Consider the following 144179-nt stretch of genomic DNA (forward strand, 5'->3'; position numbering starts at 1 on the left):
TAGAGAAGGGCTACCCAAGCATTTGCCGTTCTGTCGATCATTGCGAACTAGGACGTACCCGGCAGGAGTTATCTCAGTCATAAACGCCTTCACATAGCCTTGATTCAGTTACACCAAATATTTTTGGGAAAACCTGGAAACTAGGGAGATAAACTGGTTATTGTGAGGGAGACAAATCTAGAAAATATATTGAGTAGGCTTCTTGCATTGACATTAAAAATTTATAATGTCAATACGTGGGTGGACGGGTAGTCATGGAGGAGTATAAGATCCAGGAGGGAATGGAGGGTGGTGTGAAGATTGACAGAATGGTGCTTTACGAAGCGTGTTTGATGTGGCATCTAGGATATACTGAATGTTATCAATAAAAGTTTATCAAAGCTCTAACGTACTTCAGACTCGTTGTTACAAACTGCAGCAGGAGCATCCCAAAACTTACTTCGGACAGCGCGCCCAATTTATGAATATTTTTTCGTAACGTACCAGTGGAATACTTTGAACTTGGAGCCGTTCTTCATAATCTCATTTCATCGTTATAGTCTTGAAGCTTCATAATAATGGGCCGAACATGGTTATCTCGGGACCGGCCGAGCGTGTGGCTACGTTCAATGGCATGACAGTCTATGAGCAAGTTATCAATAAGTACATGAGATACTTTAGCCAGGACACTGAACACTACTTTCGTCATCTTCTTAATTCAAGCCATGCAAGAATAAAGGGGCCCTGAAAGGCGTTTTGAGCACACTAAATGAACTAGCGCAATTGGTACACTGGGTTGTCAACGTGAGCTGTGCCAGTATAACAATTTTAAGTGCAGCGGAAAGCTCTAACTTTTGTTGCAATGTTTTTCGCCCTTTTCTCACCCGTCCCTGCGTGTTTTGGACGCCGCCATCTTCACATGTCTACGTGATCGATTCCCTGATGTTCGTAATGAGGTAGACATCCTGCTATTGGGCGGCTTTTTCACGGACTTCCAGCAAAGAGATGTGGCGTCTGCTCAGCGTCGGCTCGCCGGCTCATCTGCAAGCGGAGTGCTGTAGTCCGTGGACATTTTACGGGTATCCAAGCAATTGAAAACAAGAGCTTTCCCGTCAATGCTGAATTGAACACAAGGGTGAGTTTGTCAGAACAGGGGTGCTCACTGCTCGAGTGCGGCGCTGGTTTGCTTTGCGCCTTCCCGTTCATCGCTACTGTTAAAGCGATCCGATCGGGCGCGTTTTGTGCACGGGTTCTGTGTCGGTTTAAAATGTCTTTTTTCACATGCCGCCGGTAGGAATTACCACCGCAGCAAAATATAACCCGGCACCGGCGGGGCACATCTGAGAAAGCTTTTTGGATAAATAGTGCGCGGTGCATCAAAGGGAACGAGCATACGACTCTCCCTGCGGGGCTGCGAGCTCGCTGCCAATAAAAAGTCACGTGCTGCCGATAGCAACTGCAGCAAGGTAAACCGCCAACGGGCAAGGCCAAGCCGCACCCATGCTGCCAGGTCTTTTGTTCGCTTTTCCAGCCTTGGGAAGAGTTCGGGATCCATGTCCATGGTGTCAACAAAGATGAAAAAGCCGAAAGAGCTTGCTCGTAGCAGACGGTTGTCTCAGGAGCGCAATAGCGGAAGCAAGTCACCGCTGAAGAACGCAGCATCATGGGGGGGAAGGCTGTCGCGCCGTCAACAGCAAAGACACGTTGAAAGGAGGAGGAAATACAGCGTGACGATAATGCGTGGTTTTTGATTTACGACTTATCAGCTAAGACTCATCGCTTTAACAAACTTCTTGCCACAAGAGATTGCTAATTCATTTCTTTATTTGGTTGCATACACATCCATGCATCGGTGGAATGTATTTAAGGACCCCTTTAACATGCTGTGTCTCATGTGACTTTCTAGGTCATCTTTCTTTGAGCCCAGTTCATTGACCGTCTTGGTCAGCGAAGCAAACTCACTGCTAAGTAACACCGATGAAGCCACCTCTGCTTAAAAGAGATGGGAAGATTCAGGGACCGTAACATGTGCATCTAAAGAATCAAACCTACCGTTGACCGTATGGTGAAAATTCTAATATATAGGATATCTTTGGCCATTTGGTTTAGAATGTCGAGGACATTATAAAGCAGTTGCCCCACAGAGGAGTTTTCATCCACCGAAACAGCGTTTGCTTCATTCTTCGAAGAAGTCGTGGGTGCCTTAGCAAACCCATCATTACTGCTTGATTTGGTGGTACGAAAGAAACACTAGCGTGCCGCTCTTCGCAGGTGAAAATCGCAAACAATATTCCTAAATAGGCATGTTATGCTCAGGCCCCCCTATATAGTTTTCGAACGCCCCTTTAGCGTAGTGACAACTCACTTGCCCACGCTTCCACGGCCGACGCAAAAATCAGTGCCTCTTAGACAGACATAAGCGGAGCACAACTGTAGACTGCTAAAGAAGCCCGTAAATTTGGCAAAGTGAAGACAATGGAGGTATATCTGATTACAAAGAAATACCAAGTGTTTAGAGGTTGATTTGTCCGAGCTGATCAGCTAGCGACAACGGCAGTACTTGGAGGGGTGAGTAACGAGGGAAAGCTCATTGCGTCCCTAACCTCAACGATGAACGTAATAGACGAACAAGAATGGTCTCGACACGTTTTGAACCCTAACCTCTGTAGTCAACAAACACAGAAAGCATTCATGTCAACGGACGCGACGAATACGTATCCAAAAAAAACACCGCAGCAGTAACGAGAAGCGTTTGTGCGCAAATGGTCTATATTCACTGGGATAAATCAGTAGGTAAAAAATACTCGGGCTTATATAATTGGCGAGAAGCTTTCAATGACCACCCCCAGAAAGGTTTTATCCAGGTAAAGGTTCCTTAAGGTAAGAGTAGGGTTAGTGGTGTACAGAACGCAATTGTAGATCTCCTAATATCAGACACCAAGCCCAAAAAGTAGCACAAAAAGTAACAACTGGATAATCTGGGTACCTTTATTTGCTAGTGTGAAAACAAACATTGTGGGCCGTGCTTTAAGTGTTTTCAGAACTTTTGATCTTCTCGTTTTCAAGCTTATTTTTTGGCCTCAATGTACATAACCGTGCAGTAGAACTAACAGGTTCCCTCCATGGTCATTTGATTGTCTCTACATATGCAGTACCCTCCTGGTTTTCCTCCGTCAGCACCTTTACCTCTAAGGAAGCTTGTATTGTCAGATGAGGCAGTGGCAAACGCTTCTTTGTCACTGTTGTTGCTCTGTCCGAGAGGCGTTCTCGAAACCTCCTTCGCCACATCTCTTCCCATTTACGATGTCCTAACCCAATGCCCCGCTTGCGCTCAACCAAAACTTCAGATTTTCCGCGAAGATACTTCGTACCTTAGTAGAGGCGCACCGTAGCGTAGCGATGCACTAATGCAATTCTTGCAGCATATATTCAACACTGAATTAGTTCGCCCTCAGTTACTTGATGAATCGTGCCGCTACAACTTGCCCGCATATAATATTGATCTTCGGGGTTTCTATTCTTTTCTCTCTATAGTTCGCCCTCAAAACTGAGCATATGTTGTAACTAACAGAACTGATTATAAAGTGATAACCTCTTTAGTCACCCTTTGGCCCCACTATACGGTGTTTTGGGCACCAAAGCTTTATTGGCTGCGTCGCTTATGTAATTTCCATTAAACCTACTTTTCTTCCTTCTGTATAAGGCCTTTTTCCTACTGAAGATCCTGTGCTTCATCCACCACCCTTGGGTTTTCTGACAAAAGTAAAACAAGACTACTGCAAAAGCATAAATACAAGAACACCCAAATCTGACTGCGTGTAATAAAACACGTTACCTGCACTTCCCAAACGGACCACGAAATAGGAATGAAGTTTAGAAAGCGCCGTTTGATTCCATAAATGAAAAAACAAACATTTTAGACCTTCTGTAGCAAACCGTATTTTGGGTACACAAATAAACTCACCGGCGGTGTTTTTTTTTTTAATTTTATGTGGGTATTTTACCTTCAGGTAACGTTTCCTAAATATTTTCGCTTTTTGAATCGGCCGCTTCACTGATGAAGATTGTTTTTGATACAATCGCGAATCATGAATAATTAAATCGAAATATATTTTATATCTTTGTAACAAACTTCTAAGAATCTTTTACTTTGTTTTCTAGAATAAGAGCTCAATGCCGGATTGATGCATCATTGTGTAGTATATTTTATTTATTTACACAGGGTAGGCCAAAAAACGCTTCCCTACTATTAAAAATTCTTCCCTTTTAAGTTATCCACCGGCACAAAATCAATTTTCTTGAGCCAGAGTTTCTTGTTACGTCTTCTCTTTATTACAAAAACCAAATTCGCGTGCATAATTTTTATAACAAGTATTTTCTGTATTTAACTTTTTATTGGTACGCCGGTAAGTAAATTCTTCTTAATTATATGTGGCGCGATTACCACTGGTTAAATGGCAAGAAGTGGAGGTGCATTTTGAAATTGGCGACGACGGCGGCACCAACAAACTCTCAAGAAAAGTGTTTGTGCACTTCTTTTGCAACCCTGTTACGTGCCCTCTTTTAGGCAATTTTTATGATTAGTAGGCAGCGTACAAAATATGCGGCAAGAATGCATATGTACACAAAAAAATGCTACCATAAATCTTTTGACGTCGCTCATGATATAAATTTACTTGGGGCATACGCCCGCTTCAGGATAATTTTCAGACGGAACCCTTACATCAGGCGCCCTTGAATACACATACGCAGCATCACAAGTCGCATCTGCATGACCGGTGAGGCTTGTTTTTTCATATCCTGAGAAATAAATATCTCAGAAAGCCCTGTAATTCCAACACCTGCAACGACAGAGGCAATGCCTCCATTACACAAATCATTGGTTCGCGATGATAATAGGGCAAAGACACCGCTCACCCACAACGGCGACAGACCTTCCTGCATCTACCTTCAAGGTAGCTGCATCTGCATCTAAGTAGCTAACTGGACAACGGTGGGGCCAGACTGAGCACATATCCCGAAAAAGCATCAATAAGACTTGTGAACGTCATCATTTACTTCTGGGACAAACAACACGCCTGCAGTTGGTACGAACACGTTCCTTCAAAACCTTTGTCTTACATGTCTCTAGTCTTTGTAAGAGTGTAAGAGAGCAGTGGACACCAAAGCTTTGCGTTCGGCAAGCAAGAAATCATGTCCGCACCGGATGGCATCCAGCTTTAAAAACGGGCAAGTCTTTTACAGGATGCCGGATACCGGAAACACGTGCTGAGAACTTTTTCCGGAATGCTTCTGGAGAGCATAAACGGATAAGAGCGGGGACGGCCTCGGGTACACACTAAAGAGAACAGAAAACATATTGCTGTTTTGCCGTACGTTCATGGGTTCCGTCAGGCCACTAAAAAGGGGACAAGACATGGCGTCAAGGTTGTCTTTTCCACGCCCAACAAGGCCAAAGGCATGTGCCACCAGGTGAACAGATGGGCACAGAAGCCAGTTTATGGCAAGAAACACCACAAGAGATACCCTGAATATAGTGAAACGAAAGGGGCGGGTGTGTTTATATTGGACAATGAGGCCGTTGTATGAGCGACAGGGCGTGAGAGCGCACTGCATCGGTCCAAGCATCTGCTTCTGGCCACCTTACTAACCACGTTCGAAACTTGTAAAACAGTCTTGGAGATATAGACGACATACACACTAAAAGGCCAACGAAGCTTGCGGAATGTGTAAAATAAAAAGCAGGAGTATTTATTTTGAAGCGGGCAGAGGAAACAACATATAGGCCATTTTAACAAAATATTTCCCAGAAAAATCTTTAATAACATTGGGTGCGGTCACGCGCATGAAATTTAGTGATGTTGATGCCTCCAAGGGAGATCGATTCAATCCCACAGAAGCTATCAGCTAGCCGCAGCAGTCCGATGGCGATCAATGGAAATGAACCCGTTGTTCTCTTCAAAGACAATGTATATCTTCTTTGACACCGAAGTTGTGAGGTGATATTTTATAAGACAGAGGGGTAGAAGTGGTCTTCCACCAAGTGTAATATTGTCGGTGTATACAATCTCCCACAATCCGCAACCCTATAAAAATTGCGTAATCCTTGTTTAAAGTTGTGCGAACTCTTGTAGAGGTAATTTTGGGGATAGTCAGCTCTTCCAGAAAAAGAGGACGAAGCAGTGAAGGACGCAAACCACTTTTTTATGTAAAGAACTGCCCGCAGTTACTGATGAAAATGAGACAACCAGTAAAACAACTCCTGTTAAGGCTAGCTTAACAGATTATCCATTGAAGCAGGGAAGTAAAATGCATACAATCAAGTTATTAGCACTTAAGCTAAGATCAGCTCATTTCCTGTCAACTAGAATTTACCATGGCAGTGTATTTGACTTAAGATACTTTTCATAACTGACTTAATAGTAATGACTATTCCTAATGGCAGAGGTTCCTTTGGTACCGCATCGATTCACGAAGTCTTCGAAAGAAATAGATGAGATTCAAGCTGACCTTCATCAACTAAAGTGTACGTTAGGCACTATTGGTTTTTCAGAAACCGGGTACTCGTTAGATGCTGATATCAATGAGTTTATTCATTTTCCACAGTATACCAATTTTTAAAAAGGCTACGTCTAGGAGTTTTCAGTTTAATGCAAAAAAACACCATATCAAATTATGTAGTGTATGATTACACTGTTTTGCCGGATAATATAAGAACTGTAGCTGTAATCTACCCCAACGCAGCTATCTTACTAATCTATCGTACCCCATCTTGTAACACTCCAGTAGTTTTCGAATACATGCAGTATTTTCTTGAAAATGCAAGCACGAATATAAAGATGTGATAGTTTTTGGATATTCAAATATAGAATATAGATGTTAAGCAACATATAATGAACCAAGTAAACTTGTTTGAAATAACTATGTCATACAGTGGTGAAATATTAGCGGGTCCCCCTCACCACTTACCGAGCATTCAGATACATTATTTATGTATGTTTCACAAGTATAGCCGTACCTAACTTCTTATCAGGTGTAAAAGTGTCAGATTAGTGATAATTTTTTCTGTTTTTTTCTTCTCCAGAGAGATGTCACAGACACCAAATCGACACGACGTTCTATAAATGGAGGAACAATGGTACATTTTGTTCTTTCATGGCGGCGAGTAATCGGACCCAAATATACCGTGAACCAAAGCCCTCTGAACCGAACGAATATTTGTTTACATAATTGCCTAAAAGCTGTAACAATGCCCCTGAATGTATAGCAATTAAACCAGAAGAAAGCCAGTCAGGCTTGCCTCACGCCAGATTTATATAACCGTATAAACAAAAACAACAGAATATTTTCTAATGTTTTAAAGCGAGACATAATGATGATCTTATAAACCTAAAAAAACTATGTGATGCACTGAATTCTGACCTAAAGGATTATCCAGATCAGAATACCGCACATATACGTTTGTTTATTTATTTGTTGGTTTATTTCTTTATTTTTATTTGTTATTTTACCCATTTATTTATAACCTGGAGGGCCGATAGGGCATTACAGCCGGCGGTATACATCATCATCATCATCATTTATAATACCCTTAGGTGCCCCTTGCGGAGTATTACATAAGGGGGGAGCAAGTACAGAAATTCCACAGCAGGTGTTGGTCGATGGTAAAGGCGTAGAAGTGAGGCAGATTCATAAAGAAATGGCAGCAATACAGCAAATATATATACATATGTACCTAAAGAAACTGTAAGAATAAAAATAAGGAGCGAAGACCCCTTTCAAAATAATTAACATGAGCCATTGATTGGCCACATCAACCAATTGATCCCACATATGTCCCTCTCAACACTCACTCTCATGCACACATAGCACTCATAGACGGAGTCACTGACCATGCGGAGTGGTCAAACCATTTCGCCAGGCGGGCAGCACATACAAAAGACCAAAGCCAAACGCCTAGCGCAGTCTCCGCGCGGGCAACATCCCAGTGACCTCGCTCGACGCCCCGCAGTTGTCCGCGCGCGCTCGCCGGCACAACGAGGGAGTAGTTGCTAATCCCCCGAGTAACGCCATCATCCGCCACCGGACTCGCTGGAAGAGGTTCTGTAATCCCAGCCTAGCATTCTTGCGTAAGCCCTGGCGAGCCGGCCTCCACGCCGCGCGCCTTTTCGGCATTCCCTCGCCTCCCGCCAGCCCGTAAGCCTTGGCGACCGACCGAATACCAACGGAAGAGAGGAGGCCGAACTTAACAACTGAAATGGTTTGTGACTAACTCCCTGAACACTGAGGGGTCACGTTCGTTGACTATGGTTTCGGGTCGTTTATTCCACTCTTCTATGGCTTCAGGTACAAAGGATTTGTTAAAAGCGTTAGTTGACCCATACAGGCGCTGGAAACCTAATGAGTTAAAAAGGCGACGCGATGAACGGGCAGGAGGGAGAAGGACTGTACCACGTTGTGAGGGGAAATAATAATATATTTTGTGCAAGAGGCATATCCGAGTAACGTTTCGCCGGATTTCGAGGGTGGTCAGCTTAAGAGATTGTTTAATACTGGTAATACCTAAGCGAGGGTTGTACTGTGAGGAAATAAATCTAGCGGCACGATTCTGAATTGATTCAAGTGAGTCGATCAAGTATTTTGGTGGAGGCTGCAAGTAGCCGACGCATATTCAAGTTTACTACGCGTAAAAGTGTCAGAAGGCAGTTTTCAGATTTCGGGGGGCAGAAGGTTGGCGATCGTTTGATATATCCGAGTGATTTACCCGAGGCGGCGGTTAGTTGCTCTATGTGATCGCACCATCTCAGATTGCTTGCTATCACTACTCCGAGGTATCAATACGAATCAGCCTGGGTTAGGAAATTGGAGTTTACCGTATACTGGAAAGAAAAGTTACTGCGCTTGCGCGAAACTTGCATGAATTTACATTTTTTTATGTTTAATTGCATCAGCCATCGTGAATACCATTTTTGTATTTGAGATAAGTCATTTTGACGAATATTTTGGTCAGAGCTACTTGAAATGCGGCGGTAAAGTACGCATTCATCTGCCAACAGGCGAATGGTTGATGAGATTTTCTCTGGAAGGTCATTAATAAAGATCAGAAATAAAAGGGGCCCAAGTACTGACCCTTGCGGAACGCCGGATATTACCTTCACGTGAGCTGATTGGTGATTATCCACAACAGTGAATTGAACCCTATCGGTGAGGAAATTTTTAATTCAAGCTATAAAAAATGGGTCAATGCTGAGGGAGGAAAGTTTACTTATAAGAAGCCGATGGGCAACACGATCGAATGCTTTTCAAAAATTAAGGTATATTCCGTCGGTTCGAAAGGAGGAGTCAAGGTTAAAATAAAGATCAGTAGTAAATTCATACAGCTGCGTCTCGCACGAGAGTCCACGCCGGAACCCACGCTGGTTGCGAAAAAAGAAGGAATTTAGGTCGAAAGCGTTGCGATGTGGGAGTAGATTACGTGTTCTAGGAGCTTACAGGCGATGCATGTTAGAGAAATTGGGCGGTAGTTTGAGGGGTCTGGACGGTTTCCAGAGTTGTGTACTGGGGTGACCTTGCTTATTTTTCAGTCCCTTGGAATTACACCAGTGTCCAGAAATTGGTTTAAATGATTTGTAAGATATGATTGGATATTAGTTTGGTGCTTTTAAAAATTTTCGCGGGAATGTTATCCGAACCAGGGGCACTCGAGAACTTAAGGTTGTCAATTATCTTCATGATTCCTTCGCTCTTGACATTGATAGGGGGCATTTCTGGGAAGTTTTTAGGCGGTAACAAGGGGATGTTGGTGTCGGCTTCGATGGTAAAGACATTTGAGTAATATGAATTCATGACTTCCGCGCAATCAGAAGGAGCGACTCGCGAACCATCAGTGTAAGTGAGGGATACTTTATCCGCAGCGGTGGGTTTTAGGAGCCAAGTATTTCGAAAGTTTCTGCGGGTTCACGCGAAGGATGTCGAGCAAATCATGACTGAAAAATTTTTCTTGAATTTTTAACAAAGAGGGGTACTCTCGCAGCGATGCGCGATAACTGTCCCATTTAGCAGGGGATTTCACTAATTTGGCTTCCCTTAAAAGGCGTTTTTTTCTTTTTTGACAGCCGTCTTAGAGAGTTCGTGTACCAGGGTCTTACGTCGTCTCCACAAATGCAGACCGGTGGCACATGTCTGTCAATGATAGACAGGATCTTGTTTTTGAATAGCAGCCATTTTTGTTCCACTGTTCTTGAAGCGGCAGATTGAGAGAATGGTTCATTAAATATTCATAGTTCTTCATTATTAAAAGAGAAGTTGTCTTTATTGTAATCTCTAATGTACTTATTGATAGGTGGCCAGGTAGGGATTGGATTGGATAGGTAAAACAACAACATATTGTGGTCACTGACACTTTCAACACACAGAACCAATTTTACAAGTTCAGGACTTGATACTAATTTAAATCAAGTATTTTATTACCCCTAGTGGCATCGTAACAGTTTGGACGAAAGTAAACATAAGGCAGAAATCAAGGAAATTTTTGGAAAGGCTTGATTGAGCGACCAGATTCATCCAATCAATATCGGGGAAATTAAAATCACCACACAGTATACAAAAATAGGGTAATATAATTCATCCCAGGGGGCAAACAGAGACGAGGTTGTGTGACACAAATCAACACGATAGTCCATCGAATGGACAAGCAATGTCACAGTTGCAGAAAAAAAAAACAAGTGTGACAAAACCATGTGGAATACACCGTTTGATGCTCGGTTAGTTTTGATTTGGTGGTTTCCATCAGTATTGGTTTTCGTCAGTAAGTTGCTGTTGCAAGAAATAAACCGACTTGTAATAGGCAGAAAACATCACTACCTTCAGCACTACTGAAAAATAAAATTCCTTGCTGTGGCCGAATTCGTGCAAATGAGTTTAATTCACATTTTTTGAATACCAACGCTACTGAAAACGTTTAGTAATGGCATCATGCAAAGTTCAATTGTTCGTATATATTTCCCCTATATATTGATTCCTTCTTTTTAATGCCTTCATTAGAAGAAATCCTACATATAATAATTGCATTGACAAACACTTGTTTTCCAGGGGACGATCATAATAAAGATGTTCCTATCAGAGAACCTATTGTTTTTATAATGCAGGTTCTCTTACTCTATATATACCAGAAAGCTATTTACTGGTGAATTCCCCGACAAAATGTATTTTGCCCATGTTTACATTACTTTTATAGAGACAACAAAACGCACTTCAATAAGAATGGACCGATTTATGTATCACGGACTTTTCTAATATTGCTCAGCATAATATTTACACAAGGAGAAAGAACATTTTCTTTAAAAAAAATACCTGTTTTGAAAACAGCTGAATGGGCATAAAAAGGCTAGGTCAGCTGATGCTGCTCTACTAGACACTAAAATAATACTGTCGAACTTCGAGCACAAGGTGTGAATGATCAGTATTTTTATATATGTTTGCAAAGATTTCGACTCTATCAAGCAGGGCGCCGTAATTAAAAAGATATATGTAAATATTTTATGGACTGTCTGGTCAACTCACCGAAAACTACCTCATTACAGTGAAAGAATTTACACGACTCCGTAAATTCCAGACAGTGCCTGGTAAAATGAAACATGGCGTTCTCCGTTGTTCAATTCTCTATCTGTTACTCTTTATTGCTTACATAACGATACTTGCATTATTTCCTTAACCCCAGATGTTGTTTTTAGACAGACGATGCAATAGTTTTCTTCCCATGACTGGACCTTGCACTTCTGGAATCGGAAGCAATTATTCGACCTAATAAAATAACTATGTGGAAATGTGATCAGATATTAGTTAAGACAGGGGACATTAGTTTAGACATGTGATTACTGTTCAAATGTGCATTTAGTCAACCTCTTATTTCTACACTGTAACAATTGTTCGAGCTTGTTCTGTCCTTAATAATTGTTCGAAGTTTTCGTCGTCCTGCTCTAGTGAAACGTTTGGCACAGTTCTGTTTTCATGCATACACTGCTGTTCTATTTTTACTTCCCAGTTGGAGGCTTCCTCAGGAGACGTATGAGTCTCCTTTTGCCCAGCCTCGCGAACGTTCTTCTATGTGTTACATCTTTTGTACATCTATGCATATACATGTAATTTTTTTAGTCCGAAAAAACTTTAGATAAAAATAAAATCTACCATGTAGTGCGGAACTGAATAAAACGGCAACGTAGGCATTGCTCAACCATTGAGATTAAGGGAAGCGTGGTCCTTCCGAAATTTTAGAGGCCATACAAGTCCTCGGTTTTTCAAATGTCATGAGTGGTTGACAGCCCACGGATTTTTGTCTCTCTGCTAATAATCATCAGCCTGCGAGGTCTACTGTACGACGCAGACCTGTGTTATTGATCTCCAACCACGGCTCTCCTGTGCTACTCGAGTCCCCAAGCTACCCCCGAAGTTCCACATCTTATCATCCATAGGGTAATTGGCGTTCCCCTACTATACCCATCTCTTGGTATCCAATCCCTTACTCTAATTTTCCAGCGCTTGTCGGTTCGTCTCACAAATTTGCAGTCCACGTCCATTCCGAAAGAATGACCTAATAAAATCTTTGGGTGGTCACATGTATACACCTACAAGACTAATGGGTGCTTTCAAAGCAAACAGCTCCTTCAGGCAATGTGTGGGGGATTATAGTTCCATGACAGAGGGGTAAAAGCCTGTTTCTTTGCCTGTTCTGTTATTTGTTCTGGACAGGAAATCCAACCAGTGCGAGATATCCGTTGGTGTGATTCACTGCTTCACCAGGAGTGCAGCAGGGGTTCAGTAGTTTTTATGTAAGGGTGTGGGCAGAATTGTCGCTTCCTGCGCAAAGCGCAGATCGGGCTTGTGACGAAAAGCTATACACTCTGCTAATTCAAAATCATTACCTGCGTTGGTGTCCTCCTTTCAGTGTAAAGGGGATTTTTTCTTCTTGCGCGTGCAAAAAGCGAGCATTTTCTGGCTCTTCTAAGAGATATTCTTCCCCAAGCGCTAGTCTTCTCTAGTGGCCAAAAGGTATACCTGGAGGAAGTGACGTTCGAACGGCTAGTATGTACAACTGTAGCGTTCATACAGTAAAAAATATTTCAATATTTGTACGTGCAAGGTGGAAGGGTCCTTCACAAATTAGCCCAGTCTTAATACAACGGCGCACATTCTGATCCCAACTTTAATAACGTTCCCTGTTGCGAGTTCCCAACAGATATCGGACCCTATCGAAATTAAGATGCTCTGGTGGAATTCCGAGTTATTCAATGCGGCCGCCTTGTAGATGGAGTGGGAATTTCTGGTATAGAAAGCCATTATCTGGAACCAGAATTGGCTGGTTACTAATGGACGTTACCTCCAATGCTTGCATGATCAGTGTGTTGAAATCAAAGTTATGCCTTACTGTTGAACTCAGGACATTTCTAGAGGTATAATTTGTGTTTCTTTAGAATGTACCTATATCAAACCATTCTCATAAGAGCACGCACCCTAAGGCCGAGACATTTCAGTATTAATGAGGGTGGTTGACGTTCTCCGCCGAAGAGACTTAGGCATCTTTCTATGTTGTGGAAGCGTATTGCTTGGATGTTCAGCGTTTGAAGTATAACCACGCCGCCCAGTAGACCAGAGAGAATTAGACCATTATTAACTTTTGTTTATAACTCACGGGGTCTGCGTTGTACCCAGACGGAACTTCGTGTCGTTCGCAACGCGTGCAATAAACTTTGTTACTGTGGTTTAGGATGATGTCTACCCGTGTGGAAGATAAAAAACTGTCTATATTTTGTGGAGGGTCTACTTTTCCTTGTTTTTAATGATGTGACCCACGCAAGTTGCTCTATCATGTGGTGAAAAATAAAACGGGCACTTTATAATCTCGGTAGCTGTGGCTTTTACGACTGCTGCAGAATACCAATGTTCCGAAATTCCTACTCCACATGCTTTCTCTGGCTTTGCCATCGTGTTAAGCTTTGTTCCTGAAAGCTTGACAAGTAAAATTGCATGCAAACACCTAAATATTCGCCAGAGAAGTTCAAACTGTTTTTAAAGGGTTTTCTAGTTTGTAGGTTTCGTCTATGCTCCGTTACGGTTCATCTCAAAGCACTACAAACTTTACATGGTATCTATACGTTGCCATACATATTTCTTATTCAGGTGACGTCAGTTCATCAGGAAAAAGCTCTAATAATACTAATTACCCACATGTGGTATCGCTGAATAGCCTTAAGTGTGGTCACCGAACGACATTTGTGGCATTCGAACCCCGTATTTGTATCATTGCTCTGTCGCTTGATGTTTAGTTGGTGCAGAAGACACTGAAATAGTGATTGGTTCTTCGGGAAAAAAACATCATCGTCATACCCAATTGCGACTTGGTGGGTAACGCGTGCTAAAACTGACAACTTTGAATAAATTCCATAAATCAAAATTCATTTCTAACGTCGATTGCTTTAATCCAATGGTTGAGCGGTGGCTATGAAGCGTTCACTTGCCTTGAGGCAAAACGAGGCTGAGTAGCCTGTTTGTCTCGACATCTGCAACAAGCCTTCAGCTTATCTTCATCTTTTATCTGTAAACGAACTGGCTTTTAAATTTTTTTTCCGTGATAATTTTTTCCAACGGGGTCCAAACAATTTCCTCGAGCAGCTTTTTGATCGGCCGTGCATGTCCGGGATAGTCGTCCCCAATACCGCTCCGCTTATCTCTGTGTTCTGTAGGCCGCCTAAAGCCGTCTTTGAGTTTTTTAGAGCGACAGTATTTATTTGACGAACTGTTGTTCGTCCTTACATTTTTTGATAGAAAAATTAAGCAAAAGCCATAGAGCGATACCTCTCTCTCATGCTTGCTTTTGTCGATAGGACCGACAAAAGTCGGGCACGTATCTGGTTGCTTCCCTGCAAATGTCGTACAATGGCTATTGTCTTCGTCTGTCGCTGGTAGTTTTAAAACCGCGTGATCTGTGCCGTCATGTTTGGAGCATTGACCACTCCGCACACAGTGTATACGGTAATGAATGACTGAAGACAATTTCGTCACCGCGCCCAGAAATTGAACAATGAAATAAAACCCACCAACACGCCAGCGAAGATATTTCCGGTGACCCAGGTGGTGCCACCCATAACTGCCCCTGTCAAGCACGAAACGGCCCCTGGAAAGCACAGGGCCAGTAGGAGATGGGACCAGTACCAGAACGCTACAGGCTGCCTAGCAAATGTTTGCTACGGCCAATGTTTTTTCGACGTTCAGTGTTTTGTCTGAAGTGTTATCAGAGAAGTCACGCATTTGTCTATTCATCGTAGGAGACTGCAAATACCACTATGTAAATATGTTTTGCCTCATACACGTGTAATAATTGGATGTCACTTCATACTTTTTAGCTGTATGAACATTGCAACAAGACCTAAAGGCATAGCAATGGTGTCGTGTACACAAATGTCTCATTGAATATTTGTGTTAACTTTGTCCTGCCGGCCGAAGTAACGGACAGCGAAAGAGACGGGCATTGAGACCAAATTTCTACGTCCTAAGAGCCCAACAAACACCTATCGTGTCTAAATAGTGGGTAGTTTTAAAGCAATACCTTTCTTAGTAGGACGGAGAGGCTGCTGCAAAAAACAGACGCATTTTTTCATTGAGCTGTTGGTCAAGCAAAAAGCTATGATAAGATATCTAGACACACAGCGCCTGCGTGAAACCGAAGATATATTCTGTAAACATGGCTACTTAAAAACGCCAGAAAAAATGGTTCTATTCGAGATAAGGCCATACACGCATCGATAATAATGAAAACGTACAATCGCAACATTTGTCTTTTAAACGACGTACTCGTATACAGCATTGTCATCATTCGCAGACTATTTTTCCTTGTATGCGAAAAATTGCAACCTGTGTTCATTCTACGATTCTGATTTGCGCGTTGGAAGGCTTGAATATCACTAGGATGCACGTTCAGCGAAGGCAGGACCCAACTTTATGAACGTTCCAGGGTATTTTGCTGAGTTTTTATGTTAGAATATATTCCACTTCTGTGAACCTTCTTTAGAAGGAATAGTTAAGATTTTTTGGCACGCACTTGTCTGTTCTGTCGACACGCTTAAAGAAGGCTTTAGCTCAGAAACAACAGAAGAGCGACAATCGACGTCTGCATTTCGGGAAACATAAGGGGAGCAAGGCGAAGAAGCCAGTCGTGCAGTCATTTGGTAGGGGATAAAGGAATCAATTTCAGCCACGGCAGATCGGCCGAAGGCCACTCAGTCTGCTGGCTTACTATCAATGACCACACAGAGCCTGGTTGTTAGTGTTTACCGCGCGTGGTTGAGAACAGTTGACGCACCTGGTTGAGAACCTTTGACAGCCGGAACCTGTATAGGCCAGGAGAAAAACATATAACATAAAATAATAACACACGAACCTAACACAGACCGACCGAGCCAAGGTATATGGCGACATTAAAAAAAAATGCGCAGGCCGCAGCCACTGGTCGACTTCATGAAATTGCCCCACAGCCTTTTTCCAATACACATGGCCTTTATGTGGCCGAAAAACTGAAGGGACCTCCCATCTAAGATTTCTCTACTGGTAAAAGCACCACAACCAACAATAAAAAGGTGGAACGAACCATCGTTGAAGAGGGAGAACAACCAGACGTCCCAGCCAAGAATCCCACAAACGCCACCTCTTGTCTCCTTCGAAAGTTCCCGGACCCAGTACGAACTGGGTGATGCGGAAGAAGAGAAAAGCAAAACGAAAGAAAATGAAGCGGCAACCGTCACCAACTTGTGCCCCTCCCGCTTTGTGGTCAGCCAAGGAGCGCCCACTCTAGAGAGAAGTATTGAGACGTGTCGCAAGGCACGCACCAAACACGAATTCGGCACACCAGTCGGTAAGACAGAGGAGTCTGACGGCTAAAGAGACGCTGTTGAGGAACCCAGAACACCTGAATTGGAACGTAAGACCGCCTTAAAGCAACACGGCAGGGCAGCCTGCCCCACCAGCGCGCTGGAGGATAAGTACCCTATAGGAACTGGCAGCGGGGACCCATAAGCCGATAATTGGTAAACCCCCACACCAGAAGAAGAGCTCCTGTCAAGCTGAAAAAAAATAGCCAATAATACCGCTGTCAGCCTCGTTTCATCAAAATAAAACAACTGGCTCCTCCGCCTTTTGAATAACAAGAAGATTGGTGTAGCCCTTTGGCCGGAAAATAAAGTAGCATTTTAAGAAAAAGATAGGCAAACATTTTGTCCGCTTATTCTGTCAAAAAGTCTGATGCTTCGATTCTTTAACTTTAGTCTGAGCAGCCGTTACAGCCATTTTAATCCGGAAAACCCTTTCTTCAAATTTGTCGAGTGTGAGCTGGCTTAAAATTGTTGTTCTTGTAATGTTGACGTCCTTGTGGGGGGGGGGAGATAGTGCAAAATTTAGGTATTTAGCTGTTTATCTATTTATCGCTCTGATCTGTTTACCGCCGTACGGCTTTAACGGCGTATGCGTCGTGGGCAGTTTTTAAAGTGGAGAGTCTTTCTTGGGCTACTTAAATGCAGAAAGTTTCGTCTGTTTGTCTGTTTTTCTTTCTGTGTGTCTGTCTTACTGTTTGTGACTCGATTCAGCCGCCCGGCCGAAGCGAAACTAAAACTGCGCAATAGTCTTATATACTTACAGCCACATCTTAACGTCTACGTCAGGTGTTAGTGGTGATATTTGTCAACATTGTCGAGCAAGAAGAATACTTTACCCAAATATAGGGTAGCAAATCAACATATGTGATAATTGCAGTGCTCGTTTATCAAAATTTATGCATACGTGTTTTTTGCGATAGCCAAGAAAAAACCCCATCCGTCACCTGCTCTTGTCAGCGTGACCCCGAAACTGCATTTAAAATAATGAAACGGCAATAGCAACGAAATGTTCCACTAGAGGGCATCCACGTTGCACTTGGAACGCACGTGAAGTAAGGCAACATAGTTCTGTAAAAGTTGTAGTAGGGTGCCTCAGTTCACGTGCGTCTCTGTAGCACGGCAGTGCTGGCGTCGAGACAGCCAAATTAGAACACTGCTACGCCGTAAATTTAAATTGGCTTGAGCATACCTCTATATGTTTTCTTCGGAGGAGCGAGACGTGAAAGGAAAAGCAGGAAAGGTTTGTGGGGAAGAGAAGAATGTCTTTACCTGGCAGGGGCTCCAGCAGACAATTGTCTTTCGGCAGCATTTGCAAAAATAGGAGCAGATACTCTGCCATTTTAAAGACGATAGTCTTCCTTGGGCTACTTAAACACAGAAATTGTGGCCTGCCTCTATGCCTTTCTGTCTGTGACTGGATTCAGCCTCCCGGCCAAAGCAAAGTACATATTGCGCAAGATACTTACATATCAGAGCCAAAGGTAAACGTCTAAGCCCGGTAATATGTTCATACTTGTCAACTTTGTTGAACAAGAACAAGGCATTACGCAAATATAACACAGGAATTTTGTACACAAGATATATTTACAGGGTTTCTTGAATAAAAAAGCCATGGATGCCTGATTTTTCGATAGCAAATGATATTCTACATCTACTGCAGAAGAGAAAAAATTACGCCACCACAGCAACGAAAGATGATTATGATGATCATGTATGCACAGATCTTGGAAGGCACGCACAATGAACGATTGGCCCGGGCTAAATCGGTTGTTCCACTCGCTAGGTTCCACGTTCTGCTTCCGCGCTAGGTTCAACTGTCGCGCGGTTCCATAAACCTGGAAGTCGGCTGCATCGATTCACACGCGTCACCGCCGTTCTGCAGCGCTGGCATCCAGGCACCCTCCCTGTTGCAGTAGAACGCGGTAAATTCAAATCGCCTTGAGCAAACCTTTGATGTGTTTGCCTTGGAATGAGCGCAACGGTACAGGAACAGCGTGAGAGGTGAGCGGGAAAGCGAAAGGGGGCATTTCCTTGGCAAATGTCTACAAAGACTATCGTCTTTTGACGACATTTGCAACGAAAGCAGCAGATACGAGGCCAAATGTTTTTTCTGGGGGTGACCTAAACTGTGTGTTAAAGGCAAACGACCGAACGGGGAGTCACAGTGGCACTGATACAGCGTCCCATGTATGGAGGACTGCCCAACAGGACGGCGACCTTTCCTTCGTGGCATCGGGACGGAGCTGTGCAACTGGGGGCTACAAACGGTGGCGAGGATAGTCTCTCGCGCTCCTCGATTCCATTTACAGTTGGGGGGAAAGGTTTTCGCTAGACGGCCTACGCCGTCACTCCCATTGCGTTTTCTGAGTACGGCCTTGAAACATGCACAGTCATTTTGACACAAACAGTGTAACCCAGAACTCTGGTACGCGATCGCTAATCAATTCCTCTGAACTTAAAAATGACACATTCATCAAACATGATCAATAACCAATCTAAAGTCTCTGGCTGGGAAAATAGAGCCGAAAACGTGCGAAACTATCAAAGAGCAGATAAGATTTGCAATCAGTAAAGGGGCGAGGAGGCGCCTGCAATAACGAAAAGAGGCACCGCCACGCTGAGAGCCTCTGCGCTCGTTGTGGGTGACAAAGAAAGGGTAGGGGTGTTTTGAGAGGACATTGGGTTAATTAGAGATCTTCGGGGGAGAGGTTGAAAACTTTTTTTCAGGAGTTCTGGAATGTGGCATTGAACAAAGGGCACGGTTCACAGAAAAGTGTCCAAGTTTTTTTCAGCATTCCAAAGGTTGCACGGGGCGCGCCAAACAATCACGGAGGTAAAACGTATTGCGGGCACAGCTACAGGCAGTGAGAAAGTGGCCAACGTTTTCGCGGGCTATTACACCTATTTATTCTCCCTGCGAATAGTCCCAAGTACAGTGCCAGCACAAAATGCTGAATGAAATCTCCGAAATAACGGAAGCGGGCTTGGAATGTACCATGTATACCATCTCACAGGAAAAATTTCCAGGGCCGGATCGAATCACTTTTAAGTGTTATGTGACCGTTAGAAACGAACGGAGTCCCACCATAGCCATCGTTTTCGAAGACGTAAGAAAGCAGAAACGCGTACCAACCTCTATGCGCACAAGCCACTTAGCATTAAAGGGACCCCGCAACGCTCTTTGAGCAGTGCAAGGAAACCTGCGCGATGTTTTTACTACACTCCTAGGAATACCTGAGCGAAATCGTGCACGTGCACCTGAAGCGGTGAGCGCGCAAATCACCGTGAAAGACGCAGAAAAACCGAAGGCACTGTCTTCAGTTCTCCTCATTATGCACCGCTGGCACGGCCTATACGACGTCATTCCGCCCATGGCTGTCCGATCGGCTGTCACTGGTCAACTTCGGGGCTAATTTCTCTTATTTCCTGTGACGATCCGCTGCCGTCGGAGCTGTGTGCGATCCTCTTCTGTGCCTTAACCTGAACGCACAGTGTTGCCGTTTCTTTTGTGTTGCCGTTTCTTTTTCTTTTGTGTTATTAGTGCGCGCGGAGTTTGTGATGAGCTCAATACTACCCTTTCAACCAGACAACTTGACAAGAAACATTTGTTGCTTTAAAGACGCCCTACCAGCTCGAGCGCGCGCTTCCGAGCAGTCATTCATGCCTGCTTTTTTGTGACACCTTACCGGAAATAGACCCCGCCACATTTCCGAGAAAAGGTGAAAACTTTCCGGCATGTCATATATCGAAGGCCGCAGAAGAGAATGCTGCAAGCATCCCCCCTCTCCTGGAGAGAGAGCGCAGCTTTTGTCGTGTCGCCAACGGTCGAGTTCAAAGGGAACAATTATGCGCGATTTTTCATCGTGCGTAGTTTTGGTGATAGTGAACGCATTTTCATACTTCTTGCTGTAGAAAATTGCTGAGACGATAGACGTTACCCTAAAATACATTCCGTGTAGTGTACTGTAAGTGTTGCAAAGTCACTTTAATGCCTAAAAGAGCACGAACCGATTGCGTACCCGATGTTTTTGATTATGGGCCGACCAACCTGGCTCAAATAGATTACAAGATCCCAACTCAAATTCTAGATAGCCGACTGGAGACTGCACTGAGCAAGTTGAGTGGTCTGCATCAGGCTTGTGGTTTGAAGGGAAGATTCATCACTCGAGACTACACCACATGAAAGCCGCTTGTAAAGAAGTAGAATTCCACGTTTACCTTTGTCAGTTGTTCAGATCGACCTAAGAAACACTTTTTAGAAGGTCGGTCATCGATTTGTTCTTGATCTTCTAGCTGAATATTGGGGACACAATATTTGAAGGGATCTTAACATGTTATACGGTTATAGATACAAGTGTTGTAATAAATTGCCCGGCCGTACACATATTTAGGTATGTGTACCCATTCCTCCCCATTTCTCTCAGCTTATTGAAATTTTACCTTTTAGCAGCTGTGCCGCATTACCCGTGCATCTGAGGGGAAGAATGGCCTCACAATGAAAACAGAAGAGGTACGTGTTCTCGCCCTTGTTTACACAGACGTATCCCAAGTGGGGAGGTTATCAAGCTAGCAAACCAGTTCTGCCGCTTTGCAGGAGCAGAACCTAAGCTTCTCAATTCGATGTGAGCCTCCTTGCTTGAAGGGGATTTAAAACCCAGTCACCTATTCGGAGTGACCTGGGTGGAAGAGTTGTCCAGTTACCTGGGTATCAAACAGAACGAACGAGCCCTCGCAAGCCGATGAAAACCCAAGCTGTCAGTTGCGAAAAGAAAGCGGCAACCGTAGATAAACTGACTCATGGTTCTTCTTACGAGGGCTCATTTACGCAATGCCATTGTATACTCCGCGGTGTTATGGACCTCGCATAGCAACCATTGCAACACCCTCTATCAACAAGCTACACCGGACCAAGGAGGTTTTCTCTGGCATTCTACGTACGTACACATGCGGCGCTAAAACCTCTTTTGGCGCCTATGGCCTGTATTCAATGGCATGGAATGGACACCAATGGCATGGACACCATGCGAGTCCACCGCCATATCTTTGGCCAAGCGTCTGTTGCCAAGGCGACGTTTTGCGCACGGCCCCCAGATCAGGCACCCCTCTTCTCCTTCATGTAACCGTGTGAGTGCGCCGTCACTCGTTAAGTCGGGCTTTGCGGGATGGCGGTACCTGTCCATGTCCGTGGCACATCGGCCATGTCTGAGGGCGTTTCCAGTGTTGCAAAGCGCAGAAATGAACCGCTAAATTTTTCAACGAATACCATCTATACAGGGGTGGGTTGTGTATTGTGAACGTGGAGCCCAAACTGACCATCCAATGATTGTTAAACTTTCTGTACGGAATAGACTCGTTCCCCGGGGCAGCCACGCAGAGCTTGCGTGCCAGACATTTGGGACCCCGGCTTGCCACCAGAGCAACGTTTTGCTTTGGCAGAAGCGCCACCATATTTTACAAAAAAAGCTTTGGTCCTGCTTAAGCAGAACACTTCTTGTGAGTATCTTCTCAAAGCAACTACCACGAAAGGGTACTCGGAACTCGTGGAGGAGGACCTGCCGTCTCTTCTTTAGCGACAACCTAAACATGTGAAGACGTATAGAAACAAGAAGACTTCCTGTGCCCTCCTATTTTCAGAAGAAGAAATTCATTTGCCGTAAACATATTTGCATAACAAACAAACATAACAAAAAAATAAAAAGTTCTATTCTGCAGCAAAGTCAGCAGGGAAAACAAGATATAATGCGTTAGTGCGTAATACAACTCAAAGAGCTTTTTATGAATGTTATATGTGCAGTGTGCGAAATTTAACAAAGATCGTTGAAAACAATGTCGCAAAAATAGTAAAGTAAACGGCTTTTCCTACTGCAGCCACATTAGAGTGCTCCCCGCGTGGGCTCGTTTGGAGAATGGGGGTTTTAACCTCTATGGTGGCGCTGATTACTTTATCTGTGAAAACGGCAAACGGAAGAGCACGTCCGCATTGGGTATAGCACCTCGGCCGCCTTCCGAGACGAGCTTCATACTGCGTCTACTGAGTGATATGACCTGTCGTGGTCAGAACTTAGACGGCTGAGTCCACCCACAGGGACAGATGTTCTTTGAGGCTGCGTGTTTGTCATTGGCCTCCGCTCTATGGAAGGCTAGAGGAGACGCAGTGCTCTGCGCTAGTGGCCCCAAGTATACCTGGGGACACACAACGGCAACGCAACTGTTGAATGGACTTTAACCGAGATGTATGTATGCCAAATGTATGCTATGCCCTGCAGCACTTTACATAAGAAGAAGGGCATTGCTGCCAACGGCTGTGACTTTCGGGTTATCATATCATGTCAGCATAATGCTGTCCTTTACTGATAAGGCGTCCTTGACATCAACCAGAGTATAGACAAAAAGGGCACCACGGTACTTTTCCGGCATTCTCTGTTAAGTCCCTAAAGGTGTCAGGTATGTGCAATGTCATAGTTTCCTGTTCGATCCCTAATTAGCACCTGCCGTCTAATGTATATCTCTTCTTTGGCTTACCGAATACTCACTTGAAGGTGGGTGATTGTACGTAGTGACAGTAGCCACGCACACAGTTTTGAACGCTTCATGCGCGCAAAATTATCGTGTGTATATGAGCATCTGTGTAAATACATTTGCTACAAAAACCTAACCCCAATATCTAGGAGAGATAATCAAAACACGCCAAAAAGGGACCAACTGAGTGTAAACTAAAACAAATTACAAAGAGAGCTTTTTCGCTATGAAGGACCCAAAACCACCGACTTTTTTATATTGTTTTATAATAAATTACACGTGTTATATAAAGTAAACTGTATTTAGTAAAAAAATGCCGCTGCTTGAGGATTTCTATGAATTTCTTGCGAGTAATACATATTTTCGAGCGGTTAATGAGACCCAACATTTAACCAGCAATTTCGCGCAACCCACTTTTCTTCCACGAGAAAAAGCAGTTATCCTCGATTATTGCCCGCAGTTTTTATAATGCAAAGGCTGGACCAAGGCCTCTAAAAAAAGATAACACATTTTTTGACGCAATAAAATGCAGGAAGCTCACACTAACGTGTAACACTTGCAGATAGCCAAGCTCAAGGCATCCTTCACTGCCATTACAGCGGTCCAAGGCCACGATTGCAGTAGATTTGCCGCTATGAGCTTTACTCATCATTGTTGCTATAAGTGTGAGATTCCTTCTTTCTTGAATGTGATATTAACTGGATATCGCCTTGCAGGGGCGTATGCTGTGGCATGACTTTATATTTCCAAACAAGTGTTGGTATGATTACGGCGAACGCTATGCTTTTATGGCCACTTTATTCAATCTCACAAAGTAGCGAATGTTGGCTTGGGAAACGTGATGAGGGGACGCTGAGATGTTGCCGCGAAGCACACGCTCACGTGCGCTCGGCTCTTTCTTAGAATTTGTAACAGCGGACAGAAAAAATTACGATTTGCTAAATATTTTTTTCTCTAAAACTTTAACTACATTGTTGCGACTGGTTTTGGCCTTCCGCTAGATAGTATCTTCGGTGAGGCAATGAAGCACGCAATGGCACTGAAGCACGTGGGGTTAACTTCTTTATCTACGGACAAGAATGTTTGCTTATGATACTAGCCAAGTAGCAAATATACATAATTTCCATGAAAGCCCATATACCTAATGACACTTAGCTTTATATACTTTACTCATGGTGTATTCCTCGGTTGCTCACTTTTGGTCAACCGACCCTCTTCTCCACGTTTTCTAGTTTGACCCCCCCGAACACCAAACACTTCAGTTTAATTACACAGACACCACCCCTCCAAAGGCGTCTGCCAACAGATAGTGTGGAGGACATGCTAACTAACGCAATCTAGGCCTCTCATTGGCCATAACAAACACCAAAGTTTTGTAAATAGGCAAAAGGGTGATCTAAAATTTATCTCATCAACTCCAGAATATTCATCAGAACATAAGCACACCACTAAAAAACGCAACTTTTAACTATTCTGGGTGGTGGCCAACTATATTCGGGCGACCTGTCTCAAGTACTCTCCTTACGAAGTGCGCCGAAATTATCACCAACGGCGAACACATGCCCATCTTCGACAACATGGCGCGCGCAAAACAAGGACGTCCGTCATTTTGTTTTAAACTATTTCCGCAGTCGTATCGCCACTATATACCCATGAAGAATCCAAACTAGCTTAGTACCTTGAACGATACTTCTCCAGACACGGTTACAGGCCTTTCCCTATCTATAGTTGCTGAGCTTTCGGATGACGTGTCAACAAGCGAAACTCAATTACGCAATTATGCGGTAATTATCCTTCACAATTTTAGACGCTGGTGTCACGGGCGCCCTCTGCGCCGGTTGCACTGAAGGCAACATATGTGTGGCTCTCCGCCACGTCCCGCATTAATACGCAACGTCCTCGACTTCCCAGAAAACCTAAGAGGGGCAGAAATTGTATCCGCGGTAGCTAATCCCATCTTTAAACACGTCAGCCCACCGGGCACAAAAAATCGTTGCAATCTATAAACAATGATAACGCCACTTAAGGCGATCATATTTGGTAAATTTTTGCACTTCACCTTAATATCCGGCTCCGGAAAAGACGTTTTCAAATAAATGCAAAAAGGCTCTCACGCTAAGTTGCAAAAGAGTACACTGAATGACTTTACAGCAATATCGCACATATTGAATACATTTTCTCAACTGCCATAGCCATAGTCGTCCAAGTTTCCGCACATTGTAAACAGGGCAGGCTGCACCAAAACTTCTAAGGCAACATGGCACATTTTATGACGCAATAAACGAAATATATTTTGCATATCAGATTCATTTTCCGCACGGAACTACTAAGTGTATCTCTACCCGCGTCAGTTATCCGTCGAGCCACCGTAGTCACTGTCTTACCAAATCTCATGTTCAGTTCTGTGCAGGGTGCTTTCAACAAAGAATGCTTTAAAAATTTCTGAAACCATCTAACCTACCATATAATTCCATGGCTTTAAAATAACCTACAAAACGGTGAGACATCACTCCCACGGAAGTGAGTCACTCGGCCATGCATTCAGCGTAATGACTGGATTTTTCAATGAAATGTCAATGGGATAAATATTTTATTCAAGAAAACATTAACAGGCGTCGCCACCTACTTTTCTTGTATGAATGCAGGATTGAATAATTACACAGCGAAAGGTAAAAAGGTACATTCACTTTACTAAAAATAAGGAGAAAAAAAAGACAACTGTGCTGCCGAAATCCACACCCTAATTTAAAAAAAAAAAGTCAACTCACACTGACAACATCATCGTATGCAGCCGTGTTCTTATGATATTTTGGAACATTGGTACTCACACTTTACCTCTGGGTGGCGCTTTTCATCTACAAAAAAAGTCGAGCTGATTGGCGCGATATTTTTTTGCAGGTTGCTGTGATAGCAAGCGGCGCGTCATCAGTAGGGTAATGGTGTTTTAGTCCCGTTTGCAGCTGTGGGTGTCTCACAGCACGACTTGCACTGCAATGAAGCTTCCAGAATAAAATATGTAGCATATAAAGCACGCCTCTACTCTATCACTAAAACATTTGTATTTTGTGCCACAAACTCGTACGCCATAAAATAGGCCAGACACAGTGCATTCGAACACAGTATAAAAAGCCTGCGCCCCGTATTCTCACATAGCCGTGCCTATGGCTCCGAATTTGAAGTACAGGTGAGGGCCACTACCGGTTATTATTTGTACATTTTCGCAAACATCAAGCCGAAGATGGTCAATGGCAATAAAGCTGTTATTTGTTCAAGGAGTTCCTTCAACTCTTATTAAAAATTGTTGAGTGTATTATGATTTTATTGCCAGCTGGTATGTTTTGGCATGCACGCCTAGCAAATGGCAATGCGCGAAGTAAACTTGAATAGTAGAATTTTGTGATGAAACTAGAAAGATGTATGCGGTAAAATCAAACCAAAAGGTCTTTACTTTCATTTTTAACGAAGGAGTGGGCAGCCCCAGGAAGCCGCTGGTGGAGGCGGCGTGACAAGGCGACGGCCCCGAACATAGGAGATAGATTATATAGCTTGATAAATATTAAACAAATTGAAAATACACTCCCGATAAATCCTGTGCATCGTATTGAATTCTGTCAGCCTTGGGGTACACACATATTTAACGAAAAAAAAAACAGAAATGAAAAAAATCCTGCGACATACATCACCATTTAGCAAATTCGATATTAACCGAAGAACGTGCACCGATCCACACACTTACACATGATTAGTTTGTCTCTTTAGAGGTTTAAAAATATATTAATAGGCATATTGGCCTGCAAGATCAGTTATAGCAGGTGAAAGTCAAAAATAAAACCAAATAAAAACATCATAGGAATGGTTACGGTAACAGTGCAAATTCACATAGAATAATAAGCTAAGATGTGTAGGATGGATTTTTAGATGCGACGCATCTCTTGCTTTGGGGCATGTCCCTACGGCGTCGTTGGCGTCGGCGTTGTCCGCACGCCACCTGCGCATGTGCAACTCTCCTCCATTCCTCTCACCGAGAGCTGGCACAACACACTAACTCAATCTCATTATCAAAAACAACAGCTGCGTGCGCGCGCTTCGCTCCGCTCGCGTCGGCTCTGGCGCGTACGTGCGCGCATGCGCGACTCTCCTCTTCTGCTCCTCTCCTTCAGGCGCTGTGAATATAAGCGGGTAGCGCACTGCGGTGGTTCAGTCAGCGCTCGCTCTCATTCGACGCCGCGTGCCTTTGGTTGACGACTCCGTGCTTGACTTGATTCTTCCGATGAAGACGTGATAAAAGCGACAGTCCCTTCAGGGAGCGGGCTGGCACAATCCAATATCAGCGTCGGCGCAAACGCTCAAGGCAACGTTACGACCAATTGAACCCCCTGATGCGTCGCATCAAATCAGGGTTCCCTCGTTGGAAGATGGGCGTAATTTTTCTTCTGTAAACTTTTAAATGGTTTTATATTAACACCAAGTGTGCTATGAAAAGGAATTCATCCTGCAGTTTTATTATATATTCAGCCGCTCTAAAACAAGAAAGTGTCACTGTCATAGTTTTCCCGCGCTTTGGGCTAAACCCTCTTTATGGGCCGGACTAAATAGCGCAATGTTGATGCAGGATCTGTTTTGAGGGCCAACGTTTCACCGTACACAATTTGCAATAGCTTAAGAAATATGCCTGATCATCCATAAGCATGCCATACTTCAAAAAGAGTTCTTGTGTTTTTAGGTCGATTATAAAATGCTCGTGTTGCAAATAAATTTGAAGAGTTTTTTTTTCACAATTTATTCAGCCTGTTGTAGTTGTGGGCGAATGTGTCCGCGACTACCGTACTATAGTTAAGTTTGGAATGAAAAAATTGCATTACAAAGTTTCTTTTAATCAGACAAGTGGTCATGGTAAATCCCACAGGAGGGTTATGTGCATGGTGAAGACGAAGATGTGGCGTGGGACAGGATGGAGATCAGAACATTGCAGGAAGTGCTGGACGATGTGCTGTCAGCCGGACTAGCTGAAGAGCAGACCTCTGGGAAACGGGTCTTCCAGTAAATATGCGATTTATGGGGACGCAACGTCTTTCTAGGGAACCTCGGCCGGGTGCTAGGAACCCGGTGTTGCATTATGCACCAAACGTGGGGCCGGGCGGGGATCATGAGAAGGGCATTTTTGTCTTTTTTGTTGTTTTGGCATTCTGCGGGGGGGTGTTTTGCGTGGACAATTTATTTGGCGTTCTCAAGTGTCTCTCGCGATTTTTCCGTAGCCCTTCTCGTATTTTGAGACTTCCTTTTAGTGGCTTGTTTTGTTTATAACCATTTTTCTTCCTTTCTTCGCTTCGCGGCACGCGAGAGTGTTTCTTCCCAGGGACCTGTCTGGCCGTGGAGCCGATACCCGACGGAGCCTTTTGGTTGCTCTGCGCGAGGTCGCAAGAGATGTGGAGGTCACAGGGCTCGTGGGCAAGCTCCGCCAGATCATAGAACTCTGCTAGAAACCTCATGAACCAGCCGGCAGTTGTTGGGTTAGGACGCGGTGGGTCCCAGCACGTGCCATTGTTGCTGCCGAGCCTTGCGGGTCCGTGGTTTATGGGCTACGATGACCAAAAGACGGTTGGGAACTTGCTGTTCCACCTCGTCGTATGCAAGGTTGCGTCGGGTGCCTCGGGTGAGTTTGTCCTGGCTCCCGATCTGCCGTTTTCTTCGGAAGGGACCTCTGGTCTCTGATGGCGTCTGGAGCAAGGTGCGTTCTGGGCCGCCTTCGAGGCGCGCTTTAGCGAGTCATTCTTGCCCCACAACCGCGACTGCTGCGCTCGCCGCTACTTGTAGGCAGGTACGCAGCACCTCCGCGAGGGTGTGCTCGAATATATTCACGCTATCCAGAAGCTATCCGGGGTGCGTCAAACGTTTAAATGGGCACTCGCGTCTTAGACGATGCCACCCGTGCGGTCAAGCTTACCTAAGAGGTCCTTTGTACTCGATGATGACCATTGATGATTAAGATTGATGAACATCGTTCTTGACGATGCACGTTTTAAGTACGCGATTGCCTATATAGATGGCGTCGTTCCCTTTTCAAGCGCATTTGAGGAGCACATCGTACATCTTACTGATGTGCGTGACCGCATAAAGCGAGCCGGTCTTACCCCAAATTCCAAAAAGCTTTAGCTCGCGAAGACCAAAGGTGACTTGCTCAGCTTTGTCGTGTAGAACAAAGAGTTTTGTCCTTATGGCGAAAAACTGAAAGCAATCACGAAAAATCCGAGACCGCGCGACATCAGCCGGTTCCAACGATTCTTGGGAATTATAGCCTTTTATCGTAGCTTCAACCCACATTGTGCCGAGCGTTCATGTCCGCTGAAACAGCTTCTACGGAAAGCCGTGAAATGGCAATGGCAGGAGGCAGAACAGGAAGCTTTTGAAGCGCTCTCTCTCACAACTGGGGAAACAGCGGCGTTTAGAACACCGAACCTTACCAAGCCCTTTGTCTTGCATACCGAAACTAGGGACTATGAACTGTGCGCAGGGCTGATGCAAGACTTTCATGGTGTTCTGCGGCTGGTCACATTTGCTACTCACACACTCACTCCGGCTGAGCCCAAATACACAGTCACAGAACGCGATACTCTCGCAATCGTGTTTGCACTGAAGAAATTTTACGAGAATCTAGACGCTCGCTCTTAAACAATTCAGACACACCACCAGGCATAAACGCGGCTGCAGCATTTGCAGAAACCAGCAGGCTGTTTGGCTCGCTGGGCGCTTCAGGTTCAGCGCTACGATTTTACCATCTAGCACAGGAAGGGTTCACAGAGCCAAGTCGCTGACACGATATCCCGCGCACTCCTGCCGTCATCTTCCGACGCAGGAGTGGTGACACTGGTTGCTGCTGTGGATATTCATGCCCGCATTTCAGATCTGCTCCAGGCGCCACATGCTGACGGACTCTGCCGTAAGATAAATAAACACCTCGGAGCATCGGGCGCTGCACGCACCAGCGACAGCGGTGAGTTTGATTTATATGTGTGGACGGATAACGGTCTCCTGCTGCGGTATATACCGCAAGAAAATGACGAATGTAATTCCCCATTCTGCACCGTTTTACCGCGTCAGTTTTGAAGAGCTTTCTTCTGTTACTTTCGCAATTCAGCTCTGGCTGGACACCGCTCTGGCGGCAAAAATCATGAGACGTTAACACGGACTGTCACTTGGTCAGGCATGAGGCCTGGTGTGCTGACTTATGCAAGAGCTATCAGGTGTGTCAGACAGTGAATCCCAGTGTTGGTTTGCCGCCTGGATTGAGGCAGTCTCACGAGAGTAAGAGCCCCTGGCCAATCGTTGCCTGCGATATTATGGGCCCTTACCCACGAATTCCAACCGATATTATTGTTTATGGTGATGCGCCATTTCATAAAGTGGGTAGATGTTATGGAGACCTCTCACAGAAGTGTTGGCGCAGTTTTTCACTTTTTGCCTTACCTATGATCGATAACGCTACGTATTTCACAAGAAAATTTGTTGAGGATAACAGTCTAACCGTAGGCGTCAAACACAGGGTACGACGACAAGCAACCCTTAGGCAAACATCACTGAGCGCGCCAATCGCAATCTCAAAGCGAAGTTTATTTTCCACACTGACCAACAGAACCATTGGGATGCTAACCTGCCTCTGAACGTGTTTGCTGCTCTCACAACAGTTACTCATTCAACTGTGCTCACGGTGGCTTATTTGAAATATGGTTGGGAGATGTCATTTCCTCTTACAGGACACGTCTTCCACAAACCAGCGCGGGTTCTGGTCTGTCACCCCAATTTGGTCGTGACAAAGCTTGTGCGAGGTGTTGCAGCTGTCGCCGGCATCCACGTGACGACATATGCTGATGATGTCACCATATGTACCGAAGCTGCGGATCCTTCCTCGACAGAAAGCGCTGTGCATAGTCGGCAGCAAGCTCTTGACATGTTCACAAGTCTCCTCCCCGCTACAGGAATGGAGGTTTTCCTTGCAAAAAACCAACTTTACCATCATTACATGTCGCCCAGAGGAGCAAGCCCTAGTGTCTCTCACCATGGGAGGTGAAACATTTCAGTGGGCCCCAGAACGGTGGATCACAGTGCTGGGCATTCCAGTTCACGAGTCCGCAGAAACTTCAGAATGGCTTTAGCAGTTGAAAGCCCAATGAACTCATCTGCTAAGCCTAATCACAAGAATGTGTAATACCTTCTTTGGAGCGTCACAAATCATCGCCCGCCCACGTGTTCAAGCGATTGCAGGGAAGAAAGCCTGTTAGGGGATCGGTGCTTGTGCCTCACGAAACGCTAGACGGAACAGCTCGAGTCGCTTTGCATGGCAGCCCATCGTGTCATCACGAGGCTTCCCAGACACACGAAGACCACTAAGCTGCAGCGCCATGCTAGCGTTCCTATTCTTGAAGAACTGGCCCTTGCCCGGTCTCGAGGACTCAAACCACAAGAACGCCGATTGTTGACCGCTGATGGCCACATTCCACCGCCGGAGACGCCGCTTATACATGAAGCATATCCCGCCATAGGAGGACATGCTTTTTGCAGAGCGAAAACCGGCACCCTTTAAAACTCAGCATCGGTAGCACACGTCCCAACGGACCTTGCTCGTTGTAGCCAATGTTCCTTCTCGGAGCAGTAAAACACTTCAGATTGCTGTGGACGCGTCCTGGCGGGCCGAGTCCTGTATTGCGGAAGTGGCCGCTGTGTCCAACTCCGATGAACACCAAAGCATTCGGCTAATTTCCCTGAACGTCAACTTCGACATAACGGAACTTGAGCTCTTTGCTACAGAGGAAGGCATTCACTTGGAACGAAAGGTTGTCACCAATCACCCAGCACGGTGTTATGACCGGGTGGAAATATTGACTGACTGCCTGGAGGCACTGAAATGCCTCATTGGTCCACCGAGGCAACGCAGCAGCGCCCAGGCCATCAAGAAGACATGCTAGGAACTCACGGCTGACTCTGGGCTACTGGTAATGGAACGCTGGATTCCTGTACATCAGGGACACCCAGGAAACGAGAAGGCTCAAGAACTTCTGAGCGAGGCTTCTTCACACCGTCCCCAGTTCATGCTGCCGTTAAGACCATATACGCTGCTTGCTGATCCAGTTGTGGAGCGCCACCGTCGACGTAACCGAAGGAGGCAGGAATTGGCAACTACTATTCCCCCTTGCCACGACCCCACACCCCTGGTCTACCCCGGGGTGCTCAGTTGTTCCTCAACCAGGCGCGTTCGGGGTTCGCTTATACAGGTGACGTGGTTTCTTGATAACGAATTTCCCACCCCAACCTAAATCCCACGATGGAATCATCTCGAACCGTGGTTCTGCTGAGGCGTTTCCTAGACCAGTCCAATGCTTCGTCTTCAAAACAGACGGGACCCCCACAATCCGCCATCTCGTTTGACACTGCGGTGTGCTAGATCGGCTTCGTGCAAGATATCGTCCCGCCTGAGTCCTCTCCTATGAGGACTGGATCAGGCTACGTGATGGGCACCAAGCTAAGTTGGCCCCGTTTTGGCACTGCGTTTGTGAGTCAGTCATGGCCGGACATTATTAGCCCCCTTCTTTAACCATGCGGCCTCGAGCCATCCCAAATAAAAATAGTTGTATGTCTGTCGCCCCACGGTCTCGCCCTCCTCCAGTGCCTTGGCGACGCGATACAGGCTGCCCGAGAGGAGCTTTCCCTTGCTCGTGTGCAGAAGGCGGGCAACTACAGCCGGGGCTGTAGAGAAGTTCAAATTCTTGTTTCTGACCTGGTTCTCCAGCGCACTCATTCGCTGAGCAAGGCTTCGTGCACGTTTTCCTCGTCACTATACCCTAAATAGGATGGCCCTTTTATCGTAAGCTAAAAGCTGTATTCATTTTTCTATCTCTTGCGCAACCACAGTTAGAGTGAACAGGAAGGCCCGGTGAAAAAAGCAGAAACTAAACACTGCAACGTGGACTGATCTGCTTTTTCCGAGGCGCCTGTTCTTTCTCAATGGCGTGTGCGCACACTTATAACTTTCTACGTCATGTTTGTTTATTGCTGATGCCTTTTAGGTTTTTTCTTTTTGTTTGTGTTTTCTCCCACGTCAAACTGATGTGTGTTCCTTTCCACGTGATGCTCTTTATTTCCAGATAGAATTGCGTTTGTTTCGTGTCAGATTTTTTACTTCTTTCTCGCCCAGCAACCATTGTGGCATTCGTACAAGGTGCGCCCGCATTCACCACCACACCGATTGGAGGACTCTGCATTGTGCATTATTCGTGGATTATTCCAAAAGTTTTAGGTAAATTACTACAAAATTGGTTTACGTGTGTATTTCATTTTGAATCGTCTTGAAACCATACACTTAAACATTTTAGCAGCTTCACACTTCTAATCCCACAGCCTCCATTTTAATCGTAAATGGTCTTTCTAGTACTTTATTGATATGAGGAATATAGTGTAATTGGTTTTGGAAGTATTTATTTGAAGTAGATTTTTCTTACGCAGACTGACGGACAATTCAAGAACCTGTTTACTCTATCTTCAAGGTCGTTCATTCTGTATGATGTAAAACACATTCGTGATTAATTGCGTGAAATTACGTACGCTAACAATATCATTCATAAGGAACAAAAATACAAATGGCCCGATTTTTACCCCTGTGGTACGCCTTCTTGAAGTGTTAGGGTTGTAGTAGAGCTGCATCCCGTCGGCTAGAACAGCCGTCTACAGATAAATAACTGTCAACCAAGTAAATTGCAGTTTGCTGATTAAGATTGTGTAATTTAACGAGTCAAAAGCCTTTCTAATATCAAAAAATAGTCGTTAAGTTAACTGTTTTTGTTTATTATTCTCAAATACTTTTTCTTTTATATGCAGGACAGCTTTCTCGGTTAATTTTTATTTAGTGAATCAGTGCTCGCTTTACTTGAACTTAGAGAAGAACGCTTCCAGCCTGAGAAGTCTTATGCCGTCTAATATTTTTAAAATGATAGGTAGTACTTGGGTTCGGCAATAATTTGACACCACTTCTTTCGTTTCCCTTTGAAAACTGCATGGGCCCATTTGAGTTATTCCAGAAATAATCCATTCTCAATGAAACGAGATAAATTCTATATATGATACGCCATCGTAATTTGATCCCGAACATGTTTATTTAGGCATGCATGATTCTGTCAGCTTCTGGGGCCTTGCGGTGTTTTCGGTTTTCCTATTCACGCATCTACTTCACCAGCATTGGTTAGAATCAACAAATTTGACTTGAGTGCTGCGCTGACAACCTTTGCAGTTCACTGTCAGCTAATGATGTTTCACCTAGGTTGGTGCACTCTTTGATACCGTGCTCATTCATATTATTGCTATGTTGCTACCTCGCAAAAGGCCGCCATTAGGTGTTATCCCCTGCTCGTTTTCGGCTCGTTTTGAATAACTTAGAACGGGCACGCGTGCATTTGGCTTTAGCCGCTTTACGTTTTTGCGCAAAGCGTATCGGTATTTTTTTTAAATTTAGATAAGAAATGTGGCTGTCTTGTGGGCATGAAGTCGTGATAGATGTAATACTTTTCTTATATTGGTTTCACAAATTTCCGTCCATGCATGGCTTGCGCACCTTTTTACATATTCAGATGCCTCGCAGTGTAAACACCAGATCCTAGCATTTCCGAATATACTCAGGAAATTTCCTATACGCTTTATTCATGTTCATGTCTTTCGGGCTATATATATCTCAACAGTCAATGTCTTCAACAACCATCCTAAACCGATAGTGTCACCATGTATTGGCCGGTACAGAACGCTAGTATTTGTTGGTTTTCAGTGGACTTTTGAAGTTGTGCAGCAGCAAATGGCAATATGATTTCTGATATCGGCAGAACGTAAGCCGGGGACAATAAAGGTTTGATTTAGTTTAGATACGCTTATGTCCGGAGGTGTTTGCCAGTTTTCTGTAACTAGATCTGCGTGCCAATATGGTACAACTGTATAGCGAGCACAAATCGCTAAGTTCTAATGACCAGAATTCAGAGGAGCTCATCTCAATGTCAATGCGACCGATTCAGATAAATGCACTATTATTAATTCAAATAAATGTAACTAACTGTTCAAGGAGTTCCTAATAGCTTTTGTTATCTCCGGTCGGTGGTCTCTAGACTACAGATATTGTGGTTCTTCTTATGCAGAACCTGAAGCACTCAATATTGATATTACTCTACAAATGTTTCAACAATGGCGTAATTTCTACAATTTTTATGCAAACTGTCACACATCTTTCCCGTTTATATTTGTGACACAGGTGCCTAAACTGATACCCAGGCTCTACGTGGCGTAGTTCATTCATGGTTATCCTTGTTTCTGAAAGTTGGATAAGATGAAATTCAACGCTTAGCATTTGGAGTGTTTCTTATGCCTCTGCAGTTTGGGTTATAGTCGTTACGAGATATGATGCTCAGAAAAACAAACAGCCGACTTTGGCCCAACCACTCAAACAGGAAAACAGAATTCAATATTCTCAAAGAAGAACTAAGAGAAAACGCTCGTGTAATTATTAAACTCAAGAAAAAATATCCTCAACTTACTGCAAACTTTGAGAAAAGCCGTCCAGACGACCAAACGAAAGACGCCCGCTCAAGAAAAAAGGAACCGCTTTCCCGCCCTTACATCCAAATTGCTAGGAAAGTGATGACCCTTCTGTCATAAACGAGGAAGCGACTGCACAACTGCCTGAACACAGCGATTTCTGCTCGACCACGGAAGCAACAGCTCAAATACAACTCGAAGATGATCTTAAGAATGGCGCGGAAAATTAGCAGAAAATAACTTCATGCTTTTTCAGCAACTTCAAAAATGCAACAGGGTACGCAACAGCACATAGAAGCCGTAAGAAACTAATTTTACACTCAATTTTACAGTGTTTATCCGCCATTGCGAAAACCACCAGGGCATCAAATATGCAAGCTAACACTGCAGTAATAGTATGCAATAGTTCTGTAGAGGGCAGCGACAGAAGATATGAACTCTCACCAATTACATTCACCTCACGCCTTGTCAACACGACATTTGTGCAATTCAAGAAACTCGCTGCAAAACCTCCTTGCCTCTATAATATGTTTACAATGACCCGACTACAAAGAGCACGAAGACCCTTATTAGAAAAACGATAGCTTCCACCCAGATCGACACGACGCAAAGGGGATGCCAACAGATTGTCGCCAAGATCTCCACTAGAAGCACCGCAGTGCGATCGCAGAAGCTCTTCATCGTGAACACGTACTTCAGGCCCAATGTCTCTGCTTACATTTACAAAACTGCCATCGACATAATCAAGACCATCGCAGCTGGAACCAAGCGTCTCATGCTAGGTGACGTGCACTCGGCGCACCCGTTGGATACGATATAGAATATCTTCCTGAAACCAACCTTATAAACTCCATTGACTAAAAATAACTTCCCGTGTTAATGAATCGATGACGCCCGCAAGAGATGGAGGTCTGCGAACTCGAGATGCACACCCCAGACGCGACTATAGTGAGCCCTGGCATTGAGTGTCAGTGGTGCGTAACGGAAGAAACACTGGGGGCAGACCAGCCCAGGATAATAACAATTGTGTGACGAAACATCTACGAGGCGACCAATCGCACTGCTCGCCAGACATACTGGGGTCAATTTTGAGAACATCGTAAATGGATCAAGACCACCCTGGAAGCTGCAAGAGATGGAGAATATGTACCAAGTTACAAAACCCTAGTGCAAGGCATCTCGACAACGTCCAGAAATGTACGAAAACTAACCCTCGCAATTCGATGAGACCAGGAGCTCCCTTCCGGCTAATCCTCGTCTGAAGGACATGTATACGAAAATTTAAACGAAAAAAAAACACAATAAGAATTGCAGACTTGGATTGAGTACAGGAAGTATCACGAGGCTAGCAGAGGACCAGCTAACAAATTACAACATGACCGATGGCACAATATCTGCGTACGAATGAAGGAAAGCCCCCGTCACCGAAAAACTTGGAACTACCTAAAGTACACCCTCAATCCGAACTCAGGCAAAGCGGTCACAGGTCCCAAAATGGCCCGAATTTTGGTATATGTATATGGCCGGAAGCAAGGCCTCTTCGCTCAGCTTACACAACTCTATGTAGAAACGGGCAGAAAAAACCCTTCACCTTCCTTGTACCGCCCAACCGAATACCAGATTGGGCGCCGTTATAGAAATACAGGAGCTGAGGGTCAAGATTTGTGACAGCTGGAAAGAATGTGCTTCCAGTCGTGATCAAGCTCGTCTCACCTCCCTCGCGTAATGTATTAGAAACCTAGAGGCTAGAACATTTCTTCGAAGTTACCGGACAGCTCCACAACACGCTGTTTGGCTTCCGGAGACATATTTCTTCCCAAGCCGTCTCGCTCCACCTAAAAAGTCAAGTGATAAATGTATATGGTAAAAGCACCCACGAGGCGATACTGACCTTGGACCTCAAAAGAGCGTTCGATAATGTCCTGCACAAGCTATCCTTCCAAACATGAACGACACCCGGTGTGGCACATGAGAAGTGAAGGAATTTCTCGCGAGGTAAACGGCGGCAGATATTATCATCTTGACCTTCACTTCCGATTAAATCTACATTCGGGTTTAGAGTAACACCCCAGGGAGAAGTACTGCCGCCACTGTTGTTTAACCTGGCACTCTTCAAACTTCTCGGTCAACTACAGACAGTAGAATGCGTACAGCAATTCTCTACATTGACTACATTACACTCTGGACCACCTGGAGGTGATACGAATCACGACCATAACCCAAAAACCACAAGATGCGGCATCCGTTGTTGAGAACATCACCCGTTGCTTGGGTCTTCAATGTTCCCCACAAAAATCAGGGTTGCTTCCACTGGACGACCACAAACGCCTCAGCAAAGTTCGCAGCTCTAACAGATCATCAATCTAAGTTGGTGGTTATGTGATGCTTGTTGTGGTCTACATTCGCATCCTCTCGCTGCACCCAAAAAATTAAGAACTAATGCCATCACTATTCAAAACCTGAATTCCAATTACGCACAAGTAAGTCTGTAATTAAAATATACGCAAGTAGAAAACGTGGTATGACAGATTGGGAGATAACGATAATTGTGAAGGCTCTCCTTATTACACGAATCATTCACAGCTCACCATAGCCCCTCTTTCGGCTCGTGAAACTGACGCTATAAACGTCAATAAATATAAATGCTATAAATAGTTGCTGGGCCTGCCATAATGGTCCACTACAGACAGACTTCAAGAACTGGGTTTCTGTAATACTATCGATGAACTAATCTACGCCCGTCTGAAGTGTCAATAAAGAAGGCGCAAAAAAACACAGGCCGGGGCACACGTTCTCCGACGCCAGGGCCTCCCCAAGTACAGGCCCCCTTAGAGCATAGTAAAGCACTCCTTACCGACAATTTGGTGTTCTAGAATACATGTCCATCTCATGCCCAGAAATATGCATCCAACGCAATATCGCGACCGCAGGCCGAAATGAACTTGTATCATCAAAGCTCACCTATCGTCCATCCCGCTACAACCGGTCCTCTACACGGATGCTGCAGCTCTGCCCATACGTGGTGCCCGCAACAATCAAAGACCTCTGGTTGCATTAGTGGCCGATGGGAATCTCCTCGGCTTTTAGAATCCTGCCACAGGTGTCTGCCTCGAAGTCGAAGAAGTGGCATTCGCCTTGGCCATATTCCAACCAACAACAATGTCCTCAATCAATTCATTGTGTCTGACCCCGCAGAGGCATGCAGAGTCGATTGGTCAGAGAGAAAAAAGCGTACGAGATGCAGCAATTGCGATTCAAGATAAAGCAGATTCAGTCTGGATGGCTTGTCACTGGCGATATTGCTGACAGGTCTTCGTCTTCAACACTGGTGGTGCAACTAATACTATCGTTGCCACCTACACAGACACTTCTCATGCCACACAGCCATTCCGATGTGACTGAACTAACCCCACCTTTTTTCATAAACAGTATTTATTTATGGCTTGCCAAATATACTATGAGCAAGTTGTCCTTCAGATTTAACTAATTCTCTGCGCATTTGCAGCCGACTACAATCTTAAACCAAATAAACAACAAACTATTTTCTAGTTTATTGATGCATAGGATCACAAAACTACAATATTACAGGGTTGATGCTTTTCATAAAGTACATGCGGGGTGTTAGCAACCCTATACACAAGGATTAAAAACGTTTGAAATTTTGGAGCAGATTCTCTCATGAGCATCTCTGCATTCATAGTATTCGTTATCTCCGTCTTTTATATTTTTGTATTTAAGACAACATTTCTTATTGCCTTTACCTGAAAAAAAATAGTTTCTCATACTAAAAAAGTTGGCGCAAGAAAGTACATGCTAACTGCCAGCAAAAAGTCAACATAATATATATTTAGTTGTGTTATTCAATCTATTATAAGAACTTTGTGTAGTAAGCTAGGTTGAACAGTGCACTTTCTTCAGTAAATTGTTTAAATAAAATATAAAAGACAAGAAACGCCAACGTCTGGTATATACTGACGCAGAAGTTTTAATAAAAACCGCCACTTGTCGTAGCGCATCAACAAGAGATGAAAACACTCAAGCTGGTAACGCCGTGTCATAATTACTAATATGCTACACAAATATTCCTGGGTAAATGCGGTAACATTATTTGTGTGCCGTACACGGGAGGATTTGTGAACGAATTTTGGTATGTTGTGATCAATGAAATGCAAAGTTACGGCTATAGTTGCTTTCAAGTTTTTTTACAAATTACAAAAAAACCGTCAAATAAAGAGTGCAAAACTAGTTTAATAGTTCAGTCCAGAAAAAACTTGCACAAAAAAAGGTTTGTTGAAAACTTAACTCTTTTTGAGTAACATTTGTTTTCTAAGAGTAATTCGTAACCTGATTACAAATACACATTTTAAATAGTTAACTAGCAAGATCAAAGGCAGAGTTGGCCGAGTTAAGCTAAACATGCGTTTTTGGATAAGTAAGCAAAAAATGTTTTTGACTGCAACAAAGCGGTTATACGACACCTAAATAAAATCACTGTTGCAAGGTTTATTTTATATCTAGGTACCATTTTTTGGACATAGCCAAACATTGCTTGATAAGCTGCCCCAAATGTCGCAGTTAAAAAACACCGCAGTAACATTGCGAATTCAAGCTTTCTGTAACCACTTCCCAAGCATTGTCATGACCTTTTACAATTTGCCACATTACAAACTATGACTAATAGTAATTAGATAGCACGCAAAATGTCAGATGCGCTACACACAATCAAATATACATACCGCCAAGCCATCTGTATGCACACCTAGTTAAATATTGTAACTTTAAAACCTATTTACTAGTCTAGGAGCCTGAAAGGAGTTTCTTTTGTTAAATAAAATTGTGCATGATTATAAAATATTTTAGAAATACTGTGGCAGGCCATTCTGTTCAAGTTGAGCAGATAGGCTAAATTGTGCTTTTACCATACGTAGTTAGGGTAATGATACTATTACCTTTCAAAGAATACCAGCGCAAGCAAAGGGAAAGTGTGTGCGGTGCGAAGCAGCGTCGTAGTTAATTATTGTATCAGACCTTTTCTGTGTTTGATAAAGACTGTACTACAAATTGCCAGACAAGACCACCTTGTTATTTGTTTTGCCGTGTTAGCTGCGGAACATAAAATAGGAATTTATTTCAAATCCTTTCCTCCCGATGAATATTCAAGTAATTTATCAAAACAGACTGCATACAAGGTGTCATAGAGCGCTTTGGTGGCCTCTGTCATAATTCATCTAAAAACAAACCTATGTACAAAACTGTGTATAGCGGGCAGTGGAAATGTTCTTTTCGCTATCTTGGGAGTTACATTGCCGCCATTATATTCAGAATTAAAAAGTAAACGCAATGCCTTGGAGCATGAACACAATCGATAAACATAGGCTCGATTTACATGCACAAATTGTACTTGGAAAACGCTTTTCCGTCTTGGTTCTTTCACTTATTTGATTAAAATGTGCATTGATAAATTGCGGAATCTGCTTTCAGGCCCACTTCAGCCCACTTCAGGCAGACAGATAGCCAAATATGTTGATAAAGTGTGCGACAAGTTTGTGCGAGAAACAAAAAAGGTAAATCAAGCATTTTCTCGGGTTCAGCTGAGTGGGTTGCAAAAATACCATTCGTGGCGTGATTCCATTAAGACATCCCCGCATTACTGGTGCTTGAAATGAGCGTCAGAATATTGCTTGTAACTTGTCTAATATTGTTGTCTTCAGCTTAAATACTCAAAAGTGACTGCATCCGAGCTTTTTGGGCAAATACCATGGCTCAGCATAGCCGATTTGTATACCAGGAATATGCTAAGATATGGAGCAAGCTGGACTGTGTAATGCTGTGGTCCCTGGCCTCTTAGATTCCGTTTGCCAATGTGGGGAGAGTATGTTGAGGAATTTAAACACGGCTAATTTAATGCATAAATTTTTCAGAGATTTGGGGCCTGGAAACCCCTCGAATGCAATGCACTGTTTCAAATGTGTGCAGACAGTTTGGAGTATCTCGGTCATATTTTGATACAAAAATGAGCCTATGATGAAAACACAATTGAAATTATTTATGATGCCATGTTCTGTGCCGAAATAGTAGTGGGAGTTTAGCCTGTGAAAAAAGATTACCTGGCGTAACAGTCCAAAAAAATTCGGGGATATCAGCAGTAGGGCATTCGTCTGAAGTCAATTGTTATTGCATTGTGGCTGTCGTGTTGCGTTGGTGTGATTGGAGTTATTTTGGCCAATGTGTGTTCGGCTGCATGTTTTGGGCGTTAGCTTTATGCAAACAAAAATTCAGTGTTAAGAAAGTAGTAATACCTTATCTTCACTCTTCCGTTCGTGCCTTGATGTGTTTGATGATGACGTGCCTTGACGTGCCTTGATGATGACGTTTGACGTGCCTTGATGATGGACATAAGTTGGGTATGAGACGATGTTCGTCATTGCCCCAGCTCTCTTATAGCCTCTCAGCCAACTTACCATGCGACCACCAAAAGCTCAACGAACTGCGTTTCGTAATGTGGCAAATGTGTGATCAGCCGTAAGGGGTATGGGCCAGCTTTCAGCAAACAAATAGTATGATTTGTTTGGTTATCCGTGCAGTTTGGTAGAATTGCTAAAATCTTAAAATTACTCCCAGCTTGGAGGTGCATCCTATGTGGTCACCCGACAGTAGATTTCATCACCACTGCATTTTCACATAAAACACAAAAGCAGCATACAAAAATAGCTCCTTCTCTTCTGACTCAATATATTCCCTAATTTTTTTCAGTAATAAAGAACTACGAGTATCTTTAGGGGATGCTACTTGCGTGACTCTTGAAAATAATCGCAGCTTTTCTTACCACTGCTCCCAGAGTCGAGCATCTTACGCAACTAATAAGGCCACCATTCCTTTTCACTGCCTTGGGTGAAGGTGTCAAACGGACAGTTTGAGCTATAGTGAATACATGTCTGCTTTTCTAGTGCATACCTACCTTTTGTGTTGTTGTATGTGATAAAGATTCCACAGTTGCCCTTTGAGGTTAGAAACACCATCTTTTCCACGGCGTCGTCAGTCACCCCTAAAATAAATATAATGGTATGACATACATATTAACGGAGGGTTGTTAGAGTGCACTAAAATATTTTTCTGCGCACCTAAAGAGGAACGTCGCGGCTTTCGATGTTTCGGGAATGCTTTTGTTCAAATTCTTGCGTTGTTCTCAAATAACACGAGAGGTGTTTTGTTATAATGCGCATCTTGCATAAAAATGGAACTAAAAATATTTTTAGAATACACTAAATATATACAATCTCTGAAATGTGAATTCGAGTTCAGAAGCTGCTACATCAATAACACATCATTTATCACGGCGGCTTTCGCTAACGTTCCCGCTTAGCAAAAATCAAACGTTTGTGGGTGTTTATGTATGTCATCTTTGTTTATTTGAAGTATGGTATGAAGCTGTTACGTATATTTCTGCTATGTCATTCACTTTTAAAGTTAATTTTTAGGGAAACCTTGTGATGCACGAAACATATTTTATTCTGACATTTAAAGCTGCCCATTTGTGCTTAGAGATATTTTTATTCTCAGTGAACGAACACAATGCCATTGTGATTTTGTCATTTTGTCCATCAAGCGTACACATTGGATGTAGCCTCAGAAGTCGCAGGCTTCACGCTCAAACCCGGCTTATTTGTGTTAAGGTAATATATGGCAGAATCTCAAAGGTTCGGCGTTGTGAAGCCTTGCACAGGATATTAATTAAATGTCGCTTATCAAAAGTGTTTATTGATGGGCTTACAACTCGGCTCTCCAACGTATGTTATGCATTTTCTCATAAGAACGCCATTTTATATTCTGGATCGAGACGCAGGCATTGAAAAGTAAAGGAGCAGTTCCAAAAAAAATACAATGAAAAATTCGACCCAACTGGCTTGGCAAGCCGTGAAGTATGCCTAATATCTTTCTTTAATTATGTGGATATTTCTGAGTTTCATTAGTGAAGGCAAAAAATTACGTATTGTATTAGAGAGGTAAACACAAGTGAAAATGTTTGCCCTTTGAAAAAACACGTCTACAATAGTAAGATAATTAGGAATCGATAACCGCTTAAGCGCACGGTGACACTGCGGCCTTTTTGGAGCAGGCCGCTCTGCAAACTCTGTCGCTGGTGCCATAAACTCAGTACCTATTCTCATAGGTTCGGATTGCTTTTACGCTGAAGCATGGACCCTTCACTTCAGGACAAGTGGCCTCTTTTATGGTGCAGCTCTTTGCATAGAAGTGCATGGGGACATCTCAGCCATTCGCTTTGCATTGACGGCAACTACGTGCCAGAGCAGCCAAACAATTTTTTAGGCACACAGAGGGCAGATCTCGTATCTCTGCAAACGACGGGCGTGGCACTGGGAACCACTTGGACTGTTTCTCGGCGCGAGAAATTCATATTTGGGCACTGCGACATCTACGGCAGTCACCTAGAAGGCTTGTAAGCGGTGTGAACTTGTAGTCAACCCTGCCTGTTTGTCAGGTATACACTGTGCACTCCCGGATTCGTTTGACAATAGCAACTCCGTTATACAGTTGCAGGCTTGAATACTGCATCCTAGAAACCCAGATAAGGATGATCCGCCGCCGGTTGTCTGGGCAACAAAGAATCTTTCTGTGTACTACATTGGTGAAACGACCGCCAGAGTGGCTGGGCTTGTAGCTTTTTTTATTGCGTATAGTTGCTCGAGTATTACGCTACAAAGGGTATTTTGGGCAGTTTGAGATGATTCCGGGCATGCTTAGAGGAGTTTACAAAATTACCGAGCCTACTTGAGCGCGCGCATCGTGAGGACCTGTCGACGACGTCTGGGCTTGCGCGTGGGCTTCCGCCAGATAAGGAGCTCAAAAACAATACCAAGACAATAGTTCCCGTGCGCCGGTGCCGCAAGTTGTGAACGTACGGTAGCTGGCGCTACAAACGCAGAGTTCAAAGCCCACGTGCGCGGGTTAGAGTGCGTCCTAACGCGGTTCACTTTCGGAGAGATTTGAAAGGCTGCCGAAAAAACTATCCGGACTGGTCAGTATTGCAGTACCGACCACGGAAATGTTTGAAATCTATTTGTAGTGCAACAGCCGGGGCTCCGATGAAGGGACAAGGGCCGGCTACTGTGTTGTTTCCGCATCCTCGCAGTATGGCGATCTACGAAAACATTTTTTTAAACTTCAACTATTTTATTGTTCCTATAAGCGCTGCCTCTCTTTTTGTGCTCGAAATTGGCAGCTTTATATCCGCAATTGCAGACATGTTAGAAGAAATTGTATTATGTAGCAAAATATGAACCATAAATGTATTGACTCCGTAAGAAGAGAGTTTAATATCAAAAGGTATAATGAAGCAAACAAAATGCTAGGAACAAAACTGTGCAACAAATGATTTAAAGCTAAAGAAAATGGTTTTTGAAAAACATTTGCACTGACAGCTCAAGACCACGTGTTCCATAATATCTTCTGCCATAAGAGAAAATCGGGAGACCAAACGGAGACTCATCAGACGTTAACCGGTATGGTTAGTAGTGCACAAAGTGGACTCATTCCTTATCTTATTTTCGAAGTCTGTCACTGGCTTCCCGTGGTCAATGCTGATACAGAGTTGAACATTTAGGTGTTCCAAATAAAAGGAGAGTTTGTTACCAAAAAACGAAATTTCCCTACGGAGCTACGTTTACGTTGAAGAACGTTAGGCATGAAAATGCTTGAAGCGACGATGACTGTGGAAAGATGGCAAAATTACTTTTCACGTGATAAAAAAAGTTAAGGTTTCCTGTCAAATACCGTCTTTCGGAGAAGTGTATTGCAGATTTATTTTTCGCAGTGAAAAGAAGTGCACTGAAATAAAGTGTTGACAATTCATTATCCGCCTAAATCTATTGTTTTCTAGTTTGGCGCTTAAATTAGAACCTAATATCAACATAAGCAGTGCGTGAGTCTTAGGAACATTCACGCTTCCCATAAAATAACAATAATCATGCTAAAAAGTTTTGGGAAACGTTTTTTATCTTTGCAGGTACTCTTAATATTAGTGCGAGGACTGCAGTGCTATAAATGTGTTGCATCTGCCAGACCACAAACAAAATGCTTTTTTTATTTCCAGATTAACTAGAATTTTACCGCCCCCGCACGGGGCACCTTGAGTATTCATGGTGACGGTGAGCAGCAACCCCGCGGACCCCGAGCTCCCAACATAAGCCGTGTCCAACCATGGCGAGGTGTTTAAAGGTGAAGGGTAGACGCTGTAAACGGTGGCCGTCGGAGCCTTGGTCAAGCTCCGGCCAATGGGCTCCCTGCCTGTCTACCAGGCAGGGAGCTCCGGGACCTTTTTGACTACCAGGGTAAGGTCAAAGGAGAAAGTACCCCCGTCTCCCTGCCTTTATACTATGCTTTATGGTATTGTCTAAACCCCCCCCCCAACAGTGATCGGTCCCTGAAAAGGGGCCGCCCCGAAGTATCCTTTCCCCCATTGCCGTCGTTAACCTTTCCTGAACCGGATCATTTTTCTCGATTTCTTGTCATGGAATCCCTCAATCCAACCCACCCATTTGCATCTCAGTCAGTCTTCTTGATTGCAAAATATCTTGAAGCCATAATAGGAAAATCATATCAGGCCAAAAAACAAAGAACTGGTGAACTCCTCATCGAGGTAAATGACAAGCAGCAGTCTGCAAAGCTTCTAGCTCAGACTAGACTGGCTGATCTAGACATCAGGGTCACACCGCATCGAAGCCTCAACAGCTCGCAGGGTGTGATATCGGAGACAGACCTCCTGAACGAAACGGATGCGGATCTCCTTGCCGGCTTGAAGGATCAGGGCGTCACTGCCGTGAGACGCATCACTATCCGTAGAGACAACAAGGAGATTCCCACCAAGCACATCATCTTGACCTTTGACCGCGCAGTTCTCCCACAACATATATATGCAGGTTTTATCCGTTGCTCCATCCGTCCGTACATCCCGAATCCGCGGCGCTGATTTAAGTGCCAGCGGTTCGGGCACGGTACGAACTCTTGCCGTGGCCGAACGACGTGTGCGAAATGTGCGGCGCACGATCATCCTAGTGACAATTGTTCATCTGATACCCTGTCTTGTGTGAACTGCGGCGGGACGCATGAGGCGTACTCCCGCAAGTGGGAAAATTTCAACTGGAGAAAAAGATAATAAACATCAAGGTAACTGAGAACCTTACCATTCCAGAGGCGCGAAAGAGGTTCGCCTCTTTCCCCTGGGGAGGTAAGCCGACGCGGCTCACCGGGGGGCGGAGCGGCGTCTGGTGTCCACAGGGACCCAGTTCAGCGAGTCTGACCTGGTCCCGCCCCCGCCCCCCGCTGGGTTGCCTCAAGCAGCCCAACCCGGCATCACGCCGCTTGCTGAGGCAGCAGCGGTTGCGGCGCACACCACTTCTGTCGGGACAGGTGCCGCTCCCGCCTCTGTCTCCCCGTCCTCCAGTGCGTTGGAGGGTACCGAGGTGGTGAACACCACTGGCCCCGCACCGGTTCCCACCGCACCGCCTGTGCCACCTTTGGCGCCACTGACGCCCTCGGCGGTGGCGGCTCACACGAAGGGCTCCCGAGGGGGGGCCAAGTCCAGGCGGCCGGGTCCGTCGGGCACCCCGCGGACATCCGACGACGAGATGGATGTCGGGCCGTTCCTGCCTGCAACGCAGCGCAAGGAACGCGTCCCGACGCCAAAGCCTCCCGACAAGCCAAAAAGGGTGAGAGTCACAGCCCCGAAAGACGACACAAACAAACACACACGCTCCAGTAGCTCTCACACTAAATAATGGGAAGAGAAAACATAATTCAATGGAACTGTAGAGGCCTTCTAAAAAATCTTGACGATGTATACGAAATACTGCATGCCAACCAGCCAAGTTTAATGTGTGTCCAGGAAACACATCTGAATTCCAAGCACACAAATTTCTTGAATAGTTACCTGGTATACAGAAAGGACAGGGATGGCTGCACACACTCTTCTGGCGGTGTGGCCATAATTGCCCGGAAATCCTTAGCTTGCCACCCTGTCACTCTGAACACTGTCCTTGAGGCTGTAGCAATTCGAACAATAATATTTATTAGGTTGGTAACGGTATGCTCAATATATATTCCTCCTGATCATGCACTTTCGAGCTGTCATTTCGAGGCGCTGGTCGACCAGCTGCCCGAACCATACCTAGTAACAGGCGACCTTAATGCGCACAACTCTCTTTGGGGCTTCTCCAGAGCGGATGCCCGAGGTCGCCTGATAGAGAAGTTTCTTACATCCTCCGGAGCATGCCTCTTCAAGAAAAAACAGCCCACATACCATAACTTAGGACACAATACATACTCGCATCTCGACTTGGCGGTGGTTCCGCAGTTCTCTTTCCATGTCTTGAGAGGGGCGTGGGCACTGACCCATATGGTAGTTACCACTTCCCCACTTCCCTAACATATATAGGTAAAGGCCCATGCAGTCCATCTTCCCATAAAAGGTTTAATGAATCAAGCGCAAACTGGAGCACATTCACACAAACATCTCAACTACACCACACATCCATAAAACACCTACAAGTGGAGGAAGCAGCCCAACTCGTCACGGCGCACATCCTCGACGCTGCCGAAAAGTCTATTCCCCACGCCTCCAGCGCTCCGCGTAACCAAAGGAGGCCGTGGTGGAATGAGGGCTGTAGGCGGGCGCGAGAGGCCCAGAATAAGGCGTGGGGTGTCCTTCGCCAGTACCCCACGTCAGATAACCTCATTTCTTTTAAACGGGCAAATGCTTTTGGGAAGCGAGTGCGTCGTGAGGCGAAAAGGAAACTAGCTTCCTCACTTCCATCAACTCATACACAGACACGCGAAAAGTATGGACACGAATACGTAAACTAAAAGGACAACAGACACACAGCCTGCCCTTGGTTAGTACAACAGGGGAAACACTGGAAGACCAGGCTAACACACTCGCACAACACTTTCAACATGTGTCCAGTTCAGCGCAGTACACCAACACTTTCATAAAACACAAAACATCCTGTGAGAAGAAGTCCTTGCGAGACAGTAATAAGTCGACGTCATCTTATCACACCCCCTTCTCACTGCATGAGCTTAAGATCGCACTTAGTACATGTAAACCTTCAGCTCCAGGCGCAGACAACATTACAGACACTATGATTCAACACTTGCACACAGACACACTTGAAATCCTCCTTCACCTCTACAACAAAATATTTCTTTCGGGGCACTTCCCAGGGTCATGGAGGGGGGCCATCGTAGTGGCCTTTTTGAAAGAGGGGAAGGACCCATCCTCTCCCACAAGTTATCGTCGTATCGTCCTCACAAGCTGCCTGTGTATGCTGTTCGAGAAGATGATCAATAGGAGACTCATGTACTTCTTAGAGTACAATGGTCTTCTCGACAGCTGCCAGGCTGGCTTCAGGGCTGGGAGATCCACCAAAGATCAACTGGTTGCGTTGGAATCGTATGTAAAAGATGTCTTTATTCATATTCAGTTTTGCATAACAGTCTTCTTTGATATGGAAAAGGCCTATGACACTGCCTGGCGGTATGGCATCTTCAGTGACCTCAAGTCGTTTGGTGTGTCCGGCAACATGCTGAACAGCCTCTCTAGCTACATGTCGGAAAGGACCTTTCGAGTGAGGGTTGGCAGTGCACTTTCCAATGTATATATGCAGGAAAATGGCGTTCCTCAAGGCGGTGTCCTGAGCTGCACACTCTTCATTGTTAAGATGAACTCGCTCCGGAAGGCATTGCCACCAACCATTTCCTGTTCTGTTTATGTAGATGACATTCAAATATCTTTTAAGTCGTGTAACTTTTCAATTTGTGAACGCCAAGTCCAGCTTGGGGTGAAAAAACTTGCTGGCTGGGCGGACACAAATGGTTTTAAACTGAACCCTGTAAAAAGTACTTGTGTTGTGTTCTCCCGGAAGCGTGGAATTCATGCGGACCCTGATATCTCTAATAATGGTGTAGTAATCGCTGTCAGAGGGGAACAGAAGTTTTTGGGAATAATATTCCACCGTAAACTCACATTTATCCCTCACTTGAAACACCTTAAACACAAATGCCTAAAAACAATTAACATTCTTAAAGTCCTGTCACACCAATCTTATGGAGCTGACAAGCAGCTCCTCCTGCGGCTTTATACTGCAGTGGTAGGATCTCGCTTGGATTATGGCAGTGTTGTTTATGGGTCAGCGACGAAGACGAGGCTAAAAATGCTTGACCCAGTGCTTCATTTGGGGCTTCGTCTTTCTTGTGGTGCCTTTCGCACTATCCCCGTTGAAAGCCTGTATGCAGAATGTCACAAATGGTCCCTGTATTACCAGAGGACATACACTAACTTGTTGTATGCCTCTAAAATCATGTCTATGACAAATCATCCTTTTAATTCAACCATTCATGATGCGTCATCAGAGCAGCTCTTTGCAAATCGTCCATCTATTTCCATGCAGTTCCCTCTCAGAGTGAGAGCAGAAGCTTCTGAGCTGGCTGTGTCATTTTCACACATCCACAACACACCCATTACTGATTTTATTGCGCCGTGGCAGCTCCGGGCAGTTTGTTGCGACTTGTCCTTTCTGCAATTTGACGAAAACAGGGCACCAAGGGTAGCCATTATTCAGCATTTCCTCTTCCTGAAGGAGAAGTATCAATGCGCAGAGTATTACTGCGACGCATCAAAGACAGCTACGGCTGTGTCTTCTGCTGCGCATGGGCCGAACCTGAACGTGCGTAAAAGATGAACTCCCACAACAGCATTTTTACGGCTGAAGCACAAGGCATTTTACTTGTTTTACATCACATTGTTCAACATCAGATTTCAAAGTCCATAGTGTTTACAGATTCTCTTAGTGTGGTAAGTGCCATTTTGTCAAGAAAACGCTAAAAAATTATGTAATCAATCTTGTTTTTAAGGCCCTCATGTCGGCATACGCCTCAAGTCTTGGAATAACAATATGTTGGGTTCCTGGCCACTGTGGAATAGCCGAAAATAAAATCGCAGATCAAATGGCCACTGCTGGTACACTCTTGAATACAGTGGACATAGCAACAGTGCCGTACACAGACATGAAGCCACACATTAGACACCAACTTCGCAACGCATGGCAAATACACTGGAGTGAACAGACAGATAACAAGTTACACGTAATAAAACCCCACTTGGGAGCATACACTACTGACTCCCACAACAGACACATTGAAGTTACCTTAGCTAGGTTGTGGATAGGCCATACACATGCAACACACTCACACCTGCTCACTGGCTCTCCAAGACCCATGTGTAGCAGGTCTGGGGAGGGCCTATCCGTAGTCCATATCTTAATTACATGCAAGGCACTCGACACAAGACACAGACACTTCAAGGAACTATACGGACAACACATTGCGCAACACCCTTCCTTGTTTTAGGGTGACAATGCATTCGTCTCTGTGCAACGCGTTTTTAAATATTTGTCTGATGTTAACTTTTTAAACCTCATATCCTATCATGCGTAATCAACACTGGCCCTATACACCAGCCATATCCACTGGTTTTATTTGACTTTACTGTTATTCTGGCTTAGACATTTTAGTAGCCAGTGTTTTCTCTTATATAATTTTGCTTGGCGCTCTTTGCCCCAGCTAGCCTTGCGCCAAAAAAAACCCAACCATCATCATCATTAGAATTTTACCGCTTATAAAACTGCTTCTTCCTAATAAAAGCGCACTAAAAATATTTATGGCAGAAGCTAAAATATCCAAAATGTTGAAGAGTTCTTAATTATTATGATTGTCACTTTAGTGGTACGAAACGTGCACACATATTTAATTCTGTAAAAGCTTTAGACATGCAAATAAAAATTTTTCTCAACATTTTATAGATACATCTGGTGTTGTTGGATATTTCCGCATCGTTTTGTTTTCAATTTATTTGTTGCAACACGCTCGATAAAATACGTAAATCATGGTGGGCGCAATCAGTGACACTCCTCATACCGAGACACTTTATTCATAACAGAACGTCCGGTGATAACGAATAAATAGTGACTGAAAACATTTCAGTACAATTGGCCATGAAGTGTACTTGAAGCTCTGGCGTGTGCCGTCCTTTTTGACTACCAGGCAAAACGCTTCGTGCAGTTTTTGCGGAAGCACGGTGGCCCCAGCCATCAGTGCCATACCCGTTTTCTTGTTGTTTCGCGGGTTGTGATAACACGCAGCTTCTTGCCAAAAAGACTATAGATTGCCCTCCTTGTCGGTAGTACACTCTATCCCCAAGCACAAGCTTGTCCGCCTGGTGAAGTCAGATATTTAGGCCTCCACTGGCATACCAAATTTGAGATGCGCGTCGGATGAGGAATGGGGCTGTTCAAGAGCAGCGTATACAAATACGTGGTGCAGCTTCTGCTATCGTCTGGGTCACATAACCCGAAATCTACCAAATGGCCACGTTTCGCCTTTGTGGTTCCTCAAGCACTGTTGCATGTATTGCGCACTTTCCCTAAGCAAGAATACATTGTGACGCGCAACCCCAGTTCGACCCAAACTTGCCATCGGCGCTATGCCTCTGGTGGAAAAGCACGAGAATGACTACGCTTCTCGGAGACGCGCTGCCGGTTACTCCAACGCTTCCCAGCCTATTTGGACTTGTAAATGGCAGAAAATATACGTATTCTTGCCCTTTAACAAAATCATCCCGAAAGTTCCAAAGGCTCAAGTATACCGTTGTATCGTTAATCTATTGTTTTCCCAGTAAAACGTTCTAAATGCTCGACCAAGAAATGCTGGGAATGATTTTGTAAAGCTGGAATCTTCCTATCTTACTGTCTTTCAGATAGAAACTTTATTGCGTATGTAGTGTTAGCCTGCCGTGCTCTCCTTATATCTGTCTTGTAGAAGTGTGGAGAAGGTATTTTGAATGGGTCACGGACCACGCAGTTGGATTGGAACGCGGTTACACATCGAAGACTATTTAAAAAAAATGAAGAAAAAGCCGGCGATAGTAGACGGTGAGACAATATAGGAAGAATGAGTTTGGGTCACACGGAAGCAGAGTCAACACTTCGAATATACGCAAAATAGTCTCGCGGTTCGTAAGGTACGAGAGCAATGTCCAATTTTAAAGTCAGCTCACGTTCCACCACGATGCGATTCTAGCGGCTCAAACAGCAGGAGTGGCAACACCCAACAGCCGGAAAGCTTAAGCATTTGGCGCATCAGCACCGCAATCACGGTGCCCAAATTCGCTTTCGAGCCTTGGCGTAGGGTAGCGACGGTCCAGTTCAAGGTGGCCCACGCATCTCACGGGGTACTTTCCACGGACCGCGCCCTGTTCCGCCGCTTGGCTTCCAGCCGCTGTATTTCAAGCCGTAGCGATCACTTTCGCGCGCTCCTCTTCTTTTCGTCGTCGATGAAGCTTTACCGTCTCCATTCAGCGGCCAATCACTCGCGTGGCCATTCATCATATTACCCCCACCTTACGAAAGCTGTTAAGGGTCCAACCAACTTTTCTACTAGTCACTAGGCAGGAGCTGAAATTGGTCACGCGTCACAGAGTGACAACATTCAGACAAAAATGATTACAGTTGTTTAATAGCTTCTCCCCCTGTTTGTCCACGGACGGTGTATAGAAGCAGAAGCAAGGTTTGTTCTCAAACTATCAAAGTCGCTTCAATTAGCCCGTCTCATTGAGCGTGCATGCAGCAGAAACTTGTGAGTCGTCCTTCTGCTGGAGATGTGACATGAGCGCACATACGTTGAACAGCATTTGGCAGATCCGGCCGGTAAAAGCCTCTAAAAGTATTTAAAGACTATAAACCATAAAAACAAATTGAAAGCAGTCTTGCGAATCCCGCATCTCAAGGCTTGACGCGCTCATGTGCGGCTCGGATAATGCACCCCTGGAACATATTCGGCACTACGATCTGCTTCAACGTCTTTCCCGCTGCCAATTGGCACTGTCTATATAATAGGGCTTCGCTTTCAAGAAAGTGTAGTCTTTCCTTTCAACTATTCGGTAACAGGACATCAAAGTGTAGTTCTGGGCTGCTCTTTTGTTTAGACCAACTTGGTTGAAACGGATTGCAGGAAGACGCTGAAACATTGAAACGTGTGGTCTGTGGTGGTTCAGTCCTTGCAACGGCAGGAATCATATAGCAAGGCTACGAATGTAGTGTTCGTTCAAGGCTGCTCATCGTAGTATCACTGTCACCAGCAACTTCATACTCCCAGTCAAAATCTGGTTCGTGAGGCTCCCTGACGCCTTAAATCAGGCCTAGAATCAGGCCGTACATTTGACGACTCATGCAGGCAGCGATATTCTCCACCATCAAATACGGCGTTTGGACCTGTATTTTTGCCTCTTTGAGTTCGTGGACGCAGCCGTGAAGAACTCGGTGTGTCATTCCAGTCAAAGAATCGTCGCCGAGAACATCCCGGAGGACGATGGCTGTCTCGCTTCAAGTTTATCAGAGCACGCTGGCGAATTTCCCTAGCACTGGTTGAGGGACAACTGCCATTCTCTTGATGAGAAATGCTGAATTTCTACGGCTGGTATTATTATAGTTTGAGCGACATCCAGATCCGCCCGACATCGGGCCTCTATGGGAGTTGATTATCGAGGCTCTACTTGGAGACTCGTAAATGGCACATTCGGTCACTTTGTCTTGATATCCTGATTCGCCTCGACAATTGTCGGAACTGTCACCTAGGCTTCCGCACATGGAAGAGTTTACGTCTTCTTTGGTCACACTGCGACAGTCTTGCGCACTTGTGTCCACAACAATCGCATAAGAATGCTTCTGTGTTGCCTTTCCCCGGTGTGTTGGCTGCACCCTTCGTCTAGTCCGTCGTGTCAGTTGGAAGCTTCCCAAATTTCACAACATTTTGCGCCTTCAGGAAATGGTCCGGACGTCTGCAAAGACATCCTGGGTGGCGCACTGGCGTTCGACGAGTCTCGGGTTGCCACAAAAGTATAATTGCTCCGTGATTACAATTTGGGGAGGCCTTCGCAGGTTTTCGAAATATTGCCCATTTCCACCTAATGCTCGAAGTAGCTCGAGAGGTTCACCGCAAACTGTCTTCCCGTCCCGCCGTCATTAGCCCACCCTTTCCGAGACTTCTCTTGGCGCCCCGGTCACTTGAATCTGAACCACTGGAGCAACACTTTCTTGAACATGCTGTAGTCAAGCGATTCTCCTGCAGTAATACGGCCAATCATGGTCAGTGGTTCACGAGACAAGCACATACTGAGACCTATGTCCCAATTTTCCTCCGACAACCCCTGTCCAGTTCCCACGCACTCGAAGCGCTGCAAGTATGCGTGTAGGTCATCGCGTCTTTCATCAGAGAAGGGAGCTTATCCGGGATGACGACGGGCTCATTGGGGTGGGTTTCGTTCCCGGCAATAATGGTGGTAGTGTGTTCCGACCATTGTTCAAGACACATCTGCAATTCAAGGATTCGCATTTCCGCCTTGGCACTTTCCTTGGCTTCCTCGGAACCTTTTTGCCGTCCCTCCTTTTCTAATTCTGCAGCTGTCTTGGCTATCTCGGCAGCTTCCTTGGCTATCTGGAAGCTTGTCACCGTCCCTAGTCTTAACATTCTGCAACTTCACTGAGTGCTTGTCTTTCAGCTGCCCAACTCTGCACGCTGGTTCATCCGCTGGGTGTCGATCCACTGGCAAAGTTCCAACCCTGAGCGACCCAGCTGCATCCCGATCAAAACGAGGTTCCTCAAATCAGTCCTGCATGACGTGTTCTCACAGCACTCCACTTCTTCCCGCACATCCCAAGGGTGATATCCTGGCAGGCTTGCCGCAATTGTTAATAATGGGCCACAAGCCACGCAGGCGCACTCGAACTCTGTTAACACGTCGAATACTATATCTAACGGGATGAAGGATTTGCACAAGACAGTGGATATGCGGATGTTATAGACCAGAACGGGTTTGGGACAGATGGAAGCACAGTAAACTGTTTGATGGTACAGAAAATATATTCGCAGTTCGGGAGGTGTGAGAGTCATGCATGATACGCAAGTCAGCTCAGGTTCTGTCGCGGTGTGATTCTAGCTGCTGAAATAGCAGGAGCGACAGCACCCAACAACCGGAATGAAACTTCAGCCATCGGCTCACCAGCGCCGCAATTTCGGTGCCGAGATGAGCTCTCGAGCCTTAGTGGAGGGTAGCGACGGTCGAGATGAAGGAGGGCCAGGTTTCTCACGTGATACTTTCTACGGATAGCGCCCTTTTCCGCCGTTTGGCACCAGCCCTTGTCTTTCAACCCCTCGCGATCACAGATGCATGGTTCTTTTGGAAGCTCCACTCTCTCCACTGCACGAGCAATCTCTCGTTCGCGATTCATCACAGTACGATTCCTTTGTTCTCTCGTCCTTTTATGCTTCTAGTACCTCTGGTGTCCATACGGAATGAAACGCTTAGTCATAATCTATAAATCAGGGGCAACCAAGGATAAGAGGGGAAATACAGGCTACGGTTTACGTATTTCAGCGAACGACATCCCCATACTAAGCTCCACTGTTCCTTTTTGATAAGCCGGACAACACAATGTGGCTATGCGTTGATTAGAGGGCGCTAAACAAACGCCTTGTTGCTGACAGTGAACCGATACCTCGGATCGACGTCATTCTTGCACAAGTCAGAATTACTACTCCAAATTTTAGTTCACGAAATGGTACTGGCAGATCGCAATACCGGGTAAAAACCGCATTTTCAAAAGCGTGGTAAATGCCGTGGAAAAGCTGCATTTTCGCAGCAGTCAGTGATTCTACTTATTCAAATCCATGACTTTTGAATCAAAACCGCTGCCGTGGTACACGCTAGACTTATGCGGAAGGTCTCTTAAGGCACCACAATTGTGTGTAACTGCTTTGGCGATGGCTTTATTACAACTGAAAGCTGCAGTGTGCACTTACACATCTTACAGAGGGTTTTTCGGCGAATTCGAAACACCAGGTTCACCATCATGCCAAACAATACTAGAAACATGGCAACACAGTGTCTCCTTTTGAGGACACAAGTTAGGGGATGGTCGAGAAGAGCTAATGAACATGGCGCCGCTAAAAGATCCTTTGTTTTAAACAACCTTACATCTAGAAGAATGTGGCGTCATTCGTGGGAGTCACAGAATTGCACGGTCAGTTTATCCGTCAATTCGCTGAAGAAGCCAAGCCCCTTACAAAAAGACCCGTAAGAGCGCAAGAAACCCGATTCTGTGGAATGAAAACCACCAGAGAGCTTTCTCGGTCCTGAAGAAAAACTTTGTTCTGTTCATATCCAGCAAGCGCCAAATAAATCGGAAAACTTTGTTTCGCAACTGACGCATCCGACCATAATCTGGGTGACGTCCTTGTACTGGATTTCATCCTGTATCATCCTCTATCTTTCATCTTGTATCCTGTATCATCCTGTATCTTTTATGCTACCCGAGCTCTATCCCCTATAGTTAGCGTTTATTCAAAGGGTGAACGATGATGCTTAGCGCAGCACTGGTCAGTAAGAAAGTATCACTTGTACTTATGCGACAAGGAATCTGTTTTGCGAACCAACTACCAACCTTTGAAGTGTCTGGGAAGTGCGAAACATTTTGCAGATCCGCGTGTTTCAGTTCTTACAGGAATACTCATTACTATTCAGTACATTGAAGGGCAGTGACAAGGTGGCTGTTGATTTTTCCAGTAGAGTGTAAATATCCTCAAAGTTCTTTCCCCCACCAGTGCGTGTTTGTTGGTGAAGTGGAGAGGTGACGGGTTGGGAATGTGTGTGTGCGTCTTCGCAAACTTTAGAGGGCGAGACATGTTATGAAGTACTGCAACTTTCTCCTATGAAACCAGATGGTATTAGAGAACACAGCAAAACACTATTGCATTTGTCTGCGCCACAGAAAGGAGGAACAGGAGAAAAAAAGATGATTCCGGCCAGGTAGAAGAAGGGGTGCTGTGGGCTTACAACGCGGAGGTCGTGAGAAAGCAACAGGCAGCCTTCCGATGGACCGCCTCTGTTCCCACTACTTGTGCGTGACCGGGGTGCCCCCGTGATGGCCTAGAAGATGCCACTCAGAGAGACGAAAGAACGGACCAGCATCCACCCCCCCCCGACCACGTCCCAGAATGTTCCAACAAACCAACAGCCGAGCTGCAGCTAAGCTCCAGCCAACCTGAACTTTCCCGACCTTACAACTCGTAATCACAAGAGTCCACTATAGGGGACTCCTGTTCTGTCGTATTAGGTAAGACGAACAACATTCTTGCTCACTTGAGACATGCACAACGAGAAAACTACCGCTTAAAAAGAATGCCTTACCATACAAACAAATTTTTATGGTCTCGTCCAGTTCATATTATCACACATTCATCTTCACTGAAGCTTTTCTACATTGTGGACGTTAGTAGAGAGCAGAAATTTTCTTCGTCTTAACCGTAGCGCGTGTTCGTCTTAACTGAGTTCGTCATAACGGGTTTTCACTATATTTATATATCACTATATTTACACTTGACTATATATATATATATATATATATATATATATATAGAGAGAGAGAGAGAGAGAGAGATACAGACAGAGAGAGAGTTTGAGGGGTGTTTTCTCGGGTATTCCCACGTGAACGCAGCATGATCATCTTCTTCTGTAGTCACCGGGGTGCTACCCTCACCGAGCGCTCATAGCTCTCTGCACATTATAATTATCATATTACCATCATCCTCGTGTGCCCCATCACCTCTGAAGGTTCCGTGTCATCGGTATAGTAGTGGCAGTCTCATTGATCAACCCATCTCTCTGAAGTCGTGCAAAGTGCCTTGGACCGCTCACGTTTACCCGACGTGAGGTCTGTGGAGGTCGGTGGTTATTACTGCCCACCAGAGCCATGCAGGTCGACCGCAGCCGTCGAACAGTAACGCTGCAGTACAGGTGCAGCCAACAAGTACTCTTGATAGCCACCAGCGCAATGAACCGTTCTTCACTGGCTTCTGCAGTGACGATATCGAATTGGCTCGATCGACTAACAGAGGTCGCGGTTCGAACCGATAGGACAATGCATTCACACTGCACAATGTCGCATTTTCGCTGAGCGAAGTGGCGAAGACATGGTTTCCAAACCAACAGGACGACAAACCTGTTTGAACGAGCCTAATTGAACAGCTGTGTCGAATGTTGGGCACTTCCTTTACTTTTTCGGAAGGAGCCAAAATTTCGTAGCCGGGGTGTAGCATGACGAGAAGTACTCCACGTATATCGAAGATGTCATGACACATGCCATCGAGCTGACAAGTACATGTCCAAATCCGACAAAGTGCAGAAAAACGTGAAAAAGATCACCACGTTCGCCTTTATTACGGTGGCAGTAAAGAAACATAGTGCCATTGAGGATATACAACCATTGTGTGAACTTTTGGACCACCTGTACTCCATTTGCCTCAAACAAGAGAGTTAGCGTACGAGCTTCTTTTCAGATTTCGAGATTCGTAATCTTGCCCGAACAGAAATACATGACCAGCTACAGCAGCGTGATGCTACCTCCAGCAGAACTCCCATCTCCATGAACATTGGGTGCGGGACATGGTAAAGTAGGAGCTTGTGTGTATTACCGACGCTAGACTGCTTTGTCGCTGTGCTCCGGAACATGTCCAGCCCTGCTCTGAATCGGTGTCCAGACCATCCTTGTCCATGGCGCCAATCGTCCATCTGACTTCTCACGGCCACTTGACCACTATTTCCGCACGTTCGCCCACACCGGCTCCATTTCCATCGTGTGATCAACTCGTCGAAAAACTGAGTGGCCAGTTTGCTATTGCTCAGATACCAGATGACACATTTCTTGTATTCGCGACGACGCCAGAGTAAACAGTGCAGGATCTCCTCACCATACGAACGGAATATTTAGTTTGGCGAAGCCCCTCGTCAGCGCGTGTCCTCCCCACCCCCACGTAAAACTTCGCTTGCTCATAACGCCGAGAACGTCCTCGCGATTCCCCTCCCCCCGCTCGACGTCGATCACCTTCGTTCTTCGCTCATGCTTTGCCGTCTCTCCTTCATGTCTTCCTTCACAGTATTCTCAACCAACACAAGCAATAGTATAGACGGTGCCGTTTTGAAGCAAAAACTGCAATTTTTGGACCATAAGAATTTCTCTCTAACAGGGGTGATATAGATTGACTGCTCTTGTAGAAGGCTTTGAAGTGCAAGTGTTTGGCATACTAGAGCTAGTATTTTGGTGATTCTGGTTGATCTGTGCTTCAGTCGGCGAAAGGTGTAGTCTTCGTAATGTGGAGCCTGTTTATAATGGTTCGTATGATCAAGACATCAGGCCACCTGGTAGTGTACCATGCGCATATTCATTGGAGGACTCCGCCATTGTACCCAATGTGCTGTTACTTCACCTTATCCTCAGAGGCTTATTTCTGGATAAAACTTTCTTTTATCTTCGTCAACCATAAACACGTCATTTTTATGATGACACTGAAAATCTCAGTTGTGCAGATTCGCCGCAACATACTCTGAAACTGAATTGTAATCACAGCTACCATCATCATTCATAAATAGAGGTGTATACACCTATACGAAAGGGCGTCAGGCAAGGAGATCTATCTATCCAGTGTTATTCACAGCATGTTTAAAATAAGTATTTAAAAGATTGGATTGGGTGCGGTAATTAGTAAGGAAAATGGAGAACACCTCAGTAACCTCAGATTTGCCGATGATGTTGCCTTGTTAAGTAACTGTGGGGACAAATTGCAAAGCATCCTTACGTACCAGAAAAAGACAGTAGAACCGTGGACCTAAAAATGACTTTACTCAGTATCATTCACTTACCTCGGAACAGCACAGCGATTTAATATCGGTGGTGAGTCAGTGGAGGTGAAAAGCCAATATATCTACTTAGGCCAACTTGTGACCCCGGAGCCCAACAATGAGGCAGAGATAATTACAAGGATAAGAATGGCATAAAGTGCATTCGGCAGAAATTCTCACATAATCAATAGCAGATTACGAGTTTCCGTGAACAGGAAAGTGTCTGACATCTGCATCTTACCGGTACCCACCCACGGCGCAGACACGTGAAGGCTCACTAACCCCCGTATTCAGAACGCATACTTAACTTATGCCATACGGACTCCTTTCGTAAGTGTCGGTGTGAGGATTGGCCATAATTCTTGGAAAAAAAGTGGACCACGCGCTGGCGCACGAAGACGTGAAGAAGGAAGAAGAGGGTTGGAGGTGGAACGCGGTTCGGGCGGCAGCGGAGACTCGGAGCGGACGAGCGGGCAAGGACCGGGGCGGACCCGCAGTTCCTGTGATCCCGTTCGAGTAGTTCGAGGCGTGTGAGTCGGGGCTCGCCAACCCGTGTGGGACCCGCAGACGTCCGGGGCGTGAACGTACGACTGGCCGAGGCTCGGGATCACGGCCCAGTGCGGAACCAGCGCTGCACCCGCCACGTAGGACGTGGTGCATCTTCTTCCGTCTCGCTCGGGCAGAGCTGGCGACAGACGGCCAGCGCTCGACCGTGTCTCGGACCGGCGACGACCCGCCATCGACGTCGCCGAACATCCACCATCGAGGCGGCTTTGAGAACATTTTTTTTCCCGCTCTATTGAACGCTGGTTAGGGGTATCGGACTACTGTCTTGTCGCTGTTGTGCTTCGCAATTTTACCGCCTTTCCGCTGTCTCGTTTCCTGGTGGCGCTGTTAATATACTTTCTTTTCTCTTACCCGCTCGAGTACCGTTCTCACGCGTCGTACACCCACAAGGTCATACGAGTCCATCACAATCTGGCGTCCGCGACAGGACTTTGCTCCTAATTCCACCTTAAAGAGCCTTGCCTTGTTACCGTGTGTGTGACGGACAAAAATGGAGCTCGAGAAGTTGGTAAGCCTATTGGAGAAATTTGGCCTCTCCGGTACTGAGTTAAAAGAATTTGTTGACAGAGAGCGTGCCAGACTCAGGGAAGAACGCGCAGCGGAACGGGAAGCGAATCGCGAAGCGGCAGCTCGCTTAGAAATGGAGCAGTCGGTCCTTGAACTCCAGTTACAAATACGACAGCAGCAGCCCAACGCTAGCGCGGAGTCAGTCACGTCTGCAGCTACAAGCGTCGCCCATGGGTACGACAGCCCCCACAAGCTGATCCCGACGTTCAATGAAGAGCGCGATGAACTTTACGCTTACATCCAGCGTTTCGAACGCGTGGCAATGAGCCAGAATTGGCCGCAGGACAAGTGCGCGTTTTCATTGAACCTGTGCCTCACTGGTGAAGCTTTGAGTGTCGTCGGACGCATGGCTGCAGATGATGCACTGAATTATGCTAAGCTGAAGCAGACCCTGCTCCAGCGATTTCGGTACACTGAAGAGGGGTACCGCACCAAGTTTCGTAGAGCCGAACCAGAGAACTCAGAGACAGGCCACCAATTCGCTGGTCGCTTGTTAGGCTATTTCGATAACTGGCAGGAACTGGCTAAGACCAGCAGAACCTACGAAGCTCTCCGTGACAAAATAGTCTCGGAGCAGTTTTTGAGCAAGTGTCACGATAAGCTGGCAATTTTCTTGAAGGAAAGGGGCTGTCAAACGCTAGACCAGTTAGCCGAGAATGCTGACAACTACCTCGAGGCCCAAGGTCTTACAAACCTAGGGAAACGCCGAGAGGAGAAAGAGTCTGGCAAGCCGCCAGTGCCTCCAAGAATGTTTGACCTCGAGGATATCGAAGGAAAGCCTCACTGCTTCCTTTGTAACAAGCGAGGGCACAAGCCAGCCGACTGTTGGTCGAAGACCAGGGCTTTCCCTGGCCAAAAGACTGTTTCCTGGTTTAAGTGCCGCAAAACCGGTCACAAAGCGGAAACATGCCCAAACGTAGACTATGCCAACAAAGCGTCGTGTTCGCTGAGCCGTCCAACGGAGTGTTGCGATGGTAATGAGGACAAGCTGGCAACCCTTTATGAGCAAAAGAACTTTGCCCTCAGCCGCAAAACCTCCCATGCTTCCAAGGACCGGATGCCTACCGCTAACGGTTGGCTGGAAGGAAGGCGAGTAACCGTGTTACGCGACTCCGGCTGTAACACTGTAATCGTGAACCGTTCTTTGGTTCCCGATTCCAAGCTTACAGGAGGAATGAGCACTGTGCACCTTCTTGACCGCACTGCTCTGTGCCTACCTGAAGCCGAAGTGTATGTTGACTGCCCATTCTTCACCGGCCCCGTAACAGCGACGTGCATGGACAACCCTCTTTACGAGGTGATTTTGGAAAATTTCGCTGGCGTTCGTGATGCTGCAGCGCCGGACGTCAACTGGAAGGGTCAGCAACACACTTCCGTCTCTCCGAAAGGACATCCCTCTTCCAAGCGGAAGTCGAAGTCCAGCTAGGTCAACGACAGTTCACGTAGGCCAAGCCAGTTTGCGCCACCACCATCCGTCAAAGAGGAGGAATGCGCGAGTGCGGCAAAACGCGTGGACCAGCTACCTGCAGCCTCCATCAGCCCACTCAACATAAGCCCAACGGAGCTCGCTTCGATGCAGAAAGAAGACCGCACGCTTCAGTCCTGCTCCGACTCGGTTGGCAGGAAAATTACCGTGAAGACAGCAGAAACGGTCTTCGTCCTCGTGCACGGAATTATTTTCCGCCGATGCCGGCTCCCATCGAAGGAGATGGAACAACTAGTCGTTCCTAGCGGTCTCCGGGACTTTGTTCTAAAAATGGCCCATGAAGGGCTTCTCTCCGGCCACCAAGGCATCAAAAAGACAACGGATAGGGTGATGGAGGAGTTTTATTGGCCAGGCGTGCGATCCGATACCACGCGCTTTGTAAGATCGTGTGATGTGTGCCAGAGAACGGTACCAAAACATCTGGTGGGGCGCGTACCTCTTGGAAGTATGCCAGTCATCGAGACCCCGTTTCAGCGAGTGGCGATCGATATTATCAGTCCTCTCTCCCCAACCTCCCAGAAGGGGAATCGGTACGTCCTCACAATGGTAGACTTTGCAACACGTTATCCTGACGCAGTTGCCCTACCGAGTATTGAGACGGAGAAGGTTGCCGAAGGGTTGATGGAAATGCTTTCCCGCGTTGGTTTTCCACGAGAAATTGTTAACGACCGAGGAAAGTCATTTACATCAGGCCTGATGAAGGAGCTGAGCAGGGTGCTCTCATTTGCACAGTTGCCCACGACACCATATCATCCCATGGCCAACGGGCTTGTCGAGCGTTTCAACGGCACGCTGAACCAAATGGTTCGCCGCATGTGCCAGGAGAGCCCTAAAAACTGGGATAGGTACCTGGCGCCGCTACTATTCGCTTACCGCGAAGTGCCTCAAGCCAGCCTGGGTTTCTCGCCCTTCGACCTGATCTATGGCCGCTACGTTCGGGGCACTATGGCCATCTTGAAGGAGTTATGGACAGGAGAAGGGATGGATCAGGACACAAAGACATCGTACGCTTACGTTGTCGATCTGAGACGACGCCTGGAAGACACCTGTCGCATTGCACACGAACAGCTTAGCAAAGCCAAGGTAGTGCATAAACGCTACTACGACAGAAGGGCGAAAAGGCACCAACTCAGCCCTGGAGACCAAGTATTGCTTCTTCTCCCGTCCGACACGAACAAGCTCATCCTGACATGGAAGGGGCTTTTCACTGTGCTGGAAAAAAAAATGATGTCGACTACGTCATTGACCTGGGAACGCGAACCAGCTTGTTCCACATAAATATGTTGAAAAAGTATGAACCCCGAATTCCGGCTGAACAAACACGTCGACAAGCTTCTATAGCACTCAAAACAGAGGATGCGGGATGGCAACAGCCATATGAACCTTCTTTTCACCGAACGTATGTCGTGAACCGGCAAAGCTTCTATCCTTCGAACAGGCCTTTTTACCGCACTGATCGGCAGAGTACTCCTGCAGTGGCAGAAAAGAATTGCCCATCTCGTTGGATATGCCAGCGGGCGCCGGTCATGGCATGAGACTGTCTGCTCAACGTTGGTTTACATTCTAGTGGCGTGTACTGCCCTTGACTTTGTTTTTCCGCAACACTCTCATAGTGCATTTTTTTTGCTGTGGTCACAGTAATGTGTGATTTTTGCTTGAAATTTATCTCTGCCTTCGCTTTATCAACGGGTGTGTGTTTTTTTTATACCCGTTAATTTGAACTATCCTCGCGCTTGTGTGTGTGCGCGCTATCAAAGACATTCAACGCTCCGCATCAAGGCCCAGGGACAACCTCCGAACAGCCTGAGCAGGTTGTTTGAGCGCAACAACCTCTTGAAGTGGGGGGGTGATTGTGAGGATTGGCCATAATTCTTGGAAAAAAAGTGGACCACGCGCTGGCGCACGAAGACGTTAAGAAGGAAAACGAGGGCTGGAGGTGGAACGCGGTTCGGGCGGCAGCGGAGACTCGGAGCGGACGAGCGGGCAAGGACCGGGGCGGACCCGCAGTTCCTGTGATCCCGTTCGAGTAGTTCGAGGCGTGTGAGTCGGGGCTCGCCAACCCGTGTGGGACCCGCAGACGACCGGGGCGTGAACGTGCGACTGGCCGAGGCTCGGGATCACGGCCCAGTGCGGAACCAGCGCTGCACCCGCCACGTAGGACGTGGTGCATCTTCTTCCGTCTCGCTCGGGCAGAGCTGGCGACAGACGGCCAGCGCTCGACCGTGTCTCGGACCGGCGACGACCCGCCATCGACGTCGCCGAACATCCACCATCGAGGCGGCTGTGAGAACATTTTTTTTCCCGCTCTATTGAACGCTGGTTAGGGGTATCGGACTAGTGTCTTGTTGCTGTTGTGCTTCGCAATTTTACCGCCTTTCCGCTGTCTCGTTTTCTGGTGGCGCTGTTAATATACTTTCTTTTCTCTTACCCGCTCGAGTACCGTTCTTACGCGTCGTACACCCACAAGGTCAAACGAGTCCATCACAGTCGAAAAATGACCAGAATGAGGAAAGGCCGCTTTGCGTTTCACAAACCTTTCTTAAGGCGCACTTATCAAAGGCGCTCTTTTCGAGGCTCGTTAGGCTCCTGCGAACGAGGCTAGCGCCCGATGCGCTAATCCGTACACGGCGTGCGGGCGGGACTTGACATGTGCGCCAAAAGCGGCAAACGCTTCCCTGGTGCCAGCTTTGAAGCGCCCGGATCAGCCAGCTCCTTCCGCATCCGGTACCCGCAGGGAACTTTAGGCTTAGCACCGCGGCAGAATACTGATCGCGGCTTGCGCTACTACCGCGCATGATTATATATTGCGTGAATGTTCACCACAGCATCATCCCCTTTCTCGCATGCGTAACTTGGTTTGCGCGATTAGTTTCATTCGGGCAAGCGGCAGCAAACTGTAGCTGCACCTGCCGGCATCGTTCGACGAGCGGAGGCAGCGCCATGGTGCCAGCGCTGGTCGCATCGCGCGCCGGCCGGGCCAGTGGGCCGGTGTGAGGCGCCGCTGTGCACACGGACGCGTCAGGCGGCGGGCGTCTGTGCGGATTGTTGTTGCTCGCGAAAGTGCGCGGATCATTGTTGCTCGCGGAAAAGCTTTATTCTTTACAGCTTTATCTATTTCTCGCGTACGGCGTGCGAAATCGAACACCTCAGCCAAGATATCGTAGTTGTCTGCAGTGTTTGTCGGGTAAAGGCTCACTTAAGTTAGGTCGGAAGGCAACTTAAGTAGTACTTACTTTCTGCCCGTTAAGTTCGCGAAAAGGCGCCCTTTGAGCATAAGTTTGGTTCTTGAAACGCGTTGAGGAACCGAAAAGTGACCGAGGGGAAAAGTTCTACTTACGTTAGGTTTGTGAATACGGGGGTAAGAGAGTTGATCTTTAGTTGAGGGCAACTCAGCGAGCAATAGAACGGAAGATGATAGGTGTAACATTAAGGGACAAGAAGACAGTGGAGTAGTTCGGGGAACAAATGCGTGGTAAGGACATATTAGTAGAAATTAAGAAGGAATGGTCGTGGGCAGGGCCTGCAAGGCGAAGGCAAGGTAACCATTGGTCATTAGGTGTAACAGACTGGATCACTAGAGAAGGCACGCGTGACAGGCGGCGGCAGAAAGTTAGTCGGGCAGATGAGAAGAAAAAGAATGCGGGGATAAATTGGTTGAAGTTAGCGCCGGACCAGTATATTTGGAGGTTATTGGGTGAGCCCTTTGCCCTTTATTGGGCATAGACCAGCTGGTGGTTGGGGGGATGGTGATGATGACGATTACGATGATACGTCTAGTGTCCCAGACAGTAAATAAACGATTTCGGGGAATGAAGATAGATGAAAACGAAGCAGGCCACTTATTAAGACACCACAAATGGCTTACCTTCCACTTTGGAGGCGCAACCCGTGTACATTTAGAAGTCAGTACAACGGGAGGTAGTAATTCAAACAATAAACAGTCAAAGAATATTACTGATATGATGGAATACAAAATCAGTAAGTTCCCAGGCAAAAACTGGGATAACGACAAAATTATCGGGCTCATAAAGCCGAAGATAGATAAAGCCAAGCAACGAAACCGATGGAAAGAGAAAAGAGATCCGACAAGCCGTTGCAATTTTGCAATACGAGGGGCTACGAACCGGTGTAAAAAGGCTTTGTGAGTACATATAGAGGAAAAGAGAACTGGTATAACAGCGGAGGTAGCTAAGAAAACTGGGATATCTACCGGCATACAAGACTACAAGTGCAGAAACTATTGCCCGCAAAGATAAATTAGAAAAGCAAACAATTGGTGGGAAAATATAGAAGGGAAAAAGCAAATCCAAGAAGTTTTCAAACCACATAAAATCAATAAATGTAAGAAATGATATCCATCAAAATGTTTAATTGATGAGGAGGGAAACATTCAGGGGAATAAGGCGTTGGCGCATATTCATTGAGTGATTAGTGAGAAGCTTTGGGAAATAGATGAAGTGAAGCCTGCACCCGGAAGAACAGCATGGCCAAAGACAGCGGAGCGGGAAAGAAACAGGAGCAGTCTTGAGTAGAAAGAAGCAGCAGTAGTTCGCTCCCAAGAAGTGTGCCCGAATGAAATACCAATGCAGCTGATAAACCTGCTTGGACAAAAAAAAATCAACTGATCTTTTAGGAGGGAATGAATGAGGTAATAGAAAGCGAGAAAGTACGACAGTATTGGCTGGAAAGGGGAATGAATAAATTATATTAAGTCCGAGTAAATAAAGCCCGTTGTGATTCATACAGTCAGCTCACAGTAAGGCCAGTGGTGCACAGTTTCCTATTCTACGCAATAGAATCATAAATTCAAGCATGGAGGAAAGAAAATACATATTTGAGGTACTTCAGAACGGAGTAAAGAAGACAGGTGATAGTAATAGCAGAGTACATTGAAATTGTGAAAGCGGGGAATTGGCCATTATGCATTACGTCCTTGTACATTAAAGCGTCATGTAACATAAACGGGCAGAACGCAAATAGAGAAAAGGTGTTGGCTGCTTAAAGTCCACGGCTAAGATGAAGAGATATTACAGTTGCTTATAACAAACTATAAAGATTATATAGTGCACGTAACATGGGAAGGTCAGACATGCGCAGAGCATTTCAATATTAATCGAGGAATGAAGCAGCGATGCCTGTTGAATACTACGATTAGGAAGTAACTGGAATAAAGTTAATTGCGCTTAAATGTAGCGGGTCTGTGGCAAGGTGAAGGGGTACAACAGCGTATTTTGTTAATGTGTTATGCAGACGGCATTGTTCCTTTGGCTGATTGTCATACGGGTATGCAGTGCTCAGAAACATTTTTGGTCAGAAAGCCGCAGACCCTGGGTTCATTTTTAGCACAAAAATTAAAAATATTGGTATTCAATGACCAGCACTCACTCACTGTCATTTAAGCGAGGCGAGGTACCCAGAGCCAAGGAAGATGCATATATGGCGTGTCGGTAAACGAGGGGTATTACTTAAGAACTCAGGAGGAGCACCTTACGAATAATAAAGGAAGGCGCAACGCAGCTATAATAAATCATTGAGCTCAGGGGGTATAAAAATATAAAGTGTGAGAGCATTGTGGAAAGAGTAATGGTGGCTGGCCTTAGGTTATCGAATGCAGTACTCTGAATAAAATTACACGCATTTTCATGCCTTAAAGTGAGCCAGAGGAAGACAGGTCCTCGTCAAACAACCTGATGAGGCAGTACAGAAAGATATGGCTGAGCGTTGCGTGAAGTTCGAGAAAATTATAGTAAAATAACTCTTGAGCGGACGTAGAAAACAAAAGGCCAACGCAGGTGGGCCACTGAACTATTTAGGTACCTATAGAAGAAAAGGGAAAAGGTGGACACGCAGTGGTAAAGGAAAACAGGAAGGCCATCTAGGAATACGAACAAAAAACCGCGGAGAATCAAAGAAAGCCAATTTAACCAGAAAAGAACAAAGCCAGGCCGAAACGAATAGGTGGAGAGAAAAACGGAAGCTAAAACACTTTTATAGATGTAGAGGGTCGAGAGATTGGGCATTAGAAAGGAAACCTTCTACGATAATTGCGAGGGCAACACTTTGCCTTTTGAGGCTGAAGAAGGTTGCTTGAGAACTAAGACCTTTGAAGAAAGAATTCAAAAATTGATGGGGTATGCGTAGCCTCCACAAAAAACGTATTCGGCAGATAGTTTTATAATACGAGTGCATTCATCGAAACTTTAAAAAGGCTCATTTGGGCAGCCTGAAGCCCTAGAATTTAGTGGTTGAGCAGCGGAAGTTGCCTACAAGCCTGTCGAAACAACTAAAAAAGATTAGAATGTTAACCAAGGAAAAGAAGAGAGGAGGGCCTAGGACCGGTGCTACTTTCCACAGAAAGTGTTTCGTTCTTCCCATGAGAACAGCTATTAATAAACGAAGATTATAAAAGATACATAAATGATTTTTCTATTGGTGAGATGGCGTATCATCACCCAACTACAAAAGGTGTACCACAAGCATTCAATCAACCAATCACTGAAATAATCACGTTTTAAGCGCTGGAACAGGCTGTCTCAGCAAACAGAGTACACTTAGATCCTGATAAGAGAGCTGCCGTAAATAAGTTTTCTCGACCACTCCAACAAAAAAAAACGGCGATGTTTCCTTTGCTTAGCATCATATTTTCGACGTTTTATACGTAACTTTGCCACACCTGCGTCTTCTCTATACATCAGTTTGACGCACCAAGATGCGTTTAAACAGACGGTTAACCGGCACTGAGCACAGTTCCTACTATCTTGCACACAAATGCGAGCGCTTGTGGATTGCTTCTGTTCTTCTTGAGCGCGACGCTCAGCTACGGAAAAGATCAATTGCTGAGAAAAACTATATCCTAAGAGAGCCAATAAGTAAAGCAATGGTCTGGTCTATTCAAAGCTTTTGCCTCTGGTTGTCAGTTCACAATTGTCGCAGATCAAAACACCCGTCTTTGACTATGAAGGATAAAAAACTTATCACGGCTCATAGGCCTATGGCTACCGCGTCTACAACAGTTTGACTGACCCGTGACATATAGGATCTGTAAAACTCTTTCCGAAGCGGTAGCCCTTCCGGAATATCCACTATCTCGTCCGTCGGAAGTCAACTATCTTGTGTGTCGCGCCGCTCAATGATTCTCTTGTAGAGGCGGTCAGAAAGTTGCCTTCGCATCAGCGGCCGATGCGATACCGAACTTTATTAGGCCTCTTTGTGGCTCGGCGGCACCACCCAATAAGTGAGTGCGACACCCCCTTACAGATTCCGGGTGACGGATGGCGTACTCAACCACTACAATCACCGTCCTTCGAGCCATAAATGAGCGTTTTTGCTTCCTTGCAAGCACTGACTTCGTTTAGCTTCTGATGATGGCGCAACCGCTGAACGCCTTGAGTTGCCGAAAATTTACTGTGGTACATGGGTATGGTTTTTCTGGCGGGTCCTCTGCACAATTGTAGACAAGTGCATTGTCTCTTAGGCATCATGCCAGTAACGCATGCGAACAACGTACTCTCCTGTTGATTTGGTGAAGTAGGTACCTTGCCCTTCTGTTTTATTTAAAACAAAAGCCATTCACCTGTACAGAGTACTGTGTTTAACATCGACTGGGTGTTACTGGATTCTGATTGTTGTGGATCACTTTACTAGGAAAAGAGATACCCCTTCACTTCGGTCGGGCTGGGCACATGACTTTTTTCTGCGGAACATTGTCTGCAATACGCTGCGCCTCGTATTGTGCAGACTGAGCGTGGCAAGTTCCAAAATTCTTGGAGAGTTGCTTCGTGCTACCAACACAACCACAAAACTTAATCTAGCTATGAACCTCAGAAAAATTAACCTAGAGAACGCACCATCGCACACTCTGTATTACGCTCTATATAAGCGTGTGCTGGGACCACCGAAATCTGGGCGTTATCCTACCCTTCGTGTCATTTTCTTACAATCCCACTGTGTAGCTCCCTACCAGATACTTACACTTCTTTTTGTGATTACGGCCAGCTACCCTGTTTGGCACTCAGCCCCATTTTTTTTCTGTGCTTGTCATGAGAAGTCCGCAGTGTGCATCCCCAAACATAAAAGTACGGCGAAACATAACAAGAATACGAGCGAGGAACAGCAGTTGGCCGGGTATGATGATACCCAGCACACTGTTAGGTTATCAGAAGGACACGAGGTCGTGCTTTGGACAATTATTCTCACACTTGGCCTCCGCAATACTCTCACGAAGCCAGGGACGACGCAGTTGTTTTGGAAAATAAACATGTTTATTGGAGCGAACTTGTGCTCCCCTAACAACTCAAAAGAATACAGAGGCGGCGAAACAGCGGTCAAAAAAGTGACGTGCGTCGGCGAACTCGCAGAACCGAATACCCCGGCGTCTGCTCTGCAGGCTTTTTGTGTTTCGCCGCCCGTGGTCCTCGAACCGTCGATTCGCATCGAGAACATTGTAGATCCAAGAAGATTTTTCCGGGTTGTTAACGTTAGATTGGAATGCTCTCCCTATCAGAACAGATAACACATAGGCACAGAAAGAAAGAATGGAACACGCGCTTCCCTTGGCACAGAGATAACACAGACCGGAACAGCCGGGTGCTAAAAGCAAAACACAAATAAACAAACCCTATGCATGGTTCGCGTCATTACCCCACTCAAAGAGTGCATCGACCCGATGCTAACATAAGCGACAGTCCGAACAAATAAAATAAAAAATCGTCATCGTCTGTAGAAAGGTTTTAAGCGAACCACGTGGACGACTTCGGGCCGCGTGTGTCGTCGTGATGGGCCGAAGTCACCGTCGGGGATCACTTCGCACGTAAGTTGGCCAACACGTCGTAGAATCTTGACGGGTCCGAAACATCACCGCAGAAGTTTCTCACTCAGTCCGCGTCGTCGGATGGGAGTCCAAACCCAAACACGATCCCCTTGTTGGTACTCGCCGTCGGAGGATGTAGCGGCCGGCATCCACCAGCTGCTGGATGGTTATACGATCTCGAGGGAGCTGGCGGGCCTCCTCCGCACGCTGGAGGCATCCTTGGACGTCGGCGTTCAGGTAGTCTTCTACGTGAGGCAGCATGGCGTCAAGCATTGTAGGCGGCAGTATCCCGTAGACGCGCTCGAACGGTGTCATCTGCGTAGTTTCTTGTGCCGCTATATTGTACGCAAACGTGACATACTGGAGGACTTCGTCCAAAGTCTTATGTTCAACGTCGACGTACATGAACAGCATATCCACAATTGTCTTCTTCAGACGTTCCGTTAGTCCGTTCGTTTAGGGGTGGTACGCCGTCGTTCTTCGTTGATCCGTGTTGCTGTTGCGTAAGATTCCTTGCATCAGCTCCACGGTAAAAGCCGTTCCGCTGTCCGCGATTAGGACTTCAGGGGCTCCATGTCGTAGCACAACCTGGTTTATGAAGAACTTGGCGACTTCTTGCGCTGTCCCCCTCGGAAGAGCGGCGGTCTCTGCGTAGCGCGTCATGGAATCTGTCGCTACGACAATCCACTTGTTCTCTGATCGTGACGTAGGGAACGGGCCTAGAAGGTCCATTTCAATCTGTTGAAAGGGCCTCAACGGGACGGCGATATGTTGCAGAAGTCCGGCGGGTCTTGTCGGCGGCGTTTTTCGTCGCTGGCAGTCACGGCAACTCCGAACGTAGTGGGTGACGTCAGATGTAAGGCGGGGCCAGAAGTACTTCGCCCTACTTCTTGCAATAGTGCGAGCAGTGCCGAGATGTCCGGAAGACGAGTCGTCGTGGGACGCTTCGAAAATTTCGTCACGAAGGTGTGCGGGGATGACAAGTAGATAATTCGTTCTCGTTCCGGGGCTGAAATTCTTCTTCACGAGGACGGAGTTTTTGAGGGAGAAAGCTGGTAAGGTCCGCTTAAACGCTCTAGGCACAGCGACGCTTCGTCCTTCGAGGTAGTCGATCATTACTCGCAAGTCAGGGTCGGCACGCGGCTGAGCGGCAAGGTCGCTCTCCGTAACGAGTCCGAAGAACGCGCTGTCTTCATCGGAGTCTTGTGGTGGTGGGTCGACCGGGGCGCGGGACAAGCAGTCGGCGTCGGAGTGTTTCCTGCCGGATTCGGAGACGATTGTAACGTCGAACTCTTGCAGGCGCAAACTCCACCGCCCAAGACGGCCAGAGGGGTCCTTCAAATTGGCGAGCAAACACAGCGCATGGTGGTCTGTCACAACCTTGAATGGTCTACATTACACGTATGGGCGAATTTTTGAAATGGCCCTTATGATTGCCAGGCACTCTTTTTAGAAGGCAGAGTAGTTTTTCTCCTCCTTCGACAGACGAAAGCTTGCATAGGCGATTACCGTTTCGCACACGCTTTGCTTTTGGACGACAACGGCCCCCAAACCTATATCGCTGTCGTCCGTGTGCATTTGTGTATCGTCGTTTTCGTCGAAATGAGCGAGCACGGGCGGGTTTTGCAGGTGTTGTTTCAGCTCGCAGAATGCTTTTCTTGTGCGTTTTCCCAGGCGAAAAGGGTGCATCTTTTGTCATGCACGTGAGTGGCTCTGCGATGCGTGCGAAGCTTGCTACGAAGCGGCGGTAGTATGCGCAAAGTCCGAGAAATCTTCGCACGCTCTTTTTGTCTTTCGGTCTTGGGAAGTTCGCTATGGCTAATGTTCTCCCATCGTCAGGCAGGACTCCAGCGGCTTTGACGACATGTCTCAAAAATTTGAGTTCCTCGTCAGCGAAGCGGCACTTTTCGGGCTTCAGCGTTACCCCCTACGTACGGAAGGCCTCGAGTACAGATTCCAACCTTGCAAGGTGTTCGTCGAAAGTCTGGGTGAATACCACAACGTCGTCGAGGTATACGAGGCAGGTGTACCACTTCAGGCCAGCTAGCACAGTGTCCATGACATTTTGAAACGTTGCTGGTTGCGTGCACAGCCCAAACGGCATCACCTTGAACTCGTATAGGCTATCCGGGGTTATAAATGCGGTCTTCTCTCGGTCTCTTTCGTCCACCTCCATTTGCCAGTAGCCGGTCTTCAGATCCGTCAATGAGAAGTACTTCGAATGGCAGAGGTGGTCCAGGGCGTCGTCGATTTGTGGCAGGGGGTATACGCCCTTTTCGGTGACTTGGTTAGTCGCCGGTAGTCAACGCAGAACCTTAGTGTGCCGTCTTTTTTCTTCACGAGTACGACCGGCGCAGCCCACGGACTTTTCGATGGCTGTATTATGTCGTCGCTGAGCATGTCGTCGACTTGAGTCCGGATGGCTTCCCGCTCGTGTGAAGAGACGCAGTACGGTGACTGTCGGGTAGATCGGGTTCCATCTTCGGTTATAATTTGGTGCGTCGCTAGGGGTGTCTGACGTAATTTTGAGTTTCACGAAAAACACTCGCTTTAGCGACGGAGCAAATCCAGTAATCTGTCCCGGTTTTTTTGCGGCAGCGCCGGGTTCACGTCGAAAGGTTGCTGCGGCTTGGAAGCGCCTTCGCGTGCGCATTGAAAGTGAGCGACCGCGATCACTTGAATTTCTTCTTGTGTTTCTTCGAGGAACGCTATTGCAGAGCCCTTGTTTAGATGCTGGTACTCCTCGGTGAATTTGGTGACCAAAACATGGGATTTGCATTGTTTAAAGCGCGCAATGCCTCTTGTGACTGAGACACCGGGGTTGAGAAGCATCCTTTGGTCACCCTCTACGATAGCATCGATGTTAGGAGCAGCATCCTCACAGTAGACGGCGATCATCAAGCTTGCGCGGGGTGGCAGGGTGACGTGATCGTCGGCGATCCTTACAGCAGCACGGTGATCGGGGTTCAGTGGCGGCGTCGCAGAGTGATCAGAGGAAAAAGTTATCGACTTGGTCTGGAGATCAATTATTGCGCCGTTTTCCGTCAAAACGTCCATTTCGAGTATTACGTCACGGGAGCAGTTAGGCAAAATTACGAACACAGCCCGGTACGTGATACCGTCTATGGTGACGCGGGATGTGCACGTTCCACTTGGCGTTACGAGATGGCCTCCTGCTGTGTGTATATGCGGACCGTCCCATCTTGTCGTAACTTTCTTCAGCTTAGACGCGAATGACCCGCTCATCACCGAGTAGTCGGCTCCGTGTCGATGAGGGCGACTACGTCAATGCCGTCGACGGACAACTGGACGTCGGACACCGCCTTCGTCGAGTTTCGGGTTCGTCGGGGCGTCGCATCTCGGCTTGTGCGTGTTGACGGTCCGGAACTGTGCGTCGCCGTTGTCGTCATCTCAGCGGCAGGTTTGGTCATGTCAAGTACGCGTCGCGCCGTGTGGTTGTCGTCGTGTTCAGGAGTCACGTCAGAGTTAGGTCGGGTCGTCGGGATGAGGGCATATCGTAAGTCACAGTCTTTCGTGAATCGTTGCGCCGTTGGAGGGTTTTCGGTTTTCCGCCGTTATGCAACTTCACCTCCAGAAGTTGCCGCATTTAGTTTCCCCCGCGTGGGCTGGAGGACCTTCCACGTGCGAAATCAGCACTGCTACGGCGGTCCGGCGACTGGTACGGGTAGGGCGACGGCGAACGGTTGAAACGGGCTGGTCCACGGCTGGTGTTGGACAGGGATTCTTCAATGTCAGCTGGGCGCTGGCCGGGTTGGGGGCGTGGTGCGTCGACGGAGAAACCACGAAGTCCGAGTCTCTTGTACGGGCAGCGACGGTAGACGTGGTCGGCCTCTCCGCAGTGGTAGCACAGAGGACGATTATCCGGTGTTCGCAAGACGTCAGTCTTCCTCGGCGTCTGGTTTCGTACTACAGGGGGTCGGGCGGGCGACAGTGGGCGACGGTAGGGCGGGGCCTCTTGACGACGTGTTGGAAAAGGGCAGTGTCGATGAACAGCCGCGGAGTAGGTCATAGCCTCTTGGTCGCGGGCTGCTTCGGACGGCATAGAAGTTCCCAAAGCCTGCTGTGCTTCTTTCCGGATCACGTCAGTCAGAGAAGCGACTTGAGGGTGTGGCGTCGTCATCGGGAAAAGTGTCCGCAGCTCCTCCCTCACCACTGCAGGGATGATATCGCGTAGTGAGTCCGAGTTAATAGCGCCAGCACCAATAGTCTCCGAAACAAGCGAATTGGTTGGGCGGTCGTATTGCCTCGTTCGAATTTCGAGCATCTTCTCTATCGCGGCAGCCTCACACGCGAATTCGGACACGGTCTTGGAGGGGTTGCGAACAAGGCACGCGAAGAGCTCTTGCTTCACACCTCGCATCAGAAACCATAGTTTTTTTTCCGTCATTTCTGGGTCCGCACGGCAAAAAAGTCGCTTCATCTCCTCGACGAAGATCATGACCCCTTCGTTGTGGTGCTGCTTTCGAGTTTGCAGCAACAGCACTGCGCGTTCTTTTCTGACCAAGATAGTAAAGGTCTTCAGGAACTCGCTTTTAAACTAAGCCCAGTTTGTCAACGAGCTCTCGTGGTTCTCGAACCATGGGCGAGCCGAATCTTCCAAGTAAACGAAAACATGCCGGAACGTTTCTGCATCGTCCCACCTGTTGAATTTCCGTACGCGCTCCAGTTTCTCCAGCCATTCTTCTGGGTCTTCTGTGGTGGCTCCTCGGAATGATGGCGGATCCCGTGGCTGCTGCCGAACGACGGGACGATCGGCTTGGTTGACCGTGGTGCTGCTTGCGACGTCTTTCTTTTTCGCTTTCTCCGGAAGCAGACCGAACTCCGGTGGTAAGTCTTGCCGGCTGAGGCTGGCTCTTGTTGGACTTGCTTGGCGGCTTTCAGAGGTTGTAGTGGGCATTAAGGGTGCTACCCCTCACCTCCACCAGATGTCACGAAGCCAGGATGACTGGAAAAGAAACAAGTTTATTGAACCGAACTTCTGCTCCCCTAACAACTCAAAAGATTACAGAGGCGGCGAAACAGCGGTCAACAAAGTGACGTGCGTCGGCGAACTCGCAGAACCGAATACCCCGGCGTCTGCTCTGCCGCCTTTTTATGTTTCGGCGCGCGTGTTCCTAAACCGTGGATTCGCATCGACAACATTGTAGATCCAAGAAGATTATTCCGGGCTGTTCAAGTTAGATCGCGATGCTCTCCCTATGAGAACCGATAACACATGCGGCACAGAAAGAAAGAATTGAACAAGCGCTTCCCCTGGCACAGAGATAACAGAGACTGGCGCAGCCGGGCGGTAAACGCGAAAGACAAATAAACAAACCCAATGCATGGTCCGCGGCAATACGTTGCTTACAAGTAAGTAGGCCCATACATCGTCATCCGCCGGACTCCTCCAGTCTTTGTTTGCTGGTCGCAAGTCATTCCTTTGATGGGAAACCGTAACCATAAACCGAAACCTTCGCGGTTTCCGCCGCGGTGGAAAACGTGTGGGCTTCAGGGATGTTTTTCGAAATATTTCCTTGTTAACGCGGCATCATCATCATCCCTTGTCGTCACCAGGGGGGTTTGCTGAGCGATCGCAAACAGCAATACGCCCATCGTCATTTTGATCTGGCATAACCATCATCATCGTGTGATCGATCTGCTCGGAACGTTAGGGGTCATCGGTCAAGTAAACACGATCTCTTGCAATAACCCGTCACCCTTAAAATGTGCACCCAGAGCCTAATATAAAATAAAACCCGTCTCTATAGAGAAAAGTAGTTAAACGCGATGCTTTCCTTGTTACAACACGTGTCATAGTGAAATCCAGGGTGCACACTGCTTTTATCGATTGCGCAACAAGATATATATTCGCTTCGTAATGTGAGAGCCCAGGTTCTATTCTGACAAAAAGACGATCTTTGTTTCGTGGCATTTGATCTGCGTTGGTTTAGAGTATTTGTGCCGTAGAGTCGGCACCAATCAGGTACAGAAACTATAATATAGCATCATCATTATTTTTGTAATACCTCCTGTGTAAGTGTGAGTTTCCTGCAGCGGATTTGCTCGGGTTTTCACTTTACCAGTGGGTCATAGAAAGCTTCACTTGAACAATTACTGGTTGTGTTTATATGTTTTACGACAATTTCATCAAGGCATCTAAAAATGTAATGTAATATATATATATTTTGTGTTTGTATATTTTGTCTCTACATACCCACAAATTTTAAGGCATGTAAATGTACATACTGGACAATATATTCCCATATCTTACCTCTTTTTAATCGCTTTGACGACAAAGACAATTCCATCGCGTTAGGTCCAGCAGGAGAATCGGGATGGTTATAAAGGAACGTTAGGGCAATTTTTCTGTTTGGAACAGGAAGGAAAGGGTTATTTCTTTAAACTTTCTAGCGTCAAAATTCAACTACTTACCGCTTTGGGCCCCAAAAATTATCCCTGTAGACAAAAAGGTCTCTATGGGTGTTAAACAGAATAGCATCGTCGTAACAGTATGTCCTCACAGTTCCACAATTGGTTATAACCAGTGCACTTGTGTTAAAAAACTGGAAAAAAAATACACGCAACATATAGATTTACTCCTGTTTCTGTACAGATATTTCTATCTTGGGCAGCATTGCTGAAAATAATATAACTAGGTGTAACTAACTACAGATCAACTAAGTGATAGTAAATAATAATTTATTACGATGGTTGCAATAATGTCTTACTTTTATTGTACCCGAACATTTCGATGAATGCTTCACGGTGACAACTGATACAATAAACACTGTCCTTGAATTTTTAAATACTCACAGAACGAAGGCCTTGACATTGTGAAAAAAAACAGATTTCGTTACTGAAAAATACCGCAGACACAATTTTTCGTGGTCAAGCGGCAGCGAAACGATTTTAACGACACAGAAATAACAAAATATTACAAGAAATAAAAGTAAAAGACGATTTACAGCATTGTTAGTACTAGCATTATGAACGAATTTGTTGGAATGCGTTTGCTCATAACACACAGACATTGAAACATAAATATGGGTGTATATGAGCATGTGGCGGACGAGCATAGTGTCAGAGCAGCCAAAGTGTTGTGAACTCAAAGCACAGAGACCTGATAATTAGCAGCCACGTAAGGTTTATTTCACATTTCAGGCGAGATTAAGGGCTTCTTCAGTATGAGGTGCTCTACTAGACACCTGAAGAGGGCGAGGATTGCGCCCGCAGCCCAAAGAAGCGCTTCAGGTGGGCTGTTAACGAGGATACTTTGCATGTATATATACCTATACCACCAAGGGAACTATCTAGTGATGCCCAAGGGAAACTATAGTCATGGCACCTATGAGTGTACATCTTCTAGAGTTTTTCTGCTTCTTTTATTACACCTACAAGAGGTGCGTGGGTAGAGCAAATGGGGGCAACTCGTGGTTTGTTAAACTAGCCCCACAATAATAAAGCGACCTCACTGTGCTTTTCAGTGTTTTCAGGAGGTGAGCTGTAGAGAGTATTTATTTAAAAAAAACTCAACGTATCGGCGGGAATGAGGTCTACAGTCCCAAGACAACAGGTGACACGAAGGAACTCTCTTAAGTGCGGCTTTCATCGAAAAAAAACAGGAGGAAGGAGATAGACCACTGAATCTCAGTACAAACAAAAAGACGCCAATATTATAACAGGCGAAGTATGCTAAGGTAGGAGAGCATAAAACACTGACAAGAAATAATAATGTAATCGTACAAATTTCGATTTGACATTGTAGAATGATGCAAGGAGGGAGCGCAAAACAACAGTAGATACAATAAAGAATTTGCATGAAAACTGCGATGCCAGTATGTGACATGAAATTGATCATCTGGCCTACCGACTTTTCCGCATGATACATTGCTGTCGGGACCCAAATGGCTACGTATGCACCATCGAATTGGTGGGGGTTAGGTCATCCGCTGACGAACTGTGAGATTCTGTCCGGAGGTAATGTGGTCCACCGTAGAGCCAGGTCTTTTTATGCACCGAGAAGGTGCTGGCTTCGTGTTGCCCGGTCGTCCTATTTAGATGGGCCCACCTTCGGCTCGATCTGGCAAACAGTAATGGGGCTCTTCCTCGCAATTGACCACCCAGCTAAGGGCACGCTGCTAGGTTCCTTATTATGTTTGTATTTTCAAATTAGATCTTTTTTCACAGTGAATGGACTGCTACCCGCATCTTGCTAAACGTCCAAGATTTCTTTAGAGACAGTTTTGTCCAGCGCGGGCTCATGTTCGTTTGAAGTGTTCGTGCCCAACATTATAATGACTGTGGTGCTGTACTGTGCCGGAACGTGGTGGTATTGGGTTGACCATCGAAGAAGAACAAAGTGAGGTCGTCTATGGAGAAAGAGAAAGACGAAAACGTACTCCGCTCGAAATGCTTGGGGGATCTAACCACACCAATGCGCGTTTTGGTGCCTGTTGTGTAGGATTCTGCAATTCTGACTGCCACAACTTCACCTTTCCCGAGTGTCGTATCATTCTGGTGAATGCTTTTGTGATGCTCCGTGTAGGCCTGGTCATCCCGTGTCTGATCTGAAGGTGGTTTGCGTCGTTCGCGCTAGCTTAGACGTCGATCCGTGCCAAGCACCCGAGGCATGACGTGGGGTGCGTGCTACACGAGAAGCGCACCACAACCGCACATCGCCAAGCTACCCCAGGGCACAGTCCATTGGTTAGCGGTCTCTCTTCCTTAGCGAGTCTCTTCAGCTTCTTTCACCAAAATGGCTTGATTTCATGACAGACTGATTCTGACGTGGTGAGACGGTCCATGTTGTTCTGGCATGTAAACCAGCCAACACAATTTGTCCTGCGTGACTGTGCACGTACGGCGCCTGGTTTGTACCTTCTACCCCCTGTCTGCATTTGGTGCCTGTGATTGTATTCGTCCTGCGTGATTGAAATATATCTCCTCGACTATCGACACCCATCTGTTCGAAAGCCTAGTGCGAGGTGGTAGTAGGAGCCTTTATCACAATGTCATCGACAGCACGGATCATATAAACATCAGTAGTCTCTGCAGAGTCATTGGTAGGATTATGTTCCGGTAATGCCTGATGTGGTGCGCTTGAGCGCAAAGCTCGCCGTGTTTCGTTGCGGCTACTGCATAAACTCTCCGTGTCACAGCTTGCTTGTTCTAAAAATTTAGCGACGCCATAGCCATCGTGTTCATGAGCGCCAATATCATAATTAGCGGCACCAGGCCAGCGTCAGCAGTTCCACGCGACGCAGAGAGAACACGACTGCCCTCCAGGAGCAGTCGCATGTCTACGCCGCACTCGATGTTCCAGCCAGGCTTGCACATCAACAATAAAAGTAGGAGAGCCACAGCATCACCGAGTCCACGGACCCTCTCCCACATTTCATGAACCGGACGTGATCCCCGAACAGCGGCACACCGACATTGCGACGTTGGGGGAAGCGCCGATACCGGTGGTCGACGCACGCCACCTCAGAGGTTGGTTTTTCAAGCTTTAGGCCACCTTTTCACTCAAGTACTACATCATTCTGCCGCTCAAGGACTCCAATCTCTGGGATACGCTTCCCCTCGATCTCCGCTGCGTCCTCTGCCTACCACAGCCCAGCAAAACCCTCTACAATGACGTTCGCGCCACCGTGCTCACGCACTACAGCTTGGGGAACGACTGCTTCCGGCCTGCAGCCTGTCGCCATCGCAGACTCCACCTCCAGTGCGGCAGACACATATTTACCGACGGGACTGGCAGCCGACGATATCGCGAATGTCCACCGATCCCCGCCCTGCTCACCCCCTTCTGCCACTCCATTCGAAGGCACCGGTGAGCCACGCAATATCGAGGGGGCGACCTCACTTCCTCCTCGGCTGACGGCTCCACCCCAAGACGTCTCCACCTCAACGCTACCCCTCACTGCGAGACTACAGGGAAAGTACAGCCAAGCCCGAATGAGATGCAGATTGACGCATCCGCCATCGGTTGTTATGACATTGCGTCTCTTGTCCGGGTAAAGCGATACCCACATGGCGACTCTTCCAGGTACGACGCTCCCAGCTGCCACAACAATCTAGACACAGCCACCCTTACCTCGCGTGACCCACCCAACAACCACAAATTTGGTGGGCTAGCCACCCTGAGCGAGCGACGGAACACGCCCCAAAACTTGCAGCAGAATAAGCTCTGACGGCAACAGTGAGTCAGAACCTCAAAACCTCCCCTCCTCGAGCTCCTCCCTATCCAGCTGATGCGCTTGCATCTGGTGCTTCGCCAAACGACGCGGTGTCTTCTGGTTTAAGTGAGGCCAGCTAGCCGCGAACGCACGATCTCTGCGCTCCTCGCGCAGGACTCGTCGCGCCATGTGAACCCAACCCTTCCACGATAGTGTAGACGCAACAAGCTCGGTGGAGGCGACTTTTCGTCCGTCCTTATTGGCTATTCGTTCGAGTTCAGAGGGCATTCACCACTCATCTACGTAACTCGCCTGCCTTGACCAAACATAAGCAGCGTCACTTCAAGCCACAACGACGGTCAATAACTCCTCACTCGCACATACTAAGACGAACATGGTGGCAACTGGGCCACTTACACCGCACACGTGGTCAAATCCGCGCACCGACAAAGCTATCTGCATGGCGGAGCTGCCCAACACTCGTACGCTGTGTACTCCCGGTTCCTTGGCAGGTTTTATAGCTCGAACTGTGCACTCGAAATTCGGGGGACATCACTCTCTTCTCCGTGCGCTGCTGGCAGCTTCCTCACCGCACGAAGCTAGCGTTCACCTACGACCACTGCGCCGCACCCGGACAAGGCCCCCCGAGAGAAATGCACTCACTTGGCGCCTTCCCTGGACTGACAGTGGACAAATCTTACTGACAGTGAACAAATCTTACTGATCCCTGGTGTTGTACATACCTGTATATGTTTTTTATGTTCCGCCCAACATCCGTCCTCTATTTCTCATAACGCGCTACGCGCTAGGGAGGGAGCCGTGTAGCCACACCATCGCCATCGTCATCATGAGCGCCAGGATCATCATCAGCGGTTCCTGGCTAGCGTCAGCAGTTCTACGCGACAGAGAGAGAATACGACTACCCTCCAGGGGTGGTCGCATGTCTATGCTGCGCTCTATGTTCCGGCAGGGGCCTGCACACCAACAATAAATGCAGGAGAGCCATAGCATCACCAAGTCCACGGCACTTCTCCCACAAAACAAACGGGAGCCCTAGGTCTTATGAAATCACTATGGTCGTTGTTCACAACCCCTCCTGATACATTAAACGGGTAACAGAGAAGCAATGCCTCTGGGCCCTCCTTTCCGCCTCTGCATTTTCTGTACCTTCGTTGCTAGGTTACGCTGGAGGGGGAAATCTGTAACTTCCAATTTTCGTTCTTACTGGAAACGTATAGCGAACGTAAAACATCTCACATGACGTCGATTTATAGGCGTTCGAAGGCAGTGGTTGCAGCCGCTCTCTCGGCAGATGACCCGGGGTTCACCAGTTCGGGCAGCTGATACCGCTGTCTGCTCACAGATACATTTGGCAGGCACGGCAGCCAGGTTTAGGGTTGGAGTCACGTTAGAGTGGCCTCGGCAGATCCGGGCTACTGCATACCGGGAGGGAGAATATAGAAGGCCGCCTTTAGGAACTTTGTTCGCTTGAATTCTTTTTCTTCTTCTCGCTCTGCTTCTTAACTCAATCTCGCGACCCTTGCCTTCCTTTTCTTCGAGGTCACTTTTTGTTTCTTCGGCTGTTTTGACTGTTAACTTGCGGCAACAGTCTTCATGGCACATACCCCCACACGGGCGATTCTTCGTCTTGGGGCATCAGATGACAACAATAAAACAAACATTTCGATGCATAGGTGAGATAATACAGACCCTAAATAGTGACCGACGCGTACAGATGTTGCACCGATGGTAGGACGCAAGTGGCTACCTAAGAAACGTTGCTTTGGTGTAGGCCCGGACGTCGTACTCGTTCTTATAAATAATCACACGTGTCTCCAAAAATTATGGACTTTGAAAAAAGAAGGTCTAACATCACGATATTTCAGCAATATTGACCGGCCTCTTCACGGGCGCTGATTTTATAATCGCGCTAACGTGCAGAAAGAGAAACCACCCACAAACCGCCGGCTTGCGTCGGCTGTCTATTTTCTGCTTTCCTCAGTTTCGAATCCCTCACCGCTAACCTCTGAAGACTGTTACCAAAAAACGGCTCATGTCTCATTCTTGTTATTTGTTTTGCTGTGGTCACACGTGAACGTGCTGTTTCGTGTGTTTGTGTGCAACCTAAGTGTAAGTGATAGATGTTCCGTTCTAGAAACTTCGCGGTGGTGAAAGGAGGGGTGTAAATAAATGCGTAGTGCGTACAACGGGTGTGTGGCCACAATAAACAGTATATAAAAATATTCGAAAATTGTGCAATAAAATTAAATTCTGTAAGCGGGAGTTTGTGACAGAACTGCAAATACTCGCGGTGATGATGATGTTTTATTTATAATGGCACAAAGCCAACTAGGGGAAACACCGCCAGAGAAAGAGTTATATATTAGGAGATACAGAGGCAACTTCTAAAACCTAGTGAAATAGTGATACGAAACAAAAGACAATTCGGATGACTGGTGTATAGCACGAGGATGATTACTCGTGATATTGCAACAGCTGCAGAAATTGTATCTCACGTAAATACATACGAACACGTTGAATAGAAAACATTGGTTCATCCGCTAAGAAGTATGGTAGGTGGAGTGAAATGTGTAATCTGAAGAGTTCAGGGAAATGTTTATGTCGTGTTGTGTGAATTGCATTGATTGTGGTGGGGATTTGGACAACGTATTGGCGCTTCCCACACCTGCTATGCAGGTGTGTTGACTATCCAGTGAGCAGGTGTAAGTGCGTTGAAGTGTGGTCTTTCCGTAGCCTTGCGAAGATTACTTTAGGGCGTCTGTTGTGTCAGTCAGTAGTGTTGCTGCCTAAGTCTTGTTTTATAATGTGTAGCTTGTAGTCTTTGTTGACTCCACTGTGATTGCCAGATGTTACGAGGCTGCTGTCTGAGTTGTGATGTGAGGTCAGTGTAAGGTACTGTTGGTATGTCAGGTAAATACACGACCGCAGCCACAGCTGTCATTTCATTGGCAGCCTCAATGCGAGGGATTCCACAGTTCTCTACTACCCAGGCTGTAGCAATTTGAAGATTTGAGGCATATGCAGTCATTAAAATATTGAAAAGAGGATTGACCGCATATACTTAGAAACAGTCTTAGATGAAAGTGCTTGCACAACGTTTATAAGGTTTCTGAACACCATGGAGTTGGGAATCCTATTTGATGATGTAATATGCCATACAAGTAAGATAACATTCACTTTTGCCGTGTAAATACTTCTATACCTTCAAAAGAGGATTGAGCGCATAGTTTTAGAAGGGTCCTTAGATTCCAGTGCCTACCCAACGCTTAAGAATTTTGGGAACACGATGGAGTTGGCAATTCTATATGATGATGTAAGATGCCATACAAGTAAGACACCATTCACTCATGCCTTGTAAATATTCTTAGGAAAATTCACTGTCTTTGTGCTGCTTAAACTTGATCCGTGGACTGCCCAAGTGACACTAGACGCAGTTTTCGATGCATCGCAACAAAATTCTGTGAACTTGTACTTGTCCGGCAGCAAAAATAAAGGCCACTAAGTTGCACTCCCGAGTACACTGTTTTACTTGCGTGGACAACAGGTCACTTGATATAGGTGATACAAATATAATTATTGGTGCCTTGTGCGGGTCTTAAAGGGGTTCCTTCAGTTCAGCTTTTTTCTCACTTAAAAAAAAGGTAAAATATAGATGGTCTGTTAGAAAATAGTTGTAATTATGATGAATCGAAAATGATGGAAATGAAAGGGTGGTTGGTAAAAGACGATTTTTGTTTCGTACAGCAAGTCAACATACTCGCGCTGATGCTCTAGGCACCCTTCGTCACACCATACATAGCGATTCCCGACAGGGCTTGTGCAGAAAAAGCTGCAATAAATGCGAAGTCTAACATGCACCACTGGATCAAGCATTCTCAGTTTTTAACGCCGACCCATACACGACTCTGCTGCAGTCAACCAGAAGCCCTAAGGAGGCAACGTAAAAGCACAGGAGGAGTTGTTTGTCGGCCTCATAAAATTTTTGTGAGATCTTCACAATCTTCATTGTTCGTAAGCATCTGCATTTATTCCATTTCATGTGTGAAATCACTATACCCTTGTCATCGAGTATAATACATAAAACCTTGTGCTCCATGTTCACAGGAATCGGCACACCATTAAGAGTAATGCCTCGGTCTCGGCGGACCCCAAGCGTCCTGTAAAACACAATTCCTGTTCACAGGATTACGGTAAAGTCATTCTTCTCTGCCCATCCGTGGTGTTTCTTCACGCCAAGCAGGACTTTACTTTCGCAGATTGACATGTTACGCGATTGAATGGACACCTGGACATCGTCGACATATATTGAATCATGAATTGTAGATGGCAATTCCTTTCTAGGAGAATTGATTTTAAGTCGGAAGTGAATGAAACCGAACTCTGCACATTGCGGCTCGCCATTTTCTTGCACACGAACCTTTCAGAGTGTGCAACCAACCCTCAGGCGAAGTATTCTTTCTGGCAAGAAACTACCAAGGCTGTTTTACTTATTAGTCGAAACACGCAAAGACTTGACATCACTGAGGATCCCGTAACGCCAAATGGTGTGACCATGTTGCTGAACGCCAATTATTCACCGGTTACCTGCGCCCATTAAAGATAGTAGGAGTACAGTGTGATGCCAACGCGGTCAAATGGTTTTGATGGCCACAGTAGCGGTTGCAATTGGGTCGTAGAGCGAGGAGGTGGTGATTTGCGGCGTTGAAATCCCGGGCACGAGCGAAGTACTTCATCATGTAGGTATATATGTCCCTACAATAAGAATGGACGCAGAGTCACTTGTACGTTTTTTAGGACGCCAGCGCGAGCGCAACTCAAGTTGGTACGTTAGGAAGTGCAGATGTTGACACCCGGATGGCATGGAATAGCTCAAAGCCTACCTGCTGCCGTCTCAGTAGTACTTCCGACGAAAAAGGTATCCACGCAGTTGGTAGTGAGAAGCGTGCCGCCGGAAGGCCTTGGTTGCAACGTCAGCTCAAGTTCCAGGAAAGCTGCCCATGGCGGAAGCCACCCATGTGTCCTTAGCTGATGTGCAGGAATTTTGGTGACACTGAGGGTCGACAAGCTGCATTGGAAGGTGGGACACTTATCCGGCATTGGTGAAATAGAAAGCGTCAGCATCCGAATGCTTGCGGCAGAAATGGTTAACCCCGCGGGTATCATATTTTTGCAATCGAAGAACCCACTATCGAATGCGACCTAAAGGATCTTTCAAGGGGGCAAGCCAATAAAGCGCGCGGTGATCGTTCACTAGGTGAAATGGGTCGCCATACACATTAGGGCGAAACATTCCTAGCACCTATTTTATGGCCAAACATTCCTACTCAGTGTTTTACTAATTCATTTCTGCTTTTGCCAGCACCCTACTCGAATACGCAACATACTGCTCAATGTTGGATATCTGCTGTTGGATATCTCAATGTTGGATACAGGTGGGCAAACCCTAGTCGTGTCAATGTGATTACACTTCCAAATGCCGTAATATAGATGGCAAAGTCCGCAATTGACGAAGTGTCGCAGACATATAGTCGCATGATCGTACAACGGTGAAATGCCCCTTTCGCTACTGAGAACCTTCGTAAGGGGCGAAATAACGGTGGAAAAGTTACGAAAAAAGCGTCGAAAATATGAGCCTAGCCCAATGAAGCCTCGAAGCACCTTCAGTGTGGTGCGCTTCTGGAATGCCGCAACAGCTCAAAGGGTTGTCGCGTCGGGGCAAACGCCATACTTGGAAACAACACGATTAAGTATGGTTAGTTTGCGTGCGCCGAAGTGGCACCTTTTGTGTTTGAGCTGCAGCGCAGCATTTGTAAGCCATGTCAGGACGTGTATACGATTTCAAAGAAAAGCACTACGTAGTCTAGGCAACAAAGACACGTCTTCCACTTGTGGTCTATAATTCTTTCGAACGTGGGGGGGAGGGCGTTGTAAAGCCCAAACGGCATAACGTTAAGTTCGTAGAGGCCACGTGTGGTAACAAATGATGTTTTTTGAGCGATTAGCCTTGGCCATGGGGACTTGTTTGTAGGCAGAGCGTATTTCAAATTCCGAAAAAAGTCTGCTCCCTGCAGACATCCGCCGCATCGTCGATACACAGAATAGGGTGCATGTCTTTTCTTTCGATGTCATTAGAAGCTATAATAAACGCAAAACTGAATGGAGGCGTCTTTCTTCTAACCAGAACCACTGGTGAAGCCAACGGACACCTCGCGGGACGAACAACACCTCGATGGAACTTATACATCACATGGGCTCAAATGGTTCGACGCTCTGTGGTGGACGCACGAAACAGACGCTGTATAAGTGTAGCACGCTGTCCGGTGTCGACTGCATCCTAACAGTGGAAGTGTTGCTCAGTGATGTCTGCATGTAATTCAATGAAGAAGAAAACTTGGAAAGCAACATATATTTCGTTCTCATTGGGCTGCACCCACATTGGCGTCGATACAGTGGGCATAAGCATCGGCTGGCAGTAGCCCCGGCGAACATGGAGCACACTCGGTTGACTCATCTTAAGATGAAAAAATACTCTGGTACGCCAACAACTACACAAGCATCTACAAGCTTTGAGAGTCCACGTGTTTCTCTCTTTAAAAGAGCACCCGGGGGTCGCGAATGGTTTGGTCACCAACGTAGTGGTAGCGCCATCACGAAAAGTTAAAATTGGAGAAGGCAGATGTAGGTATTTGTGGTGGAGGAAAACGTCTGAACGCAAAAACAAAACAGTTGTGTCAGTGGCCGAGGTACAACACAGGGTAACAAAGACGGAGGAGCAGGGGAGACATCCGTGTCTTCAACTACGAGTAATTTCGTAGGGGTATGACCGGAATCTTGCAAGGAAAATGAAAACAGATCAATTTCAGCACAGGAACAAATATCGTCGCAGTTATTGTTGGAAAGAAAGCCCCACCCGACGAAGGTGTGAGAACAAGAAGGTAGCACGACGAATGAAACGATGCACAATCTGTTCTGAATGATGACGCGAGCAGTGTAGTTGGCTAGCGACTTAATGGTGGGGTAATTGGCGGTGCGAAACAACAGTCCAGAAAGGGGAGCCACGACTTTTCGAATGAAGCGACAGGATGAAGAAACAACGGCTCCAGTGTAGATGAGAGTAACAGCAGGGGCAACTTCAACAATTACGTCGATAACATTTTAAGGCGAAGAATGAGCACACCTAGGATTTGATGGTGACGCAGCACTTGCCTGCAGAACTGCAGCTTCTAAATTTGCTTTTCGCCATTAGTAAGGCGGTGATGCACGAGAAATACAGAGCGGCGACAAAGAAAAAATGCGTGCCAATGTATCCTGCGAAGGTTGTTGAAAGCAAAGCGCTTACACATGCAATGTCACCTACAATCACACACGTGGCTCTTCAAATAGTGAAACCAGAGACAAGTGAAGTGCACCTAACCATACCCTTCATTACTTGAAAGAGATATTTTTTTGACCAGGTTAAATCAATGCATGATGCATGAATGGAGGTTGGATTAGTTCTTTTGGTGTAGCAGATGAGCAGATGAGCCCCTTTTTATAAAATAAAGAACGCTCAAAACCGCTGTTACTTGATGTCCTTAGTCATCTCTGCCACCGCTGGTCGAGGCGGCGAGATCGGTGGCAGAGTCAGAGGAGCAGGAAAAGCAGTAGCACGAGAAGCAGGCGTAGGAAGAGAAAAGGGGGCGAAAGAGAAATACTTTTCAGATTTCAGAATGGCCCAGAGGGCGGCGCATGGGGGTGGTTCCTTCATTGGAGCCCATATGCCATCCGCGCTGCCTGTGCTCTGTCCACCAGCTGAAGCTGGGTAGACAGAGAGGGACTGGATAGCGGTCTCTCCTATTACTCTTTTTGGGTAGTTGACTAGAAGAGACGAGGGTGCTCAGGGCTAAAGTCGCACACCTCGATTATGTGGCGGAGTGTTCCTACTTCTGAGCAAAAGTTACATTAGCGTTGTAGCAATTTCAGTGCCATAATTAAAGACATGAAATGTGTGGGAAGGAGTAGCACCATATGAGCCATAAGGTAGTTTCTTGTTCACTAGAACGTTCAGGGTAAGGCAAGCGTAAGGTCTGTCTCTGAAGGCGAGAATGCTGTGTTATGTCTCTGAACATGACAAGTGGTTAACTGTCTAGAAGCGCTGGCTTGTTGGTCGGCGTATTCGATGGCCTCCATAGAAGCGTGAGCGGGTGTTCAGATGAACTGAATGGAACCGGTGGGGGAGCGGTTTTTTAGCTTAATCAGTGCAGCACGGGACACCCACCCAGACTGGTAATTCTGGTAGGGTTGTTAGGAATCGCTGACTCCATTCCAAACCCCTGGTTGAGTAGAGCCAAGGCGAAGGCTGCTTCTTCTGCTGCCGTCATTACTTCGGTTTAGAGTGAAGCATACGCAAGGAGGTTGCTTCTGGAGGTAGCCACGAGGATGGCGTATTGCTACCCTCGAAGTTGGAGGCATCTGTGTAGACAACTATGTGATCCAAACCGAGGGTGGTGTTGACCGCTTAAGCCCGTGCTTGTCGGCGACCCTCGTCATGTGGAGGGTTCATGTTTCTAAACAAAGGAGCCTTTTTAGTTCTTCTCGGCAGGAGTTCGGCATTACATCACGCGAAGTTACATTCTGTACGTCCCAGCCAGTCTGGTAAAAGATGCGGATACCCACTCCAGGTCTGCTCAATCGGAGCTTCTGGTTAGATAGATGGCCCTTTATGAGACCTTCGATCATGTTGTGGAGTCCCATCCTAAGCAGCCTCTCCGTGCGGGCACTCATGGGAATACCAATGTTTGCTCAATGGCCCTTATAATCATTATATCAAGCACCTTTGTGCCGTCCTTACCCAGAACCAGACACGGGGGAGGGCGTGAGTGATTCTCGAGATGGCAAAAGCTCGAATTATTCGAAAGGTATCCGTTGCTTTGAGGCCTCGCTTCTTGGTGTCAACTCGCCTGATCATGTGTATGTTTCGATTGATACTGTGTTTCAGCAACTCCAAAGATACGTCACCTTTGGTTTTGGCCAGGAGATGTAGGCCCAGGATCTTGATTCTGCGTCTTGGAATGATGGCCTGGTCATGAAGGAAAATTTGAATGTTATCCTTGATGAGGCGTTTCACGTGAGTGCCGACGCAAGGATCTCTGCTTTTTATAGCGAACACTGGGGGCAATGGGATTTAGCACAATGGCATACTAGAAGCGAGATGCTACGCGTTGGTGTGAGCTTCCTTTTTTGTACCTCCTTGCGCATGCGTAAGGCGCGCACACAGCCGCCAAACGTCTCGTGGGCGGGGCGCATAGCGGTTCAAGAGGTCACGTGAACTAATCACGTTGCATTCAGAGAGACTGCAGGGGTAAACCAGCAAATGTGCTTGAGTGCGCCACCTGTCTTCCCCGCCTCTGCAAGGGCTCGTAGCTCAATCGGTAAGACCACGGGCTCTCGCTTTGTTATCTACTAGTTCCAGAATCGATTCCTGGCATTGCCAGTAACTTCTTTTAATTGTTCGCGGATGTTTTCTGTTGACACGAAGGGTCGCGAAAGAACCCTTCAGGAGTAGAGGTATAAAGCTTTGTTTAAAGATGGAATGGCAGCGAGTGAACGTTGTCTGGTCATTCGGCTCAGAGGGCAAATTCTACGGCGATGGTTGAGGGCGATACGGAGGAAAGCAAGCGGTGGCGTAAAAAGGCGCTTGGGTATAGCTGGCTGGTGGTAATAGGCCGCGGCCAGAGCAACAAGCGACATGCCTTGGCGTCCTGAATTCAAAACAAAGTGGACGAATATCCTGCGTGCGCGACGCACTCGTTAGCAACGACTGGTCTCCGCAGCTGTGCAGCTATAAATCTATATATATATATATATATTTTATATATATATATACGTATGTATATATATATATATATATATATATATATATATATATATATATATAAATATATGTATATATATAGATAAGCGAATATATCTACTTAGGCCAAGTTGTGACCCCAGACCCCAACCATGAGGCAGAGATAATTAGAAGGATCAGAATCGGGTGGGGTGCACATGGCAGACATTCTCAGATAATGAATAGCAGCGTACAATTGTCGCTGAAGAAGAACGTGTATGACAGCTGCATCTTACCGGTACTCACCTACGGCGCAGAAACTTGGAGGCTCACTAAGAGGGTTCAACTTAAATTGAGAATGACTCAGCGGACAATGGAACGGAAAATGATAGGTGTAACATTAAAAGGCATGAAGAGAGCGGAATGGGTCAGGGAGCAAACTGGTGTTAAAGACATATTATAAAAAATTAAGAAGAAGAAATGGACGTGCGCAGGGCAAGTAATGCGAAGGCAAGATAACCGCTGGTCATTAGGGTAACAGAGTGGATCCCTAGAGAAGGCAAGCGTTGCAGGGGGCGGCAGAAGGTTAGATGGGCCGATGAGATTAAGAAGTTTGCGGGGATAAATTCGTCACAGTTGGCACAGGACCGAGATAATTGGAGAATCATGGGAGAAGCCTTTGCCCTGCAGTGGGCGTAGATAGGCTGGTGGTGATGATGATGATGGTGATGATATATACAGATATATATATATATATAAAGAATGAAATGCCGGCAGTCTGAGTTGCACTGGCTACCACCCTCAAGCGTCAGATACAGTTGTAGTAGATCTAAATACCCCAGAAAGTGAAGGAGAACCCAGTCGCCCAGATAGCCGAGTTGGTAAGGCATTAGAGATCCAATCAAAAGGCGTGGGTTCGGTCCCCACTCTGGGCGCGTGTTTTTCTTTCTTTCTCACGTAATTATATAGATATATAAAAAAGGTAATGTTACTAGCGGTAAAAAATAGTCCAACCATTCCCCTATGCCTTCTTTGGCCCTGTAGACTGCCGGCATTTCTTTCTGTAGTTCCTAATGAGCCCCTCATTTGCAAATCCTATATATAACATAATCATCATCATCATCACCAGCCTATCTACGCCCACTGAAGGGCAAAGGCCTCTCCCATTATTCTCCAATTACCTCGGTCCTGCGCCAACTGTGACCAATTTATCCCCGCTCGATATATAGGGCGGGGATAAATAAATAAATAAACATATATATATATATATATATATATGTATATATATATATATATATATATATATGTATATATATACAAACAAATATTTAAAAGCTTCAGTCAGCTATTTCCCAAATTGGTTGGTTATTGGCTGTATTAAAGATTACCCCACTGATAGGTAATTTGAGATAAACAATAAAATGTCCCCAATAGCCGCAGCAAATTCTGGAGTACCTTAAGGTAGCGTCGCAGCACCTTCGGTGCTTCCTATATTAATTATGACTTGCCCTAAATATTCCCGTAAACGTAAATCTTTTCGCAGATGATTGTATACTATATAAGGCACTCAACTCCCACGACGATCGCAAAGCGGTGAGGAATGCCCTGCACACGGTATCAAACTGGTGCACTAATTGTCAAATGACAATGAACTCTAAAAATCTGTTTTGCTGACAATGATCAGAAAAAAACACAGGTCTGAATTTTCCTACACCTTTATCACCATGTACTCGTCCTGAGTATACGGACATAAATACCTCGGCCTCACAATAACTCAGGATCTTAAATGTTACTCTCACATATCAATCTTACCTAACGCCGCGTTACGGCGATTAATGTTTCTTTGACGACGCCTTCAGTTAGCCCCTGCAGGAACAAAACTAATTGCATACGAAACTTTCGTCATACCTGTGTTGGAGTACACCAATATCGTTTCGTTTCCTTTTACTGTCCCTCAAATGAAGAAGATTGAAGGCATACATAGGAAAGCAATTAGGTTTCTTTACAATATGTACCATTTATCTGGCGCACCCACTAAAAATTTGAGAAAATATATTTAGCAATATTTCAAAACAGAGCCAAACTTGCGCGCCTGAGATTCATGCATCAGTTGATTCATGGCGAGATAACAATGAGTAAATTGAAATACGATACAAACACGAATGACACGCCACACGCATTGCGAAACGCTTAACAAGTGTTCGTTTCACACACACTCATTTAGATATTCGTTCTTCCCATTAGAACCAAAAAAATGGAACAGGCTAAGTCCTTGCATAACAAACTGCACTTCATTAGATAATTTTACCACATTAGTAAACGAGCGCTTACAAGAAGACAATGTTTAACTGATTCTCTGGCAAATTCTGTCAATTAATAATGTTCGGTGCGCCTTTTCTTGTCTGTAATATCACTGAAGGAATATTGTTGTTATCTGCTTGTCACGGGTTGCTGCTGGTATAATTGTTTTCATCTACATATTTTTGAATTTGTTTTTTTGTGACGCTAGGTCTTGCACCTACTGATTTTTTTTCAACGTTAAACTTCCTCCCCAAAAACGATTGTCCAGTGTTGGAAATGTTTAGCCCTTAACATGCATCTCCCTCAGGTATGTATATGTTAGGATACCTTGAAATTGCAAATGATTTTTTTGTATTATTGTTTTTTTATAACATGCACTTTCTGCTAAAATCCCAACTGTGATTTGCAGTATCAGTAAACATTAATAAATAATAAATTAATTATTATGATGTGGTCGAAGGTGCCAGGCTGGGGAAAATAAATACAGAGTAAGGAATGTTGTGTGGTGAAGATGAGGTCAACGCGGGTGAGATGTGGGCAGGTGTTTGTCTGAAGCAGAAGCGAAGCTGTAGCTGCGGGGAGTTTGCTTGCATATGGACGGAATCTCTGCGCAGCCGAACAGCGGGTGGAGTTGATGTTGATGTGGTAAACATTGGCCACAATTGCCGATAGTTCGGTGTATCAAATCGCGAGCTATGGGATGAGCCGATTCATTGCTGGCGATGGCAGCGTGTCCAGGTGCCCAAACGATGCAGATATTAGAGGTTGTCGAGCAGTTTGGACGATGAGTAAGTAGGGCTGATAATGAAATGCGGCCAATCTGGTAGTTTGGGCAGGCTGTCTGCGAATCGGTGAGGACAGAACCTCATCGATTCGCAGAACGAGGAGGAATTTTTGCTTGTATCACTTGATTTCTCTCATTGAACCTAATTTTTGACACCCCACGTGCTCTAGCGCACACCACTATGAATGTTACTCATATCTATGACTCAGCATGAGTATGTCACGATTATAACCAGAAAGCATTCTTGTTGCATGCGAATCCCTGAACCGAGATCATCAATTTGGTGCGGCGGACACATTAGCGACATCTCAATGAATTTGAAATGATTGTATATTTCACCGTGACCATGCCTCATTACTACTATGATATATTTCTTATTTGTCCAACGTTATTTCTTAAAAGAAACATTTATTTGAGACCCCCGTGCCTTTAGGTCATCATTATGAAGTAAAATCTTTATTATGACTGACTATAACTATGTCATGATTATGCCCACAAAGCATTGTTTGTTTGTACCTCGTGATTTCCCTTGTGGAGACCTTCAATTTGATACCCCGCATACCCTAGCAGCCCATCACTTTAAATTTTAACCTAATCTGTGGCTATCCATGACTCCCGTGTTACACGGTTCACCCTTTTAAATATTTTTTCTTACATTTTCTTTTCTTTTTTTTAACATTTCGTTTGATGAACTATCCACATTTACGCTTTTATAATGATTACGGGTTGAACTTCCGGGATATCGGAAGTTTTGTGGAAATTGAGGGCATTACACGATCCTGGCCGTGGTAGGTGGTTAGTCGGCCAAGAATGCTACGCATTAGAAAGCAAGAGCATATCTATAAACGTCTAACTCTTCAGAGATTCACTGAGTCTGTTTGCAAAAACACAAAGCGTTTTTTTCAGGATGCAGAGCAAAAATGCAAGGAACCGTAACCCTAAACATCTTCGACGTAAATGAACTGAGTAATGAACACACGAACCCTCGCCCAAGTTGTTTGTTTCGCCCCAGGGCTCCAGCACACCATCGAGTATGAACCGCCTCTGTCATGAACACAAACACGCAGGCTACATCAAGAGCTTGGTATCCAATATATACGTACAATTGCTTGCAACCAGAGCTAATCATCAGGTCTAGCAGATATACCTGTATTAAATCCGAGACCAAAAATGTTTCCGACCTCACAGGAGTTATGGTGTCAAGTCGTACCGAAAGCAAGAGTTTGAGCTCACGAATTTGCACCCGTAATATTTTTACCATGCGTGAATTTTAAAACTCTGAATGCTAATGAAATCAGAGTCCATCTCAGTTCGAGTAAATTCTCAGCAGGAGAAAGTTTTGAATTCATTCGAGCTTTTATTTATTTCCAGTTTTCAGTCCATGTTGACTTCTGAGTTCATTTCAGTTTGGAGTACGTATTGAGTTTTGGGTCCATTTTGAGTTTGAGTACATTTTAAATTTGAGTAAGTTTTTAGTTTGAATACATTATGAGTTACGTACATGCTGAGTTTTGAGTACATTTCGAGTTCGAGTACATTTTGAGTTTTAGAACATTTGGAGTACTAAGTACATTTCTAGTTTCAGTAGATTTTGAGTATGAGTACATTTTGAGTTTTTGGTTCATTTTGAGTTTGAGTACATTTTGAGTTTGAGCACACTTTGAGATTTCAGTACATTCTGAGTATTGAGTAAATTTTGATTATGGAGTACAGTTTGAGTTTCAGTACATTTTGAGTTTAAGTACAGTTTTAGTTTCAGTACTATTTGAGTTTTCTGTCCGAGTGAGTTCTCAGTTTGACTGAGCGGAGATATGCTGCTCAGCATTCACTCCGAGTTTAAGTAAGTGGTGATTCGAAAAAAAAAATTGAGTTTGAGTTAGCTGCGCCAACTTTGCCGAAATACACTCCATCGCATTTCAATATCCCCAGTTTACCCACAAAGACTGCCGAATATGCTTGATGACTGCATCAGCACCACTGAATTTTCTATATACGCTTATTACTCAGCTACTAACACTGCGTCAGTGTGGGTGACATCTACAAATTCAGCAGCTAAGTTGCACTCTCTACAACACATAGACCTTCCGTCCACCAAAATTCTTAAAGCACAAGCATGCCACATATCATGAAGTTACATCCGCCGTTTCGTCGTCAACGGCATTGATTCCGGGGAGGATCTGCGCAACCTTCGAGATAACATCGGGTGTGACACGGATGTAGTGTTTCTCGTGCTGTATAAGGGATCTGCCCGCACCTGCCTCATGACGTTACGGGGCCCATTAAAGGCCTCAAACAGTGTTTTTTTAATGGTTGTGTCCTCAGATACTTTCCTTTCCTAGCAGGGGTAGTGCACTGCTACCTTTGCTTTCGTAGAGCCCATTTGAGCTTTTCACGTCAGTGCCCAACACGGGATTATAACAAGATGTGAACTACTTCACCCCAACAGCCAAAGTTCAAGTGTGGTCTCTTTCGGTGTGATGATCAAGAGATTGTAAATACAGGCTCCCTAACCAAAAACAAGGCAACGCGTGCGAAGCGCTGTGCATGGCGTGCTCGTTCCAGGCCAGACCCAACCTCAACGTTCAACAATATTTACTGTTTATAGGAAGAAGATGAGAATGCAGTGCAGGAGGAGGAGTTTACGATTTACGCTGTTGACTTTATGCTGTTCGTGGTTTAGCCATCGCCGGATAGTGTTTCTCGGACGCCCTTGTCTCTAGCGGGTGATGAGCTTGTGGCCGTAGATCACCAACTGGCTTTGCTGCATGTTGAAATTAGGAAACTCAGCCCGCGAAGGTCTCAACACGCTAGAGAAAGAACCTGCAACACCTACCTTGTCTAGCCCGTTTTTGTCCAAGTCTCATCATTATGCACCGTCTATGACTAACCTTCTTTCTCAGCCTACCTCCTCTACTCTGAAAGACAAGGAGCTTCTCCAGATTGTGGCAAACCAGCTACAGACACTGGTTTGTGTACTGGCCACACAACTTCAACTATTACGCTACTATGCCTGAACCTCAACAATATTGGTTCAGTGAAACTGACGGGGTTTCTTTACAAAAATTGGAGAGATGCGGGAAAGCCTACGTCTGGGGAAGCTCCATGCCTGGGTTTTCTTGCTTGAGGAAAATATATCACTCACGGCTTGCCTAAATTTATGGCATATGCTGGGTCACCCATTCCTGATCGGCGGTGCAGCTCAACTTCTAGCCCTCCGTGCAAGGGGGCAACTTATGTACTATCTCGGTTTCCTCAATACCTTATAGCTCTATCCTCGTGGTGTACAGAATGTTTGGAAGGGGTGGGGGTAAGAGTGCAGCTTCCGTGTTGTCCGGTGATACTGGCGTCGTGCTACCTGCGCCCTTCTAGTGGTTGTGGTACTCGCCTGCGGCTTGGTTGGCATACCCAACTACGGCGAAGTAACCCTAGGTGCCCCATTCCTGTTTACGGAGACTTCAATTCTCCTCACTGTGACTGGGGACACCCGTTTAACCAATTCCAGCTTAACACTGCTGAATGCGATTACTAGCCCAACACCATGGTGTACGCTCGTACTGATGCCCCCCGATTCACCTGTCCTGTCGTGGTTGCTGGGTATGCAAGTTATTTTTTGGCAATGCGAAGGGGACTGTTGCGGCAGTGATCCCCACCCCCTTCGCATCGGTCTTTTGCTGAATTGAACGGGTAGCCTTTCTAGGCTGGCACTGTGCTGAACAGGGATACCTTCCGATCTAACCTTACCGCTCCCATCTCAGCGATCATCCCAGAACCCACCTATTTGCATTGCAGGTTCCTTGCGTACGCCCACCAGCATACGTGGGGGGAGGAGACCAGCCCAAAGACCAATCTTCTGCTCCTAGAGCGATAGGCCAAACATCAGGAATCGAAGTAATTGCTACCCGGGACACTTCGTCGATACCAGCCAGGCTTTACTACCAGCGCTTCACTGCTGCTGCTAGACGGCACGACAAAAGACTGTCCAGGTGGCGATTGAATGACTAGTGCTCTCATCTCGGTCTGTCATCTTCTGAGGCGTCTGTCTGGCGCACTTTTCGCGACATGCTATCCGACAGTCACCCTCCTGAAGCAGCAGGCAGTGCTTGCATTGCATCAAACCAGGATACGGGACAATTTCCCCCAATGTTGCCCGGGCCTGGCTCCCTGCCTTTGATACTGTGCCTCTTGCAATGCCTATTCTGTTTACCCTTCCGAGAAGTGTGGGCTTACCGTCAACTCATGATGCCATTTGTGGAAATCACTTACCATTCTCAATGGCTTAGTTCTTGGCCGCGATAAATCGAGCTAAACTGCGGACTGCTCTGGATCCCTATGCATTACTGATGAGGTATAAAATATATAGACGACCATGCTCTCACGATGATTCTGGACTCTATAAATCAGGTATGGCTATTCCTGATTCCTGGCAGATATTGCTCCGATCCCAAAGCCTGGAAACCACCACACAAACTTCGCAAGTTGCGGCCCATCACTTTCACGGCTACGCTGTGCAAGCTGTTGGAGCGCAAGCTTGCACATCTCTTCAGTGGTGGCTTGATACATTTCAATTGTATGACCTGACCCAAATAGAATTGAAGCCTCATCTTGGTAGTGAAGATGGCTTGAAATACCGGTCATTTATGGTTTTGGAGGGAGGCCATTCTCGCTGTGTGAGTACTGTACTAGCAATGAACATATGTACGGTGCATGTCAACGTTAGCCTCGCCGGAGTATTTTAAATCCTACGTTGCCTTCGCCTCCCAGACAAAGTCTGTGACTTTAAGAAATCCTTTCTTCAACACCGTTTTTTTCTATAAGTATCAATTCTAGAAGCTTCCGCTCATGTACACCAGTTCACGCGTACCATACGAGCTCTGTTATGCCTCCACTACTTTTAATATTGTCTTTTTGCCGCTAGGTTGACTCCTTTCCACTATGCAAGACTTGTATGTCCGCTTGTATGCGGATGACATTACTCTATGATGAGTTCATCCGTACCTTTCCCCGAAAAAAAGAGTGCCTTCAGCAAGCATTAAAGCACTGCCAGAAATGGTGCCGGAACGTTATACTGACCCCACTCAAAAGAAGGCTGCTGCGCTTTCCGTCGCGGATGCTTGGGACCGTCGGTCCTTTGCATTATCAACAATGGCACTGCAGTTCAATTGATCCGCCCTTCCCATTGTTGGTCACCTTCGCGTTCTGTTATTGGTGATATCGGCTTCAGGGTCAGCAGCTCAGTTGCTCTAAAACTGCTCAGCATAAAGCCGTTCAGATGCTCCTCCTCGTAAGCTGCATTTTTAAGAAGTCTGGCGGGGCCGGCTGGAAGATTGCCGGCCTCCTAGTGTGCTCCGTGATACACTCAAGCCTTGTGTACCGGGCACAGTTCGAGCGCATGAGGCGATAATACTAGGACCGGCTGGGGGCTAAAGCGATGCCGCCATGCAGTCAATTACTGGCCTCACCCGCCTTACACCACTTACACACCTCCAAGCAGAAGCCCGGTAAATAAACCAGATGAACACAGTCATCACAGTCGTACTACACGCCTGCTGAAACGTGCACTGGTCCTAGAAGCTACACCTCTCGGCACGTACATGCGCCAGCCGCCGAATACGATGCCAGCCTTTCCCGCGTCAAAGCCACCCTGGCTGTACCATCAGGTGTGGACAACACGCTTCTGACATAGCTACACGTCCGTACCTCGTGCCTTCACCAGCCTCCAGGTATCGCCCTTCGTGTACGTGACTGGGCACCTGAGGCGCCACCGCTGGCTATCTAGGCTTTTGCGGAAGCCGGGGCATACGGCTGCTTCCTCGCCGCAGCCGTAAAGTGTACCTACTACCCTGCCCTAAATCAGAGCTGTGCGTACGAGTCCCTCCGTACACTCTCAAGCCTACTAGCGGAACTTACTGCCATTTATTTATTTATTTTTATTTATTTATTTATTATACTCTCAGGCCCAGAGGCATTACAGAGGGGAGTGGGTTAGAAAAACAAAGCAAAAACACATGAGAATACAGCAACTATGGTAACCAAACAAATTATCCTGGTTATACAACAAAACTAACGCATTGTGAAATAAACGGTTATCATTAATGAACACGACACTTGGGGAAGGCGGTTCCGAACACGTGATGTTCTCAGGATGAACGATTCGGAAAAATGTCGCGTGCTGCTATGTTCGATGCCAACTTTGTGAGCGTGATCGATTCGGCGGGAAATGTATTGCGGCTGTATAATGAGTTGGTTGTGTAGGATGGGATGATGGTATAGTTTGTGAAACAATGTAAGACGAAAAGTGGTCCAACTGGAAGCTAAAGATGGAAGCCCGATGATGGATTTTATGGACGAGATGCTTGCAGTATGGTTATAGTTGGAGTGAAGGAAGCGAACAGAGTTATTTTGTACCATTTCAAGAGCAGTAATTAGATTATCGCGGCAGGGGTCACAGACTGGCGTAGCATACTCGAGTTTTGACCTGATTAGTGCTTTATAAAGCAAAAGTTTCAATGAGGATGGGGATTTTGAGAAGTTACGGCTCAGATAACCCAACATGCGGTTAGCTTTGCTAATTATATGTTCTATGTGGAGCGTCCAATTTAGGTTAGCTGAAATGTGGACACCTAGGTATTTATAAGAATTGACGAGCTCTAATGAAACGTTGTTCAAATAGTACACAGGGGGGCTGTTAGTAATCCGTGATATGCGCATGACTTTACATTTAGACACGTTTAGTTCCATAAGCCATTCATAAGCCATTCCATAAGCCACATGGGGTGGCTTGCAGGCGCTTGCATTGACTTTGACTGCTAGGGACAAGGCAGAACTTTATACTGACTCAATGTCAGCTATTGGGGATTTGCGTCGTGTTGAGCGTAGAGAAAGAAGAGTTATCTATGCCTTGCCCGCGTTTTCTGGATTCGCGGGGACATGCTTCCTGCCCACACACCGGTGGATCGCGCCTGCCACAATAACCTCCCACGGCCCCTACCATTTCTTCGAGTATCTACCATGAAGGAACTGCTGGCGGAGTAGGAAACCCTCCGTCGCGCCACGCGTGCTTTACTTCAACCGCGTGGAACTGACCTTTCCAGTGGGCTTGCCCGTTGGGAGAAGGTCATGCTGCGGAGGCTTCGGTTTTTGGTTGTCGTTATCCTCAGCAGTTACAGTTACCAACGCTTAGCCTGCGCGATATCACGCGAGGTTTTTGGACACTTGCGCCTTCTGTGTGCTTCCTGCGTCAGACGCTGACGTTGAACATTTAGTGTGGACTTGCCCAGTCCCGAACCCCAATCCTCCGAGGCATAGGGCTCCATCCTAGCTCACCCCCAGATCTCAATCACTGGATATGGCGGCCCCAGCACCAGTCTCTTCATAAATTTTTGTCCATTGCGGGTGCAGCGTTGTACCTATGGAAACTATTTCTTATGCCGTTCTGCAATTTTTTCCAAAAAATGTCCCTTGTCCAGTGGGTTAGCATGCCTTGGAAGTCGTCCCCGGAGTTAGTCAGCAAGGCAACGTGATCAGCAAATCTGTGGTCAGTCAGGTATTCTCTCCTTACCCTTACTCACACCTGTTCTCAATTAAATGTTCAAAAACGCTCGCGTAAACATGCTGTGAATAACATTGCAGACATTGGATCTCTGCAATGTTCCTCTTTATAAATATTATAATGGTCTTCTTATAAAAAATGATGGCAGCGGTGCTCCCGTTGTAGACAACCTTTATTATATTAACGTAATGCTAGTCTATACCCTGATTTTAAAGTGCCCGAATGACTGGTGATGTTTCGACAGAGTCGAATGCTTTATCATTACGTATAAAGGCTATATATAGTGGTTGACTATACTCCACGAACTTTTCTATCACCTGATTTATCATGTGAATATGGATGATTGCTGAACAGCCTTTATAAATCCCTGCTTTTTCCTTAGGTTGACTGAAATCTAACGTTGCAGTTTTTCAGTTAGGGATTACTTTTGTGAGGACGCTGTTGACGACTGACAGTAATCTCATCGCCCTGTAATTATTAAAGTCACAGATTTCACTTTTCCCGTGAAGTAGGGTGATGTTCACGTTCTTCAAGTTTTTCAAGTACAAGTTGTGCGCCATCTTTCAAGAGGTCTGCTGTTGTGCCATCTTCGCCAGGTGCTTTTCAACTTTCATTTCTTTTAAAGCCTTGAAAGTCCTTGTCATAGGGAAGCAGTGGCAATTTGCTTGTAAAGCCTCTTTTTAATCCCACGTCGAACCGCGGGGGTGGGTTCGCTACCCACTGTAGACAAGCGTTTGTCTTCACATACCTCCTTATTTTAAATATAAAAATAAAGCTATTAACTTCACAATATAACAACAAAAGCCTTAAACTTCCCTGCTGCCTCTGTCGGCATAGTTGGCGCTCAGCGGGACCACAAGCGGCGCTGCGAGGTGCGCCTCTGTGACGTCCGCCTAGGGACTCTCGCATTTGTCGGCTCCTTTACTCGGGCTCGCTCTCCCAGGTGTTTTTTTGTGATCGTTTCACTCTTGATGTTGGTCCGCAAATGTTTTTGCGACTGCGTCATTTTCTATCATAATAAATGACTTAAAATTGCTAACAGCGCGTCACTTAAGGTACAGTCCTTGAAACCGCTCCGGAAGAAACATTGCCGGTGTCTCGCAATTCCTTGAGAAGCAGATCTTCTGCTGAGCCTGAAGAGTTCGAACAAGGCATCAGCTTCTGTGTTTCGCAATTTTCAGAACAAAGGGAACAAACAGGCTGCTGCTGATAACCAACAACAGCAAGAATGCAACTCCAAAACAAATTCCAGGCCTTCGGGGCTGTCGGCTTTTCAAGGAGGCATTACTATTCCCAGTAATTGTATGTAAGGTCAAAATTTTCATCCTTGCCGAACGCACGAAGGTATTATATCACATCACTTTATGTTGTCATGCATGGCCGTACGCCGACGTGTACTAGGGGCTGCAAAAAGTATAGTTTGGGTTCTGAATAACCTACCGTGAATATAGCCGCGTGCGCTTTTATAACAATATGCTAACCAGAATGCAGACTTGTCGAGCAAAACGGGTAACGTATGCGCTAAAAATAGAGTAACACGGCTTGTTCAGACCTGGAGGGATATTTTGGTACCTTAACCATACCCATATCTTCCCAATATTCTGATATGTGTGATTGCAAAACTGCACCCAAGAGGAGAAGGAGGAGCAGGTGGAGGAGAAAAATTTGTTTACAGTAAAGTCGATTTGGTTTGTTGCACGGGTTTGTCCATCCAGGACAAGACAGTAAGAGTAATTTTCTTCAATTCAATGAATGCCATCTCCAGTAGGCCAGGATTTGTTGTTATCCCCTTAAGGGCAGAAAAACAACTAAGAGCTGCTTGGTTTCTATTCATCGGTTTCGATTCTTGTTCTACTAGAAACTAGCACGCAATTTATTCATTGCGTTCGTTAGCGAGTATATCATGCCTTAAACACAGTATTCATGTCATAATGGTTGCGGTTCAAAGTCAGTTCGTTATGAAAACGTTGGTTACGATAGAAATTGATTGCACAAAAGGTGGCTTCAAGCCCTCTGGACAACGCTGTCTGAGCCATTTTGCGGTGCCTTCTTTTTGCATTTGCACATGTATAAAATATTAGAAACTGCGTGTGAATAAAATATAATATTATTATATTTAATTTAATTATTTTTTATTATAATAATGACCTTACCTGACACCAAGAATACATCAAAGATGGATGCCTACAGCCTGAAGAAAAGAGCTCCACGAACTTTGGGAGCCTTCCTAACATCGGGAAACCTCAAAATAAGTCATTTGAGATGGCGCAGAAAAATCAATGTGTTGAACACAGAAAAAAACATTCACATGATGCAAAATAGAAGACAGCCGTTTTATTTCCGGCTTTGCGACGCGCGTGTAGGGGCTCGCAGCTTATTGCGTTGGATTAGACTGTTGATTGTTCTTAAGAGTATTTCAAAAGCAGACAAAGGATGTCTACGCATTTTGAATACTTATTGAGGAGCTCTGAGTTCTGTACCTCGCAAATGAGCTTGAAAGGACCTGGTACACACGATCATATAGGCAAACGTCTGAAGAAAGTTGTACTTCGCTGCTCGTGTGTTGCAAACTTGGGCGGTATTAAGCTTCAAGATATTTAGTTTGGTCATATGTTGGAAATAAATCAATTACTGGTTGTTCGCTAAAGCATCAAAGCGTGCGATTTCTAGCACAGGCATTGTTGCCTCTCAGAAGCGGAGTGTAGCAGACGACAAAGGGGGCAGTCCCTAAGCTCACGTCAACGCCAGGGGACACACTCGAACATTTCTCCGCCCATAGACGCCGCCCTTTGCGTGTGTGTTCATCCATCCACAAAATGTTTCGCCACACAATAGTTTTATGGCAAAAATTAACAGCTTTATTTGCCTAATGTTTGAGAGCGTAAACAATGTTCTTAAGCTTTCGTTTTATTTTTTTGCATAGAAAATAAAACTACCACTATTGGTCCACCGGTATGCTCATTGCTTATTTCTGAAAGGGTTTCGGTTGGCAGCGGTAATATCAGTGGTAATTCATAACAAAAAAGGAAGAGTACTTTGGTTTATTCAATACGCTTTACGCTAAATTTATATACTAATTTTAGGTAATACTGTTTGTTTGTCCCTCGGCAAAGTTATCGACGCCTAAACGAGATAAACCCACGAGATAAACCCACGAGAACGAGATAAACCCACTAACCAGTGATTCTTACCTGTCTTATGTCAACCGGGTGGAAAATTTCGTCCTTAGCACTATTTGAAACCGTTTCAGAAACACACAATAAAGTAAATAGGAGAGCCAACCATAGTTTTCGGCCACCCATGGTTTCTGACTTAAGAAGCAAACCGCCGTTTTTTATACAGCAGCACTCAATTCTTTTGGAAATATCGGGAGTTGACATTAAAACGATATGAATATGTCATTGGCCAAAGAGAAGCCGGGCGTCATACGATGTTTTCTATATTTATCTTTTTTTGCTAGGCCACACTGGATTCATGCTGAAACAAAATGTACTCGGTTAACTTTATGAAGGACTTCTAGTAATTTTGAAGGAGCCAGTTTTGTTAGCACAGGAAATAAGTATTGAATTTTGTATTGAAATTAGTATTGAATTGAACTGGACTCAAAACTACAACAGAGTAAGATGCCTAACAAGCTTCAATAGGAACAGGCACTTGGTTTAACTCTAACCGAGCATATCGAGTGACAAAAGCTCTATGGTCTTTCCTGCATAACACAGCATTTCTTCGGACTATATAAACAGGACTCTATCAATGAGCACATAATTTTCAGCACCATCATTATCATCATCTTCTCATCAATTTCATTTTATTTGTTTACACTTGGTGAAGCAAACAAAGTGTCTTGGCCGGGCTATCCTCACCAGTATCATTAAGATAATTCTGTCCCTCTCTCACACGCATTTAACACATGCTACTAAGAATAAAAATGTCTTCCACAAAGGACACACACATATTGCAAGGTGTTGCGATTCATTGACAAGTGCTTTTTGAAGGCGACTTCGGGTGTCGCAATGAAACTTGATAAGTGTGCCATGTCGCGCGGAGAACTTTATACTTAACTTTTAAAGAAACACAATTGATCGACTTGACATCACACGTTACAAAGCCGAGGACATGGCACTACCACTCCTGCGGACAACTTCAACTGCAAAACTTTGTCATATGCGGGTTTTCAACATTTTCAGAAAAGAGGGAGAAGAGAATATTTATCTTTAATTTCGTGCCCAATGGTGCAGGATTGCGAGAGCACTTGTAGGGGGCGTCCACTGGTCCGATATGCCATGCTCCTTGCTAGCTGCTCGTGCCCTGTCTATCCGCATGCGCTGGGTCTAAAGGTCGGAGCTGGAGAGCCGGTCCACCCGCTCCCCGTACATTGGATGGCGATTGGATGTGAGGGGTGGAGAGTGTTGGCACTCCCAAACCAGATGGTACAGGGTGCCTGTCTGGGGGAAAAAGTGGGAGGTAGTATAATACTGGGTGAGATAGATATGGTGGAGGATGGGTCAGTGCCGGTAAAAGCTGGTCTGTAGCCACCGGAGTGTTGTCGCTTCCGGTCTGGAAAGGTGGAATTTAGATGGAGGGAACCGTTAACGCTCGTGTTTAAAGTGAGGGAGAATATCCGCATAGCTGTTCAGTGGGGGGGGGGGGCTGATGAGGGGGGGGGTTCTTCGTGTCTTGGCTCTCTTTGGAAATGGCCCGGATTGTGTGTACTCCGGCAGCGGCGTTTGCCGCCTCATTTCCGTCGAGCGACTTGTGTCCAGGGGCCCAAACGATATGGCTGTCGGGTAGCTGGGGGATGGTATTAAGGATCTTCAGGTCGAAGGGTGATATGCGGCGACGTGGTAGTTGTGGCATAGTACTTGAGAGTACGTAATGACTGCAACCAATTCACTGGTCCTTCTGGCTGCTAGGGCGATAGCCATTTCCTTAGCGGCGTTTTTAAAGGTGGTGTATATCGTGGTGGCTGTGACTTCGGTTCCCTGGTGGTCCATAACCGCTACTGCGTGGGCGGGTTTGCAGGCGTAGCGTGCAGCGACCGTGTATCGTGTCGTAGGGTTCCCCGCGTGCTTCTTCGTAACCGCATCGAGCCGTGTAAGGGTGTCTCGTCCGGTAGGTGTGAGCTTGAGACGGGTGGTTTGGGAAAAACGATGAGCTTCGTGCAATTTTTCCAAAGTGTTGTGGGCCCCTGTTTAGAGCAACTTGCGCGTGGTTGTTGAGGGTGGTAGGCGTAGGGCGAGTTTGTAGGCTTTGCTGATAAAAGCATTGAGTTTTTCTTTATCGACGGATTTGAAAGCCAGGTAAGGTGCTCCGTAATTAAGACGACTTGTCAGTATTGGTTGTGTTATTCTGAGAGTGTCCTTCTCCTGAAAGCCGTAGCGGCGGTTGGCGATGCGTCCCACGAGGTGTGTTAGTTGTGCGAGTGTTCATTTTATTGCAGTAAGTTTGAGTGCCGCTTCCATTTTTAGCTATGTTGAGACAGAGTATGCGGAGGTGGGGACTGTAGGTATTTCTAGGTGTTTTATGGTTAACTCCGGATCGGGTATCGGGTCTGTTATTTTCTGTAAGTGCGGGCACAGAGCTTGAGCAGGGCTTATTTTTCTGGGGCGCATTCCGGTGCACGAGCTCGGAGGTATGTTTGTGTGGCGGGTATGGCTTGCTGAAGTGTGTCTTATTGGGCGCCGTAGCCGCCGGTGGGGTGCCACAAGGTAAGGTAATTAGTTTAAAGTGCATGGCGTAAATTGTAGATTGCTGCGAGGAGCGAGTGCAGATCTTTCATAGCTAAGTTGAATAGTAATGGTGAAACGACGGATCCTTCTTGGGACCCCTTGGGTGCCATTGCAAATGGGTTGGAACGGTTGATGCCCAATGCCTATAGTTGCCGTGCAGTCAGAAAACAGGCGAAGTGGGAAAATATACATTCGCAGCAGTTGTTAGAGGCAATACCTTGCAACATAGCAGGGTGCGTTACGTTATCAAATGCTCTTGTTATGTCTACGGCTAGTATATATTTTTGGTCTGATTGTTCATGGTATTCGCAACGTCGTCTTTAATTTGAAATAGGATGTCCTGTGCCGATGAGTGTGGGCGAAAGCCGTACATTGTCTGTGGGAAGTACGAATTTTTGTCGACATGGGTGACAGCCGGTTGTACACCTTGTGTTCGAACAGTTTTCGGACGCAGAAATTGAGAGACTTAGAGCGGAGGTTGTATGTAATTAGCGATTTGTTAGGATTCGGTATGAGGGTGGTTTCAGCGCACTTCAATTCTGGGGGATTCCAGCCTGCCAATGTGAGTTGAAAAATTCAGAAGGTTTTGAAGTGGAATGTAATCAAGGTTTCGAAGGAGCATCTTGCGTATCTGGTCTTTTCCCTGGGCTGTGTTTTGGTATGGATGGTGAACGGCTGCTTCTATTTCAGCCATGGAAAAAGGCGCGCCCATGTCTGGATTGGGTTTTCCCCTGTATGATGGAAGTGTCAGAGTAGTAGCCGGATTGGATGCTTGAGGCGGTTGCTGAAGCTCTCGGAAAAGATGAGATTGTGTACGCTGGTAATTATGTATGTGGTGGACTTTGATTCCGTGCTACCTAATAAGGATCGGAGTAAGTGCCAGGTGCGTGGGGTGTCGAACATGCCCTGAAGGTGGTTGGAGAATTCATTCCAGTTTTGTTAGCTTTGTTTTTTAGCGTGTGCATCTGCCCCTGCCGGAATTTCAGCAATGCGGATGCGAAGTTTCTTATTCGTTTTTTCCTTCTCCACCTCCAAAGCAGGCCTTCTCGGACATCCAAAGATGGAGCAGGTATGCGTCAGTGGCTAGATTTTCTTGGGTTAGGTCACTTTGTTTCATGTGGTTTTTGGCCGTGTTATGTAACCGTTAGACTCAGTCATCTAGGTTAGTGATGGTGTCCGCCGGGTTGTCGTCTCCAAAGTCGTTCCAATTAGTGTCGCGGTGCCGATGCGTCAATTAGCGTGTCTTTCGTGCGCAGTTTCCAGTTGTATAATATGGTGATCGCTCCCGAGTGTTTCGTAAAGTTGCGCCCAGGTGGTACTGTTGATAATATATGTGCAGGTGAGGTCAGGGCTGGTGTGTCTGGAGATGGTGTTACCAATTCTTGTTAGGAGATCTGGGATTTTGCCCAAATGCAAAAGGTTCTCAAGTATACCATCATACAGTGTTTTGTCTTTCCTGATGTCTTTGAGGTATACCAACGCCATATGTTGTGCAATGATGTCGCCAAGTGCGATTATTTTTTTCTTCGTGTGCACAGCCGCACGGTTTTAAGGAGTTCGTCGATGCCGGTAAGGGGTTTCTTTGGGTGGCTATATATGTTTTATACAAATGGACGAGCTTGAGGTTTCTTGCTTGGAATGATTTCTACAAATGATTGGTCAATTATGTTGGCAAAGTGTGGGATTGGGCTGTTTGGGTTGAGTGTACAACGATAGCGGTAGAATTTTCACGAGGCTGATGTTGTAAAAGGACACCAAAGGCTGAATAAAATTTTGTTTAGCTAACACTTCGCTTATTTCCTTGCCATTGAGGCTTCTTTTCGAAGAAGAAATATCAGTTTGTTTGGTGAGAAATATCTAAACACACATTCAATTCTCTCTCCCATCTCTATTATTTTTTTGTAATGTACACTTATCGTCACAAAGTGGGAGTGACGAACGGGTGTGATAGAGAGCGTTAGCCGTTGGTGTTAGAACAGCCGGTATAACAAGACGCTGTCACGCTGGAAACAATAGTTTTGACGTCTCCAAGAAACGGCCGACAGGGACAACGTTTTTGTGGCCGATAAAGTTTGCTTGGTCATCTGGGTTTTGTGTCGGACGAAACGAGAAATGCTTTATTACGAACAAGGGAGGGCACCCCCTCTAGCCTCCACCCGCCAAACTGCCCGTCAAGCGGACCGAAATCGAAGCTATAACATGCAACCGTGGCTGCCCTTCTACGCGCTGTTCAGGAGAGAACCTTCCCCTCACCTCATCTGCAGATCACGTGCACATCATACTGTTTCCTCGCGCTCGAACCTGCTGTGAAAAAGCAGTTTCCAGCACTCGTGTTGAAACTGCTCTTAAGGTTGGTTCCTTCGGTCACAAACTTATCAGGGGCAAAGATAAGTGACACACGGTTTGGAGACTATTGATCAAGAGTAAAAGGTTGGCGTTGTTCGTTAACTACCTGCAGGTAGTGCCCGGGGAATTTTACGGGGAATAAAGTCTGTGGGATGCGGGTACTCTCTACCGATGGCTATTCGCTTCGCGGCTAACTAAAAAATAGAGGCTCACGTTGGTCACCTATCTTTTGTATGTAGTTTCGTTTCCGGCTTTCTACTTGGGGTAATGCTTGAAGAAGCTCGGTCGGACACCGTTGTCATCGCTTAATTCGGCATATCGTGCACTAATGCTTCTCCTAGAGGATAGTGAAATCTAAATTTCGGAATATAGCATGGAGAACAGCCTATTTAGTAATGACTAACGGTGGTAGTCTATGGCTTATAATTGGAGCTGCTCTCTGAATATATTGTTTGCGATATTTTCATCTAAATCGATCACATATGAACTGTTGATCTCAGAAACGCAGTTCAAGATTCTTTTCCGATAAACCCACGCCGTTTACACCTTTTTTTACCTGACCAACCGCAGTACCACCATACCTTCATTGTGTGGGAGCTATATTTCGCGTTTCTCGCTTTAAATATTTAACAAAACCTTTGCTTGAATAGCGTGTTTATTATATCGGCGCCGTAAAAATCAATAAAAGCTATCTTTTTCCAACCCTTAGTGTCCCTTCATAAAACCTAAATTCTCAATCTTACAATTACTCGCTGCCGCATACTCCATCATCTTACAACGCAATTTCACAGAGACGTAATAGTTTCAAAAGAAAACCACTGGGACTCGAACGTTTTATCGCCGTTTCCCCAATACCATTGAATTCTCACCTAGTATACAGCCAATGTCTGCTACAAGCGTGAATTGGAGATATTCGAAAGATTGTTCAGGAGATCTCCGAAGATTCCGTACGTTGAGGTGGCCATTCACCGCGTTAAACTACCCTTCCAAGATATGTAAACTGAAAGGGTACCAATTAAACTCTCCAACTGTCATAAACAAATGTTCCAGAATCACAGAAGTCGCACATGCCCAATTGCTTTCAGTACTGCTCTCAGTACTGCTGAATATTCAGTAAGCAGTTTTCCCGTATTTCATTCTGCCTTGTTACCATTACACCAGTGGCATCATAGCCCCTTGAACCACTTGTATTCAACAATGCTTCGTCACCCATGTGAACACTGCATTCTACATTCTCTGTCGATTCACTTTGCACATTTAACACGTGACTTGGGACTTCTGCTGCAGTTCATTTTTATCACTAGCCCTTCCTATAAGAACCACGGGGGGATGGCACGCCAGCAAACAATCACCTTAACAATGTTCATATTGGCGTGGTAAAACCTTGCTAGTTTGCTGTGGTCCAGTTTTACCCATACGTCCTGTCGTATTATCTGTGCATATAAAGAAATAAATAAACAAAAAAGATTCTGGCTAGCAGTGACGCTTCCGGGGCTCCTGGACGGAAAGGGAGTCGCTTACTCCACAGTCCCAAAGACCGTTCCTTTAAACGGTGTTTATTCCTTCGCTTTCGCGTCCCCGTGTGTAGTTGATTGACCAACGGTGTTGATTATAGCAAGCCCTGGTTCTTTTCCAAATGGCTATGACGGCTCCGAAATAACGTGTTTCTGGACACACTCCGCAATTGCGTGGATCTTCCCACCACGCCTATGCAAGCAATAAAAACATGAAAACGTTTAGCTTGATTTATCATGAACGTTTTTTCAGTGCTGAAAGAACGGATTCGCTAAATCACTATGGATACACCGGCGGGATGTTTGGTACAGGGCGGTAAACAAAATAACATAGAATATTTACCAAGAAGTGTATATGGAAAAACTCAGTTACGACACATCTGAGTCGAATACCCGTTTTCAGTTATCATTTCCCGATACGCTATATCCACATATCGAATCCCACAAAAGGTTCAGGTTTGCGTTATCTATTGGCTCTATTTATGCTCTCCAAGCGAACGATGGATGTACCCAGAAGCACTTTTGCTAAATAATGCTCGGGGGATGGCAAATCGTTCGGGGAATAAGAGCGCGAAAGCGTATTTACAACCAATATTGTTCCGCTTTTCAGCAGATTTATTCGGTTAGGCTGCGCTGAGTATCTTTAGAGTATGTTGGCCGCAGGCGGGTGCATACTTCGCCAAACATATCGAAGGCGTCACGGATTTCAGCATCAGCCTATGCACTTTAGCGTGACTTCGGGTGAACATAGCTCATTCAAAAGGTTCTCAAGTGGGACGAATTCAAAGGTTTCACAGAAATGTCGTAAAGTGTGGTTGACGTGTTTAGTTTGAGTCAAAGCTGCAAACGATTCAAGAGCATGGCCTTTTTCTTACAAGCTGTTTCCTGAGACGGAAGCGTCCATTTTGGAGCGTTCAACGTGGTCACATGTAGGTTGTAGTCAATAAAATTTCTATGGTGCTAGAACAGGAACCTTTCTGTTCCAATTGCTGAAGAAAAAATCAAGGATCTGGCTTTCTATGAAAGCAAACATCAAACATTCAATATTATCTGAAGCGCCGTTCAGCTGCTTGAAAGTGCTTAGTTCTAGTGGGGTCTCTTGGAGCAGACACGAAAGAAGGGAAATCCGTCCGGCTGTGTAGATTGCCACCTCAACAGCTGCAAGCACTGAATACGGTGGGTTGTCGAGTGCCGCTTCCTAATTCAGCCGAGTGAGTGGCGGCGACGTGGCATAGTTTGCTGGGCTGCCGAGTTTCACCTGCGGTACCAGACGCATCTCCTCACTTCGGTAAGCTGCTTTGACATACCTCCCTTGAAAAAAGTATGAAGCCCCATTTTTCGGCCCAGTGAAGCGGTTATAAGAAGGGAGCTTTGAAGTTTAAGATTTCATTTTCCAGTAAATATTTCCTACAAGTTTGAGAGAAAGTCGTTGTGTATGTCGTTGGCGCAAAAAGTTTTTAAGTTACAGCTGTCTGTCGGGTGAACCCGTGCTGCTCATTTCACTGAGGTCTTTCTGTCGCCTAGTCAGTATATACCGTTCCCGAGCCGTAAGCGGCGCGGGTACAGTTTATGCACGCTTTGTTAGACAAAGCGTGAATTGACACATTCAGGATGTTTGGAACTGTTGAACAGAAAGAAAATATCTTTACGCAGTACTTCTGCATTGTGTTTGTTGGTCATAATTCTGCACACCGCTTCATACACCTTCAACTCCAGCTGCTCGCGAGCTGCCTCGTTACGGGTGGTGTAACCTTGATGTGCAGTTGAACCATTCTTGGTCTCAGTGAGCAGCTTTCTACCACCCTTTTGGCATTTTATATCGATAAACATTGGTGAGATTTTTCTTTCTTCAAATATACCTGTTCCCAATGAAGCTATCAAAAAACTTTCATAAAATGAATACTCAGTACGGGGTAACGCAGTTTTCGGAACGAAGGAATATAATTCCGAGAAAAGGATAGCAATTGTACAACTTAGGGAAACTGGTGGTTAAAAGTGCACAAAACGACCGTTCACTTCATCCTCTTTTTAGGAACCAACCAGATCTTTTTCCGAAGGAAGGCGCTTGATTCTGCCATCTGGCATTCCAATAACAGAAGAACTGGCGTACTTCCTTGTCGTTGCTGTAGCTTCCAACAGGAACTTCCTGCCAAATTGACAAAAATGCATCCCAACAGATGGACGTTGACCAGTGCTGGTGGTGCCGCCATACTAAGCCGCTAAAATTGAACTGAAAACGCCATGCCACTGTTTGTCACATTTGGAGCGCGGATGCTCGGAGTCCAGGGTATTGCAAATACCGTCGTGTGAATACCGTAGCCAATACACAAGGTGAGCTGGGGTAGCTTAGAGTGGTCTTACTAAATCCCCTGTCTCGTATATTACTGCTTGAAAGCATATTGCGAGATTTCAGGCTCTTGTAGTACCCGACTCTAATTGGCTATCCCCAACATGCTTCTACTTTGCACCTTGCGGCACCTATATAACAAGACATTTTAGGCTTTGCAATGTATACTTGGTACGGTGAATTTCGAACGGTATTTTAACATCTGTTTGATGGAGGCCCTGGTGATATCAAGAGAGGATTTGTCACAAGGATAAATAAACTATAAGAGTGGCGCACCTATTAGATGTGAAGGAGGGTTAAATTCTCGCCCCCATTCATGACTCATGTTCCCTTCACTCATTTTTTACACTGTGTTTATCGCGCAGGTATCTGCTGGACTACGCCTCATCGTAGCAAAGGACAATGAGGCGAGCATTTTGCAGACTTGAATCCCCTGTTATGCAGGAGTCGACGTGCATGAGGTGTCTGCGATAATCCCTTTTTTGGGAGCATCAGATCAAAAAGCTTAACCCAGAGACGGCGCCGTCGTCATTACTAGAGAAACTTCCGGAACTTCAGACATAACGTAGATAATCGACGTTAAGGTTTTCATCGAGCATTGAAAAGGGCACCCGGCAATCGATGTCTCGTATGCTCGTCAGCTGCGCCAAGGTGCAGCGGGTAACACCATTCGTGTTTATCGCACATGAACGCAACTAGCTTTCTCCATTCGCTAACAAGAATAGCATTTGTTACCTGGTGCAACTTCCGAGCTTCTTCTGCCTTGTGTTCTTGTTGTGTTGATGTGTACATTATGTGCATGAGCTCTTGTTGGCATCAGGACATAAATAGAAAACCCAGGTACAACCACACGTAGCGCCAATACTCAAACTCCCCATACAGGCCAGAAGCCGACCAGGCCGCCATCCTGGCTAAATGAAAGTTCATTATTACACTAGTGAATAGCACGGTGCAGGCCTTAGGCGATATACTTCGGCACATTATGAAGACTGAATAACAATGCCAATTACTACCCGTTATGCAGTCTGTTGTTGACAATCCACTGAGCTGATTCGCCCTAACAACTTATTGACGCGCCGGCTGTAAGGAAGGGTTGAATGTCGCTAAGGATAGGTCGCGTCTGTTTAACCTCATTTTCTGGGACGTCAGTGTATTCGGCACGGTGAATATCAGTCATCGCAAAAAACGTGTAGTAGATAAAAAAACCTGTGAAAATGTTTCAGGAAAAACGAAGAAATTTTACTTTCTGAATTCTCGGAAGCACAACCGACCCTCGCCATTTGAATTATTTTGAAGGAAGGGCCAATATCCAGAGTGGACGGCCTACTGCTGTGAGGTATGCATCACGTTGTTGTTTGGTCGAATGCTTCTCTGCCATATGATCTGCTAGCTGGCATAAGGTACCAAGGTGAGGAAAATTTGTATCCGAGTCTCTGCCTAGTGCAGCGTAAAGGTGAGCACGCAGTAATTCTTTTCAGGGAATATCACAATACGCGGCGACCCAGAGGATGGTATCGTTACCGGGCACAGAATAGGCACGCCTACTGACGGATCTTCTGCAGTTCATGATCTGTGGTAAGAACATTCGCGCGTGCTCGATGGGCAGCCTGGGAATCTTAACACACTATAGTGAAGGGGGTCAGTTTCACATGAAGTTCGGAGGGCCCAATCCAAATAATCTCGAAAGTCTGTTAACCCTGGTCGGGCACTGTACATATCCTCTGTTGGCACATAATGGCGTTGGTTCTGGCATCTACTTGCCTGGTCGCATCACGCAGTGGTAGAGAAAGTGTAGGTACTAACATTTGCCGGAACTGCAGCGTCCGTGTATACGATGGGTTCAGTCAAAGAAAGACAGCTTCTAACCTTAGCATTCGTCTTTGATTAGTAAACGTGGCACATTTGCTCCTTAGGGTAAATATTAGGTGTACGTTGGTTGCCATCAAGCTACGCTATAAAAAGCTTATATTAAGCACAAAACCGCACTCTTATAATGCTGTTGATAATTCGGGCAAACAATGGGCGCCGTGGGCGAGCTAGCAAAAAAAAACATATCTGAATCTTGTCTTTTAAAACCCACCCCCATACCACCCAAAACATACTTCAATACGTAAAATTACATCATATGTTCGATTTTTTAGGGTATGGCACAGGATAACGCCGAAGCGTAAGGCCGAAGTGCAATGAAATGTCCGCCGTCATTTATTTATTTGATGGTGATCCTTTGTTCTCTCTGAAACATGGCTTCCACCGCATATCACTGTCGCTGAAGTTGCTAACGTACATGCCTGGATTTACCATTTACCGCCGTAATCGCTGGTAACCAGAATTGGTACTGTTCTTTTTGTGACAAAATATTCAAATATTCATTTTAAACTCAACCACGAGAACCGCCTTGAGGCAATGTATGTACGTAGCATGTCGAACAAAATCGGGCCTTGTCAGAACTAGAGGGATATTGCCCACCAAAACCACACGCAATTTTTTAGGCACTTGAAGGACTAACCCGATTTGAAAGGGAAAACGTGTCTCACTGCTAGTCTAACAGCATGCCACCATTTTAACTACCCCGATACTGATTGGACTGACCGTTTCCATGCCACTACCGGTGTATCTGAACAGTTTTAAGTACCCTGTAGAATTTTCAGTTACACGAGATATGATATAGCATACGAGAAAAACCACTAACCTCCCTCTAACATCCTGCAATTGTCCCGCCCGTGCAGTCTTCGAGCTCTTCATTTACTAAAAGAACTCTAGAAATAATGATATTTTAGGATTTTTTCCAGTTGCAAAAACAAAAAGAAGCCAAAACAAAGTATTTATGGTCTATGACAAGTTTTAAGTGAACGACGATTTGAACAGATGCGACAAGAAAACAAATGCCATTGTGCTCATAAACTCAGGACCTCATACCATCAACCACAAAAAAACGAAGAGGAAACACCAGTCGAGCTACAAAGCCGCAGCCAACAAAAGAAGTACCATTTCTTACCTTACCCCCAGCAACATGCTTCAAAAATTAGTACGGCTAGAATCCCTACTTCTTGGAATTGAACCGCACTTTATAGCCTTGACAGAAACGTTCCTCCCAAAATATATGTGTAATTTCGAGGTAACACCCCCAACTATGTAATCTTTCGCAAAGATAGGCCAAGACGAGGGGGGGCGAGGCCATTTTACGAAAACACACATTTCCTTTGAAATCTTTGCAGAGATTGTCGAAGTCGATGCACTATTTTGCAAGCTTGTCTTTACTTCTCGCCCAGTGTTTGTTGTCTGCCATAAAGGCAGACCATCTTCAGACAACTATAGCTTGCAAGCTTTGCACACGTATATCCTTCGGCATGTACTCAGAGCCAGGCTAATCTTGCTCCGCGATTTTATTTTACCTGATATAAACTGGCAAACAATGCAACACCATAGCACATGCTCGCACGGACTAATTGATATTATATTGACGTTTACTCTCTCCCAAATTGTAAAACAGCCTACCAGTGTTCAAGGGTGCTGTTCCATCGTACTTGAGTAGTGCTCCTAAGTTATCATTTTCCTGCACATCAAGCACAGATTGAAATCCTTAAAGGCATATCAGCCCCCGAAAATATTCAAGGCTTTCTTTCTATATTTGACATTCAAAACATTGTTTAACTTCTTTGCTGCATATCTCGACTTTACCCACGCCGATGACACCAGCATACTTGATAATCTTTTCAATGAACTTGCTTCTTTTGAACTACAAGCAAATGACAAAAAACACAAATATCGAAATACTATTGGCAAACTTTAAAGCGGTCATATCACACTGCGTTCTTGATGATGTGGCGTCTAAAACAAAGAAAACAATAAAACATAATCCCTGAATAACGCGTAAAATCTCCTTATCTAATCCTACTGTAAAACACCTCAGAAAAACTGTAAAATAAAAACCAATGCTGCAAATTCGGAAAAAGTTGAGTCAAGCTTTTATTAACATGAAATCACAAAAAAGGTCCAAAGCCAACTATTTTACAAGAATGCTCCCCTAATTATTAAAAACGTCTCCTCAGAAGTTTTGGAACTACCTCAATCCAAAAACCGTAATAGGCCGGCGCCCCAGGGAGAAAGGAAAAATAGAGCCAACTCGCTAAATAACTATTTACAATCTCTTTTTACTATAGATAACGGAAATGTGCCTCATATTGACATTTGCAAGAGCCAACATGTTGAACTACGTGTTGTATCAGACTTTGGAATGCTTAATTTGTTGTTAAAACTAGATACTAAAAGTGTGCCGGTCCCGACAACTTGCCGAATGAATTTCTTAGGAGATGCGCTGAATGGGGGCCAAATACTTGCGTATACTTTTCAAAGGGTTGCTATCAACCTGTTCCCTTCCCAGAGAACGGCAAATCGCAAAGGTAACCGCTGTTTATAAATCTGGTAGTGAAGCTGGCCCTTCAAATTTTAGACCTATCTTACTAACCAGCACAACCTGCGAACCACTCGAACACTTAATAACTAACATCGAACATTGTACTTTGACCAGCAGCACATCTTGTCGCCATTACAAAACGGTTTCCGCAAAGGAGTATCTAGAGTTACCCAACTTGTTGAACTAATTCACGACATCTTCATCAATGTAGACCATCAAAACAAACTGATTTAATTCCGCTGTATTTGAAAGGTTTTCGATACGGGGCTACACAAGAAACTTGTGAACAAATTAGAAGCAACAATAAGCCAAGGTACACTTATTGACTGCATCGACAATTACCTAAGAAACCTAACTCAGTACGTGCAAGTCAATCGCGAAAATTCTACGATAGCCAATGTTACGTCAGGTGTACCACACAGCAGTGTTTTGGCGCCAATTTTATTCTTGAACTTCATTATTGATTTACCTGCTGGCATTGGTGCCAATTTAAGGCTTTTCGCCGATGACTGTATACATTAGCAAGAAATTACCGCCCCAGAAGATCACCTAAAATTGAACAATGCCTTACAGTATATATCTTGATATAGTGCTCTCTGGCAAAGGACCCTGAATGTAAAATATCTGTTCTCTTGAGGATAACCTTGAAAAAAGCGTGTATCTTAATTCACTTACGTTATAAATAACTCCCTTTCTCGGTAGTAACTGAGCCCAAATATCTAGTCTTAACTTTGTCACAAGATCGTGGATCGGATATCAAAGTGAGCCTTGTCACATCAGCTGCATTAAAACGACTGTTTTTCCTTCGTAGAAGCCTTCGTTCGGCGCTCCATGAAACAAATCTTCTCGCCTACAAAATATTCATCAGACCTGTCTTAGAATTTGCAAGCGTAGCGTGGTTTTCCTCTACAACCCATCTCATAAATTTGCCAGAGCGAGTACAACGAAAAGAGATGAGTTTTGTCACTAACAAATACCCAATAAAAGACTCACTCACAGAACTAAAAAAGCAGGTCTTTTTACAATGAAAAACTGCGCTAAACTTGCACGTCAAAAATTGCTGTATCAATTATTTAAGAACAGCTGAACATCGATAGTTCAAATATATGTCATACACCGGGACAAGGCCAACACGACAAAAGCCTTCGCAGACACTGAATAATTATGAGTGCTTGACTGACTATCTCAAATATTCCTCGTTTGCACTAGCAATAAGAGTGGAATATTTAGCTCATCGGTATAACAAGCAGGCAATCATTGGAAACCTCCAAATCTCTGCTCGAATGTTATTTATTGTTTTTGGAATGATGAATTGAGTCCTTTGTCAAGTGTTTGAAGTGCTCACTACTGTTTTTTCAATACCTACTTGGTATCGATGTTCTTTCGTAAATATATTGTTATAATTGGTATGGCACTGACGTGGTCATAAAATGTATTGCTCTCAGTTTTGTCTCGCTCGGTAATGCAAAATTTTACTTGTTACCTTGTACCCTTTGTATAAATATTGTCATTTCACAATGTATGTGCCCTTTCTGCAATAATACCAAATTGGAATTGGCAGTATATGTAAATCAATAAATAAAAATAAATAACCTATGCCGATCAAAAGAAGTCAAGTTTTAGTTTTCAACATTGGTACAGCATCGACAATGTTGATGGCCAGCGCTGCAAAAATATGTAGAGCCAGCTTTATGACATCAGAGTGCTGGAGCAGCTGCAGCCACTTTGGGAATAAATATAAATTGCACAGCTTATTTTGTTGAAACCGGAAGTTACACAGAAGCAACATTACAATACACAGAACAATATTTCACCTTTTATTATTCAATCATTTGGAAATCGAAATTTACAAAGTGTCAATCAGGTAGGTCACGAAATGCTGTTCCTTAGAAGAACACTAAAACATTGCTGATACAAACATCACTGCAATTCCTCGTATAAAATTATAGAATGCTCTTATTTCCAACTAATACGGAGACTTCCTTAAGATATCGACGTAATTGGTTCAGCATCGCAGGTATGTTGTGACTAAGCGATTGTAAAAAGTAGTCAGTGAAACGCTAGAAACAATATCGTCACGAAATTAAAATGGACGCAATTAGCATGAAGGAAAACTAAGTTGATTGGGGCGAACTTCTGCCCCCTCCCCAACAACTCTAAGAATACGCTCTCACGAAGCAAGTCAACATAGTGACGTGCGCAGAAAAGTGTAGGCGAATGGAATACCGCGGCTCTGCAGGCATTTTATCTTTTGAGCGCGAGTGTTTCACGAACCGTCCATTTTATGCACAACACTGTAGATCCAAGGAGGCTATTCTAGGCTGTTGACGGCATTTCGAAATGCTTTCATATGAAAAAAGATAACCCGTGTGGCATAAGAATAAAAATTTGAAAACAGCGGTCTTCACTTGACACATTGCATTAAAACATTAAAACAAAGCATTAAAACACCCGATGCATGGTTCGCGGCACTACCCCCCCACTATAACAGGGAATATACCCAATACTAAAATGAAAGACAGTCCGAACAAACAACAAAAAAGTCCGCCATCTTGCAGTGTAAGTTTTCAGGTGAACCACGTGGACGACTTCGGCGTCCTGCGTCGTCGTGATCCTCCGGAATCCCCATCGTGGATCACCTCATGAGTAAGTTGTCTAACACATTGGAGAATCCGGTAGGTTCGAAATACCGTGGCAGAAGCGTTTAGAATAGTCCACCTCGTCGGGTGGGAGAGTAAGCCCACACACGATCCCCTGGGCGGTACTGGGAGTCTCGGCATCGGACGTTGTAGGGTCCTGCATCAACCAGCTACTGGTGCGTTGTACGAAGTCAATGCAGCTGGTGGGCATCCTCCGCATGCTGAAGGTATCCTTGGACGTCAGGCTTGAGGTCGTCTTTTTTTACATGCGCAATCATGGCGTCAAGCATCGTAGTCGACGTCTTCTGTAGACGAGCTCGAACGCTGTCATCTGCGTAATTCCCCATATCGCTGTGTTGTACGGAAAGGTGACATACGGGAAGAGTTCGCCCCAAGTTTTATGTTAAACTTCAACGTACATAGACAGTAAATCCGCGATCGTCTTGTTCAGACGTTCCGTAAGTACGATCGTTTGGGAGTTGTGCCCCGTCAATCTTCGGTGATCCTTGTAGCTGCAGAATAAGATCACTGGCATTATTTACTCAATAAGGGCCGTTCCACAATCCGTGACTTGCACTTCGGGGGCTCTATGCCGCAGCACGTTTTGGGTAAAGAGAACTTCTTGTAACTTCCTGTGCCGTCACCCTCGGAAGAGTGGCGGTCTCGGCGTAATGCGTCACGTAGTCTGTCACAACGACAATCCACTTGTTCCCAGATCATAACGTAGAAAACGAGCCCACAACGTCCATTCCACTTAAATGAAAAGGTCTTGAAGGGACGGCTATCGGCTGCAGAAGTTAAGTGGGTCTCGTCAGCGACATTTTTTTTTCGCTGGTAGTCGTGACAACTACGGACACAGTGGGACAGATCGGTTTCAAGACGGGGCAAGTAGTACTTTGCCCTAATTTTTTCAATAGTACTAGCTGTTCGAAGTTGTCCGGGAGATGGGTCGTCGTGGCAGGATTTCAAATTTTTTTCACGAAGGTCTGCAGGGATTACAAGGACATAATTCGTTCTCGTTCGAGGATGGAAGTTTTTCTTGAAAAAAATGATGTTTTTGGGCTGAGTGCTCGTAAGCTGCGTTAATATCTCCAGATACGGTGGCGTTCTGTCTTTGGAGGTAGTCGATCATGACGCGTAACTCTGTGTCGCACGATGGCGGGCGGCAACGTCGCTCTCCGCCATGATCGCAGTCTTGTGGTGGTGGGTCGACGGGGACGCGAGACAGGCAGTCGGTGTCAGAGTGTTTTCTGCCAGATTTATCACAATTGCAATGTTCAATTTGTGCAGGCGCAAGCTCAACCACCCAAGACAGCCAGAGAAGTACTTCAAAATGGCGAGCCCATAGACCCCATTGTGGTATGTCACAACCTTGAATGGTCTACCATACACGTATGGCCGTGAATTTGATATGGCTCATATAATAACAAGGCGCTCTTTCTCAAAGGCTGAGTAGGTTTTCTCTTCCTTTGGTACCACGGCTGGCCTAAACGATTACTTTTTCGCAACCACTTCGCTTTTGAACGAGGACAGCAGCCACGCCTATATCACTGATGGTACGGGCGGGTTTTTCAGGCGCTGTTGAAACTCGTAGAATGCATCCTTTTGGGGGTTTCTAAGAGGAAAAGAGTGCATGTTTTGTCAAGCACGTAAGGTCCTCGAAGTGCGTGCGAACTTTGCGATGAAGCGCCGGTAGAACACCCACAGACCGAGGCATCGACTTACGCCCTTTTGGTCTCTCGCTATTAAGAATTTCGCTATGGCGGAAGATTCGGTCGGGTCAGGCAGGAGTCCCGTGGAGTTGACGACACGTCCAAAACTCTTGAGTTCCTCGCACGTGAAGCGGAACTTTTTACGCTTTTAGTAGCCGGTCTTCAGATCCATCGATGAGGCGTACTTCGCATGGCCGAGCTGGTCGAGGGCGTTGTCAATTCGACCCGGGAGATACATTGTTTTTGGGGACTTTGTTCAGTCGCCGTTTGTCAACGCATAACCGTAATGTGGTTTCTTTTTTCTTCGGGAGTGCGACTGGCGTAGCCCAGGGGCTTTTCAATAAATGTATGTCGTCGCTGAGCATGTGCTCGTCTTTTGTCCGGATGGCGTTGAGCATGTGTGGAGATATGCGGTACGGTGACTATCAAGTAGGTCAGGCTCCATTTTCTCTTATGATTTGGTGCTTCACTAGAGGTGTCCAACCTAATTCCCAGTTAGACGAAAAACTCTCTCTGTAGTGACACCGCAGAGACAATATTTTTGTTGCCTCTTCCTTGCGGTAGTGCCGGGTTTATGTCGAAGGTATGCCGAAGCCTCAAGGCATCCTCGGCTGCGCTTCCAAAGTCGCCGAGCACTATCACTTCACTTGATTCGTTGGTTTCTCCGAGGAACGGAGCTTGAGCGCCCTTGTTAAATGCTAGTACTCCTCGATGAAATTATTGATAAAAACTTTAGATTTGCTTGGCCTAAAGACACTACAGTCAAGAAGCAACTTTGGTCACTCTCAACGATAGCGTCGACGGTAGAGATGGCATCTTCACATAAGACAGCGATTATCGAGCTTGCGACGGGTGCAAGGGTGACATGATTATCGCCGATCCTCAGAGCTTCACGGTGTTCGGTCTATTATTGCACCATTGTGCGTCCAAAAGTTTTCCAGGTGCCTAGATCAGCTATGCAAGGATATACGTAGCGTGAATTAGGTTCAGCCGGTTATTCTTACCTTTCCTGATTGTCTAGGATTAGCTTGATTATCATGAGCACTGCTGCTGCAATGGCACACAAACGGTATACGCATTATGTTACGCCCATGTTTATCAAATGGCATGGCGAAGTGTCACCAATTGCCCCAGAGCTAAGCTGGTTCCACAGGCGCACGCCAGTTTTTCTGCGACGCACGAGCCATCGGTTCCACACCCGCCCACCCCTCGCATGATCTCCAAGTGGCCCGGTTCGCCACCCACCGCGCTTCCACAAAACCGCTCTCCAGTAGCCACACCAAACAGCTCAACCTAGGCAAATATAGCTCAAGTTACAAAAGTCTATTCCGACAATCACGTCAGGGAGCAGTTAGGCAAAATCCCAAACGCCGCAGGATACGTGGTGCCGTCTATGGGGACGCGCGATGTATACGTTCCACTTGGTGTTACGAGATGGCCTCCTACTGTGCGTATGTGCCAACTGTCCCATCTTGTCATACCTTCTCCAGCTTAGACGCGCATGATCCGCTCATTACTCAGTACTCGGCAGGTACTTTAAAGCCGTTGAGGGACAACTGGACGTCCGACGCCGTCTTCCTCGAGTCCCGGCTGCGTCCGGGTGTCGTATCCCGCCTATTGCGTCTTGACGGTTGGGCCCAATGCGTCGTCCGTATCGTCGTCTTCACAGCGACGCCTTTGGTATGTCAGATTAACGTTGCGGCATGTCGTTTCCGTAGTGTTTGGGACTCACGTTCAGGTTAGATGGGATCGTTGGGCTCAGGAAATATTGTGAATCATGGTGTTTGGCTAGTCCTTGCGCCATTGGAGGATTTGGTTTTTCCGCCGTACTGCAAATTTACCTTCACAATTTGCTGCATTAGGTTTCCCATCCGTGGGTTTGGGGACCTTCTACGTGCGAAGTAAGCAATTCTAGAGAGGCTCGGGGATTGGTGCGGGTATGGCGATGGCGAACGGCAGATGCGACCTTGGTCATGGCTGGCCACGGTCTGGCCATGGCAGGTAGTCGTCGATCTTCGTGGTCGTTACCAAGGGAGAGAGCGAGGTGCGCCGATGTAGAAACCACTCAGCGCGAGTCTTGTACAGAGAGCGACGACAGATGTGATCGGAGTCTCCCCAGTGGTAGCACAGCGGAAGATGATCGGCGGTTTGCCCAATGACGGTCTTCCTCAGCGTCTGGTTTTGGGCTGTGGAAGGTGGTTCTGGGGACGGCGGTGACAGTGGCGATGGCGGTACAGCGGAGCTTCTTGACGACGGCTTGGAGCAGGCTCGGATCGAGGAACAGCCCCTGAGTAGGTCACTGTCTGTGTCTCCCGGGGTCTTTAGGAGGGTATAGAAGTGACCAAAGCATGTTGAACTTATTTGCCATTGCGGATGGTAATTTGCGTGGTATACTACATTTTCGAGATTTGAAGTTGGCATGCAAGCCAGCTTTTCGTGGGCTCGGCAGATAAATTGAGTAGGTCAATCACATTCCTGCAGTGAGCATCTAACCGATGCCACATTCACCTTCGTAAAAGCTCATGCAATGAAGCATACTTGAGGAGTGCAAATGATGTAATGTGTTTTTAGCACTTAGAGGAGGCAGGAGGCGACTAGGTGGTTTAATAGCACAACCAAAGAGCGACCGATGCCAAACGCCTTTAGGGAAAATCTGCGTTTTATTGATTTACGCTGCAAATAATATGCAGGCAAAGGTAATGAATGGCAGAATACCATTCTCCCTAAAGAAGGGGTATGGCACAGCTGCATTTCAGTGGTACTCACCTGCGGGGCATAAACATGGAGGCTCACTACGAAGGTTCAACCTAAACTGAGTATGACTGAGAGAGAAATGGAGGGGAAGATGATAGGTGTATCATTAAGAAACTACAGGAGATGGAAGTGGGTCAGGGAACATACCCGTGATAAGGACATATAAGTAGACATTAAGACAAAGGAATGTACGGGGGCGGGGCATGTACGCGAAGGTAAGATAAACGTTGGTCATTAATGGTACTAGAGTGGATCCCCAGAGAAGGCAAAGGTGGCAGGGGCCAAAAGAAAGTTATATGAACATATGAGATGCAGAAGTTTGCACAGATAAATTGGTCGCAGTTAGCACAGAACTATGATATTTGAAGAATATTGTTGTTGTTTAACACGTTTATTTGAAGAATACTGCGAGAGGCTTTTGTCTTGCAGTAAGCGTAGATAGGCTGGTGGTGGTGGTGGCGGCGATGATGATGACGAGGGTGATGATGATAATGTAAACTCAGGATGCAGTGACCGAAGCGGCCAGACAATTTCTTTACCGAGAGAGCCAACAGATGGCGTCGTGATTGGAGACAGTCAGATACAAAGGTTGTAGAAATGAGTATTGATGAAAATGGAACATACAGCTCAGGAAGCGACCACAAGTGGCTTACCTCGCACTTTGAAGGTGCACCCCGGAAAAATATAAATATACGTAAAACCGAAGGAGCTCCTTTGAACAATGAGCAGTTAAAGATCATCTCTGATAGGATGGAAGATGAAATCAATAAATACTCATACAAAAATTCGGATTACGACAAAATGATTGCGTTCATAAAGGTGGAGGAAGATGATGAAGTATGAAGAAAGCAAACCAATGGAACCGATAAAAAGTAAAAAGAAACCCGATAAGTTTGTGGAATAAGGAAATACACCAAGCTATTGACCCGTGAAAAAACGTGTCGAGAGAACATAGAGAGGCAAAAAGAACTGATGTGGAACTGGAGGTAGTGCAGAAAAAAATAGGATATCTACCTGGGAAAAAACTAGAACTTCAGAAAATGGTGCAGGCAAAGATCGAGCAGAAAAGCGAACAATAGATGCCAGAAATACGAAAGAAGAACAACAGTGCATCCAAGAAGTTTTTGAATCTTGTAAAATTACTCAATTATAAAAATGATATCCCTCAAATATTTTTAATTGATGAGGAAGGGAAAGATTTCGAAGGAGAGCACGTGATGGCGCATATTTATCGAGTGTATGATGAGAAGTTTTGGGCAAGAGAGGTGGGGAACCTGCACCGATAACATCAGCGCCACAAAAGACCGCGGAAAAGGAAAGAAGTGAAGGAACTTTGATTGGACAAAAGCAGAGCGAAAGGTTTCCCCTCAGACAGCATTTTGCCGGACTGAATACCAATGCCACTGCTAAACCTGCGGGGGCGTAAATGTAAGGCATCGTTTTTGACGCAAGTCGATAAGGTGATACAAACCGAACAAATGCTGGAGGACTGGCTAGAAAGTAGAATGAACCTAATATTTCAAGCCAGAGACAACAAAGCCAGTATTGATTCATACAGACCACCTAACGTAATGTCAGTAGTATATAGATTGCTTATGCAGGATATAAAATTAGAAATTCAAGCATGAATGTAAGAAAATGAAATACTTGGGGAACTGCAGAATGGATTTAGACAAGACAGGCGATTGGATGATAATTTGTTTGTGATAACGCAACGCATTGAAATTGCAAAAGAGCAGAATAGACCGTTTGAATGACGTTCATAGACATCAAAGGGGCATATGACCGCGTAAATAGAGAACTGCTTTGGAGAATACTGAAACTCAAGAGATTAGATGACGACTTAATACAGTTCCTAAACCAATCTATAAGGACAATAGAGTTCACCTTTTATTGGAAGGAGAAAATTGTGCCCACCAGGCCTACAGAAATAGCGGACTGAAACAAAATAGTCTTTGAGCCCAATACTGTTCACGCTTTACATGGCAGTGTTAGAAAAGAAACTTGAAGAAAGTCACGTAGGATTCAACCGAACGTTTATGCTGCGAGGAGAAGTGCTATTCGCCCGAACGTTCCATGAACACCTTGCAACGTTGGAGTCTGTACTCGAGGCTATTCTATCGTTGAGGTTAACACTGAAGCCTGAAAAATACAGCTTAGCTTAAGAGGAACTGAACTTTTAGGCCCATATTGTCACTACCAGGGGAGTCCTGCCTGACACGGAAAAAAGTTCATCAATGGCGAACTTCCCTAAACCGAATAACAAAAAGGGCGTTGGAAGATTTCTCGGACTGTGCGCATACTACCAGCGCTTCGTAGCACTTCGCACGCATTGCTGAGGCCCTCACATGCTTCACGAAAGATGGCACCCCTTTTAGATAGGACAACGACAAAAAAGCATTCTGCCAGCTGCAAAAACACCTGCAAAGCCGGCCCCTAATCGCTCATTTGGATGAACATGGCGAAACGGAAATGCCCACGGACGCCAATGGTATAGGCATGGGTGCTGTCCTCGTCCAAAAACAAAGCGGTTGCGAACAAGTAATTGCCTTTGCCAGTCGTGGTGTGTCGAAGCAGGATTATATGGGCGATTTCAAAATTTCGCCCATAGGTGCATGGGAGATCATTCAAGATTGTAACAGACCACCATGCGCTGTGTTGGCTCGCCAATTTGAAGGTTTCCTCAGGCCGTCTTGGGCGGTGGAGGTTGAGGCTGCAAACGTTCGACGTCACAATTGTCCAAAAATTCAGCAGTAAACACTCCGACGCCGACGGCCTCTCCCGTGCTCCCGCCGACACACCAAAAGAAGACTCTGATGAAGACAGTGCATTCTTGGGAGTCGTAATGGAGAGCTACCAGGCCGCACAGCAGCGTGTTGACCGCGGATGACGCCACATAATCGACTACCTGGAAGGATGCAACGCCTCTGTGCCAAGGATCTTCATACCCAACCTACCAGCATTCACCCTCAGATACTCCGTTCTCGTGAAGACGAATTTCAGCCCCCCAACGAGAAAGAATTATCTTGTCATATCCGCAGACCTTCGTCACGACATTTTGGAAGCGTGCCACGATGACCCGTCTTCCGGACATGTCGGCACAGCGCGCAAAATTAGAAAACTCAAGGCAAACTACTACTGGCCACTCCTTACATTCGACGTCACTCACTACGGCCGCAGCTGCCGTGACTCCCATCGACGAAAAACGCCACCGACGAGATCCGCTGGACTTCTGTACAGAATCGCCATTCCATCGAGGCCGTTCCAACAGATTGGAATGGACCTTTTGTGCCCGATCCTTGCGTCACAATTCGAGAAAAAGTGGATTGTCGCAGCGGCAGACTACATGACGCACTAAGCAGAAGCCGCCACTCTTCCGAGGGCGACGGCACAAGAAGGTGCGAGGTTTTTCCTAAAAAAGTGGTACTGCGACATATACCCCTGAAGTTTTATTCACGGACCGCGTAACGGCCTTTACTGCGGAGCTTATGGAAGCAATCTTACGCTACAGCAATACGGATCACCGAAGAACGACGGCGTACCACCCCCAAACGAACAAACGAACGGAACGTCTGAAAAAAATGATCGCGGATATGATGTATGTACGTCAACGTTGAGCATAAGACTAGGCAAGAGGCCCGCCATGTGTCACGTTTGCGTAGAACACAGCGTTCCAGAAAACTACGCGGATGACACCGTTTGAGATGTCTACGGAAGGTGGCCGACTACGATGCTTGACGCCACGCTTCCGAACGTAGATTACGACGACCTCAACGCGGACGTCGAAGAATACCTTCAACGTACTGAGGAGGCCCACCCGCTCGCTCGATTTCGCACAACGGTCCAGGCGCAGGTGGATGCGAGACGCTACAACCTCCGACTCTAAGATGGCGAGAACCGCCCAGGGGATCTTGTGTGGGTTTGGACTCCCATTCGACGACGTGGACTCAGTGAGAAACTTCTACGACGGTATTTCTGACCCTACCCGATTTTACAACGTGTCGGCCACCTTACCTAGGAGGTGATCTCGGATGGGGATTCCGGAACATCCCGACGAAGTACGAGTTCCGAAGTCGTCCACGTGGTTCACTTAACACTTTTCCACACAAGATGACGGAGTTTCATTTTTATTTGTTTGAACTGTCGCTTATCGTAACATCGGGACGATACAACCTTAGAGGGGGGGTCATGCCGCGAACCATGCATTGGGTTTGTTTATTTGTGTTTTGCATTTCCCGCTCGGCTGCGGTGGTCTGTGTTATCTGTGTGCCAAGGGAAGCGCGTGTTTTATTCTTTCAATGGTGTATTGGCTCCATCTTCTGATAGGCAGAGCGCTTCAAACTAAGGTGATAATCCAGAGTAATCTTCTTTTTTCTGTAATTCATTCGACGGTTCCAGAAACACTCGCCCCCTAAGATAAATTCCCGCTGAGCCGAGTCGAGGCTTCCGACTCGCCGAGATTCGCCTACGCACGTCACTTTGTTGACTGCTACGTCGCCGCCTCATTATTCTTTGAGTGGTTAGGGGAGCACAAGTACGCTCCAATAAACTTGTTTTTCCTTTGGGACAGTTGCGTCCTCTTTGGATACGTGAAAATATGCTTGTATCAGTACCCGGGGCGGCAGAACTATTGGAGGGTTTGAAGGATTTGAAGGATTTATTGAAAAATTTTTCGGTACATACACATTGCACGTAGTTATTAGTACGGAAGGAGGTCCCAAAGTAAAACTGTCGGGGCGACCTCCTGTTAATAATAGCGAAAATGTTGTTAAAAAATATGTAGGCAGTCGAGGTACGGGTCAGTTTAGCACGCTAATTGGATATGCAAACACTATTAAAAAAGTCTGCAATTATATCTCAGAAAAAAAAAAAGGTTTGAGTAGTGAGTAGTGTAAACAGGGGAAGCACAAATAGTATTTAGAAAAAAAGAAGAAAAAAAGTTAGCAAGCATGGTCTTAAATTACTGTGCAATTAAGAAGCAATATTTTGTACAAGTACTAAAATTTCGCAGTTAGGTACGGATCAGTGTACACTCCAATAAAGTATGGAAGCACTAGAACAAGAAATTATACAATATTAGCTCTGGAAAAACAGGATTGACTACTATACGAGACTGTATTATTCGGAAAGATTGTTAAGCAAAAACGATCTTAAACTACTGTTGAATGAACGCATAGAATAAGACAATTTAATTGTTATTGGTAATGAATTCCATAGTTGAATGGCGGCGAAAATGGCTGTTTGTTTGGCGTAGTTAGTGTAGACCTTAGGCAGCAGTAGGCTAAGGCCTTGTGCAAATCTTGTGGGGTTGGTGTTTGTTAGGTGGGAATCTAAGAAGCTACTAATAATTATGCCATGTGTGCGAGCCCGAAAGATGATAGCACCCAGTTTTAGTTGAAAAACAAATTTTAGCGGTGGAATCTTCAGTCTGGTGTAGATGGGAAGCGCCGATGCGTTGTAAGGGCTGAATGTAATTAGGCAAAATGCTTGGTTTTGTAAATGATGGAGACATGACAAATGAGTAGAATGTGTTTCCCCATGACGATACTCAGTAATTAGGATGACTGTGAACTAATGCATAGTATAGAGATATCAGGATATGTTTCTGAAAATAGCTTCGAGATCTAATTAGTACGCGTATGCCAAAACCAATTTTTTTTGTAAGTGATTTCACGTGGAGATTAAATTTCAGATGAGTGTCGAGTAGAACTCCGAGGAATGTTACTGTGCGTGACACAGGAATGGCGGTGCGTTCAAAGCAAAGGCTTGGAACTGAAACTGGATGCTTATTAGAGGTATGAAATATTAAATATTTTGTTTTTGTGGGGTTTATCTGGAGTGCGTTTTTCTTACACCATGCTGCAATATTTTCGAGGTTTTTGTTTAGCCTTGCTGTTAGGGCGTCTAGATTAGGATCACCTGTTAGTATTGTTGTGTCATCGGCGTAAAGAATACAAGTTGTGTTATTTAGGCACGTAGGCAAGTCATTAATATACACTATGAAGAGAAGTGGACCTAGAAATTGACCCTTGCGGAACGCCTTGATTTACAGTTATAGGTTGGGAAGTTGCGTCTAAAAGACGTACCACTTGGGTCCTGTCTGCTAAATAGCTCCGCAAAAGTGTTAGAGGTGGCCCACAAATTCCGAGTGATTCTAATTTAGAAAAAAGAATTTCATGTATAATGGTATCGGAAGCTTTCGTGAAATCAATAAATACCACTCCAGCCCAGTGTCCTTTGTCAATGAGCTGTTTAATTTTATCTGTAAATTCTATAAGCGCAAGTTCTGTTGAAAGATTAGGGCGAAAACCAAACTGGCAGTTGGTTAGAAGGTTGAATTTAGCAAAATATGCCATTAGACGATCTGAAATAAGCTTCTTGATTAATTTACTAAAGAACGGAAGAATAGTTATAGGGCGGTAATTAGCTAAAAAATTACGCTCTCCTTTTTTGAAGACTGGAACAATTTTGCCACGTTTAAGTTCAGACGGAAAGAAGCCGGTCGTAAATATGTTATTGATTATGCTAGCAAGTACGGCGGACACGTCACGAGAAACTAGCTTTATTTTAAATGGGTGAATTAAATGTAACCCGGGGTCAGTGGTTTTTAAACTTTGAATTACATTATGGACTTCGTCAGCTGAGGTAGGACGCAGATAAAAACTATGGGGACATCTAGGGAGGCATGAAACGTTACTAGCCTGTGTTACATTCACTTTAGAAAAGAAAGTGTTAAATAAGTCAGCAATGTCCATAGGATTCGTTAAAGTCTGCATACCATCGGGAATTTCAGTTATAGAGGATTGCTCGGCACCCAGCCTAAGGAATTCTCTGATTAGTTGCCAGTTCTTATGGGTGTTATTACCGTTTTGAAGAATTTTATTTTGGTAGTAGTTCTTTTTAGCTTGCTTCAACGTTGCATCGAGGGTTTGCGAATACTTTTTATGACGAATTTTAAGAGGAATATTGAAGGGCCGAGCTTTAACTTTCTTGTAAAGGTTGTCTCTTTTACGAATGCTGCGTAGGAGACCATTCGTTATCCATGGGTTCCTGGGGGCAGAGTATCGCTTATGAACGGGAGTCAGTGACGTGCATAGGTTAATTGATTCTACTATTTCAGAAGAGAATAAGTTGAATGCCACTTCTGGGCAATGTTCCTCCAACACGTCCCTCCTGTCAATAAGCGATATGATTTCGGTAAATTTACTGGAGTAAATGCTTTGAAAAAAATGCTTTGAAAAAAATTTGTTTCGCAAGTGCTTTGAAAAAACTGGAGTTCACGTGAACGCCTTTAGGCGCAATTCTGCCCATTTAAACCAAACAAGAATGAAAACAAGAAAGAAGAAGGTGTGGCAACCTCGTGCTATATTAAATGCCATTTCGCATGCATAAATGTCTAGAAAAAGACACTAAGGCTGATTGACAATATGCTTCTTGTTGCGCTGTCTTTTAATTCTAACAGGTTACATCAAGAACGTCACTTTCTTCAGGGATGGGAAAATAAATCCCCAAAAATTGGAACCCCTTGCCGTTCAGTGACGCCAACATCTTCGTGATCTACCCACACACAAGCAAAACATCTGCGATGGGACAAACATAAGCAATTGCGCTTGCAAGAGGAATAGAGAAATTTGAGCTTTATTTTTGAAAAACGCCTTAGGATGGTGAACGTAAGCTCCCGTAACCTCGCAGACTAACACCTCATCTAAATGCACAGCAGTTACTTCACAGCCAATACTCGACAAATGTTACAAAACCTAGCTTCACATAACTACACCCTGCGACCATGTGGTGCCTCAAGGTACGAATCCTTTGAGATATTTGTGGACCATAAGCTGTGTTGTGCCGCTTTGTATATTCGGGCAAATTACGACATTTTCCTTCAAATAGGAGACACTAACGCGTTGCGGAAGGTTTCATTTTTAACTCCGTGTCCAATCTTTCTCCGCTGTGGGTGCTGATCACTCAAGTGCAAGGCGTCTTTTTAAGCTGCATATTTCAAGTCAACTATTTTAGTCTCGACAAACACTACGCCTCAGTGATGTTATTCCGCCTAATATTGCTTTAGTACACCAAATTCAATACAAAACTGTTAGTATTATCGGGTTCTCAACAGGCATATTGAGCACAATTTGTTTTTCTTGTTGTGCCGGCAGTTCATGTTTTCGGCAAGTACTCTTTTTTGTGGGGAATTTTTTGCGTTATATAGATATTTTTTTGAAACGGCAATGTTTCAGTTGAACCTGTTGTGCCACGTGCCAAGGCTTTCTTCAAGGATACTTTCTATGACAAATCATCAGTTCTTAGAGATGTTTTGAAATTTCAATAAAGTTGTAAAACCACATGGCGCTGCTTTTTACTTCTTCACACTAATTGAACTGATTCGTACCATGTCATGTTGCCATTATTCCACTCTAATATAGTATAATTCCGCTTGTTCTGAGAGCTTTCGACTACAAATTTGCACACAACTGCCAAAATGAGTCTATGCGTTTCCAAGTAAACAATAGAAATTCTAAATCGGCAGCGTTCCCCAATATTGAAACTCAGATTTAGTTCTTACCGACATGTGATTGTTGCTTAGGGTGCTGTGCGAGTGAAAAAATTTTATTAGTACCCATCATAACCTACTTAGGGTGCTGTGCGAGTGAAAAAATTTTATTAGTACCCATCATAACCTAAAATTCTATCGAATGAAGTCTGCCTTAGGTTCTAAAAAGACGTTTGGTGACTGCTTTAAAATATGTTTCTCGGTTATCTGTCCAGATTATTCTAGTGCTGCAATGAACGCGATGAGGTGTTTTATGTTGCCATGAAGTTTTGATGGCATTGGTGGGTAGGCCTCGAGACTCAAGTTTCCCAAACAAGACAGGCGTTTGCGTACAGACGGAATAGGCAAAGATAACAATTTAAGGCGTTTCTTTTAGTAATGACCAATATTATGTAACCGGAACTGAGTGGGATAAAACTGAATTATTAAAGCACACTCAGCAGCTTTCCCCTAAAAAGGTGGTGAAAAAATTGTTGCGATCATGCCCGAAGACGTGTACGGAGATCGTGGGACATAGCGATAATGAGCCAAGTCGTGCCGTTTTAACTAACAAAATGAGCCAAATGAGTTTGGCCAAAGGGTGTTTAATTTGGCTTCAGTGTTCAGAATATTTCGTTGGAGCTTTCAGAATTTTTTTGTGCTTCGTACCTGGCCTATTATGAGTTCAGACGGCAAATAAAAGGTCGGTGAAAGATCTCCGCCCAGATGTCAACGACGAAGAGAACGGACGAAGTGAAGGAACTGAAACGGGTTTAAAACAATGATTTCATTTCGTCCCCTTTTCTGCGAAATAACTCTGGATACAATTTTTACTACAATTTTTACCATTCCAGTACTTAAATAAATAGCCACCGCTTACAAGCCCTCGCCAATCCCCCGGCCCTGGAAGTACGCCCCACTTCATCTTTGTAAAAAATGAGGAATCAGCAGCATGGTTGGGAAGCTGTTTGGTTATTTATGGCGAAGCAATGAAGAGCTTGCCTACTGGTGTAGTGCCTTGAGGTGTGCACAAGGTTATTATCTTGGAAAAATTCCGAAAGAGCAGCTAATGGCCTTAAAAGAAATCACGTGCTATTTGAGTACTGATGCACTGTTCGTAATGCCCTGTTGCACATTTTGATACCTTTTCCCCCAAAAAACAATGGCACAATGCTTGAAAGTCAATAAAAACAAAGTTTTTAAAATAATGCAACATGAACTTCGGTGTTTCAATTGTGTATGAGCCATTTCCAATATAACCACCCCAATATTGCTCATATTCGCGGCATAATTTTAATTACTTGTAGCCGTAAACTGCACCTAGCTTGCATGTGAATAGATAATAGCTTTGACAGCACTCAATTAGGCTCCGGTAAAAACTTCCACTTGTTTATAAAATTCGCGTAAGTTGGATCTGACTGACTTCGAAAAAACGCTCATTTATCTTGACAATACGAGTTAAAGGGAAGACATTACCGTTGCAGAAGGAATCGCGCAATGAAGTTTAGCATAAGGACACAAGGTTGGGTTAGTGCGGGAACTACAAGCAGTTCTCTGTTCAGATTAAACACATGTCGATAGTAGATGAAACACCTCACATGGCGCAGTCGATACTGTGGCGGTAAAAACCAGAGATTGTTGGCGCCCTTTTGGTATTCTCCAAGTGGTGCTGACGTTTCAGAGCCTACGCCAGCGATTCGATGCGCTGTCGTGGAAAGTCAGCTAGTAGACACCACCGGCACGGCAGCCAGGTGGGGCTTCTGGGCGTCTCTAACGACGTCTTGGGAAGACCATGGCTACCGCATGTTATCGTCGCCGCCGACCTCCAACTGGCGGCCCCCACGCTTCCCTAACCCCAGTCGCTCAATAAAAGTTTCCTCCTGTCTCTCTCTCTTTTGTGCAGCCCTCAGTAGCATTGCTCCTCCTAATCAATGGTGGCGGTAATGGTACGAGTGAAATGAATCATACTCAATAAGTGGAACAGCCAGAAATACGAGCGTCTTGCTGCTCCGCCACCATCCCTGACATCCTCTGCCTCTTCTTCCGACCTCACTTTACTGCTTACGAATATACTGCCAGTTCACATGCGGGGATTGTCTCGTGCACGCTCCAAGAGGGCATCTCTCAGCGCGCACCACCGCTAACCTTAATCACATCACAACATCGTCCTGCGCGATCACACAAATAGGATTTGCCGGAGACCGCTTTACATCTCCATCGAGGCTTACTGATCTTTATTACGTGCTCGCATCACATACTCGTTTGTGCACAAAACCAACACCGATTACGACGCGGAGCGGTTACGGCTCTGAATCAGAGCACTTCGTTCGGTGGATTTTTTTACGATCGTGAAATTCCAGCTTTGTGGAGAAATAAAGAACGCCGTTTTGTACACGTTGTTCGATAATATGGACGCACAAGAGCTGAAGCTTTATATGAATCGTAAATACTTTTAGAGTACATTGATAGCTTTACCATCATTACACAGTTGTGACATGCTTTAAGTTTGGAGCCAACGTTTTGGTAATCACTTGAGTTGAGGAATATAACCTGTACTCAGTGATCCTCAACAAAGCTTAGAGTAGCGCTAAGGCTTTCACACAACAATATGGCAGAAAATAGCTTCAAAGCATTAAGTAAAAGTACGTCAAAGCTTTCTTGCAAATGGGTCCAATTGATCGTATACCTTGAACGATCGAAATTGTCAAGGGAGACCGAACACATGGCGTGATATATCCGGTACTACGTTTACAAATTGGAAGCGCTGTTAAGTGGCCTCACCGTATCTCCGGAATTCTTCTCAGAGCCTTTCACTCGACCAAGTGATCTATGGCTAAATGCGGAAGTTTTTAACAAGATGCCATTGGTCTGACTCAGAGTGTGTTTGAAATGTAAACACTAAGGGGATCTTCACAGTGCAGAACACTAAGACAACTTTGTTCATCAAAACGAGACAAAACTTTCGTTAGAAAAGCAAACACGCTGCCCTAAAAAAATTCATACAGAAACATGTCGTTGACGGCCGCCAAGAGGTCTCACAATTGAGCAATCAGTTTTGTATTGTTAAGAGCCACGTCGTCCAATTTTTGTTGAGTACCAGTAGGAGTACCCCAATGATCGACAGTCGGCCTTCTCCTTTCCTTCCTTTATATACTGATATTTATAGTATTATAAATATCACACGCAAGAAATAGGTTGGTCGAAAACGACCGAAATGTTATCGTTTCCTGAAATGTGAAATTACAAATAGATGAGAATCGTTGGCTAGGGTAAGTCTGTGTCTTGCTGTCTGCTAATGAATTGCCGTTAAATACAGGCAAACCAACGTCATTGTGTCCACAGACCCGAAATGCACCCGGAGCAGACAGTTTTCAACTCTGCTTCCACAACAAAATGCTAAAATGCACTGACACTATTAGGTTTTAGAGCTGTTTTTTACAAGTAGTTTTTCTAGAAAAAATATATGGAGTATATTAAGCTAAAATTGTTTTAAATAGTACGCCCAGTGAGAAAGAATAGGAACCACAATCGTGCAAAGTTTATATATAGTTTATATCCTGTCATGACTCAGTCTCATTTGCGGTATCGCCCACTAATCTTGTGCAGTACCAGACACAATTTGCGTCACTACTTCAACTACAAAAAATATGGTAAGGCATTTTAAAACTTGAGATGCCAATAGTGCTTGTGATGTTTCTGCCAAATATGGTCTGATCGTAGTATTCTAGCTTAACAATTGTAAGCTTTGGACGTACATGAATTCACACATAAAAAGTCAAAGAGACATTGAACCAGCATATGTAACAGGAAATCAGTTGCTTGAATTTGCGACTACTACCTGCAAAACGAAGAATATAGGCACCAATGACTGCTTTCAAAATTTGCAGACCTAATTACTGGTGTGCTAAATAAAATTATAGACCTAATGAAAACAGTTAATCAGTGATACTTTCTTATTTGTTTCAAGAAAGCATTGACTTCGTTTGTATTTTCTGTGTTATGCTGACTGCTTACCAGTTTATGTTTTCCCACGTAATCACTTATTTTATAATTTCTAGTATCTGTACACACAATGCGTACGTTTTTGTGTGTTTCTTTAGTATTTAGGCTTATTTCTGTTTTCCTGCCGTGCACAATGCATAGTGTCAGGAACCCAGAGAGAATTGGCGCCTTTTCTTCGTGTTTGGTTTTATTTTCCTGTACCTGAAAAACCGAGAATGCTAATAAAAATAGCCATGTCACTGACATTTCGGTCTTTTAGCATGTCGATGAAAAACATAAGAACCTTCTCCGGTATCGCGCTTTATAGAGGTGTATGCGATGGCCTTTTCCTTGGAATGCTGTTAAAAGTCTTTTATTTTAAATGCCGAGGTAACGAAGGCCTAAAGAGAATCAAAAGAATGGCAGTCCTATTGGGGAGAAAGACGAGTTTCTTTTTAAAGTACATACGCGGTTTTGAAGTTCTATTGTGCGTCACAATAAACCATTCGAATTATTCTGGAGCACGTACTGCACAATATGTAGGCAACAAAAACTTCTACATCGCATGTTTCCACACAGCGCAATGGTGGTGCACTTACGGGAAATTTTGAGGTACACGCCACATAATAATTTTTAATTAATGTCCGACAGCGGCACTCCACTCTTCTGTGAGGTTGCAATAATGACGCGCTAGTCTTCCCAGAGAGCGCGGGAAATTCTTGAAGCGCTTTCAAATCAAACACAAAAACACGCATGCGTTATTCAACCATCAGTTGCATTTACGGAAAAGAAAATTGGGCACTTGTCATGCTTTAACCGCACGTGAAAAATTAGGTTTTGCTCCCGGGCTCTCGTGTTTAAATTGTTATGTTTAGCCGTTCTTCTTCGGTTTCCTATATAAACGTTCCTGCTGCAATACATTTCGCAGTTGTTCGTCCCCTACTCTGCGTTGTGCTCCCTTACATTCTCCCGTCTTTTAAATGGTGTTTCTTCCTAGAATATACATCGTTCATTCATCTCATGGTTCATATCTGCTGTCTTGCCGCCTTCTAGCAATATTGTTTCCCCAACAAAAAACGAAGCCTAATTGTTTTACTTAAGACATACAATGGGTGCCATAGAATATGTGTGTATATTTTAACGTGGTTAGGTACAGACATGTAGATGTTTTTAAGAATTAGTGGTACGGCTATTTGCTTTATTGTGAATATTACAATTTCAAGTAGTTTTTAAAAAGAAATGGTTCCGCGCCCATACACACTACGTACACTGGCATATTTAGGTGATGTGTTGGGTGGCTGTGGTGTTCAATTTTGGGTGATATCAAATTAAATGAACACCAATGTGTTTTAACGAATTCAGTATATATTAGTGTTTTTTGTAGTTTTTTAAAGCACAAACGTAATTATTTCCGAAAATAAATTTGGGAAGACAGTCCATCGGAGGGGATCTATATTATTATTCCAAACGCTCTTCTTAATTTTTCAGAAATAAGAACTGCACGGCGCATACGTAAATCCCTAGACTTTGTACAGTAAGTACGGTTTAACTGGAAAATACTGAAGTTTATAACTCGACGTGTTTTATTTCGAAAGTGTTTTTGTCTAGAATTTGTGTGCGGAAACCAAACGATAGTTTTTTTCCGAACTTCTGTTCGAATTGTAAGGTATAGTTGTTTCCCAGTGGCTGCTCCTAAAAATTACTTCCTCAACCTCACTAAGCGCCGCATGTCCTCAGAGTGAATTTGTTTTTTTTACAGTGATTCGGTTGGAGAAAAAGTTTAAATATTTATAATAACGTTTTTATGGTGATATTATATGCACTCGTGATCCAGCTGGTATAATGTTCACAGCAACTTTTAAACCTGTGTCGAGCTCAAGAAACACGTCGTATTAAAGTTTACAATGAGCTATTTTAGTTTGTTTTAAATTTTTTGTATTGTGGTATGGTGCATTACCACACCCTAGAACATATCTAGATATGAGTAGATAAAAGGATTTATGTTTGTATTTTTTCGCCTCCAGTCTTCGCAATATCTCTAATGGTTTGGTGTTTATGCGACACGTGTAAAACGTCAGATCATTTTGGCATAGTTTGCCGCGCTATCAATAAGCGCTACAACATAGTCTTTGTCTTCCTGGAAAACAATTTTGAAAAGGAGCCGAAAATGAATACTCGATGTTTTGATTACAAGTGGTTTATTAGTGGCCAACACAAGTTTTTGCAAAATTTGAGACCAATATGAAACTTTCAAAGAAAGAACAGTTTGGTTAACCAACACGGTGTTAAAGTTGCATCCTGCGCAACCATATTTTAACTTTTGCACAATCCCATCAATCATGAACGTAGTACTATCGCGCCATGTGGTACTTCCTTGCAAGTATATCAAGTGCATTTAGGCATGCCTAATACTTAATAAAGACAAAAAATCTTTGGTCTACGAGGTAGCGGCATTTTATACCTCTATATCTGATATTCCAAACATGTAGTCCGTACTCTTGAAGGTAAGTTGCGCTTCTCATAAATCAGTGACAGACATGGGTGAAAAAAGCATACACTTTCACTAGAAGACGGAGCTTGTTTTGCTAAAGACTATGTTTGTTTTCGTTTCCGTCCCCCTTTATAAAGGCGCATCTTAATTTCAACTAGCCCGATATGAAGCTTTACTAACTTCACTGCGCCGCATTTACTTGTACATTTTGAGGACTGAGAAAGGCAGAATAGGTCAAATACGACTTAGTATTTGCTCCAGTCGACTAGAAAACATAGCCATCGGTTACGTAAAAGAACCCGTGCGTTTGAAAAATACTGGTACCGTTCTTTCGGACACAAAGGAATTGTGTTATACTTTTAGATAGAAAACAGAATAAAAAACCGCATAGCGCACTCAAATGCAAAAAATTCAGAAATGCATGAGCTCAGTTGAAAACCTCTGTGCATGTCTGCTTATGAGACTTGAGGCCTTACCGGCAAGTACATAAAAAGAAATTATGAAATATTTGACAACAATGTTTTGCCCTAAACAAGGAAATGACGTCGAACACCAGGCATTGAATTCTTCATACCAACATGCATCAATAGTTCGACGCGAATGTTGCGCCCATCACCCAATAATCGAAGGACATAACTAAACCTCTGCGAGCAACCAGGAACATTCCCACGAATTTTCTTCGCTTCCTACTTTGCAGTACAGTGCATGTATCTTTCGAGAAATGGGAAAGAATTAAGAAGACATAACACCGGCCAACACAAACCTTTCATCTTTTTTATTCGGTTGATTTGTGCAACAATGTCATGTCCACCTACTACGTCTAGCATCAGGTCTAGGTTTCAAAAAATTTCACTGTCAGCAAGGTTATTTCGGGTGCTACTAAAATACGACTTGCGAGGTGTCGTCTCAACATAAAACTTTTGCGCTTTTATCATCTCCCTGCAGACTGATAATACCAATTTGCTTGAATTCCAACTTGTAGAGCTTTTAAAGGGTCTAAGATAAAGTACTATTATTCTAACATTTTATAGCGTACCATTTATTTCTCACGGTTACCTATATCCGAATTCGCTTCTAGGTAGAGATGGACAGCGCCATGTATTTGCATTTATTGCGCTAATTACCTAAGCCATGCCATAGCAGTGCCTGCCACAAAAACAAAACAGGAAATAATTAACGTTTGAACCCAAAAAAATATATATGAAAGCATAAATATAAGCGTCTTGTTAAAATTTTAGCAAAAGCCATTTGGGCCTTTTAGCAAATATATACTTGTGCATTCAATTTGATGTGGCATAATCACGTTTGTTATGGCGTGGCATATTTACATTGGCATATTTACATTTGCTTCGCTGGAGTGGAACAAGATCGGGTGCCGCTGACACTGTTCCGTTAAGGTCGACTTCAATAACTGCACGCGCTCGGCTCGTGTACTGAAGCCTTTCTATTAGTCTGGTGCCGAACTCGTCTTGTGCCACCATTACGCATGACGGCATACTACAGACAAATACGACTTTGGTGAGGCTACACCTACACTTAAGAAAATTAGGTTTATTGTACTTAACCACTGTTTAGAATCATGTAAAAAATTTCGGGAGCTTCGGTACAGAAATAAGGGGCTCAAGAGGGAGTGGCTGATTTTGCGAAGATGTTGCACACATCATGGGAAGAAATGCGGGGAAATGGCTCTACATGCGAAATAAAACTCTAATAAACGGCGAGACCCGGTTTCAAGGCGAGCATAGAAACCTAGTCCAGAAATTTTGAGTGAAGTCACGATGGCCGGAATCTGTAGTGTGGGGCTTAGAATAACTTAAAATGTGTGTGGCTGGTGTCAAATTAATATAACAAGACATGCTGAACTATGCAGGAGGGAGGCAGTGTGACGCTGGCATTGTCTGATAACCGCTAATCTGCTAACGAAACATGCTGTGTTTTTATAAACAAAACCTTTGCCGTCGGGTTTTACTACAAAAGGTACGTGGGAAGCAGGCTACAGTAACAAAAACCATGACAGCCACTGCTTTGCCCCGGACTTGTAGGCGCAATCTGGCACTCTCTGTTGAGTGTACCCACTATGCAGTTGTGAATAAATTCCGTTCCCTAGTTTTTTTGCTTTCAATGAACCAAATCGTCCCTCAAACAGAATTGGTAGTGGCGGGAACACGATCACCTAGACTGATTGATGCGAAGGTCTAGTTGCACTACACTGGTCATACAAAGAACAGCTTTCAGGAAATGTTGCTGGTGGGTGCGTGAAGAAAGGCATCAAAAGGCTGTCATTTCACGATGAGTTCTGTGTTAGAAATAGATTGACAAGAGACGAAGAATAAACACTACCCAAAATGAGACAGGAACTGACGCTGCCCACGTGGTCATTCTGCCTGGTGGGTGTCGTTAATTACCAGAGTATCGATGCGTCTAACGATTTTTGGCAACATCGTGGAATTCGGAAAACTTCAATTCGAAACTCTTCACTTGCGCACTACCAGAACAGCATGAAACTTTTCGCTGTTCTAGCAGTATTCTGACGAAGCAAGTTGAAACGTCGTCCTAGGTTGAACTCAACAGGGTTGCGTTGGAGTATTGGAAAGACATTTTCATTAAAGATTCAGACAGCATTGAGCTGACCAAATTGCTACTGCTTTTTTCTGTATTTTAGGCATATGGAGCCAGATTCACTACTGATGAACAGGTCTTCGTAGTAATATTGCGGCAAACCATACATTGGCTTTGTTTTTTTGTGTTTTGCTTTAACCGCCCGGCTGCGGCGGTCTGTGTTATATCTGCGCCAAGGGAAGCGCGTGTTCCATTCTTTCTTTCTGTGCCGCATGTGTTATCTGTTGTGATAGGGAGAGCATTCCGATCT

At 45.3% G+C, this 144179-nt stretch overlaps 1 long non-coding RNA gene and 1 other non-coding gene across 4 annotated transcripts; one reads left to right on the forward strand and one right to left on the reverse strand.

Moving 5' to 3' along the window:
- Window positions 1–6046: 6046 nt before the first annotated feature.
- LOC144141354 (uncharacterized) lies at window positions 6047–106147 on the reverse strand. Of its 3 annotated transcripts, none has more exons than XR_013316546.1 (5): window positions 106045–106147; window positions 78645–78775; window positions 78484–78578; window positions 42937–43023; window positions 6047–6065 (listed from the first exon to the last, which is right to left on the reverse strand). It is a non-coding gene; the product is annotated as an uncharacterized LOC144141354 (long non-coding RNA). The 3 variants fall into 3 exon arrangements; XR_013316544.1 differs by lacking the exon at window positions 6047–6065 and adding an exon at window positions 39506–39739; XR_013316545.1 differs by lacking the exon at window positions 6047–6065 and adding an exon at window positions 41312–42360.
- Window positions 93083–93154, forward strand: Trnag-ucc (transfer RNA glycine (anticodon UCC)). Its single transcript has one exon. It is a non-coding gene; the product is annotated as a tRNA-Gly (tRNA).
- Window positions 106148–144179: the final 38032 nt, after the last annotated feature.

This window comes from Haemaphysalis longicornis, unplaced genomic scaffold (assembly GCF_048455015.1).
Source record: "Haemaphysalis longicornis isolate Haplotype H1 unplaced genomic scaffold, Haemaphysalis longicornis Haplotype H1 scaffold_6, whole genome shotgun sequence".
NCBI lineage: Eukaryota > Metazoa > Arthropoda > Arachnida > Ixodida > Ixodidae > Haemaphysalis > Haemaphysalis longicornis.